Source organism: Phocoena sinus, chromosome 2 (genome assembly GCF_008692025.1).
Source record: "Phocoena sinus isolate mPhoSin1 chromosome 2, mPhoSin1.pri, whole genome shotgun sequence".
NCBI classification, from domain to species: domain Eukaryota; kingdom Metazoa; phylum Chordata; class Mammalia; order Artiodactyla; family Phocoenidae; genus Phocoena; species Phocoena sinus.
In genome coordinates, this window is record NC_045764.1 from 175,307,536 (window position 1) to 175,429,431 (window position 121,896).

The 121,896-nt window shown below is 46.6% G+C and overlaps 2 protein-coding genes across 13 annotated transcripts; one reads left to right on the forward strand and one right to left on the reverse strand.

The window, feature by feature from the left end:
- Positions 1 to 5,811: 5,811 nt before the first annotated feature.
- HSP90AA1 (heat shock protein 90 alpha family class A member 1) lies at positions 5,812 to 11,461 on the reverse strand. Its single transcript, XM_032623465.1, has 11 exons — positions 11,277 to 11,461; positions 10,609 to 10,770; positions 10,154 to 10,520; positions 9,694 to 9,827; positions 9,070 to 9,390; positions 8,686 to 8,851; positions 8,324 to 8,514; positions 8,067 to 8,214; positions 7,574 to 7,842; positions 6,927 to 7,260; positions 5,812 to 6,609 (listed from the first exon to the last, which is right to left on the reverse strand). The coding sequence occupies exons 2-11, from the start codon at positions 10,768 to 10,770 to the stop codon at positions 6,500 to 6,502; spliced, it is 2,202 nt and encodes a 733-aa protein (XP_032479356.1). The 5' UTR covers positions 11,277 to 11,461; the 3' UTR covers positions 5,812 to 6,499.
- Positions 11,462 to 57,968: 46,507 nt separating this feature from the next.
- On the forward strand, positions 57,969 to 121,312 carry WDR20 (WD repeat domain 20). 12 transcript variants are annotated; one of them, XM_032622433.1, is made up of 5 exons: positions 57,969 to 58,246; positions 98,332 to 98,514; positions 110,693 to 111,952; positions 112,991 to 112,995; positions 120,906 to 121,312. In XM_032622433.1, exons 1-5 carry the CDS (start codon positions 57,998 to 58,000, stop codon positions 120,985 to 120,987), a joined length of 1,779 nt encoding a protein of 592 aa, XP_032478324.1. In that variant the 5' UTR covers positions 57,969 to 57,997; the 3' UTR covers positions 120,988 to 121,312. The 12 variants fall into 12 exon arrangements, with proteins under 12 accessions (XP_032478324.1, XP_032478322.1, XP_032478311.1 ...); XM_032622431.1 differs by lacking the exons at positions 112,991 to 112,995; positions 120,906 to 121,312 and adding an exon at positions 114,722 to 114,787; XM_032622420.1 differs by lacking the exon at positions 120,906 to 121,312 and adding an exon at positions 101,141 to 101,233 and having other exon boundaries at positions 110,693 to 113,696.
- The last annotated feature ends 584 nt before the right edge of the window (positions 121,313 to 121,896 follow it).

Sequence of the window (121,896 nt, forward strand, 5' to 3'; positions counted from 1 at the left end):
CGGACGCGCAGGCTCAGCGGCCATGGCTCACGGGCCCAGCCGCTCCGCAGCATGTGGGATCTTCCCAGACCGGGGCACGAACCCGTGTCCCCTGCATCGGCAGGCAGACTCTCAACCACTGCGCCACCAGGGAAGCCCAATAAACATTATTTTAAAAAATTAAAAAAAAAAGATGATGTATGTTCTGAGCAGAGATACACTTGGCAGATAATATGCTCAGCTCCTCGGAGATGCAACAGCATCACAGGATCTTCGTTCAGATTTTGATGGTGCTATTAATACACCATGACTCACGAAGAGCCCTGCTTCCTGGAATGTTCCTCCTAGGAGGAAAAGTGATGTTCCTTCCTATAGAAGCGTAATCTCTTATCACACTTTCAAAGGTCTGAGCAGATCTTGAAGTCTTAGAAAAAGGAAGGACATCTTCCCAAATTACACAAAATTGTTTAAACAATTTGCCATCCCCACAGGAAGGGGGGAATATCAATTGTGTGTACCAGGTATTCATTCAATCCACAAATATATATCAGGTGCACCGGGCTGGCAGTGAACAAACTATATACGTGCTTATCTTCGTGGCTGACAGACAGCAAGACGGACAGTAGACTAATTGCAGGACAATTGTGAGAAATGCCACCAAGAAAGGGAGAGGATGCAGGGAGTGTAGCCACAGGTAAACTGAGGCCAGGCAGTGGGAGGATTTAGCCTGGGACAGAGGGGCACGAAGACCATCCCAGGTAAGATACTGCTTCGTGGGTACAGAGTCTGTGTTTGGGGTATGAAAAAGTTTGGGAAATAGTGTTGGTGGTTGCACGACATTTTGAATATAGTTAATGCCATTGAACCGTACACTCACGATGGTAAATGTTAGGTTATGTATATTTTACCGTCCCAGGTGGAGGAGCTGTGATGTGGCGTGTGAAGGCCTTGAGAGACCAGGGCATCTAGGACACAGCCCAGGACAGGCTCCATCAATCACACGCTTTGAATGGGTCTTTGAATGGAAAAGCTGGTGTGGAAAAGAGCCGAGGTCTGTGGACAACCCACTGGGCAAGTGAGTAGTGGGAAACACAGTCCATTCATGGCCTCACCTCTTACCCGTGACCATTTGGAGCTGCAGTTTCCTCATCTATCAAAAGGACTCAGTAATGATACTTAGAAGGTTCCAAACTCAAGTGAGAACCCAGAATGATAATTGTTGAAGCTGGCTGATGGGTATGTAGGGGCTCATAAAACAGTTCCCTCTACTTTGTGTGTGTGTAAACATACATAAAATTTACCATTTTAACCTTTTTTAAGTGTACAGGTCAGTGCAACCATCACTACCATCCATCTCCAGAGCTTTTTCATCATCTCCAACTGGAACTCTGCCCCCATTAAATACCAACTCCCCCTCCCCCAGCCCCTGGTGACCACCATTCCACTGTGTCTCTATGAATTTGATGGCTCCAGGGACCTCATATTAAGTGGAATCATACAGGGGACTTCCCTGGCCGTCCAGTGGTTAAGACTCCGAGCTTCCACTGCAGGGGGCGCAGGTTTGATCCCCGGTCAGGGGACTAAGATTACAGTATTTGTCCTTCCGTGTCTGGCCTATTTCATGTAGCTTACTGTCCTCAAGATTTATCCATGTCATAGCATGTGCCAGAATATTCTTCCTCTTTAAGGCTGAATAATATTTCATTGTGTGTATGCACCACACTTTGTTTATCCATTAATTCACTGATGAGTGTGTTTGGATTGTTTCTACCTTTTGGCTAATATGAATGACACTGCTATGAACACTGGCGTACAAATACCTTTCTGAGTCACTGCTTTCTGAGTATATACCCAGAAGTGGATTGCTGGATCATATGGTAATTGTTCATTTTCTGAGGGACCACCAAACTCACATTTTTTCAGTAACAGTTTGAGATATTCATACACTATGTGATTCTTCACTTTGAACAGTTCAGTGACTTTTACTATATTCACAGTATTGAATAGCCATCACGATCCATTTTTCAACGCTATGATCACCCCACAAAGAAACTCTATACTCATTAAGTGGTCACCCTCCGTGGCTCTTCCCCAAAGTCCCTGGCCAACCATGCAGCTACTACATTCTGTCTCTATGGATTTGCCTATTCTGGACATTTCCTACGAGTAAGATCATACAGTAAATTCGTGGCCTTTTGTGACTGGCTTCTTTCACTTGGCATGATTTTCAAGGTTCATTCTTTCTACGGCAACAATATTCCAAATAATATCCCATTGCACCGTTATACCACCTTTATTTATCCATTCATCCACCCATTGAGGGACATTTGGTTTATTTCCACCTTTTGGCTTTTATGAATAACGCTGCTATGAAAACGTGTGTCCACATATCCCGAGGATACGGAGGGCTGACGACGTCACTTATATAAGGGACTTCAGCATCCTCAGATTTTGATATTCTTGGGGGTCCTGGAACCAAGCCCCTGAGGGACAGATACCCAGGGAGGACTGTTATGTGTTTTTGTGGACGTATGTTTTCCATTTCTCCTGGGTAGATACCTAAGAGTGGAATTGCTAGATCATATGGTGATTCTATGCTTCACTTTTCCAGGAAGTGCCAGGCTGTTTTCAGAAGGGCACCATTTTCCGCTCCCATCAGCAGTGTCGAGGGTCCAATTTCTCCACGTCCTTGTCAACGTCTACTTGTCTCTCTCTGCTTTTTGCATGTGTTTTGGAAATCTCCAAAATAAAACAATTAGAAACTGTTAAGTTAAAGTGTTTGTAAACTGTGCTTACACTAATTTGTTAACAAATATCTGAGTGCCTGCCATGTGCCAAACACTAAGTATCTGGGATACATAAGAGAACAAAACAAACATCTCTATATTCTTGGAAGTCAGGACTGGTCCTATTGGCTCTTCCTAAACCTCAATCTTTGGAGGCAAGGTCGTCAGACCCTAGCTCGGGGGCTGCGGGACAGAGAACCCAGTGGGAGCTGGCGTGCTTGCGCCCTGGTACCATCAGTAGGGTTCTTCCCACCCGTAAGATAAAACGGAATAAGGGGCACCTCACGAAGATGAAGCAACTTCAGACTTGGTGGAGCTGACCTACCAAATCCCCTCAGTATCCCTGGTATTGAGGACGTTTCTCAAGGGGTGGGCATGGGCCCCCCACCCCCCACCCCCACCCCACCCCCGTCCTAAAAAAGCAGCCCCATGGCAGACCATAGCAACTGCCTTCCCATTGGCTAAGTTGCCGGACAGTCTCCAATCCAGGCCCGAGGCTAACGGTTCACGTTCAAGGCACACACAGTTAATCAGTTTCACCCTCCAGCTTTCTCTCCTCAGACGCCCATGTGTTCCCCAAATCTCACACATCCAGGCTCTCAAGCCTGACTCACTATGCTGGGAAGCCCCCCACTTCTGTTGAAGTGGGGTCAGCTTTGTATCAGCTGCCACCCCCTTCCTGGAGCACCCCCCTCCCCGGCCCTGCCCCACCAGCTGACCCCTCCTAGCTCTGTGCTTCCACCTCAGTTGGGGCTCCTTGGCCTTCACCGTGGCCACCTTCCCCAGTGACACACCTCTCATCTGTGTGCAGGGCCGGCCCTTCGGTGGCATTCAATCAAAACATGTGACAAATCCGTGCTTGGTAGGTACTACTGAAAGTTGAGGCCCGAGAGACAGCAAGGGCACAGTTAGCTAGAGGGGGCTGGCTGGCACTTGCGGACCTGGGCCCGAGTAAGCAAGGCAACCTCACAGGACTCACACAACAGGAGGAAAGGTTCTACCTGACCGGGCACCTGCTAAGCCCACCACCTACTAAGCGCCAGAACAGGCTTTTAAGGTACCTTGGCTCCAATTTACCAGTAATGAGGTGCAGGACATGGCCGGCTCAGTCACCTTTGAACCCCAATAGACTGCTTTCTATACCTTTGCATTGCTTTTTTCATTTGCTAGTCATGTACACCCATGTACCACACACCGTTAAAATTCACCCATTCTGTGTACTTTAAATCTTAATAAACACGTACAGCTGTGCAGTCATCGCCTCAAGTTTTGGGGCACAGAATCTTGTCCCTCTGCAGTTACGTCCCTACTAGGACTCCTGGCGCCAGGCAACCCACTGAGCTGCTTTTTGTTGTCACAGTTGTGCCTCTTCTAGAGTTTTACGAAAATGCAATCACAGTAGGTGGCTTTTTCTGTCTGGCTTCTTCCACTTTGTTTACCTAGGTCTCTTGTTTTCTCAGTTCTCAGCATACAGGTCTTGCAAAACTTCTTGTAAGATTTATTCCTATATGGTATTATGCATTTTAAAATATTAATGACTGTTTTTTGTCGCTAACAAAATTTCAATTTGATCTCGTATCTTAGGATTTTGCTATACTTATTCTTGTACCGATTTTGTAGATTCCTTTCCTATTGTGCTCACAGCCACATAATCTGTGAATAAGGAAATGTTCTTCCACCTCGCACCACACCTTTGTCTCTGCTTTTCAGCACTCGCTACTCTCCTAGGCAGGGTGGGACCTAACCCTGGACTTGGCAGCAGCTGGCTCGAGACCCTGCCAGCCTGAGGAGCACTGCCTCCAGGTCGCGTTCGTGTGTCCTTCGGCTCAACGCCTCACCCCCGCCGCCCCCGCCGGGGCTGGGCATCACGGTCTCCGTGGTCCAGTCACTGGCACACGAGTTCTGGGGGTAGTACAGTTCCAAAGTACACGTATCTGCCATAAATGCTTTCCAGTAACTCAGAAAACATGCTCAGTGGGAGATCTTTTTTTAAGTGGGAGACTATTTATAGAGGCTCTCAGTTTGTTTCTCTGAAATGCTCCTTTTAAGTGGAATCCTCTATATTCCTACTAGACATGGGAAACATGGAAGAAAACTACCCCTTTGCCCTGGCCTTTCAATTCCTAATTCCTGAACAGTGTGGGCACCTCAATTCTCTCCTTAGACAAATGGGAGGTAAGAACTTCCGCTGCATTAGATTACAAGGATTAAAGGCGATTACTTTACCAGGCACTTGGTACCCACTGAACACTAGGTGACATCTTCCGCAGTATAAAGACTCTCAAGTCCTCTCCCTGCCCCCTATTAATCACCGTCACTCTTCACGTGGTCTTAGGCTCAGGATCCAGATCCTGTACAGAGCTGCTACCACCAACTCTCCCACAGCTTACGCCTCTCCAACCGCTGCTCACAGCTATCAGCACCTTCTCTACAGCCACCTCGCCCGACGCTCAAAAAGGAACCAGAGGCCCAGGAGCAGAGGCGGTTTCAGGTGGAACGGCACTCATTAAGTACGCGTGGTACAGAACTTCCAGACATTCCTAAGGCCAAGGCAGTTCAGAGACGATATTCAGGGCATCAGATACGTTTCACAAATACCGTCAAAGCACAGTTTGGACATGAAAATCCTACGGGACAATGGCTGTTATTAGGAAATTTAACACATAGTGTCAGATTCACCTGTTCTCATCTGTGTCTCTTAAGGACATATGCTCTGGGAATTCCCTGGTCGTCCAGTAAAGACTCCGCGCTTCCACTGCAGGGGGTGTGGGTTCAATCCCTCGTCGGGGAACTAAGATCCCACCTAAGATCCTGCATGCTGCACAGCCAAAAACAAAAACAAAAATCCCCAAAAAACACGTCACGAGAACGTATGCTCCTCCCCCACCCTGGGAAGATCGCAGTAGTAAGACTCCGGCGGTCAACACCAATCAGCTACTTCCTTGGCTCCTCGCAGGCAAGATGTACACACCTAACATTTTACATTCTGGGACCATCCTGTCATCTATACTCTCCCCCCCTCCAAAATAAGACATTTTCACATAAGTTCTTTTTAATTTATCTGTATTTGTTACAACTTTTAAAGCAGAATGTGACTTGAGCACTATGTCTCCATTCACAAAACTTGCTCCGAGTCACTTTTCAAACAGCTTTACAACATGCCTAGATAGGCTTATAATTCTGCTACTCTCAACACCACTTTTCTGTGGAAAACAAGCCCTATGTATGGACAGTGACTCCCATCGAGTTGGTTCAGTTGAACATACTAATTCCTAGGGGTCTGGCACATGCAGTCAATACAGGCGATGGAAGGTTTAAAAAGTAAATCCCAGAAGATGAAAGTTGCTTTAAGAAGTATTTTCTTTTAAACATCAAGGTATATACTTCAGAACACTTCAGCGACACAAGATTCGGTCTACTAAAGAATCCGCTTGATAGCTAAACACTTCAGACCATGAAGTTAACGTAGGTTACATACACCTTACAACAAACGCTACTTCCGTCTGTTAAAATAAGCCAACATGAAACTAGAAAAAAACTAGCTCTGCTTTTAGTGCCTAAAGTATCACAGTATCACACTTAGTAGAAAGAAATCTTATCTTCCCCTTAAGTAGCTGTCATGCCATACAGGTTTTTAAATGTTAACAAAAATAAAGAAATACTTGAAAACATATTATCAGAAGAAATGAAAACAAGAGTGTTGAACACGCGGCCACGTAATCCTCAGGCAGAGCTCAGTCTACTTCTTCCATGCGGGACGTGTCATCGTCTCCTTCGAGGGGCGGCATCTCCTCAGTTACAGCAGCACTGCTGTCATCAGCAGTGGGGTCATCTTCATCAATACCTTTTTGGAAATAAACACCATGGATTAGATTTCCTAAAGCCACCTAACTATCCCAACACTGCCCGTTCATACCCACTTTCCAAGGCTGAGCAATTAATTTACAGGGTGTATGACCCTGTTTCATTCTTTATCCTGTACAATAAAAAAAAAGCCTATTTTACACCCGTTTTTAACTCACGTGACTTAGGGTTTCCCAAACTGAATGGGACAGCCCAACTTTGATCAAATTGCTGAAAATTATGTTACCCTTTTCGTCAGTCATGTGTTTAAGCTTTTCCCCCAATAGTACTGACACGTGGTATTTGCACAAGGCTTACCAAGACCAAGTTTGATCATCCTATAGATCCTGTTGGCATGTGTCTGGGGATCCTCCAGACTGAAGCCAGAAGACAGGAGAGCCGTTTCGTACAGCAGGATGACCAGATCCTTCACAGACTTGTCATTCTTGTCAGCCTCTGCCTTTTGCCTCAAGGTCTCAATGATGGAATGGTCAGGGTTTATCTCCAGGTGCTTCTTCGCTGCCATGTAACCCATTGTTGAGTTGTCTCTCAGCGCCTGAGCCTTCATGATCCTTTCCATGTTTGCTGTCCAGCCATATGTGCTTGTGACAATGCAGCACGGGGATGTCACCAATCGGTTAGACACGACCACCTACAATCAAAACACAGTGATAACTAGGCCTAAGAAGATTTCATATTCTAACTTGTAAGTACTTGTTATCAGCTTTATTATGAACATCTAAGGAACTTCAGTATCGACGAATCAGAAATGCTATTTGCAAACTCAGATACCTGACGCTTTCTTCCTGTGAGTTCTCTTACACTTGAAGTCTTTAAGGATCTTGAGATCTATATCCATCATTAAATGGAAATGCTCAAGTTTTCTATTAGTAAGTTAAGAAAACTTCAGTTTGCAAAACACCTGACACTCCTTTTAAATGTAGGTGAGAAGACTGTATACACACCTTTTCAACTTTCTTCTCCAAGATGTCCTTCATGATTTTGCAGAGGTTTTCGAACTTTGTCTTTTTCTCTTCCTGTTTCTTTTTCTCTTCTTCGTCCTCTGGAAGTTCCAGGCCCTCTTTGGTGACTGACACTAAGGTCTTCCCCTCAAACTCCTTCAGCTGTTGCACACAATACTCATCAATAGGCTCGATCATGTAGATCACTTCCAAGCCATGCTTCCGAAGACGCTCCACAAAGGCCGAGTTAGCTACCTGGTCCTTAGTCTCACCTGATGTGTGAAAAAGCTTTAGATCCTTAACAGGAAGCAGTTTCATTTCCTTTTCTTTTTTCCTATGTAGTTTGATCTAACCACAGACAAGAGCTAGCTCACACTATGTTGCCTATAGCAACCCTTACTAATTTATATGTAACACCACATGGGTAGAAAACACACCCAACTGCTCCTATGGAATCACAAGCACAAAGATACGACTAACATTTACTGCCCATTACCTGTGATGTAATAGATGTGTTTCTGGTTTTCCTTCATTCTTGTGCAGTAGTCCTTGAGGGAAACCATCTCATCACCAGAAGCAGAAGTGTAGTACCTCAACAGCTCTGAAAGTTTCTTTCGATTTTGCGAATCTTCATGTATTCCAAGCTGAAAAACAGGTGAGCTTTAGGAAGACTTTCTCTGCATTAAAAAATCATTTAAAACGAGAAGCCAGTTTGACTACCAGTCCTAATGGTCACGTGTGTTTACAACTAACCTTAATGTTTTTAGAGAACTGCTCATAAAACTTCTTGTAGTTCTCTTTATCTTCTGCCAGTTCAGTGAAGAGTTCTAAGCATTTTTTGACCAAATTCTTCCTAATAACTTTCAAAATTTTGCTTTGTTGCAACATCTCACGGGAAATGTTTAAAGGGAGATCCTCCGAGTCCACCACGCCTCTGATGAAGTCTGAAAAAACAGACCAAATGCGCTCAAGGTCACTCCCAGGACAAAATCGACAAAAAACGTAAACCTGAGAAACCACAGACGAACGATTTTTTTCCCCTTTAAAAATCGGGAGTTGATAGGCTGAACTCTGACCTGTGACGGCGACCGCTCTTTACGCCCAACCGCACTTACTCAGATACTCAGGGATCAGCTCCTCGCAGTTGTCCATGATGAAAACTCTGCGAACATACAACTTAATGTTGTTCTTTTTCTTTCTGTTTTCGAACAGGTCAAAGGGAGCACGTCTTGGGACAAAAAGAAGAGCTCTGAATTCCAACTGTCCTTCAACTGAAAAATGCTGTAATAAAACACAGCCAAGATCAAGACAATGCAATCAGCTTTCACCAACAGGTACCACTTAAACCCCAGAGCCAAACACTTGCAGTTACATAACTTCAAGACTTCGGGAGAAGGATGGGGCAGTGGGCAAGAGAAAGCTGCCAGAAACCACCCTCAAATTTAACAGCTTGAGGCAGACCACCTGCAGACACTAGCTTTGAAGCTCTCAGCACTCACCTTCACTGCCAAGTGATCTTCCCAGTCGTTGGTCAAGCTCTTGTAGAACTCTCCATACTCTTCATTACTAATGTCATCAGGATTTCTGGTCCAAATCGGCTTTGTTTTGTTCAGTTCTTCTTGATCAATGTATTTCTCCTTGATCTTCTTCTTCTTCTTCTTGTCACCATCCTTCTTTTCTTCTTCCTCTTCATCAGAGCCAACATCTTCTATCTCAGGTTTGTCCTCAGACTCCTTTTCTTCTTTTTCCTTTTCTTCTTCTTTGTCTTCCTTTTCTTCTGCCTCATCATCACTGACTTCTTTATCACGTTCCTTCTCCACCTTCAAAAGACGTAAGTAAACTCACATCATCTCTCCATCCCAGAACTAAAAAAAATAAGCTAAACAGCACCGAGGCACTTACACCCCAAACCAACTGAAAGCAGTAAGTAGCCAGAAAGCTTCTCATCAGTTCCTGATGTATCTCAATAGGCCTGGGTGCCTGGACAGAGCAAGACAGAGCTCCACCCACCAGCCCAATAAACACTGCAAATTCACAACTCTTCTTTTATCAAGGACTCCAAGGACTAAAGATTTCAACTGCGTCGCTTTGGTTACCTACGTGAAAAATATACAGAAACTCACAAAGAGAGTGATGGGATAGCCAATAAACTGGGAGTGCTTCTTCACGATCTCCTTTATTCTCCGTTCCTCTAAGTACTCAGTTTGGTCTTCTTTAAGATGCAGAATAACTTTTGTTCCACGACCCATAGGTTCTCCTGAAAAGGAAATGGAGAAACGAGCTCAATTTCAATCTCAATGGCCTAATCAAGGTTAAGGAACGTAGAGCATCAATTTAGCTCTCCTAGCACTCATTTCAACATCTATGAAGCAGGGGTTTACCCTTACTGCTAATGGAAAGACTCCCAGAGCAGTTAATGGCCAAGATAAACCACCTCAAGAACAAGCTATCCCACTTAAGGAAAACACAAATTTGTTTTTTTTTGTTTAACACAAACTTCACAGCACCTTCAGGGGTCCACTGCCTACAGCACCCCACCCTCCACAAACCACTGACCCAGGAAGATGTCTACCGGATGCCCACCTGTATCAGTCCTCACTGTGAAGGATCCTCCTGCAGAAGACTCCCAGGCGTACTGCTCATCATCGTTATGTTTGGTGATAACGGTCACTTTCTCGGCCACCAAATAGGCCGAATAAAACCCGACACCAAACTGGCCAATCATAGAAATATCTGCACCAGCCTGCAAAGCCTCCATGAACGCCTTGGTCCCAGACTTGGCAATGGTACCAAGATTGTTGATCAAATCGGCCTTGGTCATTCCAATCCCGGTGTCCACAATAGTGAGCGTCCGATCCTGCTTGTTCGGAATGAGGTTAATGTGCAGCTCTTTCCCAGAATCTAGTTTACTGGGATCTGTCAAGCTCTCATACCTGATCTTGTCCAGAGCCTATTCAAAAAACACAGAATATTACACACAAGGCCTCTAAACGGTTAATTTTATACCGAAACTAAATCCAAATTCTACACTGACTTACGTCGGACGAATTTGAAATAAGCTCCCTCAAAAAGATCTCTTTATTCGAGTAGAATGTGTTGATGATCAGCGACATCAACTGGGCAATTTCCGCCTGGAAGGCGAACGTCTCCACCTCCTCCTCCTCCATCGGCTGGTCTTGGGTCTGGGTTTCCTCGGGCATCTGGAGAGGACACGGAGCCAGTGAGGCCGCCGGACGGGGTCCCGCCACGTCCCGCGCCCGCTTCGGAGGCCGGTGCGCGCACGAGGCGCCGGCTGACAAAGGGATGACCTCATTCCGGGGCCCCAGAGCCGCCGCAGCCCACGCCGGCCGCACGGGCGCCACTCCCGCGCGACTCCGCCATGACACCTCCCCCCCCCTCCGCCGGCTGGGAACCGGGCCCGGGGACTCCTCCCAAGGCGCAGAACCCAGGCCCCCGCCCCCGCTCCCCCAGAGCCCCAAGGCCCGCCCGCTCCCGCAGGGGGGAGGGGAGGAAAGGCCGCAGCAGGCCCGAGGCCTGCGAGACGCCACGGCCGCCCCGGCACCGCCTGCCGAAGGGCCCCGGCGGAGGTGGTTGCACCCGCCGCCGTCTCCCGCCCGGCCCCGGATCCCCGTGGAGCCCCCCCACCGTGGAGTCCAGCCCCTTCGGAGGCCCCCGCGCGAAGAGCCCCCGCCCGCCGCCCCCTCACCTCGGCTAAAGGACCGCAAAGGCTCCGCAGCGACGCAGCACCAGGACGTACAAGCAACTGGCGCGCCGTCCCCGCGCCTCCCTTATATAGAGGCGAGCCCGCCCAGCGCGCGGCGCCTTTTCCAGAAGCCTCCCGAACCTTCCGGAAGAACCCTCCCCAACCGCCGCCGCGGCCGCGCGCCTGCGCCTGCGCCCTGGACGCCGCCCGCCCCTACCCTGGGCCCGCGCGGCCCCACGCCCTCGCGCCCCGCCCCCCACGGCCGCGCCGCGCGCGCCCGCGCGGACCGCCGGCCGCCGGCGCGGCCCGGAGCTCTCGGGAAGGTCTCGCGCCTTCCGGGGCCATCACCCCTAGCCCCGCCCCCGCGCCCGCGGCGTTCTGCGCGCCGTCGGCCCCGCCCCCACGACCCCTGCTCGGCGCGCGTCGGCCCAACGGCCGCCCTGGTGAACCGCCGACCCTGTCCAGGCCGCGGGGAGTGCGACCGGGGACTGAGTGCCCGGGGACTGAGTGCCCGTGCTCGCGGCTCTGTGAAGTGCAGAAAAGTAAACTCTCAGTGGTTAAAACGTGTCCCCAGGTTGTGGAAGCTTCGGGTCCTCCACCGTCAGGGCCCGAAACTGGGGGCCCGGGGCCAGGTTGGGGGCCTTGAGGCCGCATGTAGGAAATCGAAGCAGGGGTGAGGGGTCCGGTCCCGTGTCACATGTATACGGCCGGCGCACTGATCAGAGGCTCAGAGCCACGGTTAGGGGTTTGGGGGCCCGGGGCAGCGATTGGGCATCCAGGGCTGGGTCGGGAGGTACGGGGCGCACTTTTTTGCCGGGGTCAGCGATTATGGGTTCAGGGTACAGCAATTCTGGTAACAGGTGCCTGCCAGAGCCTCGTTATGCGGAGGCCCGGGGCTCCGGCCTGGATGTGGGGTGCAGAGGTGTGTGAGCGAGGGGTGACCCGCGTATGTGCATGGGGAGCAAAGTCCCCTGGGCCTCGTGGGGCTCCCGTGCAGCTGTTTCTGAAGCTGAGGTGGGATGGGGAACGAGGGCTTCCCTACACATCGCTATAGACCCCACCTCAAGGCAGGCCACCGCTCGTATTTGGGGACTGGTCCTGTCCTTAGGCCTCGCTGCGACCAGGAAGAAATGTTGAAACGGACACAAAATACGGAATTCTCCCAGCTCTTGCTCGGTCCCTTGGGGACTTGTACCTACTTTGGGTTTGTTGTAAAACCGTATCCTTCAACGCGTTGCGGGCCCTAGTCTGGAATTTCGGGACGTGGTGACCATGCAAACTGACCCAGCTACGCGCAAAATGATTTTGTAAAGATCTCTTTTACTTATTCTTTTGTGTAGTTTGACGTTTCCATACGAAGTATGTAATTCATGGTTGGGGTGATTAACTTGCTTTAAAAGCCAATTTCTAAATGGGAATTCCAAACGTGTTTAGAATAGTGCCAGATCACGGAAGAATTTTGGAGGCGGGGTCCAAAATTTTGGGCTTCACCCAGGTCAGTAAGCGAGGACGGGGGCTGTTCACCGTTGAGGAAACCAACGCCCGGCAGCGCACCCCTGCCCCGCCCAGGCCTCTCCCGGTAAACCCTCCCCCTCCTCCCGGCTCCTTTGTCTCTAACTCCTCCCACCATTGCCCCCCTCCCCCCGGAACAATCTGGAAGCTCCTTAGGTTGTAAACAAACTTGACTGACGACTCCCTCCACTTCCTAGTCTCCAGAGAAACCCAGCTTTTCCAGCAACAGGGTTCTCCGCTGGGGCTGGAGACCCTTCAGGAGGCAGTGAAATCAACGCAGGGCGTCCTGACTAGCGTTAAAACAGGCAAAATAGACTGGAAACTACCAGCCACGTGGTGAGGGTAGATGGGGGTTGTTATCGTTCGCTGGGGTGCGTTGTAAAATGTGTTTCTAGCCCCAGCTGTGTGTGGAAGCTCCCGGCGGCCCGGATTTTACCTGCGGCCTGGGCTGGGGGCGGGCAGGGGGGAGGAAGAGGAGAGGGAGCGGGGGAGGGGAGATGGGGTGGTAGCGCTGAAGTTTCGTTGTCGCCACTGCCACTGTCAGCCGCGCAAGGGCTCCCCTCCTGTAGCCCGGCAGCCGCCCTCCTGTTCTCCTGACTCGGAGACCCGGCCCGCATCTTTCCACTCCACTCGGGCCACTGCCCGGGAAGTGTAAGATTTCTTGTAGATGAGCCGTTCAAGGCCCCGGCTGTGAAATTCTCGGTTTCTGGAGCTTTCTCCCCTCTCCTCCAGAGGCCGCTTGGGGAGCCAGGGTTTCCCAGCAAGCTCCGGCCTTAATACCCTTCTTCCAAATCCTCTTGCGCTCCGGCTCTCGCCTGCCTGCCTGCCTGCCGACCTCAGTCGCTGAGTACAAGGATAATTTTGGTCTCGTCCCTCCAGACGCCTGGGACCGGTTCCACACCAACCGCCGGTGCCCTCCCGACCCCTCCGCTTGGTTATACCAGCAGCACGCTGGGGTTTCCCTCGTCCCCGCTGCTCCTTCGCTGCCCCCTCTTCAGACTCGTCCTCTCCCCCTGGCCTTTCGCTGGCCCTCTTCCAACTCCAGACTCGGGTGCTGACCTCACTTCCCCCACCTACCTGGCTTTTTTCCAGGGCTCACTAGCCAGATGACTATCCCACCACCTTCTAGAACCCCAGGCATCCCCGCAGGGGACCTGGCGTGGTCCCTGCCACTTCTATCTCCTAGATACCTCTTGAGTCTGTCCACTTTCCTCCATCCTCGTCCCCCACCCCTCCCCCAGTGCTTGGAAGCTGCTCACCTGGAAGCCCTTCGTAGCCGCCAGACTGCTTCCTGCCTCTGCTCTGGTGTGTCTCCGCTCTGTAGCTGGGGCGAGCTGTGAGAGCCCAGATCTGGCCCCGTCAGTCCCCTCCTGCACACACTCCCCAGACACTGGCTGACACCCCGTCACTCCAGAGAGAAAGACAGCTCCTTACCTAGGCCTGCCAGGCCTTGTGGGTGCCCCTGCCGCCCACCGGTGCTCAGTTCCCGCTGTGCTCCGCATCGCTCTCCTTTTAAACCTGACTCCACAAGCTGCCCCCACAGCGCCGTGCATACACCCTTCCTTCCACCTGAAACACCATCCCCTCTCAGTGTTCTAGTGGACCTTCCGCAAGAATTTCCTTAGGGACCCCTGCGCACCCCCATCTTACCTTTCTACCAGGCCCCGCCCATCCCCTGATGGAAACAGGTCCTCAGGATGTGGGGCCTCTTCCCTCCTGGCATGGGCACTGCTGAGACCTCCAGCCCTAACGTCCACTCTCACTTCTTCCTTTTGCACCCAGCCGTCTCCTGCTCTCTCAACACTAACACATCTCCAAGTCCTGCAGATTTAGCTCCTAAATATTTGTTGAACTCATCCCAAAGTGATCTTGCTGTCAGGAATCTGACCATTTTTCTCTACCATTTGAAACCTTTCAGTGTCCCTCCATCGATAAAGTGGGACACAAGGCACGGACCCTGGATGCAGGTGTCCCAGATTCAAATCCCAGCTCTGCCACCGCCTATGTGCGTGACCCAGGCAAGTCACCTACTCCCTCTGTGCCTTGGGTTCAGTGTCCGAAAAATGGGTGTGCAAGCGTCTTCCTCATAGGGTTGTTATGAGGCCTAAATGAGCACATTCTGTTTTTGGAAATGGCCCAAGACAGGGCCTGGCACACAGTAACTGCTGTATACATGTTTATTAAAGTAAATAAATAATTTTCTGATTTTCCTTTTGATTTCTTCTTTGACCCATGGGTAATTTATAAATGTGTTAGTTTCCAAATACTTGGAGGTTCTCCAGATGTCTTTTTCGTTACTATTTTTTTTTTTTTTTTTTTTTTTTTTTGGTTGTGTTAGGTCTTTGTTTCTGCACACAGGCTTTCTCTAATTGCGGCAAGTGGGGGCTACTTTTCATTGTGCTGTGAGGGCTGCTCATTGCGGTGGCTTCCCTTGTTGCGGAGCATGGGCTCTAGGGCTTCAGCAGTTGCGGCACGTGGGCTCTAGAGCGCAGGCTCAGTAGTTGTGGCGCACCGGCTTAGTTGCTCCACAGCATGTGGGATCTTCCCAGACCAGGGCTCGAACCCGTGTCCTCTGCATTGGCAGGTGGATTCCTAACCACTGTGCCACCAGGGAAGCCCTTGTTACTGATTTCTAATATTTAATTCCACTGTGGTCAGAGAACATATTTTGCAGGATTTGAATCCTTTAATTTATTGGTTTATGGCCCAGATTATGGTCTATCTTGGTAAATGTTCTCTATGCAAAATAATTATGCTGAGGGAAAGATGCCAGTCGTTTACATAAAATTTTAGGAAACGCAAACTGTAGTGACAGCGGATCAGTGGTTGCCTGGCTGAGTGTGGCCGACAGGAGCAGGAGGGAGGGATTCGGCATGAGGAAACTTTCAGTTGCAGCATGTGGGATCTAGTTCCCTGACCAGGGATTGAACCCAGGTGCCCTGAATCTGGAGCGCGGAGTCTTAGCCACTGGACCACTGGGGAAGTCCCTTGGTATGAGGAAACTTTAGGTGATGAATCTGATCACTATCTCGATTGCAGGAGTGATTTCACGGGTGTTTGCCTATCTCAAAGCATATCAAATTGTACTTTAAACATGTGCATTTTATTCCATGTCAATTATATCTCATAAAGCTGTTTTTAAAAAAATTGATGTGTAGCAATGACCTTGGAGAAGTGTTTACAATCAAATTATAACTATATTGGAAAATCCATACTTTGGAAAGAGGTACAGTTGACTTGGAGCAGGATGTCTGTTATAGCACAGTCTGCAGTTGGCTGTGTGACTTTGAGCAAGCTACGCAACCTCTCTGTGCTTAGGTCATCTCATCTCTACAACAGGGATGTGGGAGGATGCCCCGAGCTAATCCACAGGAAACCTTAGTGCCTAGCACGCAGTGAGTGCTGAGGGGATGGGGGCACTGTTGTTCCCTTGACGGAGAGCAGGGAGACAGGGTGACCATACTGGCAGCCACAGAACCACCAGGATGCTGTCCTGCGCTAGTGACCATCTGCTGGGTTTGGGCTCAAGTTTGAGAGGGAAGGGAGGGCTGAGAGTAGAGACCCAAAGGCGGTGATGAATGCTGCGAGCAAGGGAAGAGGGCCAGCCCTCTGTTTCTGGCCATATGTGTTTTAGAATCAGCTCTAAGGTAGATTTCCACAGAGCAAACCGGTTTTCCTGTTGACTATAAAATTTTCCTGTTGACCAAAATTTTATTTCTTCTGGCAAATTTTAACCCATCCTTCAAAGCGCACGTTGGGCAGCCTCTCCTGGAAGTCTGGGAGGGGGCAGGTTGCTTCCTGACATGCTGTCACCAGAAGAGGGGACGGCGAACACTCCCTCCCCCTGCTGTCCCACCGTTGTCAGCACTGAGTGTGGCCGGAAAAAACTTGTTTGCCAGTTTCGATAGAGGAAATGGTGTCTCGTTTAATGAGCACCATTCATTTAAGCCCATCTACTGAAAGCCCGTGTCCAGGCCCTGGGACACACTGGGCGGCAATCAGGTCGCTGCCCTCGTGGTGGAGGCACACGTGCAGCCAGTACCACATTGACCCGTGGATTTATAAGATGCCGTGTGCTGGCAGGGTGTGGGCCCCACCAGAGGCTTCCCTGAGAGCTGAGGAGGGTGGGCTTTAGCCGTTGGGCTAGGAGGGGCACCCAGGAGAAGGAGAAGGAACAGTGCTTGCAAAAGCGAAATCTAGAAGGATTACTAGGAGTCCGTGGGGAAGAGGGAGAGGGCAAGGTGGAAAAGCAAGTGGCAGTGGGAAGAGCCCTTCCGTGTGATGGGGGGAGGGGGACACGGAGCAGCCTCAGGCAGGGGGTGGCACATCGTACAGTGCCCTGAGCCAGGGGACTCAAAATGTGGCCCGAGGACCATGGCAGGTATCAGAGGCCTTCCCCGGGGCCCAGTCAGACCTGTGTCCACTCCGACCATGGTGCAGATGAAGGTCTGGACCAGTGAGTCCCAAGGAGGGCCTGCACCTGCAGACCTGGTGGGTGGAGAAGGGGCAGGCGTGGGAGAGCCCAGGAGCGCGAGGTGACAGCCTGGGTGATGTGAAGGAGCCCCGTGGCGTCCTGTGTGCGGGGGCGGGGGGGGCTGCAGTCAGCATGGGGTGACTGGCTCAGTGTCACCATGCTAGGCGCAGACATCTATGAAGCATCCAAGAGGATGGGTGGCCAGTAAACGGGGTGATGGGGATGTGACCAAGAACACGGTGGAAGGGCCGGCCAGGCGGGAGGGAACTGGGCGTGTGTGGACAGGAGCACAACTTCCTGAAGACCACAGTCTCAGAGGAGCTGGGAGAGGGTGAGAGAAGGGGCTGGGGTCAGGGGCTGCACCTGCGGGGGCCTGTGGGCGCGAGTGCGCGGTGTGGGGTGTGGCCGAGGAGAGAGGTGGGGGCCTCTCCCTCCCTGTCCCACGCCCAGCCCTCCTGGTCTCCTTCCGAGCCTGTCCCGAGTCAGGCAGAGGACAGGTGTGTGCTGCGCCCCGGGGCAAGGCACACAGAGCTGGAGAATCCCGGGCCCCGGGTGCACCTTCAGGAGCTTACATTCTAGTGAGGGGCGGGGAGATGGACCATAAACACGCTTACGAGTGCAGGCCTGTCCTAGGGTCCTAAAGGAACCCGTGGTCCTGGGCAGGAACGCAGACTGCTTCCCGGAAGCACTGCCACCTTCCCTTGAACTCATCTTCCAGCCTCTGAGTCATCGTTGGCTTCTCCCTCAGCCCCACATTCTGACAGCTGCCAAGTCTGCGGGAGCTCTTGCCCACATCCTCGTCACCTGGCCACCTTCAGCTACCTCTCCCTGGGTTTATCTGGTCTGCATTCATGTTTCACCTGCCCACCTCCCGGTGCAGAAATGTCACTGGGCTCCCTAGACACTGAGCCAGAGTCCCGTCTAGGTGTTCAAACCCCCAGGCCCAGCTACCAGAGCTTCCTGCTCCTGGGCCCCTCACTCCTCCAGCTGCTCACTGTGTGACGTCAGCCCACATCATGACCTCGGGGCTCTCAGCTCTGAGGCCGGGAACGCTGGCTGTAGACACCCACCCGTCACCCAGAGCCCGCCACCGCCAACCCTGATCAGGTCAGCTGGAAGTTAAGAAGAATATGGCAGAGAGTCAGGTACAGAGGGAGGAAGGACAGAACGTAAAAGCGTGGTGGTGGTGGTGGTTTCTGGTTTTGTTCCAGCCTCCCTCCTCCCTTCTCGGGCCCCTCCCAGCCTCCCGGGCTGCAGAATGACCCCAGGGCAGGGGATCCAACACACCCTGGTGGGGATGATGGTGGTGGCAGGGCCCGTCACCCTTTCGTTCATTCGCTGGACAGAAACCATCACAGACTTTAAGGCCTGGCACTGATCTACTGTCCCCGATCCTGCTGTCCACTGCCAGCTGTTTCCCAGACACACCTGGAACCTCAGGGCAGTTCCTCCTCCCGGACACCCTTCTCTCTTCCAGGCAACACTTGTAGGAGCTCAGCTCAGCTAAGTAGCCACCTCCTCCAGCCCTCCTTCTGTCTGGGTGCCTCTTCCATAGCTCTAGCCCACGGGGACGAACTGAAATTAGACTCTGTCTTTCTCATCTCTTTACCCCCCAAACCCAGCTCACAACCGGGCACAGAGCAGGTGGCCATCTACCATCTTTGTGCAGAAGGGGTAACTGAGTGTTGGAAGGAACCGGGTAGGAACCCTCCGTCCATGGGCAGATTAGCCTTTGGTGCCATCTACCGGCCAGGTCATTGGTTGTGTTTGGGGCCTCCAACTGGAGATGGATTTGATGTTTAGGAATTTCATTTTTCTTTATTTCTCATGAACTGGAAAGTTAGGAAAGAGAGAATTATGTGAGTTGCAGTCTAGATCACTATCATTTCTTTCTTTCTTTTTTTTTTTTTGGCCACGCCGCGCGTCTTGCGGGATCTTAGTTCCCTGACCAGGGATTGAACCTGGGCCCTCAGCAGTGAGAGCACAGAGTTCTAACCACTGGACCACCAGGGAATTCCCTAGATCACCATCATTAATGTCTCACCCTGGAGAGTTCGTGGCAAAGCTTCCAGCCTTCCACTGAGTAGGAATGAAACTAACTCTGAGAAAACAGGAGGCAACTTTTTTAAATTAATATGTGTATATATATATATATATATATACACACACACACACACACACACACACACACATACATATTGTATTAAATTATATATAATTTGTATATATATGTATTTCACCACTAAAACCCCACATACATGAAGAAAGACCGGAGGATAGAAAAATGCCAACTTCAAATCGAATCTTCTGAGTCTTAAGATGGAGTTAGGGGTGTGCTCAGCCCTGCCTGGGCCTCTCAGCCTCCCTGACATCTCCTGGGATCCCCGGGTGGTAGCCCTAAAGCAGGGCCGGCGGGGGCAGCTCTGCCCTCCCTGTTCCCTTCTCCATCTCGGCCAACGCAAGGGCAGAGGCCTTTAGGCTGAGACGCACCCTAGGGCAACCTCTGGTTCAGCTGGTAGGAGAGCAGACCCAGCTGCCCTGACAGGTGCCCAGAGGGTGGGCAGGTGCCCAGGGTGGGGTGAGGTGGGTCCGAAGCTGAAACGGGGCGGGGGGACGAGCAGGTGTGATGTCCCTGGCTGGCCTAAGAGCTGACAGTTCCTTTCCAGCTGCACTGAGCCAGGGGTCACCTGGCTGTCAGTTAGGACTCTGCCCGTGTGGCCCAGGTGGTGGGCAGCTTGGTCGGGCAACGAATGGGGTCGTCGTTTTTGGCACTGACTCCCCATGAGGGGGTCCCTACCAGGCCCTCCACAGCGAGGTGATCCTGTTGCTTCTCCCCCTGCTCCCCACTCGCCTCGAAACCCTGCAATAAAGGGTTCCCCTCTGTGGCCCAGACTCCTGCCACTTCACACCTGTGCCATTGCCCCTGCCTCTCTCTTCTAGTCCTGCCTGGAAAACGCCCACTCCTTTAAGAGCCAGATCATCATTGCCTCTTCCCTGCCCGGTGAGAGGTGGTGTCTGCCTCTTTGTCCCTCTTTTTTTTCCTCCTCTGCTGACTTTGGGGCAAGTCTCTTTAAGTCTCAGTTTCTTCATCTGGAAAAGGGGGGCAGGGATGGGACAGTCAGAGCAGGTTCCATCTGTCTTCATATGGTTCTAACTTTTTCCACTCAAGGCAGATCAACTGGGGCACAAGTGTGTTACTACATAGAACTGAGCAGTGAATGAGCTACTGGAAAATTCCACACTTTGCAAACACCCTCTACCTTCTCTGAAGTTAGGGCAGACAAGCGTGTGTAAATGTGTTACTTAACAACTGTGTCCCAATGAATATGTTATGACACATACGGTGCTGAGTTCACTGTTCAAGTTGCTACTGGATGTATAATAAGAACCTTTTAATTTCTAAACTACGTCACGATCCAGTATTCTGAGCAGCACGCCGACAGCATGCTGCCTGTAAATTCCGAGCCCTTCCAACAACTTGGCATTTCACTTAAAAATACAGGATAAGTAAATCCACCCAACACGACGTTTCAGTCAACGTTCAGTCTCATTATCCAAATTAAAATAACGAGGGAATTCAACCTTACAAGTGTATGAAGGGGCTGGTGAAGAATTTCGTGCTCTAGAAACCCCAGGGTGTTCTTAAGGGCGGGAAGCCGGCCGGTCGTGATCGCCGCTGTGCCCACCACCCCGCCGTGGATTAGCAACCTGCCCCTGTGTTCTCAGAGGCCTTGGTGTTCCTGTCATTAATGCTATCTCGTCTAATCTCTTTTTTTAAAAAAAATCTATAAATAAAATTATTATTTTAAAATTCCCCCTTTAAAACAGAAGGGTTGGCAAGCCTCCCAACGTTTTTCCTTTTTCAGGGAGGATGGCAGCAGTGAGGGGAATTAAACTCAGTGAATTCTCTCAGGATGGTGATCTATCGTATATCTATCTATCTATCAGCTAGGGAGCATGTAGTATTAGCAGCCATGTAGGGCCACCCTGTGGAATGTTATTGGACATCACTGATCATGTTTTTAATTTTGAGCTTTATTTATTTTTAAACAATGAGCTTTATTTAAAAATTTTTTTTTGGCTGTGCCACGCAGCTTGTGGGATCTTAGTTCCCTGACCAGGGATTGAACACACACCCTCAGCAGTGAGAGTGCCAAGTCCTAACCGCTGGACCGCCAGGGAATTCCCCACCAATCATGTTGAACTGCTGTGTTTACCATGTGTGCGTGTGTGTGTGTGTCCATCCTTAAAAGATGGATGTGTCTGAACATAAATAAACGGTTATCACATGTATTCTGTGACTTTTGCTTAACACTGTTTGTTCATATTGGCTCGAATAACTGTAGTTATTCGTTTTTCCCGTTGTATAATATTCCACCGCACGACTGTACTGCCGTTTGTGAATCTGTTCTGTTGGTAAACATTCGGGCTATTTCCAGATTTTTGCTATTACAAGCAGTGCTGCTGTGGATGTTCCAGTAACATTTCCATGTTTCATTGGGTACTGAACTCTTCAATTTCAGCCAATATAGCCAAATTGTTTTCAGAACAATGTTATCAATGGACACTCCCAGCAGAGTCCCCGTTGCTCGGCATCATCAGTAACACTTGCTGTGACATAGTAAAAATTGTTTTCCAACCTGGTGGGTGTGCAGTGGCCTCTCACTGTGATCTTAATTTGCATTTCCTAGATTAGTAATCATATCTTTTCATGTCTTTACTGGCCACGGGTTTTTAAAATTTTATTTATTTAATATTTTTGGCTGCATTGGGACTTCGTTGCTGCGCGCGGTCTTTCTCTAGTTGCGGCGAGCGGGGGCTACACTTCATTGCGGTGCGCGGGCTCCTCACTGCGGTGGCTTCTCATTGCAGAGCACGGGCTCTAGGCGCACAGGCTCAGTAGCTGTGGCACGTGGGCTCAGTAGCTGTGGCTCACGGGCTCTAGAGCGCAGGCTCAGTAGTTGGGCACACGGGCTTAGTTGCTCCGCGGCATGTGGGAGCTTCCCGGACCAGGGTTTGAACCCGTGTCTCCTGCATTGGCCAGCGGACTCTTAACCACTGCACCCCCAGGGAAGCCCCTGGCCACGGATTTGAATCCCTGCTCCATGGCTCATTTTGACCTCGGGGTCAAGTCCAAACTCCTCGGCACAGTCTGCCGGGCCCTGCCTTCATTCCACCACCACCTCTGGCCAGCAGCACTCTCGTCTCTGGACCCGTCGCGCCAACCCCCTCCCCTCCCCGCAGCACCCCCGGCCCAGCGCTTTCCCCCCGTGGGCAGGTGCCCTAGAGCCTCCTCTTCTGGGAGCCCAGGGAACTGGATGCCTTTCTGCTCCTTCCCGGTACTTTTCTCGCATGTACTCTAGCTCTGTACTGCGTGTCAGGTGCACTCAGGCAGGGACCTGGCACCCTCTTGGGCACCGCTTGGACCCTAGCAGGCCCTGAGGTGACGCTAGTGCAACGAAGGAAGAATGGGCAGACAAGGGAATGAACAGCGATGATAGCGCCAACGTTTGCCATTCTGTGGCCCTCACCTCTCTCCAAGGGTGGCATGGAAGGCTGGTGAGCTACTTGGGAGCGTTTAGGGCAGGAATTTTAAACCTTAGTCCCCTTACCCTGAACACTACAAGCAACACACGTGGCTGGCTCCCTTGAGGTCGGGCTGTCTCCCATGGGAGCCTGGTGACCCAGAGGGTGGGACGGGGGTGTGCTCCCAGAGACAGAGAGACTGGGCGGCGGATCCAGACACACGCCCGACACCCAGGGGGCACTTCGGCCTCTTTTGGGTCCAAGTGAACAAGCACCCCACGGGCGGCACAAACACCGTCTTCCGGACTTCCAAACCAAACACAGCAGAGACCGAGCAGTCACCTCTTGGTAAAGACAGAGCCCAGTGGGGGCGGGGCCAGGGTTTCACCAGGTGTCAGGAGAAGTGTTCAAGCCAACACGACAGCAGCAGCCGCAACGTTAACACCTGGAAGCAGAGCCGGGGATTGGGAACGAAGCTGGTGAGAGAGGCTCTGCAGGAGGGAACCCCCGAATGAGGACAGATACCTCGAACACACACGTGCCGAGCACCTGCTACCTGCCAGGACCTGAGGGGGGGCACGGGATGAACTTGGACCTGCCCCAGTAGGACATGCCCGGCTTCCTTAGAATTGTCCTGTCACTGTCAAGGGGATTGACATATGTGGCATGTTCTCATCCTGCTTCGAAAGCCAACTTGGGGACCAGAAAGGTGGACAGAGTCAGAGGAAAGGGAGCTGGGTGACCTCAAGGACGTTCAGCTCACCCTCCCCAACTCCCGTTCCCGAGGAAGGCGGCACGTCTACCCTTGGTGTCGGACAGGCTAGAGGGCCTGCAGCAAAGCCGGAACTCGGTGCTTATTTTCCCAGGCTCCTCCGGGCAGCACTGTTCTGACGATGCAGGCGAGCTGAACTGGAGTGTCTGAAGCTGTGGTTGGGCTGCACAGTTGGTGGCTCGGGGGGCAGTCCCCCTGGAAACCCCCCTAGGAGGGCGTCTGTTTGTAGATGTGTGCAGTGGGTTTTCCTCCAGCCTGGAACTGGTGTTGGTTCTTCCTTGAGCACCACATGGGGTGGTTAATTTGATTTTAGGGGCCAAGTTGTATGAAAAACAAGGCTGTTTTTTTTTGTTTTTTTTAAACAAGGCTGTTTGCTCACTGGAACCATGTGAGGGCACAGGCAATGGTGACCAGGGCATATGGACACAGCGGTGGGCACGATTCCTGCACTGGTTACATGGCTGTGTGTGTGAAGCTAAATGCATGAATGACATGACCTCTGTAAATCACAAACTTCTGTCCTCTGTATTGACAGGCCCTGGAACCAAACACCTGGGCTCACATTCAGGCTCTGTCACATACTTGCCTTGTGATGGTTTCTCCTCATCAGCCAAATGGGAACGATAATACCTACTTCCTGTGATTATTTTGTATAATTTTTAAAAAATTTATTTATTTTTGGCTGTGTTGGGTCTTTGTTGCTGTGCGCGGGCATTCTCCAGTTGCAGCGAGCGGGGGCTACTCTTCGTTGCAGTGCGTGGGCTTCTCATTGCGGTGGCTTCTCTTGTTGCAGAGCATGGGCTCTTGGCACGTGGGCTCAGTAGTTGTGGCTCGCCGGCTCTAGAGCACAGGCTCAGTAGTTGTGGCGCATGGACTTAGTTGCTCAGTGGCATGTGGGATCTTCCCGGACAAGGGCTTGAACCCCTGTCCCCTGCATTGGCAGGTGGATTCTTAACCATGGGAAATGCCTGGTACATAGTAAGTGCTCAGGAAGTGGGAGTTGATTTTGACTTGTCATCGTGTCTCAGCAGCAGCGCTAGAACTAGAGACCAGCGGCACAGCAGCCTGGAAGATGGTCACCCACCAGCGTGGTGGACGCTGTTTCTGTTCCCCTGGGTGTTTTTTCCATCCCCTTCTTCTGGTGTCAGTACCTTTGTTCCTTGGGGCATGCTCCTATCTCATCCTAACCTATGACTCTGGACACATTGATTGGTTCAGGACAGGATCCAACTGAAATCGGACCAATCAGACCTTTCTAACTAGAATTGCTGGGAAGAAGCTTATTTTCCATTCAGATTCAAGGTTATACGGATGGATGTGAGTCTGGGATGTTGAGGCCTAAGTCTGGTATCGTGGGGAGTGAATGTCACCAGGATGGTGAGATTTCAAGATCCAGCCGTGGAATCAAGCTCCCCATCCCCTGCACCTCCCCTGGTCTGGCTTTTCCCTTTAGCTGCCGAGAGTCGGGATCCTGTTAGTTGCACCCAAAGAGTTTGACTGGTACGTCATGTAAGCATCTTCCAGCATTCTCAGGAAGGAAAACGTCAGAAGAAGAGTGCATTTCCTTTCTTAGGTAGAGCCCAGAGTGTCTTCCGAATCGAAGAGATGGAAACATATTTGCTCATGAACAGGACTCTTGGGTCACATAAGAACCTAAATTAATGACTGTTAAATGCTACTTACATTCACTGGCAGACACTCTTCGTTGTCTAATCAGTTATTTCCAACCGCCTCTCCCTTGACAGCTCTCACTATGAAGGCTGGAAAACTGTACTTGCTTTCCCTGCCCCTGAGCAGTCAGAGGGGTCATGTGACCCGGTCCCAGCCAATAAGATGTAAGCAGAAGTCTGTTACTGGTGAGAGTGGTGGTGGAGGGCTGTGGTTTAATGGCTTGATATTTTCCCTTTCATTATAAGTTGCCTCAAATAATTTTTGGCAGTTGGCAGGAGTATAAAAATAATGAAAAAGCTAAATGGATTTTCTGTTATAAAATTTTCTAGTTTCTTTTCTTTCTGGATAAGAATAAATATAAGAAAGTATTTCAAACATTTTAAAATAATTTATTTATAAGGTAGATGAATAGAGAATAGGCATTGCTAAATGCCTGATGTTCCTTCCAAGAGACAAGAGATTTCATTCAACCTTCATTCAACACACACTGATCTAGGTCTGGAGAGTCCAGGGTCCACAAGACTCATTTCCTGGTCTTGGGAACTCACTGTTGGGGAGACAGACATGAGAACAGGTAATTGTACTCCCCGACGTAAGTGTAATGATAAAACTAGGCTCAGGGTGTGATGGGAGCACAGTGAGGGCCAGAGGGGGCTTCCCGATGGCTAATGACACCTGAGCTGAGTCACAAGGAAGAGAGTTAGGGCGGAGGAAGGGCACGCCAGGTGGAGGGGACCACGTGTGCAAAGGCGTGAGGGGGGAAGCAGTACAGCAAGAGCAGCCGGGAGGCAGGGAGCCATGTGGGGAGGAGGGCCCGTGAAAGAGGCAGGCCCAGATCTGGAAGGCCCGGGGCTGAACGGAGGGAAGTGGTCTCCAGCCTGCAGGAGACAGCAGGCCATTTGGAGATTTGTGTTCTTGGCAGCTTGGTGGGATTGGGATTCAAGGGTCTCAAGCCTGGGCGCACGGAAACAATTAGAAAGCTGTAACAAGGGTCCAAGCAGAGAAGGGAGAGTTCCGTGAACTAGGCACCCGGCATGCGAGTCATTTACATCACATCCGTGCACAGGCTGAGCGGAGTCTGCCTTCTCCAGTTCCTTGCTCAGAAGCAGCCCTCGGATCAATGATTCCTGACCTCTAAAAGCACCCACCCAAACAACTGTTCAACCCCTCCTGGAAGACTTTTGCTATTTTTATAGCAAAGAATAGCAAAATTCATTTCGATCAAAATATTTCATTAGCTTTTGACCTTCAGGGAGCAGAAAAGAGCCACCATTTAATCAAGAACCTTTTATTCTGTCACCTACTGTCAAGTAGGGAGCTTCTTTAAAAAGACATCCTGATTATAAATCATGAATAATCATGATGAAGGCGAGGAGAGGGAAGCGGTAGTGGAGATCTGCGCGCCAGCCCCAGCTCCCCGCTGAGCTCATCTTTTGAGAGGAGGACAAAATACAAATGAAGGAGTGCATCATCAGAGATGGATCCTGGGAAATGACACAATCCCCAGAAACACTCAGGAAGTGCTGCGCTTTGCCAGAAACCCTGAGGAAAACAAAAAGGTCTTTAAGGTTATTCTTAGAGCAAGAGGAACACAGAAGGGATAGATCCACTGATGAGGGGACGATACCAAGTAGAGGGATGCTGAGAGAAGGCAGAAATAGCTTCAGGGACAGAAAAGCTGCTGCCTTAGCAGTGATTTCGGCAAAGTATAGGCCATTTCCCCCCATGAGCTCAGCCCTTTAAGAGGGCCTGGGGATGAGGACTCTGGCAGCTTCAGTGCTGCGGGGTGGGGTGGGGACAGTAGTTCAGGCACTCTCATGGTTCCATGGGGAAGGACTTCAGCTTCAAGAACTATAAGGAATTCCTAACCTTTGGGAGGTGTTTGTGGCTGCTGTCACAAATGATCACAACTGGGTGGCATAAACAGAAATTTATGGAGGCCAGGAGTCCAATATCGAGGTGTTGGCAGGACCTCACTCCCTCCTAAAGCTCTAGGGGAGGGACTTCCCTGGTGGCGCAGTGGTTAAGAATCCTCCTGCCAATGTAGGGGACGCGGGTTCGAGCTCTGCCACGGAGCAACAAAGCCCGTGAGCCACAGCTGCTGAGCCCGCGTGCCCCAACTACTGAAGCCCGCACACCTAGAGCTTGTGCTCCACAGCAAGAGAAGCCACCGCAATGAGAAGCCCGCGCACCGCAACGAAGAGTAGCCCCCACTCGCCGCAACTACAGAAAGCCTGTGCGCAGCAACAAAGACCCAACGCAGCCAAAATAATAATAATAATAAAAAATTTTTTAAAAAAAGCTCTAGGGGAGGATACCCCTGCCTCTTCCAGCCTTTGGTGGCTCCAGGTGTCCTTGGCTTGTGACCGCATCACTCCAATCTCTGCCTCCAACTGCAAATGGCTTCTCGTCTGCGTCTGAGTGGCTCTCCTCTGTGCGTCTCCTTAAGGACACTTGTCATTGGATTTAGGATAAGCCCAGATGATCTCAAGTTAAAATCCTTAACTTAATTAATCTACAGAGACCTTTTTTCCAAATGAGGTGACACTCACAGGTTTCAGGGATTAGGATGTGGACATTTATCTTTTGGGGGTCACTATACAACCTACTTCGGGATCATAAGCCACCGTCAGAATCTGATGAGAGCTAATGAGCCCTGAATTGGGTCAGGTTCCTGGAAGCAGAGCCTGAGTCAGGGGTTCTTGTACAAGTGAGTTTTGGAGGGAGTGCTCCAAGGAGAAAGACAGTGATGGACGCAGGCTAGGGCAGGGGAGAAGGGCTAAGCCAGAAGGTGGTCTCAGCGGGAGATGAGCTCAACCTGACCTCAGGAGACGCCCTGGAGCATGAGCTGTGCTACACAGTTGTTCCCACCTTGAGGCCAGGGGGTGGCCTTTGACCCCCCCAAGGCAGCCAGCTTCCCCTGGTGGGGGCAGGTATAGCCCCTCTGGCTTGGGGTTCCCTTTTGGTCAAGGAACATTCGTCAAAGGAGGGGGAAGCTGTGACTAACAGCCAATACTTATAGCAGCCCCAGGTCGTGGGTTAAAGGGATCTGGTCAGAGTACCCACAACACCTACTATAGACTCTTTAGAAAAATATCACACACACACACACACACACACACACACACACACACACACACCCTGTTCCATTTCAGGGACTTCACAGATCCTCAGAAGCCATGGACTGCAGGTTTAGGACCCCTGACTACTCACCTAACACTCTGGTCTCTCATCCCACCCTGCACCTTTTCCTCCTCTCTTAGAGGACATGATTGGTGATGTTTGGGAGGAGAACTGAACACTCTCAAATCAATGCTCTTCTGATCGCATGTATCCTGGCCGGCTCTATGCCCCGGGGCGGGGGGCGGTCTGTCATGGTCCCAACAGACTGAGGCAGGGTGGGTAAAATGAATTCAAAAGCAATCTGAACTCAAAGGGAAGTGTCTTTGGCCACAGATGTATAACCCTTCTTTCTAATCAGCTTTTCAGTAATAAAGCTAATAGCTTAATTGCCACCTGTCCGACTCTCGTGTGTCTCAAGCAGTTCTGAGCTCAGGCAGGGAAGTGAGGTTATTCACAAAGCCCCTGAGACTGTAAGTCATCCCCTAAAAGACAGTGCTACTCAAAGTGTGATGTGTGGACTGGCTGCCAGTCCACAGACGCTCACCTGACTGCCTGCCCCAGGACAGACCCAACACGCCATTTCCTTGATAAAGCTTGCGGCAAAAGAAGGTCAGCTGAACTCAACCCTGTGTGCGGGAACGAAGACGGTGTGCATTCTGGTGCAAGCTCTTCTCGTAGACCAGCACCTTGACCAGCACTGATGTAACCAACCACTGACAAAGCCGGGATGGCTGAACCCAGACTGCCTGATGGGACAGGTGGGAACTATCTGAAGGGCTCTCATCTGAAGCTGGAGGACAGGACAACGAGCAGAAGTTAAAGAGAAGCAACATTTGACTCAAAATAATGTAATGGTGACAAAAATTATGAAACGATAAGTGTTCAGAGCCTTTGCTGCTGCTGCTGCACGGCCAGCTTGGATCCTGGAGGCCCAGTCACGGCGATGCAGAGGCTCCATCCTGGGGAAGCAAGGGCTGCCCGGGGAAGGACCTGGCAGTACCCGTGGGAAAGAAGAAGGAACAGAGAGGAAAGAAGGGGAGGCAGTCGAAAGAGAAGTCCCGGGCTTCCCGGGTGGCGCCGTGGTTAAGAATCCGCCTGCCAATGCAGGGGACACGGGTTCGAGCCCTGGTCCGGGAAGATCCCACATGCCACGGAGCAACTAAGCCCGTGCGCCACAACTACTGAGCCTGCGCTCTAGAACCCGCGAGCCACAACTACTGAGCCCACATGCCACAACTACTGAGCCTGTGCTCCACAACAGGAGAGGCCACCACAATGAAAAGCCCCACGTACCACAGCCAGGAGTAGCCCCCGCTTGCTACAACTAGAGAAAGCCCGCACGCAGCAACGAAGTCCCAAAGCAGCCAGAACTAAAAATAAATAAAACAAAATAAATTAGAAAAAAAAAAAAAGGAAAGAGAAGTCCCCTGGTCTAGATGTGGGAGTGTGCTCTTGATTGGGAGTCTAATGGGGGGCTTGGAGTGTTTTGGGGAACAGTTACCATTAACAGGGGAGGTGGACCTACCACGAAGGGTCCCTCACTTGCACGGGCCCCCTTGGACGGGCCTAGCAATGTGCTCACATTTTTGTAAGTCTTGAAAAATTAAGCTACTTCACCGCAAATGGTTCAGACCACTCTCCCTGCTCCAGTTCCACTGACACCCTCCTCCTCCTATTGGAGAGCTACACTTGGTTTGGGTTCTTGGGCGGGGCGGATGTGATTGGGTCTCTTCTCTGTGCGGTCAGCTGTCACTAGCTTGTCCAGTGAGTCAAGGGTGCAGGACCAGCGGTTTCAAGGAGATGGGAAGGTATCCGACGGTGCCTGGTAACGGTAGTGCGTGCGAAGAGGGAGAGAAGCAGGGTTTGAAATACATGAGGCCAGGAGTCAGCTGGTGAAAATTCTTACAGTTACCAGAGGTGTGAGATGTAAAAGGAGGATTCAGTGCCTGGTCAGAACAGAGGTCTCTTCTGTTAGGGATATACTCTGGAATGCAGTGGACACGATTATAAACACATCACACATTTTTTTTTTCTGTTTTGATGAGAAATACGTGAAATAGACTTGATCCAAAATCCTGTGTCCTCTCCAAGAACCAGTAGCAATACCTCAAATAGCCAAGTACACCCATGTGTGACGTCATGTGTTTTCTACATCCCAGTCAATTGGAATGCAAATTGGCGTATCTCATGCATCGTATCCTAGTGAAGTTTGGCACGTGAAACTGTCCCAGAAGCAGCAACACAGCGCAGAAACAAGTGTCCCTGTGAAAAGGCTCCCACACATTTTCATCAATAAGTCAACATATGAAGTATAAGAACCTTTGATTGCGACAATGGGGGGGCCATACAACACGGAAGTGGAAGCCCATTTGAACTTTTATTCGTATGTGTTAATGTCAGATGAATGTTGTATATTCTTTCTGAATTATTGATCACACCAAAGTTCAGATATGATGAGAAAGAGGTAACCTAGTGGACGTGAAACACAAAATGAAAGAAGATGAACAGAAAGTTTGAAACATTAAAAAGTGTCATTATATCACAACAACTAAAAATTCTTATGGTCAAAATCATGAAGATAAGGAGAAGAATCATGACAGCCAAGAAAAATAGATAATGAACCTTAAAGCAGTAGAGATGAGGAAGATTATGAGAATCAGGACATTCCCAGATAGGAAATAAAAAAGCAGAAGGAAGATGGACTAGTAAAGAAAACGTTTGTACGTTCGATTGAAGATCAGCAGCAGCTTTCTTTAGATGAATCTGTTGACGTCAATAAATACCATAATCTTTCATTATGGTCCATTACAATGAGCAACCATACTTGTTAATTTGGCAATTTTACTTCTTAATTTTCAAAAGCTCCTTTTTTACACCTAGTGTTTTTTTTTGTTTGTTTTTTTGTGTGTTTTTTTTGCGGTACATGGGCCTCTCACTCTTGTGGCCTCTCCCGTTGCGGAGCACAGGCTCCAGACACGCAGGCCCAGAGGCCATGGCTCACGGGCCCAGCCGCTCTGCGGCATGTGGGATCTTCCCGGACCGGGGCACGAACCCGTGTCCCCTGCATCGGCAGGAGGACTCCCAACCACTGCGCCACCAGGGAAGCCCTACACCTAGTGTTTTATTTTTAAATTTTATTTTATTATTATTTTTTATACAGCAGGTTCTTACTAGTTACTTATTTTATACATATTAGTGTATATATGTCAATCCCAATCTCCAATTCATCCCACCATCACCCCTGCCCTGCTTTCCCCGCTTGGTGTCCATACGTTTGTTCTCTACATCTGTATCTCTATTCCTGCCTTGCAAACGGGTTAATCTGTACCATTTTTCTAGATTCCACATATATGCATTAATATATATGATATTTGTTTTTCTCTTTCTGACTTACTTCACTCTGTACGACAGTCTCTAGGTCCATCCATGTCTCTACAAATGACCCAATTTCATTCCTTTTTATAGCTGAGTAATATTCCATTGTATATACGTACCACATTTTTTTTAGTACATTTTTAAAAACATCTTTATTGGAGTATAATTGCTTTACAATGGTGTGTTAGTTTCTGCTGTATAACAAAGTGAATCAGTTATATGTATACATATATCCCCATATTCCCTTCCCTCTTGCACCTCCCTCCCACCCTCCCTATCCCACCCCTCTAGGTGGACACAAAGCACCGAGCTGATCTCCCTGTGCTATGTGGCTGCTTCCCACTAGCTATCTATTTTACATTTGGTAGTGTATATATGTCCATGCCACTCTCTCACTTCATCCCAGCTTACCCTTCCCCCACACCGTGTCCTCAAGTCCATTCTCTACGTCTGCGTCTTTATTCCTGTCCTGCCCCTAGGTTCATCAGAACCATTTTTTGGTTTGTTTTATAGATTCCATATATATGTGTTAGCATACGGTATTTGTTTTTCTCTTTCTGACTTACTTCACTCTGTATGACAGACTCTAGGTCCATCCACTTCACTACAAATAACTCAATTTCATTTCTTTTTATGGCTGAGTAATATTCCATTGTATATATGTGCCACATCTTCTTTATCCATTCATCTGTTGATGGACACTTAGGATGTACCACATCTTCTTTATCCGTTTGTCTGATGGGCATTTAGGTTGCTTCCATGACCTGGCTATTGTAAATAGGGCTGCAATGAACATTGTGGTACATGACTGTTTTTGAATTATGGTTTTCTCAGGGTATATGCCCAGTAATGGGATTGCTGGGTCACATGGTAGTTCTATTTTTAGTTTTTTAAGGAACCTCCAAACTGTTCTCCATAGTGGCTGTATCAATTTACATTCCCACCAACAGTGCAAGAGGGTTCCTTTTCTCCACACCCTCTCCAGCATTTTTTGTTTGTAGATTTTCTGATGATGGCCATTCTAACTGGTGTGAGGTGATACCTCATTGTAGTTTTGATTTGCATTTCTCTAATAATTGATGTTCTAGAGCTTTAGAGTGATGTTGAGAAGCTTTTCATGTGCTTCTTGACCATCTGTATGTCATCTTTGGAGAAATGTCTATTTAGGTCTTCTGCCCAGTTTTTGATTGGGTTTTTTAAAATATTGAGCTGCATGAGCTGTTTATATATTTTGGAGATTAATCCTTTGTCTGTTGATTTGTTTGCAAATATTTTCTCCCATTCTGAGGGTTGTCTTTTCATTACACCTGGGTTTTTGACCTGAGCGATTTTGTGGGTGGTTGTGTTGCTGTTTATGGAGATGCAAAAGACTGGGGAAGCGTAAGTTTAGGGGTAAAATCAAGAGTTCTGTATTGTTCGACATCTGGAAAAGGAATAGGTAGCACTATTGAATTATAGGTCATTCATCCACTACTAGGTTGTCAACTAGCGCACTAGCTTTCTGTGGCTTTCATGATCTTTTATGCTCCTCCTGTCTTTTTTTTTTTCTTTTGGGTCACACCACATGGGATCTTTAGTTCCCTGACCAGGGATCGAACAAGTACCCACTGCAGTGGAAGCACGGAGTCTTAACCACTGGACCACCAGGGAAGTCCAATGCTCCTCCTGTCTTAAAGCTACCTCTGGAAGGCATGGCCATGTGCAGCTCAGATGCCCCTTCAAGAAAGGACTAGCTGCCCAGATGCAAGGAGTGTGCTTAGCTGACCAGCTCCAGCTTTTTCTCCTTCAGGGTCCATCTCAGCTTTCCAGCTGAGGTCATGCTCTCTTCAGGGCATCTCCCAGCCAATGACTGACCAGGGCACTCTCTTTCTTGGGCAGTCCCATGTCAATGACTGGGCCAGGGGGCAGCACGAGGGCCTAGCCATTTCCCCTGGCACAGGACTTCTTTATGAAGCAGTCTTTGCTCTGGAGCTCCCTGCTGGGCCAGCAGAGATTTTGCCAGGTCTGCACTTCTGCCCTGTTGTCTGATGGCTCCCCCCTCACATGTGTTATTCTTTTTTTAAAAAAATATTTTATTTATGTATTTATTTATTTGGTTGCGCCAGGTCTTAGTTGGCCAGCAGGCTCCTTAGTCGTGGCAATGTGAACTCTGAGTTGCGGCATGCATGTGGGATCTAGTCCTTGACCAGGGATTGAACCCCAGTGCCCTGCATTGGGAGCTGAGTCTTAACCACTGCACCACCAGGGAAGAACCCCTCACCGGTGTTATTCTTCAGTAAATCTGTACTCCTAACTCCATCTTAGCATCTGTTCTTGGAGAACCCAACCTGTAACACTATTTGAGACCAAAATACAGTCTCAGTTTTCGGCTCTGTGCCATGTATTAGGAAGCTCACACGAAAGCTTAACTTGCAGTATGTATTAATCAGATATTGACACTATAATGCTGTGTAACAAACAGCCACAGAAGCTTGGCAGTATAAACAACAAGCATTTATTTCTTGCCTACACATGTGAGAGTTAGCTAGGGCAGCTCTGTTTTCACGTGTCTCATTCTGGGATCTGGGCTGAAATTATAACAGGGAAGCTCTTTTCATGGCAGAATACCAGAGTGTAAGAGAGCAATCCCAAATGCCCATGCACAAGCACATTTCATGCCTTTGCTCACATCACGTTCACTAGCATTGACCAAAGCTAGGTCACGTGGCCAAATCCAAAATGAAGGGGTAAAGAAAAACTTGACCACCCTGAGGTCACGGCAGAGGGTTTGGATGTATACTCCTCCTCCTCCAGAAGACCAATAATTCACTTACTGCCAATAGTAGTCATATCAAGTCAGTATAAGACTTGACATAACCATACATAGTCAGCTCATACTTCCGGGTTACACACCCTTTCTGTAAGACTGTTAGTGTTCACTTGCAGGGTTTTCTTGGCTTTAAGGATAACTGAGGATTTCTGGGGGAGTCCTGAAGATTATTCAGATTAAAATGGCTTTCTGAATATGCAAAGGCAAAATCTAATGCTTCTTTATTACCGATGTCATATAAAGATTGATAATGCTTCTTGGTTCACTGAACTCCGATTAACATGCTTGGTGGAATATATTCTGTGAATCTGTCTTGCTGTTAAGTAGCTCTTTCAGAAATATATATGTACAGGCAGACCTCAGAGATATTGTGGGTTTGGTTCCAGACCACCGCAATAAAGCAACTATTGCAATAAAGCTAGTCACACGAATTTTTTTATTTCCTAGGGCATATAAAAGTTATATTTACACGATCTTATAGTCCATTAAGTGTCCAATAAATAGCATTATGTCTACGAAATGTACATACCTTAATTTAAAAATATTTTATTTCTAAAAAACGCTAACCATCATCTGAGCCTTTCGGGAGTCATGGTAGTCACATCAAAGATCACTGATCACAGATAATAACAAATAATAATGAAAAAGTTTGAAATATTGAGAGGATTAGCAAAATGTGACACAGAGACACAAAGTGAGCAAAGCTCAGTAAAATGAGGGTGTGCGTGCGCGTACTTAAACCAGTCTACCGAGGTATGTTTGACGTAGAGAATGCTGTACTTATTGAACGGGTACAACTTGATGCTTGTTTCAGGATGTTGATGGTAGGCCTGATCTACTGTCAGTATGAAAATGTAGACCTCTAAGCTCTCATCTTCTGATGTTCCTGAATCTAATCTCCTGCACGGATCACAAACACCTATCTTGAATCCTGGATTTCCAACTTTATGGAACAGGGTTATTAGAGTATAGCAGAATTCTCAGAACTTGTTACTGCTTTCATAGTTCTTATTATAACCTAAAATTATTTTTAATTTTTTCAAAGTAATATATAGTTTAAAAATAAAATTGTGGGGACGTCCCTGGTGGCACAGTGGTTAAGAATCCGCCTGCCAATGCAGGGGACACGGGTTCGAGCCCTGGTCCGGGAAGATCCCACGTGCCGTGGAGCAACTAAGCCCGTGAGCCACAACTACTGAGCCCGCATGCCACAACTACTGAAGCCCGTGTGCCTAGAGCCCGTGCTCCACAACAAGAGAAGCCACCGCAATGAGAAGCCCACACACACCGCAACGAAGAGTAGCCCCTGCTCGCCGCAACTAGAGAAAGCCCGCGTGCAGCAACGAAGACCCAGTGCAGCCAAAAACAAATAAATTAATAAATAAAAATAAAATTGTGAACTTATTTACAAAACAGAAGCAGATTTATAGCTACTAAAAACAAACTTATGAAACCAAAATTCAAAAAGAGTCATGTACCAAAATGTTCACTGCAGCTCTATTTACAATAGCCCGGAGATGGAAACAACCTAAGTGCCCAAAATCGGATGAATGGATAAAGAAGATGTGGCACATATATACAATGGAATATTACTCAGCCATAAAAAGAAACGAAATTTAGCTATTTGTAATGAGGTGGATAGACCTAGAGTCTGTCATACAGAGTAAGTCAGAAAGAAAAAGACAAATACCGTATGCTAACACATATATATGGAATTTAAGAAAAAAAAATGTCATGAAGAACCTAGGGGTAAGACAGGAATAAAGACGCAGACCTACTGGAGAACGGACTTGAGGATATGGGGAGGGGGAAGGGGCAGCTGTGACAGGGCGAGAGAGAGTCATGGACATATACACACTACCAAACGTAAGGTAGATAGCTAGTGGGAAGCAGCCGCATGGCACAGGGATATTGGCTCGGTGCTTTGTGACAGCCTGGAGGGGTGGGATAGGGAGGGTGGGAGGGAGGGAGACGCAAGAGGGAAGACATATGGGAACACGTATATGTATAACTGATTCACTTTGTTATAAAGCAGAAACTAACACACCATTGTAAAGCAATTATACCCCAATAAAGATGTTAAAAAAAAACCTTATGGTTACCAAAGGGGAAACGTCGGGGGCAGGGATAAATCAGGAGCTTGGGATGAACACACGCACACTGCTATATATAAGCTAGATGACCAACGGGGAACTACTGCATAGCACAGAGAGCTCTACCCAATATTCTGTGATAACCTATATGAGAAAAGAATCTAAAAAAGAATAGATACATGTATATGTATAACTGAATCACTTTGCTGTACACCTGAAACTAACACAACATTGTAAATCAACTATACTCCAATAATATTAAAATATTTTTTAAAATAAGGTAAGGGCTTCCCTGGTGGCGCAGTGGTTGAGAGTCCGCCTGCCGATGCAGGGGACACAGGTTCGTGCCCCGGTCCGGGAGGATCCCACATGCCGCGGAGCAACTAAGCCCGTGTGCCACGACTACTGAGCCTGCGCGCCTAGAGCCCGCGTGCCACAATTACTGAAGCCCGTGCGCCTAGAGCCTGTGCTCGGGAACGAGAGAAGCCACAGCAATGAGAAGCCCGCGCACCTCAACGAAGAGTAGCCCCCCCGCTCACTGCAACTAGAGAAAGCCCGTGCGCAGCATAGAAGACCCAGTGCAGCCAAAAATAAATAAATAAAATAAATAAATAAAAGAATGATGCATCTTAAAAAAAAAAAAATGAAATAAAATAAAATAAGGTAAAATTGTTCTAGAAAGCTCATAATGGAAAAGAGCAGCCCCCGTTCTACCACTCCTCTTTCCTCTACGCTGCCACACACAGGCAACCCCTTTCAACTCTTTTAGCAGGTTCCAAATAGTCCTATTGCAGCTACTTAAAAAATTACCAATAGATACTACTGACCTTCTGTTATGATAGATGAAGATTTACCTCTTTTACTACCACTAACCCTAGCTTCTGCTTCCCAACCTTCTCATTATAGTTTACGATAAATTTTGGTTAAATCAAGAATCAGTGTTTATATTTTTAAGGATATGTAAAAATAGTTCAACGATGAGCCAGAAGGGTATCATTACATGCCTCCCTCCTCCCCCCTTTATTTTTTGGCCACGCCATGCAGTGTGCAGTATCTTGGTCCCCCACCAGGAATCGAACGTGTGCCCCCTGCATTGAAAGTGTGGGGCCTTAACCACTGGACCACCAGGCAAGTCCCCTCCCTCCCCTTTTTGATAACTTATAGTTATTCTGCTAATGATTGCCTTGTATTTACATTTACACTGTTTCGGTTTTTTAAAAAAATTTTTTCCTAAATTCTCCAACAGATCCTTCAAATATCTATCAATATAATATTTTCAAACCACTTAAATGCAGTGGGTCAACTATTAATTTCCTGGCATCCTCCTTCCCACAACCTCGTATCCTTCTGCTCCAACCTAGCCCTGCCACACATTCTGGGAATTCCTTTCCTGCTTTCCTGGGCTAGAATCCTTGTTTCCTAGATCACGTGTCTTCCTCTTTCTTGGTGTAGCCCCTAGTTTTGCAGAAGCACATTCTCCAGGGACGTGGCAAACACTAGTGAGGATGCTGGTGGGAGTGTCAGCTGGCGCAGCTGTTCTGGACGGCCATCTGGAAGTGTCCATCAAAGGAAGACTATGTGAACCCCGTGACCCAGCAATCTTGTTCCCGAGCACTCCTCCAAGGGAAGTGGTCATGTGGGCCCATAAGGGGATGCACGTGAGGATGCTCACTGTAATGCCTTTGTGTGTTTGTGCGTATGAAGTTTTCTGACCTCTGTAGATAATTTATACCCTATCACTTCACTGAACTCACTTAATAGCAGTTTTTTAGCTGATTCTCTTGGGTCTTCTAAGTATTTGATCATATTATCAACAAAGAGTAAATGCTTTACTTCTTTTTTTCTAATTTTTTTTTTTTTTTTTTTTTTTGCGGTACGCGGGCTTCTCACCGCTGTGGCCTCTCCCGTTGCTGAGCACAGGCTCCGGACGCGCAGGCTCAGCGGCCGTGGCTCACGGGCCCAGCCGCTCCGCGGCATGTGGGATCTTCCCGGACCGGGGCACGAACCCGTGTCCCCTGCATCGGCAGGCGGACTCTCAACCACTGCGCCACCAGGGAAGCCCCCTCTTTTCTAATTTTTATACATCTGATTTCTTCCTCTTGTCTGATTGCTTTTGTTAATACCTTTAGTACAATGGTAATGGTAGTAGAGTCGATGGCCATTCTTGTCTTGCCCTGACTTTAATATGTTTTATTTATTTTATTTTTATTAGACAATTGGATTTCTTTACTTTTTTTAAATTAAAGTAAACTTACATAAAGTGCTCAAATCCTAAGTGTAGAGCTTGATAAAGTTTTTCAAATGTACACACCCAGATAAAAACATAGAATTTCCAGCACCCCAGAAGGGTCCCTGTATCCTCTCTCAGTCATCTCCCTCAAAGATAACCACTATTCTGATACTATTCATGAGTTTTGTCTGTTTTGTTTGTTTGTTTTAAATTTTATTTTATTCGTTTTGGCTGCACCGGCTCTTAGCTGCGGAAGGTAGGCTCCCTAGTTGCGGCTCACTGGCTCCTTTAGTTATGACATGTGTGCTCCTTAGTTGTGACACGTGTGCTTCTTCGTTATGGCATGCGAACTCTTAGTTGCAGCATGCACGTGGGATCCAGTTCCCTGACTAGGGATCGAACGCGCATCCCCTGCATTGGAAGGTGGATCCTTAACCACTGTGCCACCAGGGAAGTCCCGAGTTTAGTTTGTTTTTGAACTTCATATAAATGGAATTATATAGTATGTACTCTTATGCTGGGTACTTCCACTCAACATGTGGGATTCACCCATGTTGTGTGTGTAACAGTAGTTATTTTTTCATTTGTGCGTGGTATTCCACAGAAATATATGAATATACCACAACCCGTTTAACCATTCTACTGCTGATAGACTTTGGGTTATTTCCAGTTTGGGCTATTATAAATAAAGCTACTTTAAAAATGTTCGTATACATTTTTTTGTTGAACATAGTATGCATCTCAATTAGGTTTAAACTCAGGAGAGGAATTGCTAGGTCATAGGACATATGTGTTTTAGCTCATGCTTGCGCTTAGTTTCGTAGATGTTGCAGAACCATCTTCCAAAGTGGTTGTAACCAATTTACACTTTCAGTTGTTCCATTTCCTCACCAACAGTTGGTTTTTCAGTCCTTTTAATTTCAGCCATTCTGTTGCGAGTGCAAGGGTATTACGGTGCCTTTATTTCGTATTTCCCTGATGAGTGATGACATTTAGCATCGTTTCATATGATTATTGGCCATTGGAATGTTATCTTTTGTGAAGTGTCTGTTCAAGTCTGGCTTATTTAAAAAATTGAGTTGTCTTTCTCTTGTTGATTTGCTCTGTAGATTTAAATTTTTCATAGATAATGTAAAATTATACTCCAAAAAGTTTAGATCAATTTACATTCCTATCGAAATTTATGAAGGTGCTAGTTTTGCCACACACTCTCCAATGTTGGATATTATCAAACTTTTTAATGTTTGCCAATATGGCAAGGGCCAAATGGTATTTCATTATTACTCTATTTTTAACTTTTTAAAATTGTGGGATGATTCATACATGCATATATACATACAAAAGTGTGTGTGTGTGTGTTTAAAAGAATAAGAATAAAACCAATCAATACTACTGTACCCATCACTCAGGTTAAAAACCAGAATATCTTTGGATCTTAGAAGCTCCCTGTGTGCCTCTCCCTGAGGTAGCTACCACCTTGTCTTTTGTGTTATCATTTTGTATTAGTTGGGGGATGGAGAGGATAAAGTGCTGAAATAAAGATATTCAACATTGCATTAAGAAATAAAGAAGTTCTGGGGACTTCCCTGGTGGTGCAGTGGGTAAGACTCTGTGCTCCCAATGCAGGGGGCCCAGGTTCGATCCCTTGTTGGGGAACTAGATCCTGCATGCAGGCTGCAACTAAAAAAAAAAAAAACAAGAAAGATCCCGCAGGCCACAATGAAGATTCCGCATCCCGCAACTAAGACCTGGCGCAGCCTAAATAAATAAATATTTTTTTTTAAAAAGTTTTTCCCATGCCAGTCCGATGTGAACAGTTCAGGTTGGTGGGGCAGCTCTTATTTTATGTGGTCATTCTGGGAACCTGATTCCTTACATCTTTGTTTTCCGCTATCACTAGGGCATTTCACCATCTGTATGGTTGAAGCTGTCACTGGCACTTGTAGGTGCCAGCGGCAGGAATGGTAAAAAAGATGGGGGCGGGGCGCCCGAAAGTCTTAGACCCAGACCCAGAAGCAGCACGTCACTTCTACTAGGTCCCATAAGCAAGACCGTAGTCACATACTTAGCACCTCAGAAATGCAGTCTACCTGGACAGCCCTGTGTCCAATCACAACTCTGTTACCAGGGGAGAAGGGGAGAACACGTTTTGTGATTTTATCACCTTGGTGCATACCTTGCAACAATATCTTCCAGTAAATAAAACAAAGAGAAAACTAAATGGCAAGAAGACACCTAGCTGTGTAAAGAAAGGACAATGTTACCATGATCCGATGGAAGGTTTCCAGGAAAATATAAACTAAAGAGAGGTTCTAGGTCATAGCCTGGCTTCAGCTTCCGGAATTGTTTACAGGAGCCCCTCTTGGGTAAGATCAGTGGGCAATTATGCAGAAAAGAGCTCACAGAGCAGGCCTGAGACTGCTTTCCTTAGAAAGGTTGGCCCTTGCAATGTTGGCCCTTGGCTGGCATCCGGGAACTTGGATTTCAGGAGGGTTTCCACCAGTTCCTAAGTGATAAGTGTGGTTCCTTGTGCGTAAACTATTTATGCAAACAATATGGCGTGTGTTGAACACCAGCTTTCCTTCTGGGACTCTGGAAGTTTGGTGTGTGCTAGGTGGAGGGTGACTCCAATCACAAGTCTGGGTACTAAGTCTCTGATGAGCTGCCACGGTTGACATGCTTCACATGTGCTGTCACAATTTGATGCTGGAGGAATTAAGGTAGCCTCTGTGACTCCACTTGGAGAGGACTCTTGGCTCATGGCTGGTTTCCTCTGGACTATGCCCATTCCTTTTTTCTTTTGCTGATTCTGCTTTGTATCCTTTTGCTGTAATAAATCACAGCCTCGAGTACGACACTCTGCTGAGCCCTGTGAGTCCTCCTAGTGAACCCCCAAACATGGGGGTGGTCTTGGGGAACCTGACACAGTAGGGTTATGAAAGTATGCTGGGAAACCCAAGTGTCACCGAGGTTGGAGCATTTGACTGGACTATAGGGTGGGTCAGTTTCAGGATGTCTCTCGTGACCGATGTCAAGATGAATGGGATTTGCTGTATTTTTCTGCTTCTTAGTTCGTCTTGGCCGACCTCCAACTCTCAGGAGTAGTTCAGAGAAGAGTATTTCTACGGAGTGAAATGAATGCTCTCATTTCACTCCGTAGAAGGGGATGGGAGGGAGGGCGGGAACTTCATCAGTGCCTGGTCCAGGCAGCGAAGTACAGATAAGAATCTGGGTCAAGATAACCAGAGCGCTTTGTTCTCAGGCAAAATGGTACTACAATGGCGGTGGGCATCTCGGAGGCTGCTCCCATCTGAACTGGTTGTCCTTTACATCAGATGCAGAGCTATTCATCCTGGGATCTCTTTTCATGTCTTCCTAGGGGCTTCCCATGTCTCTTCCCCAGCGTTAGGTCTCCTATTTCCCGTACTGTTTGCCTTTCTATGGTTACTCTCTTCTTTTGGTGGACATATCCTCTCATTGCTTCCTGAGAGAGGGCACAGGGAGGGTAAATCCCATGTCCAAAAATGTCTTTATTCTGCTCTCATACTGGATTGATATTTGGCGTGGGTTTAGTTACAGGCTGGAAGAAGTATTTCCTCAGAATTTTGAAAGTATTTCTCCACTGTTCTCCTTCATTCAACACACTTATTTTCCCAAATATTTATTTATTTATCTAGGCTGCACTGGGTCTTAGTTGCAGCATGCAGGACCTTTTAGTTGTGGCATGCAGACTCTTAGTTGTGGCATGCGTGCGCGATCTAGTTCCCCGACCAGGGATGAACCCAGGCCCCCTGCCTCGGGAGCGTAGAGTCTTAAGCACTGGACCACCAGGGAAGTCCCAAAACATTTTTTTAAAATAAATTTATTTATTTTATGTTTGGCTGTGTTGGGTCTTCATTTCAGGCTTCACTGCAGGCTTTCTCTAGTTGCAGCGAGCAGGGGCTACCCTTCGCTGTGGTGCGTGGGCTTCTCATCACGGTGGCTTCTCTTGTTGCGGAGCATGGGCTCTAGGAGCGTGGGCTTCAGTAGTTGTGGCACGAGGATTCAGTAGTTGTGGCTCGCGGGCTCTAGAGCACAGGCTCAGTTGTTGTGGCGCAAGGGCTTAGTTGCGCCGCGACATGTGGGATCTTAGTTCCCTGACCAAGCATCTAACCCTCATGCCCTGCACTGCAAGGCAGATTCTTTACCATTGGACCGCCAGGGAAGTCCCTTATTTTCTGAAGTTTCTTACAAAAAAGGTCATCCTGGTTTTGATTCATGGATACAGTATCTATTTACCTGAGAATACTAGCATTTGTTTTAAAATTTCATCTCTTTGCATGACCTGTTTTCTCCGACAATGCTTCTTTTTGTTCATTTGTTTCTCGGATGTACGGATAATCCTTGGTGGTCTGCTCACGATTAAGAGACGGAGATTAAAAAGCTGGTAGGTCTGAGCACATGGTCTTTAGGACTTTCAGAGTTTGGGGTTCACTGCAGGATAATTGGCATGGGCCATTTCTTGGGGGAAGCTTTTATGCCTGTATCTCGGGAACTGCCAGATTCTCCAGAAAAGAATCCTCTAAAATTTCTGTGTTGAGAGTAAAGGCTTGGTGGCCAGTATCCTGGGAGCCTAGTGGGGAGAAAGAGGGTTCAGCATATTCAGTAGTCACAGGCTCACTTCATCCTCATATTCAAGACACTACTTGTGACCTTAATTTGGCTTAGAATCCCCTGTACAGAAACTCTTTGTTTTGCCTTTTCCAGAGAATAAACTTTCAGATTTCTGCTAGGAGGGGGAATCTAGATTTGCAAGGGTATATGTAGGATCAACTCCAAGAAGTGGGATTGCTGGATTGAAGAGTACATAAGTTTTAGATTTGTATTAGTCATTGCCAAATTATTCTCTATTGAGCTTGTACCAATTTACACCACGACCAGCAAGATACGAGAGTATCTGTTTCTTCAGACCTTGTAAACAGCAAACTTTTTCACTTTGAAAACAGATGGAAAATATTTTATCTATGCTATTTATTTGTGGTACGTGGGCCTCTCACTGTTGTGGCCTCTCCCGTTGTGGAGCACAGGCTCCGGACGCGCAGGCTCAGCGGCCACGGCTCACGGGTCCAGCCACTCCGCGGCATGTGGGATCTTCCCGGACCGAGGCACGAACCCGTGTCCCCTGCATCGGCAGGCGGACTCTCAACCACTGCGCCACCAGGGAAGCCCTATCTATGCTATTTTAATTTACATTTTTCTTAAGTCTGAGATTATCTTTTCATGCTTGAGACATACTTCCATTTTGTTTCCTCTTAAATGTTTGCTCACATCCTTTTGCCCACTGGATTGTTAGCCTTTCTTTGATTTCTAGGAGCTCTTTACTTTTTCCAGTTTCTTGTTTGTTGATTTTGCTTACAGTAGTTTATCAAAAGGAAAACTTTTTTTTTTTAAATAAAGCAAACACTTTTCTCTGCAAAGGTGATTCAGAGAATTCATATAAAGGCAGGAGAGGGGCAGCTGACCGGGAGGTTTCCAGTGCAGCTTGCGTGATACAGCCGTGGGATCAGGCACACCTGCTGGGCCTTCTGTTTTCCTTGGTGGGAGTGGCCAACTGGATGGGCACAACCTCAGTCTCCACCGTGCCTGCCCTTCCCTAGGTGCCCAGTTAGCAGGGCTTTGGGCCTAGCCTGAGCTCTATCTATCACATCTGAATTTGGGGGTATTAGATACAGGGGGAGCAGAAGAAAACCGCCTGTGCTGAATCATGTCTTTCCTTGTTTTTTTTTTTCGTTTATTTTGTTTTGGAGGGAAAGGTCCCTGCAAGTCCCCTTCCTGGGCTGGGAAGGGACCAAAATGCCATAATAGCAGTAGGGATGACAGCGTCCACCACAGATGACCTTTAAAGAACACAGGTCTGAATTGGGCCGGTCCACTTATGAGATTTTTTTCAATAAATACCTACTACAGTGCTACACAATCTGTGGTTGGTTGAATCCAAGGATGCAGATCTGGCAATACAGAGGGCCGACTGTAAAGTTATACTGAATTTTTGACTGTGCAGAGGGTCAGCGAACCCCTGAATTGTTTAAGCGTCAACTGTATTGAGGGGGAAAAGCATTTTTTAATGTGGTCAAATTTCTTCTATGGCTTCCAAGTCTTGTGTCATATTGAGAAAGATCTTCTACTTCTGAGATTAAAATTGCTTCTATTATTTTTTCTTTCTTTTGGCCACACCTGACAGCATGTGGGATCTTAGTCTCCCAACCAGGGATCGAACCTGCGACCCTGCATTGGAAGCATGGAGTCTTAACCCCTGGACCTCCAGGGAAGTCCCTATTTTTTCTTTTTTATATTTTAGTTTTTCATCCATTTGGACTTTTTTTCTCCCAGATGGCTACCCAGTTGTCCTAATTCTCTTTATCAAACATTCATCTTTTACTTACAGATTTTAAATATTTTTTTTAAAAACATACAAAATTTTTACGTGTATTTGTGTTTATTTCTGGAATTCTTGTTCTGCTCCGTTGATCATGTGCCTTGCTACATTATTTTATTATAGTTTTATCAAACTTTTAATATTTGATAAGGCTGATTCCCCATTTAGTCTCTCTTTTAGAACTTTCATGGGTCTCCTTGTTTGGTTTTTTACTTTTTCCACTTGAACGGTGAAATCATCTTGTCTAGTTTCCAAATACAGTTTGGAATTTTGGAACCACATTAAATTTATAGATTAATTTAGGAAGAACGAATACCCTTATCATGTCGAGTCTTTCTGTTCAAGAACATTGTGTGCCTTTCCACTTGTTCAATTGTTCTTTGGAGTCCTTCTGTAGCATTTTAAAGTTTCTACCACAAAGATCTTGCAGTTCTTATTAAGTACATTTCTAGGTGTTTTATCTTATTCATAACTATTGTAAATAAAGCTGTTTATATCTCTGCTAACTGGTGTGGCTTGTGTACATAATGACTTCTGTACAGTAATTTTGTACCTAGCTACCTTACTGAAATTGCTTACTGTTTGTAATGGTTTCTCCATTCATTTTCTTGCATTTTCCAAACAAATATCATTTGTAAATAACGATAACTTTACCTTTTTCCCTAATTTGTGAGTTTTTCATATCTGAAATTCACTTGTTTTTAGATAGCCTGATTACCTCTAGCATCTGTATTCGTCTCTTACGGCTGCTGCAACAAAGTACCACAAACTGGGTGACTTAAACCATTTATGGTCTCACAGTTGTGGAAGCTAGAAGTTTCAAATCAAGGTACAGGCAGGGCCACGCTCTCTGAAACTTGCAGGGGAGAATCCTTCCTGCCTCTTCCAACCTTTTGGGGTTTGCTGGCAATCCTGGGGTTCCTTGAATTGCAGCTGCAGCACTTTGCTCACTGCCTGTCTCACGCGGTGTTCTCCCTCCCCTGACTCTGTCTCTTCTTCTCATGAGGACAGCAGTCATTTTGGATCTGGGCCCACCCTAACAGTGTCATCTTGATTTAAGTACATTTGCAAAGGCTGTATTTCCAAGAAAGATCATATCCACAAGCACCGAGGGCTAGAACTTTAACATCTCTTTAGGGAGGACACGAGTCAACCCACAACAGCATTGAAATGTTTTCCTCCTTTTTTTTTTTTTTGTAAATGCATTTATCTTATTTATTTTGGGCTGCGTTGGGCTTCCTCTGGTTGCGGCGAGTGGGGCTACTCTTTGTTGCGGTGCACCAGCTTCTCATTGTGGTGGCTTCTCTTGTTGCGGAGCACGGGCTCTAGGCACGCGGGCTCAGTAATTGTGGTGCAAGGGCTTAGTTGCTCTGCGGCATGTGGGATCTTCCCGGACCAGGGCTCGAACCCGTGTCCCCTGAATCGGCAGGCGGATTCTTAACCACTGCGCCACGAGGGAAGTCCTATGTATTTGTTTTTTAACAGCTGCTATGTATGGCATTTCCATATTTTATTTACCTAATTCCTTACTGATGGCTATTTAGGGAATTTCCAATTTTTCACTATTAAGAACAATGCTTCAGTGAAAATCCTAATATAAACTTTGCACATTTGTGCAGGTAAATTCCTAAAGTTGGAGTTGTTGAGTCCAATCATATAACTACAACAGATATTTTGATAGTGATTAACAAACTGTCCCCCAGATAATAGCAATCTACATTCCTACCAATGGGGACTATAAGTGCCTTTTTCTTAATACTTTTGCCAACACAAAAATCTGTGGCAACACTATTATCAAGTTTTTATTGATAATTTATATTTTCCAATGTGACAGTAAAGAAATTTTTGTTTTAATTTGCATTTCTTTCATTATTAGAAAAGTTGAGCATCTTGGAGCAGGGAAGTTCTTTCTAGGCATGACAGGAAACTCAGAAGTCATAAACAAAAAGCCTGATAAATGCAACTTTTGTGAACTGCTTACTTACGTCCTTTGCCTATTTTTTAAACTGTGTTATTTTTCCTTTCTCATTGACTTAAAGAAACATTTTTAGTTTTAGGGACTTTATCCCCCTGCCATATGGGTTACAAATATTTTTCCCAAGTTTGTTATCTTTTTAAGCGGTGTTTTGCACCACGCAAAATATAGAATAAAAATAGACTAAGACTTGTGAGTTCTGGGTGATGTTCAGACAAGACTTCCCTATTTCGCGATTACCAATATATTTATTGAAGTAGTTTCTTTTTGGACTCGTGGTTAATTTTAATATTTAAATCTTTGATCCATCTGGAGCGTATTTTGGATTGAGGAAGGAATTAGGAATCCATATTTATTTCATTATAAACGGCTAGTTGGTTGTTCCAGTACCTTTTATTAAATTAACCCTGCCAACTCTATTATATGTCTTTTTTGTTGTTGTTGTTGCTGTGTTGGGTCTGCGTGAGCAGGGGCTACTCTTCGTTGTGGTGCGCGGGCTTCTCGTTGCAGTGGCTTCTCTTGTTGCGGAGCACGGGCTCTAGGCGTGCGGGCTTCAGTAGATGTGGCACGTGGGCTCAGTAGTTGTAGCACGCAGGCTCAGTAGCTGTGGCTTGCGGGCTCTAGAGCACAGGCTCAGTATTTGTGGCGCACGGGCTTAGTTGCTTCGCAGCATGTGGGATCTTCCCGGACCAGGGCTCGAACCTGTGTCCCCTGCATTGGCAGACGGATTCTTAACCACCGCACCACCAGGGTAAGCCCCCAAACAGATTTTTAACTTAACAAATGCATCTTACTTCCTATCACAGGCCCCCAACCACTATTCTACAGAAGCCTATGGCTAGAAATCACTCAACTTTACTGGCTGCTTCTCAACAGCCCAGTAATATTACCCCAGAGAGTAGCTGAGAAGTTCTACTAATCACGTATAAGCAGCTTGTTAATTTTTTCTTTACATACAGCATACCAACCCTTTTGTTTTCAATCTCCTCTCTCTTTCCTGTTTCAGGTTCTCAGACAACAAGTTAGAAATTGTTACTGAGGCTAGTAAGCTTGAAGGTCCTCACTCTAATCTCTAAAGAGATAAAACCCACAAAGTTCATTGGGCTGCTTGGACAGGCTGTCATTGAATCTGTAACTGGAGGAGGTTCACAATGAAAAACAAAGCTAGCACAAGTTCTAGCCATGAAAAGCGATGTCTTAATTTGGGTGCAGTTCTAAGAATACTCTAAGAAATAGTTCAACTGGTTCTGTGTCTGTGAGTGACAGAATGTCACAGCCTTGTGATGACTGATTCTCTCATTCTCTTCCTATATTTTTTCCTTCATTACTATGGTTTGGAGCCCACATTTCTGTCTTATCTCTAGAGTCTAAGATAATTAAAACAGCACACATGGAATTGTATTTATATGAGGTGGGGGAGACAGCTGTGAGTCTTTTAAGGCTGGGAGTAGAGAGACTGGGCAATAGATAGAGGTGTTTCATTTTTAAGTGGAGAAAAAGAGCACTTCTGTTGACTAGCATTCCTTGCTTAGCACATTTGCACTGCATGGAAGGAAGCAGTGGAGCAGCAGTGTGGGAACTTGTCTAGGAGACAGGGAACATCACTGCTGAAGCATGCTGTCCTGGAGTGCACAAGAGGGACTCACTACCAGAGCATGGTGGAGAAATTTGTTTTGAAAAGAAGAGATGCCTCTTCCTTTGATTCTTGAAGAAAAGAGTAAGAATGCATTCAGAGATAAAAATGCAGGTACAACTTGGAAATTGAGGGAGGTTCATGCTTCACGGCAGATTCCCAAACTTTCTTGTTTCTCAGAGCCCTTAGCGTCTCAGTAATTTCTTCACGTCACCCCTAGACCAAAAGAACACCTAACAGTTCTGTTTATTGTTTATTAGGTGAATCCAAACAACCCAATACGTAAGTATTTATTCCTAATAATTTAGTGGCTGTTCGAAAAATAAACTGGGCCCTGTGTAGTTTGCTCTAGTTTTGATTTAATAGCACATACAACTCACTCATTTAAAGTGTATAGGGACTTCCCTGGTGGCACAGTGGTTAAGAATCCGCCTGCCATTGCAGGAGACACAGGTTCGAGCCCTGGTCCGGGAAGATCCCACATGCTGTGGAGCAACTAAGCCTGTGCGCTACAACTACTGAGCCTGCGCTCTAGAGCTCGCAAGCCACAACTACCAAGCCTGCATGCCACAACTACTGAAGCCCTCGCACCTAGAGCCCATGCTCCGCAACAAGAGAAGCCACTGCAATGAGAAGCCCGCACACCACAGCAAAGAGTGGCCCCCACTTGCTGCAACTAGAGAAAGCCTGCGCACAGCAATGAAGATCCAATGCAGCCAAAAATAAAATAATAAAATAAATAAAGTGTATAAAATTCAGTGGTTTTTAGTATATTCAGAATTGTATGGGACTTCCCTGGTGGTCCAGTGGTTAAGAATCCACCTTCTGATGCAGGGCACACAGGTTCGATCTCTGGTCAGGAAACTAAGATCTCACATGCCCTGGGGCAACTAAGCCCATGTGCCATAACTAATGAGCCCATGTGCCACAACTAGAGAGCCCACGTGCCACAACTAGAGAGCCCACGCACTGCAACTAAGATCCCACTTGCAGCAACCAAGACCCGATGCAGCCAAATAAATAATTAAAAAAAAAAAAAAGAGGGACTTCCCTGGTGGCGCAGTGGTTAAGAGTCTGCCTCCCAATGTAGGGGACACAGGTTCGATCCCTGGTCCGGGAGGATCCCACATGCCGCGGAGCAACTAAGCCCGTGCGCCACAACTACTGAGCCTGCGCTCTAGAGCCCGCGAGCCACAACTACTGAGTCTACATGCCACAACTACTGAATCCCGCGTGCCTAGAGCCCATGTTCCACCACAAGAGAAGCCACCGCAATGAGAAGCCTGCGCTCTGCAACTAGAGAAATCCCACGTGTAACAACAAAGACCCAACGCAGCCAAAAATAAAAAATAATTAATTAATTAAAAAAAAAAAAAAAAGAATCGTGCAACGATTGCAATCAATGTTAGAACATTTCTGTCACTTTAAAAAGAAAGCCTGTACCCATTAACAGTCAGTCCTCCTTCCCCCTCACCCTTCCAGCTCTAGGCAACGACTAACCTATTTTCTGTCTCTATAGATTTGCCTGTTCCTGACATTTCATATAAATGGAATCACATGATATACGGCCTTTTGTGTCAGCCTTCTTTCACTAGGCATGTTTTCAAGGTTTATCCATGTCGTAGCATGCATTGGTACTTCATTCCTTTTTATGGCCGAATAATATTCGACTGTGTGGATAGACCACATTTTGTTTACTAATTTATCAGTCAGTGGACATCTGGACTGTTTCTACTTTTTGGCTATTATGACTAATGCTGCTATGAACACTCATGTACAAGTTTTTGTGTGGACATGTTTTTACCTCTCTTGGGTATAATATACCTAAGAGTGTAATTGCTAGGTAATTGGTAACTGTTTAAACTTTTGAGGAATACCAGACTATTTTCCAAAGTGGCTGCACTGTTTCACATTCCCACCAGCAGATATGAGGGTTTGAATTTCTCCACATATTCATCACTTGGTATTATCTGTCTTTTTTTTTTTTTTTTGCGATATGCGGGCCTCTCACTGTTGTGGCCTCTCCCGTTGCGGAGCACAGGCTCCAGACGCGTAGGCCCAGTGGCTATGGCTCACGGGCCCAGCCGCTCTGCAGCATGTGGGATCCTCCCGGACCGGGACACGAACCTGTGTCCCCCGCATCGGCAGGCGGACCCTCAACCACTGCGCCACCAGGGAAGCTCTATCTGTCTTTTTGATTATAGCCATACTAGTGGGTGTGAAGTGGGATCTCATCGTGGTTTTGATTTGCATTTCTCTGATGACAGTGATGCTGAGCATCTTTTCATGTGCTCACTGGCCATTTGTATATCTTCTTGGAGAAATGTCTATTCAAGTCCTTTGCCCGTTTAAAAGCTAGGTTGTTTTTCGAGTTGTAGGAGTTGTCTATACATTCTACATACAAGTATCTTATCAGATATATGATTTGCAAACATTTTCTCCCATTCTCTGGGTTGTGTTTTCTAGTTTTGAATTTTTAAAAAAAAAAACCTTTGAATTAAAAGAAAATACGTTTGCTAGAGAACAGACTTGTGGTTGCCAAGGGGGAGGGGGGTGGGAGAGAGATGGAGTGGGAGGTTAGGGTTAGTAGATGTAAGCTACTATATATAGAATGGATAAACAACAATGTCCTACTGTATAGCACAGGGAACTATATTCACTATCTTGTGATAAACCATAATGGAAAAGAATATAAAAAAGAATACATATAGATGTATAACTGAATCACTTTGCTGTACAGCAGAAATTAACACATTGTAAATAAACTATACTTCAAAAAATTTTTTTTTAATTTAAAAATACATGTTTGAGGGGCTTCCCTGGTGGCGCAGTGGTTGAGAGTCCGCCTGCCGATGCAGGGGACATGGGTTCGTGCCTCGGTCCGGGGAGATCCCACATGCCGCGGAGCGGCTAGGCCCGTGAGCCATGGCTGCTGAGCCTGCGCGTCCGGAGCCTGTGCCCCGCAACGGGAGAGGTCACAACAGTGAGAGGCCCACGTACTGCAAAAAAAACAAAAAAAATGTTTGCTTCATCTGAATTGCTATTCTTCCCCTTTTAGTAATGTATAGTTTAAAAATGAGCATATTGGAAAAAAAAAAAAGAAGAGCATACTGGGACTTCCCTGGTGGCGCAGTGGTTAAGAATCCGCCTGACAATGCACGGGACATGGGTTTGAGCCCTGATCCAGGAAGATCCCACATGCCGTGGAGCAACTAAACCCGTGTGCCACAACTACTGAGCCTGCGCTCTACAGCCCGCGAGCCACAACTACTGAGCCTGTGCCCCAGAGCCCACGAGCCACAACTACTGAGACCTCATGCCACAACTACTGAAGCCCTCGTGCCTACAGCCCACGCACTGCAACAAAGAGTGGCCCCCACTCGCTGCAACTAGAGAATGCCCGGGCACAGCAATGAAGACCAGATGCAGCCAAATTAATTAATTTTAAAAAACAGTATATTTTGTTACTTTACTCCAACAAGTTTCTCTTTTGAGACCTGAATTCGAATTTTGTTTCTGCTAATAGCTAACTCTAGGGTAGTAACTTGGACAAGTCACTTCATCACTCTCTTTTCTCACGTGTGGACAGGAGATAAGGGTACCTCCTTCACCAGCTTGTGCATGAAGACCAGAGGCTGCGTGAGCACTCGGCATAATGCCCATATAGTAGGCGCTCCCCAAACGAGCTGTACTGGAAAACCCTAAAAGAGCTCTTTAAAACGCACTTTTATTGCAAGACGTGTGAAATATTAAGTATTGCATCCACTTAATAATGATTATTTAAGAAAGAATAAGATGCTTTATACAAGATCAATTTGTACATACCATAACTGAACAATCCCAGTGGTGTGTCAGTTTAACCATTCTGCAAATCTGAAGCAGAAAGCTGGAGCGCTCTATTAAGGACACTATATTACCCGATGTTTTCCAAATTTGTTTTCATGTCTCACAACGGTGTTATAAGGAAGTACCAAGTCATTATGTACTAATAGAATAAACTCATCCAAAAAGATAAATCTGGGAGATTGGTTATGTACATAGTGAGTCAGTAAAGAAGTCGAATGTGGTTCCTAAAGACACCCGTCTATGCCCGTTTCTCTTTATAAGGTCACTGTGGCAAACACTATTTCTCTTCAAGGTTAAAAAAAAAAAAAAGCTTTTCAGCATCTTAATGAATTAATCTCTGAATCAGAAAAACAGTAAGTTTGGACTGAAGTGAATACTCCGTATGTACTAAGCTGCAAAAAAATCGTATTTTTTCATCAACAAATATTCCTCCTTTTCTCCTCCACCTCCTGGATTGTCCCACTGTTCCCACTCGCTCCCTTGGTGACCAGATCCAGGTTTTAGAGACCATCAGCTAAGGACTGCCAAATACATGCCGGCGGGCCAGACTTCTCTCCAGACCCGATTATTCAACTGCCTGCCGGACATTTCCTGTAAATGCCTAATAGACGCTCCACACCCAACATGCTCAAAACTGAACTCCTGGTCCGCCTTTCAAGACCTACTCTTCTCCAGCCTTTTCATCTCAGTTCATGTCACTTCCATCCTCCAGCTGCTTATGTGTATTGCGGAGTCACTCTTGACTCCCCCATTTCTCCCACGAGGTCTTCTGGGAAATTCCATTGGCTTTGGCTTTACCTTCAGAAAACAACTACAATTCTCTAGCCCTTTTTCTGGGGGCCGGAGGGGCGGGGCGCCTGCACTGTGTGGCTTGTGGGATTTTAGTTCCCTGACCAGGGATCGAACCCGGCAGTGAAGCTCGGAGTCCTAACCACTGGACGGCCAGGGGATTCCTTCTTTAGACTTTCTTAACCTCAACTGCTACCACTCCCTGAGCAAGCCTCCATCGCCCTTGGCCTGGATGAACACTGCTAACCTCTGAAGTGGATTCCCCATCCACTCGTGCCTCCTTTAGTCTACACTCAAGCCAGCAAACAAATGGATTCTTTTTTATTTTAGGCCTCGCTGGGCCTTCGTTGCTGCGCGCGGGCCTTCTCTAGTTGCGGTGAGGGGGGGCTACTCTTCGTTGCGGTGCACAGGCTTCTCATTGCTATGGCTTCTCTTGTTGTGGAGCAGGGGCTCTAGGTGCGTGGGCCTCAGTAGTTGTGGCACACAGGCTCAGTAGTTGTGGTGCACGGGCTTAGTTGCTCCGCGGCTTGTGGGATCTTCCCGGACCAGGGCTCGAACCCGTATTCCCTGGATTGGCAGGAGGATTCTTAACCACTGCGCCACCAGGGAAGTCCACAAATGGATTCTTAAACCCTGCAATGGCTTCCCTGCTCACTCTGCTCTAGCCACACTGGCTGTCTCGCGATTCCTTAACATGCTATGCACACTCCTGCCTTGGGGGCCCTGGGGGGCTTTTTCCTCTGCTTGGTCAGCTCTTTCCCCAGATCTTCCCATGGCCCACTCCGTCACCTCTTTCAAGTCTTTGCTGAAATGTCACCTCTCAAGGAGACTTATCTTGGCCACCACATTTTAAACTTCGAGCTAGTCAGCACACTCCCAACCCCCCTTATCTCGCTCTACTCCTTTTTCCTAGCACAATCACGGCATGATTTACTTATTCATGTTGATTGTTTATCGTCTGTATTCTCCTTACAAGAATATAAACTCCATGAGTGAAGGATTTATGTTTTCTGATGTATCCCAAAGGCCACAACACAGTGGCATATGTAGGCGCTCAAATACATATTCGAGGAGACAAAGAATTTTAACAAGGTCCCTCATACGTTGGAGTGTGTATAACAATCTTGCTGAAAGGCAGCAGTGCATCCTAAAAGATAAACATCAATACAATTAGCACATGTTGATAAGTACCAAAAGAAGATAACATTTTAGTATAGTACACAGGACAAATGAAAGCTCAGAGAAGTGCCAAAGAAGTTTAAAGTGGTAATTTTTAAATTTGGGGGGAAGGTGGTCACACCTCTTTGAAAATCTGATGAAAGCTACAGACTCCGATGATATAATGAACATGTACACAAAATTTTGAATACTATTACAAGAGGTTCAAACACTCCCTGATGGCAGCTATGAATCCTGAATGGAGAACCCTTGGTTTCAAGGATTGTTTTATCACCCAGGGCTTGGGAAAGGCTTGGTGAGGATGGGACTCAAACTAGTTCTTAAAGAATAGGCTATGAAGAGGAAACAAGAGGAAGGTCTTTTCAAGCGAGAGAAAGGGCTAAGGGTGATGGTAGAAGAGTCTGACTGGAATGGAGGATTCATGCAAAACGTAAGGACAGGCTGAGAATTGCTTGGTGTATGACTTAAATGACGTGGATATTCAAAGCCTTTGAGAGTGTTTGGGCAAAAGAATGTAATGTCTAAAGCATTGTTTTAAGACAATTAATTTGGTAGTTGTTTATAGGACGAAAGTTGAGAGAAAAAAGTGAAATTAAGGAAATACTCATGAAGCTATAATGATTCAACTTTGAAGATGTGGAAAGGGAACTGATAAGGTTTAGAGGCGGATGAATTTGAGGCACGAATCCATGTAGAAATGCATGCTTTGAAACTGAAAATCAGAAATAAACTTTAGGTCAGGCCCAGTTATATAAATTTGGTGTTATTTATTAAATCTATGAGTGTGGGGGGGGAAATGACAAGAGAAAAAGTATTAAGAACAGAGATTATTCAGAGGCTTTGGATAGGACAAAGTGAACAGCCTATTATTACTGTGATCTCAATAAAATGTTAAATTTATGTAGAATAAAACCTTAAGAGAAGACTAAGGTATACAGGTATTATGGGTAATTGAAAGTTGGTAGTTAATTTGAGGGCTGCTAATATAATTTTTATGTTTTTGCGGTACGTGGGCCTCTCACTGTTGTGGCCTCTCCCGTTGCGGAGCACAGGCTCCGGACGCACAGGCTCAGTGGCCATGGCTCACAGGCCCAGCCGCTCCGCGGCATGTGGGATCTTCCTGGACCGGGGCATGAACCCGTGTCCCCTGCATCGGCAGGCGGACTCTCAACCACTGCGCCACCAGGGAAGCCCTAATTTTTATGTTTTAATTTTTGCTTGCTGAGTTTTTGTTTTCCCTCCAAAATGTATTATTACGCTTTTTTCTCCTTGATAACTAGGGAACACAGCTGACTTATTTTTAGATGATTCAGGATGTCACTATCCCTCAAGGAGAGTATACACATTTCCAATGTAAAATAACATGGTTATAGGAAATTTGAATAAATCCATGGGACCGCAGAATACATCCTGGTCATTTTAAAAGGCTTCTGATATCTTTTTGACCTTTAGCAGAAGACAGATAACATCAAAACAACTGTAACACAAAATTTTAGGTGTTTTAGGTATCTATTCTTTTTTAAAATTTTACTTATGTATTAATTTTGGCTGCATTGGGTCTTTGTTGATGCGCGCTGGCTTTCTCTAGTTGCGGGCGGGGCTCCTCTTTGTTGCGGTCAGCGGTCTGGTTATTGCGGTGGTTTCCTTGTTGCAGAGCACGGGCTCTAGGCGGGCGGGCTCAGTAGTTGTGCTGCACAGGCTTAACTGCTCTGTGGCCCGTGGGATCTTCCCAGACCTGAAGCTCGAACCCGTATCCCCTGCATGGGCAGGCAGACTCTTAACAACTGCGCCACCAGGGAAGCCCATTGGTACCTATTCTTCAAGTAGGATTTACTCCACTGCTTTTTTGCCAGCATGTACAAAGGATACAGGATGTTACTGTCAAATGCATTATTACATCATTGGCACAGTTTTCACTATCATTACCTGCTTATGTATATAAGATGTTTAGGATTCAGACTCCTCTTTAGAACCTACTGCCCTCTACTTCTTTTGTGACCCTCCAGCTATGATTTGTACTTAGAGGGATAAATCATTCTTGGTGTGTTGGCTCCCCACCACCCCCACCTGAAATTCTATCAGGATGTTTCTGTCACTTTAGAAACTTTCGTATTCTACTGCAACATGCCAAGAAACCCAGCTACAAAACGGTGATTGTTTAATCTGCAACACGTGTGCCGGCCTTAAATTTGTTTTTCTGTCTTACAATCTAGACCTAGTACAGTATATCCACACAACTATGCCTAGTGAACAATTCTGCAGATTCCACTTGAGCCTTAAAAAAAAAAAATCAACAGCCTCAAACTTTACTAAGAACTCTTCATAAACTGTTGAGCAAGAGAAGTGAATCATGCTTAGATTCAGCCTCTGGTTCCCAAAGCCATTTCCCGACCTGACCCGACCCTCCCTTCTCTAAACACCTGGTGGAGACAAACTTAAGAAACAGAAGCGCCAACACAACCTGCTTTCCTTAAAATTAGCCAATGCTCACTACAGATAGGTATTCAGATATTTGACTAGATTACACAGATGCTGTGTAATCTATACGCTCCTCTCCCCTCCACCCCACCTTAAAAAAAAACCAAAACAAAACATGGTGAAGCGGCAAACTGAGGTCCTTCAGTACCTTCTCGGAAATTGACTCGGGGAGGTGCACAGGGGTTTCCTGACCCGGGCATCCAGACGACTGTGCGGGGCGGCCGAGGGGAGACCCCAGAACAGGGGGACCGGCCCTCTCCCGGACTCGGGGCTCCCCCGCACCCTCCTGCGGGTGTAACACTGGGGCTTGAGCGCTCGGTTCACGGCACCCCACGTGCTGACCCCGAATCTGCGTTGGCAGAGGCGGCTCTCTCCTCCGCTCCGCGGGGTCCCGGGACCTTTCAGGACAGGGCGCGAGGCAGCCGAGGAGGCCGCCGCGAGCTCCCTTCAGCGGCGCCGACCGCAGCCCCGCTGCGGCTTCCCCTTGCCGGCTCAGCCCGGCCGGGGCAGCGGAGTAGGCGGCACCACTAGGCAGCCCTCGGACCCCGGACAGCAACACCTGCGCCGCAGCGGGGTGGCCCGGAGGCCCCGCCCGCGGGAGGAGCCTGCGGACACCCTGCAGCGTGGAGCGCGCCAGGTGAGCACGCCTGCGCAGTCGGGCCGTAAACAAGCCCGCCCCTTCTCCTCGCTGGCCTCCGCGGGGCCGGCTCACGGGTGGGAGGGGCCAGGAGGAAGGGGCGGGGGGGAGGGCGAGAGCCCGGGACGGCGCCTGCGCGGTGGGCGTGATCCGGGCACTTAGGGCAGGATGAACGCTGCTTTCCAAGATGGCGACGGAGGGAGGAGGGAAGGAGATGAACGAGATTAAGACCCAATTCACCACCCGGGAAGGTCTGTACAAGCTCCTGCCGCACTCGGAGTACAGCCGGCCCAACCGGGTGCCCTTCAACTCGCAGGGATCCAACCCTGTCCGCGTCTCCTTCGTAAACCTCAACGACCAGTCTGGCAACGGCGACCGCCTCTGCTTCAATGTGGGCCGGGAGCTCTACTTCTATATCTACAAGGGGGTCCGCAAGGTACCGACCCGGGCGTCACCGGGGCTCGCCAGCGGCGTGAGCAGAGGCCAGGAGCAGGGCGGTGACAGCGGGGGCCAGGGTGACCGATGGGCTGGCCGTCGCTCTTACTTTTGAGTGGGCCGGTAACTCCACTGGAGTGCTCCTGAGGAAGGGGGATTCGGGAGTGAGGAGGGTGGTGGCGGTGGTGTTTCGGGGGGAGGCGGTGGAACGGGACCGCGGGGCGCGGGGCTGCGGCTGGGAGGCCTCAGAAAGGGCCGGCTGCCGCCCCTGAGGGTCCGTCAGGCTCTGACACGGCCCGGGAGCGGGCCTGCGAGTCCCCGGAAGAGGTGGGGTGGCCGTCTGGTCTGCTGAGACCGCCTCGCCTCCCAGGAGGGTGGAGAGTCTCGCTCTGGGTTAGAGACCGGGGCGCGGGGCGGCTTGGGAAAATCTGTAAGGCGGAACCGGGTCTGGGCAGCAGAGGACTTGAGACTAGGTCAGAAAGGACCTGCTCGGCACGAAGGGCTACTCCACCTGCTGCCACACTGACACTTCCTAGGAGCCTCTCTTTCTGGTGTTAACACTTTGTTTCCAAAAACATCCGAGGGAGGACGGCTGTCACTGCCTCCTCGAAGGGAACCTTCTCCTGAGAGAATGTTAAAGAGGGTCCTTCTGTCCCTTATAGGTATGGGAAGGGCTGAGTACTACTACAGTTAAGAGGTCCAAACGATGTTTCCAGTGGACTGGGCTGGTTCATAGGGGTTGTGTGTGAGCGTGCTCAGATCAGTCTTGTCCAACAAGTCAGACTGTGTCACAAACAGGGAGGGATATGCCTTAAAAGCTACTTCACAAGAACCATTATTCTGGGCGGGCGATTTAACAGGAATGCTGTCAAGCATGTAATCATCCTTTAAAAATATCTCTTTAAAAGAAGCAACTTATTAGAGCTGTTCTTTCATTGGCTACGTAACTTTGTTCTCGTTGAGAACTGCTTCTGAGATATGTGGTCTTTGAGTTGACTCTTGGAAGAGTGAGGGAATTAATGCCCTCCACAGTACCTGGGCGTGGGAGAAGGTGATAACAGATTAATTTATAAATAGTCAGTTAGTGTGAAAATAAATTGTGTATATTGAAGAGTGGACATTTTCCAGGATTTACTATATCCAGAAGCAGTAGGTTTTTGCTTGGTTACAAGAACTAGGGATGTGACGGTGGTATCTAAATGTAACAAGTTGTCTCGTTTGTTCGAGGTGAGTCTTTTTGTTAGTGTTTATGATAAGTGTACTACTGTGTTTGAGGTATCTTGATATAAATTACTGGAAGTAAATCTCTTGACTTTACTTTTTCGGAATTGGCAAAGTGTGAAGTAATTAGTAGTCTAGGAGCTGAAGTTTTAGTCCTATCCCCAACTTTGTCACTGACTTGTTCCGTGACCTTGGAGGAGTTGCTTAACTTCTATCTGCAGCTCTTTAGAAAGAGAATATTGCGATGCACCCGTTGTGATTAATGGCGTAATGACTGTAATGAACTTTAAAGCCCCGAAACACTCAGTAGATGGAAAATATAGTTAAAATAGTCACTAAGAGCACCTGTCAAACGGGAGCTGCTATCTTGACATTGATACAAGGACTGAAAGGATCAGCTTTTTCTCTGGTAACAAGTTTAAAATTTTAAGTTATTAAATGGATTTACATAAAAATTTAAAAGTGCATAAAAACTAAATATATTAACGATTACTAGTGTAGATGTTACCTTTTTAAACAAGTTTTCTTTTAAAGTATATTATTTCTGAAGCATTCTAGTGGCAAACCTTATCTGGATCTGGTAGCTCTGGTTTGCATCATAAAAACACGTCTCTTGCCTGGAAGGATCATAATAGTGTCCTCTTTTAGTGGGATACTATTGAATGAAGAATAAACTAGGAGAGCTTTTCAAAGCTACAGCAAAAAATTATTTTAAACAAGACAAATCTTAAACATGTAGATTTGCCTTCAGCTGCATAATTTACTTGAGCACATTAACTTTTTTGTAAAATTTCATGGTAGTATCTTGTAGATATATTTGCATTTTATGGTGGACGTTTCAACTGTCTCCTAGCCACTGTAATTTTTTAAAAAATTCGTTTTCCATGAATGAGTTTGCATTTATTTTTTGTTATTTCTGAATACACGTGATTGTTTTTGTGACTATTTTCTGATTTTAAAACAGAGCAGATACTTTTCCTTAATCAAAAAACCAAATTTTACTTTTTGGGGTTAGGAGTTATAAATCCGTTTTTGACATTTGGTCGTTTTGACTCTTTAAAATTTTTTTTTCTTTGGGGCATATAAAGTTTTACAACAATTAATCAGATTATTTAGAACATTCAGAAGGTTTAAATTGGATGAATACATTCAACTTAAATCTGCATGTGAAATGAGTGGAAACTAGGTCTTTTTATTCTTCTTTAAAGTATAGTTGATTTACAATATGATATTAGTTTCAGGTGTACAGCATGATGATTCAGTATTTTTACAGATTATACTCCATTAAATGTATAAGATAATGGCTATAATTCCCCATTTTATGCAACATATCCTTGTTGCTTATCTATCTTACACATAATAGTTTGTATCTCTTAATCCCAGATTTAGGAGGTAGTCTAAAATCTAAGCTAAGGAGTGTAATCTTCGTCCCTTTAAAACACTTACAGGTCAGTTTCTAGAGCTAGAAGGCACCTTCAGTTTATGGAGTCTCACCCTTCAGAGAAAGCCAAGGCTAGAGAGCGTGTGCAAACCTGTGATGCAGTTTCTTTCTCATGGTAAAGAATTCATGGTAAAGAAGCACAACTGAATCTAAAGAACTGTCTTAGAAGAGACTGATCTAGCTTTTTGGTTACACAGATAACCGTATACTCCAAGCACTTCAGAATTTACCCCAGCGTTTTACCCTATGTTATCTCATTGGATCTTGCAGTCCTGTGAGGTAGATGAAAGCATCTTCTTTTCTTTTTCTTTTTTTTTTGAATTTTATTTTATTTATTTTTTTATACAGCAGGTTCTTATTAGTTATCCATTTTATACATATTAGTGTATATATGTCAATCCCAATCTCCCAATTCATCACGCATCTTCTTTTCAAAACTGAAGTTCGGAGTAGGGTTTCTTGTGTGAGGACATCTAGTTTTGTGAATTTGTTTTGCTGAGCTAAAAATAATATGAACATTGATTTAATATGGAGGTGAACTCAGCATTTCAGCAAAGATTTGAGTGACTACCAAGGGGATGTGGGGTAACCAAAGATGAGTGAGACACTGCCCCTCCTCCCAAAGAACTTTCAGCTACTAGCTTTCAGATCTCTTTATAGCATACTTTGCTTTCCTCTTTTTAAAAAAGAGGTGGTTTTAGGATAAAGATGCCAAAGGTACTGGGCTTATTGTACCAACCCTTTCATTTTATGGAGATCCGTTTTTACGTAAATGCAAATGGCTACCATTCAGATCTAAGTTTAAACATCACTTCCTCAGCATGTCTTTCTTTGAATTCGCAGGCTAGATCAGTTTTCCCTGTTACACGTTTTTATAGCATCCTGTACTTTGCCTTTCTAGCACTTTTCTCAATTTGTAATTCTCTGTCTCTTCTGTAAACAAAGCTCCCTTAGAATAGGATGTCTTTTCTGCTTTCTCTGTCTTCCTAGTGCCCAGCACAGCATCCGGCATAGAGTAGACCCCTACTGTTAATTTGTTGAGTGAATGACTGGATAAAGCATCTCTGTCCATCTATGTCTTACTTTAAAAAGATCTTTAGGAGCTAAAAATCTGTTCAATTTTGGGCCCAAAAGTAACAGGTATTTTTAGTAGCTCACATCTTTTAAAAGACATTTTTATTTAATTAAAAAAAATTTTTTTTTGGCTGTGCTGCATGGCTTGTGGGATCTTAGTTCCCCAACCAGGGATTGAACCCAGGCCCCTGGCAGTGAAAGCACCAAGTCCTAACCACTGGACTGCCAGGGAATTCACAAAAGACATTTAAAATTATTGGTAACAAATTTAGCTTCTTATAACTGGGAAATTATGTAGCAAGAGACAGTGAAGTAGTGGAAAGTAGGCAAATGATGCGGATTACTTTTGATCTACTTCTGTCAAACCATGTTACCTACCAGATCTGTGTACTGTCAAACAACTTTTCAAATTTAAAAAAATTGTTTTATTGAAGTATAGTTGATTTATAATGCATTCGTTTCTGGTGTACAGCAAAGTAATTCAGTTATACATATATATATATACATATCCTTTTCATATTCTTTCCCATTATGGTTTATTACAGGATACTGAATACAGTTCCTTGTGCTATACAGTAGGACCTTGTTGTTTATCTATTGTATATATAGTAGTTTGTATCTGCTAATCCCAAACTCCTAATTTAACCCTCCATGACCCCACCTTTTTTTAATTGAATCAAGAAACTTTTTAAAGCTATACTCAGAATTACTTAACATTCAAATCAAAGAGCCTTTACTTTTTTACCCCCTTCTTAACATTCTAGGCCACAAATATACTGTCCAGAGATTGAAGCAATTCCTACAATAGATGAAAGGTAGACTTGGATGGTTTCCAGGGCCTTTTCAACCCTTAAGGTTGTATAATTCTGTGCTCAGTAATTTTTAAATGAAAATGCATCTTTGTACTGGGGAGATGTCTTCATGTCTTGGATTCTTTGCCTACTTCTCTGAATGGGAATTGGGAAGAGTGAGGTGTGTTGTGAAGGCAAGTTGAACACATAGTGACTCTAGGTCTTTGTGCTAGAAAAAGCTCTGGTACTCACCAGGCTGAGATAAAGCTGGGGCCAGAAGTCAGTGAAGAATAACAGCTAAAGGGCCTTCCCTGGCGGTCCAGTGGAAGCAGACTCCGCGCTTCCACTGCAGGGGGTGCGGGTTCAATCCCTGGTCCGGAAACTAAGATCCCACATGCCGCAAGATGCGGCCAAGAAGTAAATAAATAAAAATTAAAAAAAAAATAGCAGCTAGAATATTTTTAGAGCTGGAGTTATCCAGGAGGGTAATGGGTTGACTTGAGAGAGAATGAGTATTCCATATAGGAAATATTCTGTCTCTTTATCAAAGACTGCAGGACTACCTGTTGGTGACTGAGGGATTCATGCTTCGTGTGGGAGGGTGAACTTAAATGCCTTTGAAAGGTTTTTACCCACAGACTAGTTTTAGATACTGGATTGCTCCAGAGAGGATCATGTTCGCACCCTTCTCCCCATTTGTTATTTTCACATCTCTCTGCTCTCCATTTATTATTTAGAAAAAGGCTTAGAAGTCTAGAATTTTTTATATCAAATTTACTTTAAGAAAATTTGTACTTAATTTAGTAGGGCATATGTGGAATTGGATGGGAATCTGTTTTGTTTTGGTTTTGTTTTTCCCTATTAAGGGCCACTTAATGACTTCTGAAGTATTGATATAAAGATTTAGTTATTTGACTATAGCATCTTCTATACTGAGGGAAAAGCATGTTAATTTATCCCTTAAAGCAGGCTTGAGAAACTTTCATATGATACCTTGGTTCTCTTGACCTTGAAGAGGAGGATGGTGATGAGATTTTGAGAGACTCCATGGATGGATGTAAGCAATGGTAAACTCCCAGAGTGTGTCAGGGAGATCCATGAGCTAGTCATGAATGTCAGTTTTTCAGCAAATATTTGTGGGGCACATCTACCAGATATGAGGTACTAGATATGTTTTAGATGCTGGGTATAGACAAAGTCTTGCCCTCAAGAGACTTGTCACCTATATTTATTAACATTCAGTTAATCATCTAGTGCCTTTATTTGTTTATTGTGCTCTGGTAGAAAACTTGAGCAAGAATCAAAACATAGTTAGTGGATTTTGTCACTGAGTACTTTGGCTATATGCCTAAAGAACCTTATTTTAAAATTAATGTAGGGCTTCCCTGGTGGTGCAGTGGTTAAGAATCCGCCTCCCAATGCAGGGGACACGGGTTCAAGCCCTGGTCCGGGAAGATCCCACATGCTGTGGGGCAACTAAGCCCTTGCACCACAGCTACTGAGCCTGCGCTCTGGAGTCCGCGTACCACAACTACTGAAGCCCGCGTGCCTAGAGCCGGTGCTCCGCAACGAGAGAAGCCCGTGCACCGCAATGAAGAGTAGCCCCCAGTCGCTGCAACTACAGAAAGCCCGTGCGCAGCAACGAAGACCCAGTGTGGCCAAAAATATATAAATAAAATAAATAAATTGAAAAACAATTTTTTAAATAAAAGTAAATGTAAAGATTTTTGTAGTTTGATGTTTGATGTCTTAGAGAACAGTTTTATTTGTATTTCAGCTAGGTTAGTTTGTGCAGAAATATCAAATGTCCTATTTGTTTATTTAGGAATAGATATCAAAAACAGAAATAAATTGGCAGACATTCTCAGTTTTAATTTTCAGGACATTTAAAATTCAGAATATCAATGGCAAGTTATCCTCTGCACATTTGGCATCTATTTTTCATAATAGAATGCAAGATGCGTCTTGCTTTGAAAAAAGTAATCCTCATTCATCAAGTGTTTAATGCTGAATTGTTACATACAAGTTACTACTGTCTGCTGTGGGTGATGTGAGGGTAAATTAAGACACTCCCTGTCTGTAAGGAGCTTGTATTTTTGTCTTGATAATTGTAAGGTAAAGTAGGTGTGTGCTCAGCACATGGCATAAGCAGTATAGGCATCAGGTGGAATTAAGGAGTAAAGGTGAAATGAAGAGGTATTTCTCTGCCTAATGGAAGAATTTTGGGTTGGATTTCAACTAGATGATTTGTCCCAAAATGTTGTGTACAGATCACATTTTCATAAATTTCCAAATGGGTAGCCTTGTATTTTTCTTTTTTTTAAAAATAGATTTATTTATTTATTCAGTTAGTTAGTTTTGGCAGCGTTGGGTCTTCGTTGCTGCCCGTGGGCTTTCTCTAGTTGCAGCGAGCGGGGGTTGCTCTTCGTTGCGGTGCACAGGCTTCTCATTGCGGTGGCCTCTCTTGTTGCCGAGTACAAGCTTTAGGCACACGGGCTTCAGCAGTTGGAGCGTGGGCTTCAGTAGTTGTGGCTCGTGGGCTCTAGGGCACAGGCTAAGTAGTTGTGGCACTCGGGCTTAGTTGCTCCGCGGCACGTGGGATCTTCCTGGACCAGGGCTCGAACCCGTGTCCCCTGCATTGGCAGGCGGATTCTTAACCACTGCACCACCAGGGAAGCCCAGCCTTGTATTTCTAATTTCAGAAATGTTTTATCTTCATTTGTGATTAAGCCTTACTTGGCAGTTACTCTTACCTTCCCCCACTTTCCATTTATTTATTTATTTATATTGGACTGTAGTAGATTTACAATGTTATGTTAGTTTCAGGTATACAGCTAAGTGAATCTGTTATACATATATCCACCTTTTTTAGATTCTTTTCCCATCTAGGCCATTACAGAGTATTGAGTAGAGTTCCCTGTGCTATACAGTACGTCCTTATTAGTTACCTTTTTTTTTAATTAATTTTTGGCTGTGTTGGGTCTTCATTGCTGCGCGCAGGCTTTCTCTAATTGTGGCGAGCCGGGGTTACCCTTCGTTGCAGTGCGCGGGCTGCTCATTGCGGTGGCTTCTCTTGTTGCGCAGCACGGGCTCTAGGTGCGCAGGCTTCAATAGTTGTGACTCGTGGGCTCGGTAGTTGTGGGTCACGGGCTCTAGAGCGCAGGCTCAGTAGTTGTGGCGCTTGGGCTTAGTTGCTCCGCAGCATGTGGGATCTTCCCGGACCAGGGCTCGAACCCATGTCCCCTGAATTGGCAGGCAGATTCTTAACCACTGTGCCACCAGGGAAGTCCTATTTTACGTATAGTAGTGTGTATATGTCAGTCTCAATCTTCCAATTTATCCCTCTCCCCCCACTCTTATAGCATTTTTCTCAACTTCACAGCTTCTCTTCCAATTGGTAATTTGTAAACTGAGTAATGTTTTGCATTGTCAATTCTATTTGGTAGTATGGAATTTTTAAAAGTAGGGTATATTGTACTAAAAACAGGCCAAATCAGTCTGTGCTACATTTTATCTTGTTTTGTAGCAGTAGGAAAATGTACTTGAAACTATAGAATTTATGAGAAAGGAGCAAGAACCATTCACGAGGAAGGAATTTTTAAGGTTTTTGTATTTTAAAGTAAGAATAGGAATATTTTAATATATTTTCAAGTAACCAAATTGTAGGTTATCCCTGTGACCTTAAGCTGTTTTTCCTTTGGTTGGTTCACAGCCAGCTCACTGTTGGGCTGTGTGTGTTTTTTGTTTTCCTGCGACGGCAAAACTGGTACAGGTGCTCATTCTCTACTTACTTTGATCTTCGTTTCAGAGGCTCTGTCATGTCTTAATGCTTCATTTAATAGATATTTGAGTGGTTTTATGTGAAAAGCAGTGTACTAGACTATGGGAAATCAAAGAAGTATAAGACATCCCTGACCTTAAGAGGATACCTTCTAACCAAGGAGGCAAGATATCCACACACTCATTTATTCTACAAGATTCGAGTGCCTGCTCTATATTGTTGTTGAGACAGAATCTCAGCCATCAGGGAGTTCACAGTCCAGTAGAATAATAAATGGCTTGTCCATCCACCTAACATTTATTGGACCTATAGGCCTAAAGACAAATAAAGACAGCCCCTGGCCTAAGGTGACTACAATCTAGTGGGAAGATGGATGAGTAGATAGTGGTGAGATGTACGGTGTCTGCTATTTTAGACAGTATTCACTTCTTAGGGCTTTTTTTTTTTTTTTTTTTTTTTTTTGCCACACCATGCGGCTTGTGGGATCTTAGTTCCCTGAGCAGGGATTGAACCCGGGCCCTCCACAGTGAGAGCACCGAGTCCTAACCACTGGACTGCCGGGAATTCCCTAGGACTTCTTAATCTGATTAGAATTTAGGAGGTATGTCAACCTAGATGGAAAGAAATATTTTACATCCTTATTTTTAACTGAACTTCTAACTGAATTTTAACATGTTCTTCAATTATGAATATAGGCAACAAATCACAGTAGTAACAGACCTGTGACTTTATCACCAGTGAAAATCACAGATGTTTGCATATCACATTATGGTTGTTGCAGACATATCAAATATCATTTGTACTCATCACTGCTTTGAAATTACAGTAGTTAGTGGATCTGCTGCTAGAGCCTTTCAATGTGAAATAAACTTTAAAAAATCCTGAATTTGTTTAATGTAGTACAACTGTATTTTAATATAATTGATCTCCTTTGTATTTAAAAACATTATTTTGAGAAGGAGTCCATGCACAGAAAGTTTCAGCACCCTGGTTAGATGTCTTGGCTTACCTTCTTTAGTGTCATGTGTATGATTGAATGCGAGGAGGGTAACTGTTTCTTCTGTCAGGTGAAACTTTTAGCTCCATGGAGAGGTCTTTGTGGTGCTTGTGGTGGTGTAATATTTTACAAAGCAGTTGAATATGTAGAATTCTGAGTTGGTTGTGCCATGTGCTTCCTTTCGTTTTCCTCCTCATCATTCTTTGCCCTTGCTGTGCTAAATAGAGGGAGAAATACAAGAACTGCTCTACCAGATTGACTCTGTGTTCCTTTTGGTTCAGATGATTGATTACATTGTAATGTTTGTTTGTCTCAAACGCAGTGGGAACTTAGGTTTTAACAAGGTGACCTTTGAACTGAATTCTTATGGGTGGGTGCACTGAAGGGGGAGAGAATTCTAAACTAGGGAACTAGAAGCCCAAGGCCTAAGGATGTGACATTTGATGGCTCCTCCTGAAAGTCGTGAGCCGCTCTATGAGGTCTGAAGCTTGTGCAAGTCTTGGGAGGATAAGATTATCTTCCTTGGGGCTTCCCTGGTGGCGCAGTGGTTGGGAGTCCGCCTGCCGATGCAGGGGACACGGGTTCGTGCCCTGGTCCGGGAGGATCCCACGTGCCGCAGAGCGGCTGGGCCCGTGAGCCATGGCCACTGAGGCTGAGCCTGCGCGTCCGGAGCCTGTGCTCCGCAATGGGAGAGGCCACAACAGTGAGAGGCCTGCATACTGCAAAACAAAACAAAAAAAGATTATCTTCCTTAGTGGTGATCATTTAACTGTTGGCTATATCCTAGCTTCTAAAATTTTCAGTATGATTTTTTTAAAGATATTTTTTAATGTATTTTCTTTCTTTTGGTACTACTTCTGAGGTGATGTACTATGTTAGTGTATTATCCTCCTTCAGGATTCCTAGTGTATTATCCTCTTTCAGGACTCAGCCTATCAGACTGTGTCCCCACCACCTGTCATTGGACCCTCATCACTTTCCTTCAGTTCTCCTGCCACCCACTGCTGTCTCCAGCACACTCCTGTCTTAAATGCTGTGGCTAATCACTTGAACTTCCTTTGCGCACACTCTCTGTTCTAGCCCTGACTGAATCAGATTTTACAGCAATCATGTTGTTATTCCCTCCATCTTAAGAAAGGAAGGGAGAACCCTTTTCTGGCCCCCACCCACTCCCTGCAGGTCCTTTGTCTGGGGCAGCTACTGCCCCATTTCTCAGCAGTTGCTTAGAGCAAAGCTCCTCTAGTTGTCTGGACCCTTCGAAGTGTGGTCCACAGACAAGCACCATCAGCGTCGTCACCTGGGAGCTTGTTGGAAGTTCAGAACTGGGCCCCACTCCAGACTTACTGAATCCAAATCCACCTTCTAGGAGGGTCCCCAGCTGACTCATGTGCTCACTAAAGTTGGAGAGGCGGTGGTCTTTACAGCTTTCTCTCTTTTACTGCCTCTTCAGACTTAATCCAGTCAAATTATTGTACCTTCCTGCCCTCTATTGTAAGTGTCCAATTCATTTTTTTTGTTTAGTAAATTTACCAAGTTGTGCAACTGTTACTGTAATCCAGTTTTAGTATGTGAGAGATCTTTTTAGAGTTTAATTTTGTGTAAGTTCAGTTATGCCAGATGCATGAATTCTAGAGATCTGCTGTATGGCATAGTGCCTGTAGTTAGCACTACAGTATGTGTACATCACAATTTGTTAAGAGGGTAGATCTCTTTAAGTGTTCTTACTACAAAAAACAAAAACAAAAATGAAGGGACACAAGGGAACTTTGAGAGGTGTTAGGTATGTCTGTTACCTTGATTGTGGTTATGGTGTCATGGGTGCTTGCATATGTCCAGACTCATCACATCGTACACATTTAACATGTGCAGTTCTTTGTATATCATTATACCTTTATAAAGCTGTCGAAAATACATTTTTTGTGTGTTTTAATTATGTAAAACATTTATGTGGCTCTAACATCGGAACTATAAAACAAGGTGATATTCAGAGACCTCAAGTTTCCATTTCTGTCCGACCCCTCACTCAGTTCCCTTCCTCTCCCTGTAGTCATTTTATTTGTTTCTGACTCATCCTTCTCTTATTATAAGAATAAGATGATATTTGAGCAGAGATTTGAAGGAATTGAAGGAGCATACTGTGGTATTTTGCATCTTCTTTTCTTCTGCTTAATGGTATATACCGAAGATCTTTCCATAGTAGTAGAGAGCTTCTTCACTCTCTTATAATTGCTTTATACTCCATGCTGTGCATGTACCACACTTTATTTAACCAGATGACTCTCGACTTGATATTCTTTAAATTACAGATAATGCTGCAGTGAACAGCTTTGCGTGTATATTATTTTGCAGCAGCAGGTATATCGGTAGTACGTATTTCCAGAGGAGATACTGCTGAGTCAAAGGGTAAATGTGTATATGTTTTCAATAGATATCATCAAAGTGCCCTCCACAGGGAGGGGTTATGCTAATTTGTGTTGCATCACAGCCACAGCCTCACCAACAGTGTGTCACCAGACTTTTGCATTTGATCTGATAGGTGAGAAATTAGTGTAAGTTTGGTTTTTTCCTTGTACCAAATGAGATTGCGCATCTTTCTATATATTAAGAGTGAAACGTACTTCTTTTTCTATGAACTGTTTCGTATCCCTTACCCATTTTTCTGTTGGGTTTTTGGACATCTTGGGTGGGTTTTTTTGTTTTTAAGGAGCCCTTTATACATTAGGGAGATGAGTCCTTTGTGATAATGAATTAACAGATTTTTTTTCTTCTCAGTTTGTCCCCTGTCTTGTAACTTTGCTTAGGGGTGTGCATGTGTAGGTATGTTTGTGCTTGCTTGTTTTTGCTATGAAGAAGTTTCATATTTTTATAGTTAAGTTTATAAATTTGTAAATTTCCTTTTATAATTTTTTCATAATTTTGAGCCACAGTTTTATTATTTAGGTGTTAACCAGTTGCCCTTCTCCAAGGTTTAAATAAGAGGGAAAAGATTTACGTTTTAAAATTTAGCCTTAACAGACTTTTCTGGAAGCAAGAGATGAACATTAGAATGTGCTATACAGCAGCTGGTGGGCAGTGATTCACTAGTGGTTTGGGGATTTAGCACACCTTGAATATATTATAATGTTAGGTATGTTTTGGTTTGCAAGTAACAGGAAACCCAACTCAAACAAGTTTAAACTTTATAGGGGATGCGTTGACTTTTGATATTGAAAATTCCGGAGGTAAGGTGAGCTTCAGATGTGGATTGATTGTGACACCAGCTCTGTTTTGCTGAGAGTCTCTGGGTTTTGCTTTCTACTGTGTATCAACCTGTCTTCGGTGGCAGAATAGTGGTGGGGTGCTAGGCTTCACATTTCTGTGCCACTGGACCACATTGAGAGCCAGTACCCAGGATGAGAATGAACAGTTCTTCTAATCACTTTCTCAGAAGAATAAAGAAGATTGTTTCATAGAAGCCCCCAGCAAACCTCCTTTGACTCATTGCCCCAAACTGGATTACCAGCCCATTCTTGTGGCCAAGGAAATTTGCAGTGTTTGACCGGGGGTCTTGACTAACCCACACCTTTAGCATGGGGATTGGATTATCTGATATCCTGATTGCTCTGGAGCTCATGCTGGAGCTGCAGTGTGGGTAGATACCAGCCCGGAGAATAGATCTGTAGATCAATACTGGGTGGGCAACCAAGAGATGCAAACTACACTGAACGTCTTACACTGCGTTAGGTATTGGGGATCCAGACATAGTAGACACAGCTCTTTCCTCAAGAGAAGAGCTCATGGTGAGATGAATCAGTAAAGCAAGGAAGGAGTACAGCACACTGCAGCAGCACGCTGACACAGCCTGGGCTGTGTGGTCTTCTGCGTGGCTTAGAAACCTCTCTTTCCCTTGCTCTTGCTGTTGGACTATTATGAATGTCCTCCCACCTTTTCACAGTGTTGGAATTTTTTGTTTGAATCTTTGTCTCCTCCACAAAACGGTGAATCTTGAGGGCAGAAATCATCTTATTCATGTTATATCCATTGCAGTGCCTGTACATAGTAGGCATATTGTGTTTGATTTTAAATGAATGAATTGGTTGAACTTAGAGTCCCCTAAGGATTTACTGGAGTAAATTCAGTAATCTCTCAAAATCCCTGTCACAAGACAAACATCGTTAGTGTTTGTTACTAAAGCTCATAGAGCTAGGCTTGCCAGCCCCTTTTCATTGGTTGAGAGGCTCTTAGAAGTTAGTCACAGCCTCAAATCTTGTGCTGTTAGAGTTCTTCTGGGCTAACCCAGGAGGCAGCTTCATCTGGTGTCTTGATTGCCTGGTGCTAGCTTTGTTCAGAAGCGACATCTTCCTTTTCCTGGTGTCCTGGAAAAAAGTGCTCAAACTCTCCCTTCCAGTCCCTTCTTACTTCCCACTTAATTCTAGGAATTGTACAACTCCTTACATTTTTCCCCCCTCTGGATTTTGGAATAGGTGTACATGTAGCTAGCAAGACTGAGGGCGATATTAGCTCAGCTAATTAAAAATTGGTAGGTGTTATGCTCAGGACTTTACTTGGTGTGGCCACAGTTTGCAGTCCCGGAGAGCTCAGAGGGCGGGGTGCGTGCGGGCTGCGCTGGAAAGGCTCCGCCAAGTCCTGACCACTACGCCTCACGGTGCGCAACAGTAGACTAGGAGTAGGTCCGCTTGCCACTGCTCCTGGCGTCCCTCTGGAGCCTCTGCCCTTAGACTCGTGCCACCTTTCTCTTTCTTCCTCACGGCCATGAGCCGACTTCCTAGCCACCTCTGCTCATTGAACACCTTGGTACCTGCCTCACAGCCTTCCTTTCCACTCCAGTTCCTGCCACCGTCCTGGGTGGTTTCCTATCCACTGCATAACCCATCAAACACCTTGGCATCTCGATTTCTTGTCCTCCATGTCCACCCCAAGTGACCTCCTGTAGTCCACCTCTGGCGCTCTCTCCTCTGGTGACACTCTGGGTCTTGTCATCAGCTGACGTGGCTTCAGCTCCACAATTACTAATTCAGATGGAAACAGTTGTCCCCCCACTCCAGTGTGTCCTTGGCTCCCACTGCTCTAATTTCTTCAGGATACAGGTCACTCAGCGTCACACTGCCAGATCCATTGGACACCACGCAGCCCACAACTTCCTTGACCTCTCAGCAGCATTTGACACAGCTGATCATCTTCTCTTTATTGGAACCCTCCTTGCCGTGACGCTTTAACCTTGACTTCCTTTCTCCCTCTCTGGTCCACGTGCCTCTGGCCACTCTCTACTTCACCTCTGTCCGTTCCTTCTGCTCTACCTAGTCTGTAACTGGATTTCCCTATGGCTCAGTCCTATTCCCTTTTCTTTTCTTACTCCCATTATATGGAGTAGAGATACTCCTCTGTATCTGTATCTTTTGTACCTAAAATTGTTTGCTTGTGCCTTTTCTCACTGCCCCAAAGGAAAAAGTATTTATTGCAGCAAATTAATCCAGCGGGTATTCCCCTGAAAGCACACATCCGTTTGTTAGGGCAATTAAAACTCACACTACATGCGCTCCAGCAAAGCTCCGTCTCTGTCACTGTCATCTCTAGAGCTTCCTTCTTGATAGTGACTTTTGCCAGTTCCTTCTTCTGCTCCTGTTGTCTTTTGCTTTCTGGAGCATCTGTCAGCCATCATGTATGTGGTCATCTCTGGGTTGGAACTGTGGCCCCCTCTGCAGAGGGACCTGTTGTGGAGTCACTGGGACCCTCATGTTTCTGCCATTCTTAGGCAGCTACTGGCCTCAGTCACCAGCTTGAGCTTCACCCCTCATTCATATTTTAATTTTTTCTTGAACAGACTTGTAAGAATTTGTCAATTAAAATTTTGTTTACAGAATCAGCTGTTTCTTTGTTTTTTGTTTTGTAATATCTGTTATCTTTACTTCCTTTGTTTTCTTTAGATTTACTCTATTCTTTTAATAGCTTTCTGAATTGAAAACATAGGTTATTAGACTTTCTTGCTTTTTTTTTTTTTTTTTTTTTTTTGCAGTACGTGGGCCTCTCACTGTTGTGGCCTCTCCCGTTGCGGAGACGCACAGGCTCAGCAGCCATGGCTCACGGGCCCAGCCGCTCCGCGGCATGTGGGATCTTCCTGGACCGGGGCACAAACCTGTGTCCCCTGCATCGGCAGGCGGACTCTCAACCACTGCGCCACCAGGGAAGCCCGACTTTCTTGCTTTTTAACGCTGTGCTCAAGGCTGTAGAAATCCCTCTTATGTATTGCCTTAACAGTCACCCATATGTTACACATGTGGTAATATCATTGTCATGAAGATCTAAATATTTTGTAATTTCCATTTTTTTCCCTCTTTAACCCTGAATTTCTAAACAAGCATTTTTTTTTGTTTCTATTCATGGTGTTTAGTTTTGTCATTGATTAACTTATTCACATGGTATGGTCATAGAGTATGTTTTTTTGATACCAGTTACTTGAAACGTAATGATCTTTTTCCTTGTAACCTAGTTAAAATGTTCCATGTGTTTTTGTTTTTTTTTTTTTGTGGTACGCGGGCCTCTCACTGTTGTGGCCTCTCCCGCTGCAGAGCACAGGCTCCGGACGTGCAGGCTCAGCGGCCATGGCTCACAGGCCCAGCCACTCTGCGGCATGTGGGATCTTCCCGGACTGGGGAGCGAACCCGTGTCCCCTGCATCGGCAGGCGGACTCTCAACCACTGCGCCACCAGGGAAGCCCAGTTCCATGTGTTTTTAAAAAAAATTTATTATTTATTTTTTGAGCCACACTTTCATTTATTTATTTATTTTAATTAATTAATTAATTTTTGGCCACATTGGGTCTTTGTTGCTGAGTACGGGCTTTCTCTAGGTGTTGTGATCAGGGGCTACTCTTCACTGAGTGCGAGGGCTTCAGTAGTTGTGGCACGCAGGTTCAGTAGTTGTGGCATGCAGGTTCAGTAGTTGTGGCACGCAGGCTTAGTAGTTGTGGTGCACGGGCTTAGTTGCTCCGTGGCATGTGGGATCTTCCTGGGCCAGGGCTTGAACTGGTGTTCCCTGCGTTGGCAGGTGGATTCTTAACCAGTGCGCCACCAGGGAAGTCCTATTTATTTAATTTTTGGCCGCGTGGCATGTGGGATCTTAGTTCCCCGACCAGGGATCAAATCTGTGCTCCCTGCATTGGAAGAGTGCAGTCTTAACCACTGGACAGCCAGGGAACGCAATGGTGAGAGGCCCGCGTACCGCAAAAAAAAAAAAAAAAAAAAAGGTTTTCTGAGAAGGAGAGTCTGCCGATCATTCAAATTACTAATAAGCTTGCCCTGTAGGAATTTTTCCTTCATTGGCAGCAGTAAAAAGGAGAGATTTTTTTTCCTCCTTAAAGTTAAAAGTAAGTTATGTTTATGGTAGAAAATTTGGAAAATTCAAGGAAGAAAAATACCTGTATGCCACAGCTATTAATATTTTGGTGTTTTTCCTCCCAATCCTTTTATGGTGCTCAGTTATATAATTTAGGTCTCTAGTACCTAATACTGTGCCTGGCACAGTGTAAATGCTCATTAAGTATTTAGAGAATGGACCCAGGTGTATGTTCTATTTAGTATGTAGATGAGCATTGCTTTTTGTTGATGGTATTTATAACCCATTTTAGAGTAGCTGAGCTTTGTATGAAGGTGTGACTTTTTTTTTTTTTAAATGAACCTATTAGATCATTGTAAAAAGTTGCTTGGGTAAATACTTTGGAGTCACCTTTGACTTCTTTCTTTTTCTTAGTCTACTTGCAACCGTTCAGTAAAGCCTGTTGGCCGTGCCTTAAATTATATCCAGAACCTGATCACTTCCCACCTCCACCCACTACCTTGCGAGTTTGAGGAAGCACCACCTCTCACTTGGATTGTTACAGTGAGCTCCGTGGGCTCCCTGCGTCTACCCTTGCCTCTTATGGTCTCTTCTGATGGCAGCCAGAGGGATCTTCTAAATAATACAGGTCACAACACATTTCTCCACTGTTTAAAAATTTCTAGGGACTTCCCTGGTGGCGCAGTGGTTAAGACTCCGCACTCCCAATGCAGGGGACATGGGTTCAATCCCTGGCCAGGGAACTAGATCCCACATGCATGCCACAACTAAGAGTTTGCATGCCACAACTAAGAATTTGCATGCCACAACTGGGGAGCCCACGTGCCGCAACTAAAGGAGTCCACCTGCTGCAACTAAGACCCGGTGCAACCAAATATTTTTTAAAAAATTTCTAATGCTTTTCCATATCACTTAGAATAAGACCTAAATTCCTTATTATGATCTGGTACCTCCCGCCCGCCCCCAGTGAGATTTTCTGCCACACTCTCTCTCACTCCCTCCGTTCTCCTCCTTGAAGGGGAGTACATCCCACCCTCAGTGCCATTATGCGTGCTGTTGCGTGCATTATGCATTCCTTCTGACAAGAATCCTTTCCCTGGGCAGCCAACAGGGCTGGCTCCCTCACTGCTTCATATTTCTGTCGTGTGTCCCTGTCAAAGAAGCTTTCCGACACCTCTACCCAGAAAGGCTCTATAATCACGCTTCCACCTCAGTCCCACAACTCCCTTTTCCTGACTGAATTTTCTTCATAGCCCTTTCCACTCTGATGCTCAGTCGATTATTTGTTTACTGGCTGCATCCCTCCTAAGTCCATGAGAGGAGGGTTTATCTGTCTTCCCTGCTGGGATGCAGTGCCTACAACAGTGCTTGGCACACGTAGAACTCAATAAGTATTGAGTGGGTAGTGAAAGGAACTTATTATCTCAGGTAACCTAGTGAGAAAATCTTCATTTAGAACATAGGTATTATCACCCCAAAGTTCATAGCAGCACTATTCACAATAACCAAAACCTGGAAGCAACCTAAATGTCTGTCGACAGATGAATGGGTAAAGAAGATGTGGTACATATATACAATGGAATAGTACTCCGCCATAAAAAAGAATGAAATAATGCCATTTACAGCAACATGGATGGACCTAGAGATTATCATACTAAGTGAAGTAAGTCGGAAAGAGAAAGACAAGTATCATATTATGATATCACTTATATGTGGAATCTAAAAAAATGATACAAATGAACTTATTTACAAACCAGAAACAGACTCACAGACTTAGAAAACAAAGTTATGCTTACCAAAGGGGAAGGGGGGAGTGGGGGTGGATAAATTAGGGGTTTGGGGTTGACATATACACACTACTATATATAAAATAGATAATCAACAAGGACCTACTGTATGGCACAGGGAACTCTGTTCAGTACTCTGTAATAACCTAAATGGGCAGAGAATCTGAAAAAGAGTAGATATATGTATATACATATAAACTGAATCTCTTTGCTGTACACCTGAAACTAACACAACATTGGAAATCAACTATACTCCACTATAAAGTAAAAATTTAAAAAAGAACATAGGTATTCTGACTTCTCGTAGGCATATTGTATTTTTTAAATAGGTAATACATGCATGTGGTTCAAAGTTCAAATGGCATGCAGTGAAACGTCTGTCATACCCTGTCCCCTAGCCACCCTGTAACCAGGGTTATGTTCATGTGTATATTTCCAGAGACAGGCTATGGTTCTACACATAAAATCACAGATATATTCCTCCCTCCTTTAAAAAAAAAATGTAAGTTTTAGCATCTGTACTGTTTTGTACCTTATTTGTTTTATAAAATATATTTGGGAGATTATTCTTTGTCAGTGTGTAAAGAGCTCTTTATTTTGTGAATAGCTGCACAATATCCCATTGTATGACTGTGCTATAGTTCCTTCTTTGATGAACGTTGAAGTTGTTTCCAGTCTTTAGCTGTTACGGACTATGCTGCAGTAAATAACCTTGTACATATATCACTTTGCCCTGTTGCTAGTATATCTGAGGAATAACTTCCTATGAGTGGAATTGCTGCGTCAAAGGAATGTGCATTTGTACTTCTGATAGACACAGATTATCTTACACGGGTTGTACCAATTTATACTTCTGGCTTCTAGCTAACAGTGTGCTATTAGTTGATCTTTGCCAGTTTGATAAATGAAAAGTGATATAAGCATCATTTCATATATTTAAGAGCCATTTATATTTTCTGTGAGTTGTCAATATCCTGTGCACATTTTTCTACTAGGATTTTGGTCTTTCTTTCTTTCTTTTTTTTTTTACTTGTAGGAGCTCTCCTTTATGTAAATTAGCCCTTAATTTGTGATCTGAGTTGCAGACATTTGGTTCCATTTGTCATTTGTTTTCTGATTTTGCTCGTGGTGGTTTTTCCTAGGTAGAAATTTTATTTTTTAGAGGAAAACGTATTAGTCTTTTCCCTTTGGGCTGTGGGTTTGGGGTCATACTTATTAGCCCTTCTAATTTTATTTTTTAAAATCCTCATGGTTTCTTCTTGTACTTCTGAAGTTTCATTAGTTACATTTGACATCTCTTTGATACTGCTGAGATTTATTCGGGAATAAGATGTGAGATGGAGTTTCAACCCCCCCTTATTATTATTATTTTTTACAACAATCTTAGCTTTTTTTATTTCTTTTTTTTTTTTTTAAGCTCTTTTTATTTCTTATGTCTTACGTGGAAAATAATCTGTCAGCAGTTTTCTGCTGAACTCTGAGTAGATCATGATGTCCTGTGTATTTTTTCATTATAAGTTATAGTTATCTTTTTTTTCTTTTTTTTTTTTTGTGGCACTGCGTGGCTTACAGGATCTTAGTTCCCCAACCAGGGATTAAACCTGGGCCATGGCAGTGAAAGCACCAAGTCCTAAGCACTGGACCACCAGGGAATTCCCAAGTTGTAGTTATCTTTATCTTACCAATGTTGACTTAAAAATAATGATTGAAGTATAGTCTATTAGTGAGCATTGTTTTGAGATAAATTTTGTAGAATTTTCAGTTGGTAAATTAAGATTAGTTGGACATATATACACTACCAAATGTAAAATAGCTAGCTAGTGGGAAGCAGCCGCATAGCACAGGGAGATCAGCTTGGTGCCTTGTGTTCCCCTAGAGGGTGGGATGGAGATGCAAGAGGGAGGAGATATGGGCATATATGTGTATGTATAGCTGATTCACTTTGTTATGCAGCAGAAACTAACACACCATTGTAAAGCAATTATACTCCAATAAAGATGTTTAAAAAAAAAAGATTAGTAATAATAGGTATAATGATAGCTAATTAATATTATGTACTACACTAAAGGAACATGTTTAGTAAATGATATAAAACTAAAGAAACTAAAGCTCTTAATTTGTGATCTGAGTTGCAGACATTTGGTTCCATTTGTCATTTGTTCATGTGTATATTTCCCTCTCATTTGAGTGAATCGTGTTTGAGGTCTCTTGGCTTCCTTGATTAATGCGTGGCTGTGCTACGTTAATAAATAGGGTTTACTGGGGCTTGATTCTCATGTCTAGTAGGCTCCCTTTATGGGTGATCATCTCGCAGACTGAAGGCTCTGAAGGTCCTGGCTGTAAGTGAAGGAGGATGCTTTGGGATCACCTGCATAGACTCAGTGGTGGTCCTTCACTACTTTTGTTCTTTTCTTCCTATTTCTATGCCACCTTGCCTGGCCTTATCTATTGTTGCATCTCTGCTTGAAGTTGCCATTTTCACCATGTGGTTAACTTTTTCAAGGTTTGTAAATGGCTCACTTTACTAAACTATCAAAAATCCAAGCTGAGCCTAGTAAGAAATTTAGCCTACCAATGGCCTCTTCAAAATCTTTCTGACAGTTCTCATAATGAGATACTTAACTGGCCAAGCTGACACCTTGTTGTCCCTGTACATTTGTTTTGTCTGTCTGTCTGTCTTGGTCTTTTCTCAAGTGCCATCCCACACCTTTTTGCTCAACTATACCATTGCCTAAATATTTGACTTGTCACATTTTCAAAAACAGAAGGGTTCCTCTTCTCTCTTCCCTTACATCAGAGGTTCTCTTACATGTGGTCCTCAACTAGCAGCATCAGCATCTCCTCGGAACTTGTGGAAATGCAGATCTCTGCCCTCCCCCTTGACCAACTGAATCAGATACTCTAGGGGTGGGGCCCAGCACTCTGTTTAACTAGCAGGTGATTCTGATGTGCTAGTTTTGTTTTTTTTAAAAATAATGAATTAATTAATTTGGCTGCATCGGGTCTTAGTTACAGCATGCGGAAACTTCGTTGTGGCGTGCAGCTTCTCTCTAGTTGAGGTGCGCAGGCTCAGTAGTTGTGGTGCGTGGGCTTAGTTGCCCCAGGGCATGTGGGATCTTAGTTCCCTGACCTGGGATTGAACCCGCGTCCCCTGCATTGGAAGGTAGATTCTTAACCACTGGACCGCCAGGGAAGTCCCTGATGCACCAAAGTTTGAGAACCACTGCCTTATGGGATCTAATTCAGGGCTCTCCTCATAGCTTTAACACTCAGTTAAAGCTTATTGGCCATTTAATTTGTGGAGTATATTAATAGCCATTGATTAATTTGTTTATCATCACAGTTATCATTTATTTAACACCTACTCGGTGCTGGGCACTAAACTAGGTGCTTTCACATACATTGTCTCATCCTCACAAACACTTTGCAAAATAGGGAGTGGTGTTTCCCACTTTATATATAGATGAGAAAGGGGAGGCTCTGAGGAATGCAGTAACTTGCCAAGGCGGCTGGCTACACAGCTGGTAAGTGGCAGCGTGAGATTTCAGTGGGTCTGTCAGACTCCTAAGCCTATGTCCTTTCTGGCACATCACACTGCCTTTCATATGAAACCTTGTTCCCAGAGAGTACATGTGAGTCTGTGGCTGTCATGTCATATAACAAATGGTTGTAATACACATGATTCTGGACTTCTCCCCTCACATTCTTTTTTTTTTTATATAACTTTATTTTATTTATTTATTTTGGGCTGCGTTGGGTCTTCGTTGCTGCGTGTGGGCTTTCTCTAGTTGTGGAGAGCAGGGGCTACTCTTCGTTGCAGTGCGCAGGCTCCTCATTGCAGTGGCTTCTCTTGTTGCGGAGCAGGGGCTCTAGGTGCACAGGCTTCAGTAGTTGTGACACGGGTTCTAGAGCGCAGGCTCAATAGTTGCGGTGCGTGGGCTTAGTTGCTCTGCAGCATGTGGGATCCTCCCGGACCAGGGCCCAAACCTGTGTCCCCTGCATTGGCAGGCGGACTCCCAACCACTGTGCCACCAGGGAAGCCCTCCCCTCACATTCTTAACCCGATCTACTAAGCAACAACCTTCTAGCTTTTTTTTTTTTTTTTTCCGGTATGCGGGCCTCTCACTGTTGTGGCCTCTCCCGTTGCGGAGCACAGGCTCTGGACGCGCAGGCTCAGCGGCCATGGCTCACGGGCCCAGCCGTTCCTTGGCATGTGGGATCTTCCTGGACCGGGGCACGAACCTGTGTCCCATGAAGCGGCAGGCGGACTCTCAACCACTGCACCACGAGGGAAGCCCTAGCTTTTTTTAAATAGAAACACAGACTTTTATTTCCTTTTCTTAATATTCATTTACTTAACAGTATATCAGAGAATTGGGGGGTAAAAGAGACTTTGAGATCATAGTCCAGCCTCTATGTTTTCACACATCTAGTCATTACATTATATGTGCTACTCAGTATTTTTGTCTCAGAAATCAACTTGTATTTTCGTTGAGGTATAAATTGGTATACGACACAAATCTGGCCTGTGCACTTGTATTATTTTTGCAACTTAAAAAAATATGTTACATTGAACTTAGAAAATTTTTAATTGGTTGGGAAAAGTAATTTTGCTGGCTTTGCTTTAGTCCAGCTGTGTTACGAAAGTGAAGTGAACACGTGTTAGCAGATTGAGCACCGCTTTGACCCAGGGGACAGCTGCCGTCTCTGGTGAGGGGAGAGGCGTTGTTATTTAGGCTCTGTTTGCTCCTCTCACCTCTTTGACCTTTGCTCCCTCACTTCCAAACCCCCACCCCTCCAAACACATTTTTGGACAGGCAGTTAAATAGAAAAATACATTTATTTTTAAAATTCCTACAAGGAATTAACTGCTTATTTCCAAGCTTACTCACTGTACTTCTTGGTTTGAATGCATTTATCAAATGTGAATTGATATTATTTACTTAATAATGATAATAGCTAATACTTGGGTAGCTTTTTGAGTGAGCACTATTCCAGTCGCTTTACATATTTTAACCCCCTAATCCTCAAACATTGTATATAGTAGGAACTATTGTATTATCCCCATTTCCCCATTTTGTGGAAACAGTAGTGTGGAAAACTAAATAACTTGTCCAAGCTCACAGCGCTAGGAATGGCAGAACCCAAATCAAACCCAGGCATCCTAGCTCCGCAGTCTGCGCTCCTAAACACTCCTCAAAGTGTAGTGTAGGTTTTCAGCCAGAGCTTTCTCTGTAACATGTCACTTTACATTTTTGAAATGGTACCCTATTCAGTGTTTTCGTTTTCCTGCGTTAGGACCTGTGTGGAGGATGGGATTGATGTGTGAGCTTCCATAAAGAAATAATTTAGGCCCTTCAAAAATGTCAAATAATTGAGGTGTGCTAGGGACACAGGCAGAGGACCTGTGCTGAAGGCAGGTGGCCTTCTGGAGTGGGACACACCAGGCTTGAAAACAGTCTCCCAGTGCCTTTCTCAGCCTCGTCCTGCACCAGGACAGGCCCTGGCTGGCTCTCTGTGCTTTGCCATGCTCTCCCTCCTTTGGGGTCTTGAGTGTGCCGTGGTTTTTCGCCGCCCAACGAGCATGTATGTGCTTGAGGTCTGAGAATTTTGTGAGAACAGCACAAGTACTCAGACTTGCTGTGGACAACAAGAAAATTTGGGGATGTCATGTTACTGTGTGTCTCTTCTAATTTAAAGACAAATCTAGCGGCAGTACTCTACATGGAGGAGAGATGAGATCTTTCCATACCACCCTGAAGACTGCCTTTTAGTTTATGGCCACTTATAAACTTATAAATGCTGCTTATTGGACCTGCTGGTATTTGGAGCCTCAGCCTTTGTCATAACCATGGGTACCACCAAGCTGAGCTCCTGGCCTGCATTTCTTAGCTTTCAGTGTCTATGCAGCCTAGCTTAAAATTGCTATTTCTGCCATCCTTCTTGTATTTGCATACAAAATTTGGGTACATCCCTGCTGGCCAGAATTTTATTAGTGGGCATTTGGCCTGTCTGCAGAGGGAAGATTTTCTGGAAGACAGTCAGGGGCTTTGGAAAGAGCTGTGGGAGTGGGTATTGACCTTAGTTGCTCAGGACACAGCAGCTCCAGAGCTTTGACTTATCAAGAGGCAAGCAGCTCCCTTTCTCCCTCCTCCCTTCTCAGCCTGGAGAAGGCTCGTAGCAGTTGGAACTTGGTGCCAACTAAATGAGCGTCATTTGGTTACGCTAAGCTTAATGCGTTTTGAGAAGTCTTGTGTATTTCTTCACTCTATGTTATAAATAATGTAATTTCAAGTTCTGACAGCTAGTTGTTACGTCTGATGTAGAAGCAAGAAGACCACAGGTGAAAGGAAAGGAGACGGAAATGAGGGCTTTGGGTTAGGCTACTGTAGTGCTTTTCCTGAGTTTACTGGGTATAGAGCTCCACGTTCAGCTGCGGTATGAATTGATTTTGTGATTTTAGACAATTTACTTCCTCGGTCTTAAGTTGTAACATCTTGAGAGCAAATGTGACTTTTTTAAAGCTCCTCTCCAGCTGTTGTCTGTCTTCTGATTCTGTGAATGTGAGACTTAGGTTACCTATGTTCACATAAGACCATTGTCTATAGAGATATGTTACAGAATTATTCATGCTGGGAAATGAATGAGTTGCTTCTTCAGTCCACTTCTTCGTGACTAGCTTCATATTTAACTTTTTAAGCTAGTAGTTGCGAGTTTTAAATTATGTTTTATTATGTGAGATGATGAATGATAAGTGCTTAGAGTGAAGCAGGTGTGCGATTGTCGCCAAGTGCTACCTTGTGGATTATGGTTGATTTCAGGCTTCAGTTTGAAACTGCTTATTCAGCTGGTTGGCCTGCTAACCTACATTTAAAATGCAGTACTGTCCCCGTGGAGACTACAAATACAATACTGTCCCTCTTGAGCCTAATATTTTTATTTCAGGCCTCCAGATTTTAAATGTTAAAATATTGCCGAATACCAAAGGAGAAATTCTACTGTGTAACCCTTTTAGCTATTTCTTCTGGACTGAGGATAATTTAGGGCCTAGAATCTCTAGAAAAGCATGGGATTGATGATAAATTTGCAGTTCAATTCTTGTGAGAAAGATGGGGATTCAATTTTAGACCTACATTAGAGGCAAAATTGGGAAGTAAACTTGGAACAGATTGAATTTCCCAAAGAGGACTCTGGGAAAAGTTATCTGTATTTGCCACTGTAGCAAATTAGGAGCACACAGTAAATGCTTCTCACACTGTAGTACTATTTGAAGAGTGAAACAATAGAACCAGCCACCGCCTCCTTATCTGTCCCCTGAATGGTTGGCTTCTTTAAAGAATTTTCCTGTCCTGTCTCATCTCATTGAGTGACATCACTGGTGCCACAGAAACATTATTAACAGACACCAGCAGTCGTAATTGGTGTGAAACTTATGATTTGGCCAGTTCAAAATATATCATCACCTCTTGGCGATATATCATCCCTGCTCATACATTACTTCGTGTAACCGTAGGCTTCCTTTTACGGTGAATTTTACTGTTTGTTCACAAGGCATGTATTTTCCTGTGACCCTCTGCTAGGCCATGACATGCTTTTAAACTACCAGAATAATTTTCAAATAGTTTCAGTTGGTTTTTTGGCCTGTGTTTTCTTCTTTTTCTATTTAAAAAATTACACAAGTAATATATAATTATTGAGGAAAAGTTAGAAATTAAGATAGGCAAAAAATTGTCATCTAAGTACTACCCTCCCCTTTAATAATCACTTTTAATACTTTACTGAATATCTTTTCAAATTGTTCTCTTTGCAAACATATACATCTCAAACTGAATGAAACTTTTTTAATTACGGAAAATTTACAACTTACACAGAAGTAGAGAGAATGTCTCCCAGCTTCACCAGTTATCGACATATGGCTAGTCTCATTTCATCTATTATCTCACCCTTACTGCATTATTTTAAAGCAAACCCCAAACATCATCTGTTTTCTTCTGTACTTTTTCTACAATTCATAGACTGGAGAGATAAAACCATATTTTCACATGTAAAAAATTTACATTCGATCAAAGTCTGTTCTTTGACAGATTCATAAATATTTTTTACAGTTGGTTTCTTGATACATAAGGATCTTTTAATTATTTTATTTATTTTTTAATTTGAAATATAGATTCATGGGAGCTGGCAAAAAATGTGCAAGGAGGTCCCATGTACCCTTCACCTAGTTTCCCCCAAATGGTAATATTTTGCATAACTATAGTATAATATCAAAACCAGGAAATTGACATTGGTGAAGTCTACAGAGCGCATTTGGATTTCACTAGGATCGTGTGTGTGTGTGTGTGTGTGTGTCTGTCTGTCTGTATATTCCATGCGGTGTTATCCCACGTGTAGATTCATGTAACCACTGCCACAAATAAGTGTTGTTTCATAATCAGTTTATTCAAATTAATTTTGTAATTGGTTTGTTTAAATTTGTTTCCAAGCAAGGACCACACATTGCAGTTAGTGTCCATGCCTCTTAAATCTATTTTTAATAAAAAATTAGTTGGTTGTAATTTCACTTACAGAAAATGACAATCATAGTACAAAGAACCCTCAGATGGACTAATTATTTAAAATTTGCCTATTTGTTTTATCATTTGTGTTTTCCCTCCCCCTCTTCTCCTCCATTCCTCCTCCCTTCCCTCTATGTGTATGTATGTACATATATAATATAAATCATTTGAGAGTAATTTGTAGACATCATGTCCATTTATTCATATAAACCTCAGTTTTCTATTTCCCAAGAACAAGATTTTCTCTTACATAACCCCAGTACTGTACATTTATCAGAATCTAAATATAACTGATCTGATCTGCAGTTCACATTAAAATTTCACTAGTTACCTCCATGCTGTCCTTTAAGAACCATTTCCCCCTGGTTTGGGAGCCAGTCCAGGTTCACAGACTACAGGTAGTTGCAGGCTCTTTAGTCTCATTCAGTGTTCAGTAGTTTCTTCTTTGTTTTCACGACCTTGACGTCTTGAAGAGTTCAGACCAGTTATTTTGTAGAATCTCTCAGTTTAGATTTGTCTGATATTTTTGTGATTAGATTCATAGTCTACAGTTGGGGGGGCACCACAGAACCACTGTTGTGTCTTTCTTGGAGCAGCAGGTCAGGAGACACAGGACGCTGCTTTGTTCTGGTCACAGTGGTGATGTGAACATTGACTTAGGTTGTGTTTGCTAAATTAATCCATGGTCAAGTTCCACTTTTCTCTTTGTAATTGGTATGTAATTTGTGAAGGGATACTTTGGGACTACATAAATACCGTTTTTCTCCTCAGACCTTTATCCACTAGTTTTAGCATCCATTGATGATTTTTGGCTGAATTGGTTATTACTGTATTACTGTGATGGTTATAAAATGGTGATTTTCAAACTCCATTATTTTTTCCTTCTGCATTTATTAGGTGTTAGTCTACTGTAGAGGAAAGCTTTTTTTTCTCCCCATTTATTGAGATTAGCGTGAACTCAGATTCTTATTTTATTCCATGATAATTCTGTAGTATTGTTTTTATGTGTAAATTGTCCCATCATTGACCAATGATAGTCCCTCTGCTTTGCCCCCTGAGTCTTTTTTTTTGGCCACGCTGTGCGGCATGTGGGATCTTCCCCGACCGGGGATCGAACTAACGCCCCCTGCAGTAGAAGCGCAGAGTCTTAACCACTGCACCACCAGGGAAGTCCAGCCCCTGAATCTTTTGGACACAACTTCAGTGGTCTTTGATAGCTTTCTTGCTCAGCGGTACAGAAAGATGTTCCAGATTCATCTGTGCACTTCCTGCCCCATACCTGGTATCAAGTATATAGGAGCCTTGATGACTTTGAAAAATAGCATTCGTGACACAGTCTGGGCACTAGGATTTCCTATTGTCATTTGGTCATTGCTTCTATACATTTGATACATCTTATGTGGAAAATCTGAATTCCTAATGACATTCACATAATTAATTTTTTGTTTTATTTTACAAGACATTGAGAATGACAATATACTGGGACTTCCCTGATGGTGCAGTGGTTAAGACGCTATGCTCCCAGCGCAGCGGGCACGGGTTCCATCCCTGGGCAGGGAACTGAGATCCTGCATACTGCACGGCACAGCCAAAATAAAAGAGTAACAATGTACTCTTATTGCTAACAATATGATTACAGTATGAATACAGTTTTAAGATTTCTTTATAACTCTTTTAATCTTTTGAATTCTATTTTTTTATTGTTGCATTTTTCACTTAATGCTATACCATATAACTAACATCCTTCTTTGCTGGTAAGTAAATGTCTTCATTTTAAATGGCTGCATGATATACTTATCCATTTCATTTTTCAAACACGTAAGATGTTAATAATGTTTTGTTAGAAACAAAGCTGAGTTGACTGTCTTTGTATGTGTGTTTGATCATTAAAATTATTTATTTATTTATTTATTTTTTTGCGGTACGCAGGCCTCTCACTGCTGTGGCTTCTCCCGTTGCGGAGCACAGGCTCCGGACGCGCAGGCTCAGCGGCCGTGGCTCACGGGCCCAGCCGCTCCGCGGCATGTGGGATCCTCCCGGACTGGGACATGAACCCGTGTCCCCTGCATCGGCAGGCGGACTTACAACCACTGTGCCACCAGGGAAGCCCAAAATTATTTTTTAACTTAAGGATAGCATCCAAACAGAAATGTGTATAAATGTAAAGTTCTATTAGTTTTTCACAAAGTAGAACCAACCCCAGGTTAAGAAACAGCATTCCTAGCTACCTGGAGCCTCCCTGTGACCCCTTCCCACACTCCTGAAGGGGTAGCCACCGTCCTCACTTCCAGCATCACATGAGTTTTCCTTATTTTTGAACTTTATATAAGTAGAATTATTTAGTATATGCTCTGCTTCTTTTATATCTGGCTTCTTTCACTCAAGATTATTTTTTGAGGTTTTTCCATGTTTTTTCTCAGTGCATGTCTTCCATGGGTAGTATTCCATGTATAGCCTGCTATTCACCTAGCCTACTGTGGATGGCCATTTGTGTTGGGCCAGCTCTGGGCTATTACAGATAGATTACACACTTGGAAAATATTTTCTAAGGACAGATTCCTAGGAGTTGAATTTGTGTTTAAAGGAAAGGAGGCTTTTGCTCCGTGCTGCTGAATTGCTCTGCGTGAAGGCTGGCCAGTTTACACTCCCGTCATAGTTAGGTGAGGCCTGCCCCTCCACATTCGTGTATGTGCTAGTCTTAACTGGTCCACATTTTGAAACTCGCTGCTATTGCATTACTAGTGCTGTACCAGTGCATGGTGCATTTCAGGTGCCTAAAAAGGCATTTTTAATCTGGTAGGAGAAGAAACATCAGAAATGTTTGAGTGGCTGTCATTGAGGTAGCCTATAAGACAGTTATGTCCCCCCAAAATTTGACTTAGCTGGGGAGATAAGACATGACAGAATGACAAACAGCAGAAGTGCCAAGTGAACGGTAGTTCCAGTGATACTATAAAACTTTAGATGAAGGAAAGAGCAAAGCTCTTCTTCATAGTAGTAGTTAGAAATCGGTCAGCTCTCTGTAACTGTCATTGAATTGAGTCTGCTTTCTTCACCTGAGGCCTGGCTGGATCAGAAAATAACTATTTGAATTACAGAGGCCAAATCCAGTGTTTTGGCCGTCGATTTTAGTGGCTGGTCTCCTTTCATTGTAAGATAAGTTTAATGTGCTCTCTGGCTCTCTTGCTTCCTATTTGAAAACCCAGCAATGTACTGGCTCCAAAGTACTGTCATTTGGTGTAAAATTACTGGTACACATCAGTGCCATTTTTTGAAATTTCATATGTTACAGATTCAGTAGTTCATTGTTCCACCTGAAGTTGGGTGATTGAAAAGGTAGCAACTTGATGTGACTGAGAGCACAGTTCTAAGGTCTCTGCAAACTTGGGCAGATCACCACCCCTCCCTGGGCCTCAGTTTCAATGTAGGGTAAGGAAATGAGTGTCAGAAAATTGCAGGGCCTCTACACAATTGGAGATTTAGGGCATTTCCCCCTTCGAACGGGATCTCCTCTGCAGAGCGCTGCTTGTGTTGCTCAGCACCTTGATTGAGAAAATTGAAAAATCATCTGTGTGCCACGCCAAACATAATAAGCTCATGGGCATATAGATGCCAGGAAGGCAGTGGGATGGCAGCTAAGCAGCATACAGGAGCTACTCACTGCCTTGGAGTGGTCTTTACTTTACCAGTGTTGTCACAGCGCTTTTAGAAGGTCACAGAATTTCTCCCCACCCCCACCCTTTTAGGGGAAACTTTAAAAATACCTATTTTCTAAGAATTTGAAATGAGTATCTTTTGCAGAAACGAAAGCCCCTTGCCTTTTCTTCCACTTGAGATGTTGGTATTCCCTTGGGAATAGGAATGCATATGTCTGCATATTTAACAGAAGGGTTTAATAAAAATAGGTCATTTGACTATGTCAGCATTTTAATGGGGTGAGATCTGGTGTTAGAATGTGTGCAAATTGTTTTTATCTAATGTTTATTCATAGTTTTTCGTTAATGAAGAAATCCGTATTTCATTAGCGTAAATGAAGCACCAGGACAACCATTTGTAGCGCTTCGCATTGTGATAAGAGCCTTAGCCTGAATGTGGAGTGCAACATAAGAAAACGAAGAGATGGCGGAGATGTTGCAGTTTAGTAGCTTATCAAGTTCATTTTGGAAAAATCACTCTGGGGGAAGAGGAGTAGAGTTTACATAGCTAACAGTTTTTAAGTAACAGACGGCCTTGGGAAAAAATGGCATGTGATAACAACAGAAGTTTATTATTTCGGCAGACACTTGACAGACAGTGCTGGGCCAGGGGAGAAGAAGACGCTTCACGTAATCTCAGCCCTGCTTCCTCTGGGTGGCTGCTCCCACCCCGCCCGAAACAGGGTTCCAAAGGAGGAGCCTTCTCCGGCTCCTGTGAGAAGTGTTTCTTTGGTGAACAGTATGCAGTTCCACGATCTTTGCTGTGAATGAACACATTTTATGCATCTTGTGACTATGCATCTCTTCCCACTTTGGAGTGACCTAAAGGTGGCGCCCCTCGCATTTTCCGTCTTGTTATTTGCCTGTATTCTGATGGTGGATGGCATTGTTCGTCCCTTCTCTCTCCTTGCATGGAGTTCCCTGCCCCACTTCTCACGGCCTCGCTGCTGCTGTCGTGCACAGGAGAGGAGCTCTGGAACGTGAGCGCTGGGTGCTCATTCGGGGGTCAGGGCTGGCAGAAGGCTGCTGGCAGATGACTGACAGTTGTTTTCAGTAAAGGGAGTGGGTCTGGTGTGCCAGTGCAAGTGTGGGCGTGTGCTAGGATGTCTGACGATGAAGGAGGAATAGAGACTAAGGAAGGGAAGGTACTGTCTTGTTTTGGAAAATTATATTGGAAGGAAAACATGCTCTAAACTTGGCTTCTGCTGTTTTTCTCCAGGAAATTTAGGGCAGAAAGAAATATCCCTGTTTTCCCTTATTTAGATCTCTTTGAAAGTATTAACGAATGATGAGGATTTTCAAAGCCTCTCTGATAAGCAGCAAGTCCTTATGTATTCAAAAGGAGAAATATGAGTTTTCACTAAGTTTTCTAAAGTGCCTTTTAAGTGTCAGGTATTATGCTTGGGATTATCTCCATTTTGAGAAAACGGCCCTGCAAGGCAAATGCGTTGAGAAGGTGGGTCTGGAATCTGGGCCAAACTGAGCAAGGCTGGAATATTCGATTCCAACTTCAGCAAGGATAGGAGCATGGAGTCACACAGTACTAGAATTTTAGACTAAGTGCTACCTCTGATGTTACCTCGTCAACTTCCTGTCACAGCACCATGATGCGGTAGACGGAGCACGGGGGCTGGGATTTAGAGGCCTAACTCCACCACTTGCTGCTGCTTGACAGCTGGTTCTGTTTCTCTGTTTATAAAGTGGGAGTGGCCATCGTTCTTATGTGCACAGGTTCGTAATGATGGTCAGAAGAATTGATGCTTGAGGGTGCACCCTCTTGAGGGTGCTCTGTAAACCGTCAAGTGACTTTCCGGTATTTGCTAATGGAGGTTGTTTTCTTTCATAGATGGGCACCCAAGAAGGCATTAGTTGTTAGTTAGGCTTTTGGTCAGCAGAAGGATTATATATTTGCTTTTATATATATGTCTGGCTCTGAGTTTCTTCTGGTTCCCATCACTTTACTTTTCTTTCCTGTTTTCGGAATTGTTTCATTTCTACGGCAGATACTTAACAACGTCTTCTGTGTGTCGGGAGCTTTATTAGGCATTGGAGGTAGAGTGGCGAGTAAGACAGACATGCTTCTGGCCTTTTTGAAACGCTGGAACGGTACAGTTGAGTGACCTTTTTTTTCCTACTGGGATAAGTTATCCCAAACCTGACTTCCTAATACCCCTGGTATCTCTTTTTGTAATGGGTTGGACTCTAAATACCATTGATGCCAACTATGCAGATATTTCGAATGTAACTATTGAACTGAAGAAACTATGAGAAAGATGAGTTGTGGGGCTATTTCACAAGATTAGCCTGGTTTTGTGTCTACTTCAAGGGCAGGTGGCTTGGACTGTGGAATCAGCATCTGTGCAGTGCCTTACAACTGACTGTTACCTGAGTGTTAAACTGCTCACCTGGGCAGTGAAGATGTTTGAAAATCACTGTTTGGTATTTTGGTCATTAGAGCCCCAGGTTATTTTCCACTGTGCTGAAGAAGATTTGTATTAAATAGTACATTGATCTTTGTTCACAAAGCAAATGTAACAGCTCAGAGAGGTCTGAGTCTCATTTCATTCACTCTTGTGACCGGGAGGCGTTTCCCCAGGATGACCAGCTAGGTGTGGTCCAGCCCCAGGCTGTGCACAAATCCCTCGCAGGCATTAGAAACCCCAAGCCTGACTAGGTTAAAAGTCTCCCCCAGGAAAAACTGTGGAACAGTCTTTATAATGTGGTTTATTCTGGATCCCAGGTCTTGAGATAGGACTCCAGTTGTTCTTCCTCTTTCCAACTCGGTGATCTTCTGGGGCACTGGGAAGTAATCCCCTGTCCACTTCTGGCTCCTGTTCTGGTTGTCTGAGATGTGGTCAAAAGGAACGGTAATAGAAAGCACTACAGCAATTCTCTTTTGATTTTCAAATGGCATAATGGAGACCTTTGATGCCCCTGGAGCTGCTCCTGCCATTTTGGGTTCATCCATTCAGGCAGTCAGTGACTGAGCAGCCTCCTGACTTTGTTGTTTCGAAAGGACTTTCACAGTGTATGGAGTACAGTTCACATACACCGCTAATAAATGGGGCACCTGGAGACAGGCGCTCAGTGGAGGCCCAGTGAAAGCCTGCCTACCGGGGTGAGATCAGGAGGAAATGACACTGACGCTGCGGTGAGCAGCATTTGTGTGATGGAGGGGGGAGGGGGAAGGGAGTATTGTAAGTGAAGGGGGAAATGTAAGGAAAGGCAGGAAGGTGCAAAGAGCGCAGGCAGTGTGTGAACACGTGCTGCCCTTGCGGGTAGTGTGTGTGAAGGGGCAGGGGATGGTGAGGCCTGTAAGAGGAAGGCCTGTGGATGCCAGCTAAGCAGTATAGCCGTCGGTACGGCCGGGCAGAGCCGAGGAGGTTTGGAGTGGGAGAGTGACCTGAGTCTTCATGAGGCTTAATCTGGCAAGTGTGGGGGAAGAATGGCAGGTGTGTCGAAATGGGTGGAAGGAGCCTGGTGCTAAACCCGTAAGCTGCCCCTAGGCTAGGAGGGGGCCTGGAGGAGGACAGGCTGCTAGCAGGGCTCTGAGCTGGCATGGGGGGTGCCAGGCGGGGACCCAACCAAGGCGACAGGCTTAAAGCTCGGGAGAGGGGCTGCGGAGGGAAGAGAGTGATTTCTGGTGTAGACGGGGTGAGCTTCTTGTCGGGGTGGACATTTGGCAGCTTTTAGATAGACCAGTAAAGGGAGTCTCTTCTGGCAAGTTCTGTGAGACGGTTCTCTCTGAGGTGATTCTCTAAAGGGGAGGGAGAATGTGACATTTAGGGAAAATAAAGCCTCCCTTAGTACCTACATGCCTCCCACATACCATCATCTGGCATACATTTTTCAGAAGAGGTCTTTCTGAGATTATTTTCCACATCACACCAAATGCTTCTGGGCACTCAAGAGTATCAAGTAGCAGGTTCCCATGACGAGGGCTCGGCCCGGGCCCACCGTGTGCCTTCTCTGAGCTCCTGGAATGGCCGTGACAGGGCGCCTGTGGGAGCCCATGCCCTACTGGTTCAGTCCCTCCTCCATGTTCCCGTTGGCTCCCCAGCATTCCCTGGGACCGGGCAGGGATCTGCGGTGAAGGTGTGAGCTGCAACAGCTTGGTTTCTTTTGCAGACCTTTGTGATAAATGTTCGTTAATTCCATGCTAAACCCACCGAGCTGACTTCATGTCTTGACAGTATTCGTCATGAAGAGAATTCCAGGGATTTTAAGGATCAAAAGTCCAAGGAAAAAAGAAACATGACATTTTAAAGTTTGTACTTATTGACAGGATTTTGGTTAACCAGCTCTGTTACTGTAGTAGGAATTTTTAAACCATCATTTAAATTTTTTCTGTTGAGAATGAGACACTGACAAATCAATTGTAATCGTAACTCCTTATGCAGAAACTAATGAGCATAATGATGAAATTTAATTGAAAAATTGAAAAGTTTGGAACAATCGCAGTTTCATTTGTTAAACAGATATTGAGCATTTATGACAAACTGGATACTCTGTTGGGGCTGAATAACCAGATATTTTTACCAGTTCGTAAAATTCTTGTCAATTCTTAAAATTGGTAAGACTTTTAAATAAATTGGTTCTGCTATAAATTCACATTTAAGAATTTAGATAATTGGCAATAATTAGGATGCAAAAGCACTAAAAAAATACCAAAGTGTCTGTAGCCTGTCTATGCAGGATTTACCAGAAAGCTGAGAAACAGAAGTAGTTTTGTGGAATAACAATAGTAACTGTTTAATAAAGAAGTTCTGCTTTTTAAGGAATTTTCTGTTGTAATTTTAGTTGTAATTCTAATTGATGATAACAGACATAAAACAATACTGTGATCACGTAAGTGATTAAATACTAAATTTTGTGCAACGAACTAAGTACTTGAGAATTGTGTTAAAGGAGACAGCTCAGGAAACGGTAGTTGGGAAAATGCTTGCTGGAGGTGGCGGGACTTGAACTGACGGGTAATACTCCTGGGAACAGGGACAGAGGAGACTATCCCAACCAAGGGGGCGACTTAATGAAGCCAGGAACAGAGGACGTCTGCCTGCACCAGACTCAACACACCTGGTCGGAGGCGAGGACGGGTGGGACGGTAGAACAAGGTGGAGTGATGGGACATGGCCCTCGACCCCTTAATTCCTTCCCAGGTTCCTCAGCAGTAAAACATGGATGGTATTAGTGCCGACTCTGAGGGGCGGACTGTGATATTAAACGAGATAAGTGTGAACGTCCTGGTGCATAGAAAGTGTTCAACGGACAGAAGTTGCTGTTGCTGTTAGGGGAGATGGCTGGGGCCCAACCACAAAGGGCAGGACTGCTTGGGAGTTGTCCTATTCTGATGTGATGGAGATTAGGAAGCCACTGAGACATTTGCCCCAGGTAGGATGTGACGGGGTAAATTAATAATGGTAGCTACCGTTTGAGTGCTGATGCGTGCTCTGTGCTTTATATCCATTACCTGTGGGCCTTTCCGTGACCCTGCGGTGGAGCTAGGGGACTTTGTTCTCTGCGGCTCTGGGAGAGGTGACGAGCACCTTGGCCAAGGCCACCTAGCTACCAAGAGGGAAGGCGAGGTTTGAACCCAGGCCTGCCTGGTTCCAAAGTCTCGGCTCTTTCTCCTCCTACCAGACTGCCTTGACCTGGGAAGCCATCTGTCAGGGGGCTGACGACCCCACGGGGAAGGAGTGGCTGGCTCAGGTCGTTGGTACTGCTACTGAAAGGGGGGTGGGTTCAGGATTCCCAGTGGCACACCCCCACCCCACCTCCCAGGAAAATAGGAGGAGGAGGAAGAGGAAAGAAGACAGCGGCACAGCAATGGAAAAAGAGACAGGACTCGGTGATTGGCTGTATGAGGAAAGAGGACGAGATGAGCTGGAGGTGACGGTGCTGTTAGAAATGAAGGCAGGCACTGGTGGACCCACCTTTCCCTGCACCTGGGGTCGGGCTCCAAAAAGCCCAGGCACTGCTGGGGGAGTCCCCAGGCTTCTCGGAAGAATAACTTCCTGTGGGTACACCCCTCGCAGTCACTACAGGGCTCACAGTAGGTCTTGCTGGGTGTAAGTGGCATGTTGCTTGGCTAACGTTCTGCTCTTGAGTGCCATCAGGGCCATTGCGGGTTTGTGGGGGAAGGAGTGACCTTAGGTAAGAGATATTTTTGTGTTTCTTGGGCCTAGGTCTACTTTTATGCCCTCTAGGACAGTGTTTCTCCCACCAGTACTGAAAGACCAATTCTTAAAATTTCCAGTCTATCTGGGCTGATACTTTTGTAAAATAAAAGAAGGATGTAAAATAAAAGAAGGATTACTAGAAAACCTGAAAAAGACATGGAGAATGCAAACTTGAATTTTTTGTTATTGGGTTCAACAGGTATAAAATCACTCTGTCACGTTGCCGTAAAAGTTTCTAAATGCGTATTCTCAATCTGTGTACTTAGTGTGTGTGTGTGTGTGTACTTAATTTTGACTGCAGGCTAGCAGACCGTTCATGGTCTGGTACACCTTGAGAGCAATGATCTAGGGAGAAACTTTGTTAAGCAAATTAGTAACAGGACGTTTTTGGAATAGATAAATGATTCAAGAGTAAAAATTGTCTTTCAGTTGGCATTTAAAATACTTTAGATGTGTGTTCCTGTGTGATCCAATGACATCTGTGACAAATGACATCTTTTCAGTAAAGTTCCATATTAGGGGGCAGGAATGTGAAAGAAATATACCAAGAACTGAGGCTAACATTGTTATTGTAAGGGATCCATAAGTTTAAAACTAGTAGCAGTAGTTGGAAAAATTGGTGCTTTAAACTTTCTCTGTTGTTCTGAGAATCATTGTATTTCTTTTGCTCATTTAAGTTATATTTGTTCTCTCTATTAATGTTTGGTTTGCCTTTGAATTGATTTTTATATTTTGGTGCATAATTTTATGTATATTCTTTCACGGGGTAGTTGCTTTTTTTAATATAAATTTATTATTTTTCGCTGCGTTGGGTCTTCGTTGCTGCGCGTGGTCTTTCTCTAGTTGCGGTGAGCGGGGGCTACTCTTGGTTGCAGTGCGCGGGCTTCTCATAGTGGTGGCTTCTCTTGTTGTGGAGCACAGGCTCTAGGCGCATGGGCTTCAGTATTTGTGGCACACAGGCTCAGTAGTTGTGGCTCACGGGCTCTAGAGCGCAGGCTCGGTAGTTGTGGCTCGCGGGCTTAGTTGCTCCGCCGCATGTGGGATCTTCCTGGACCAGGGTTCGAACCCGTGTCCCCTGCATTGGCAGGTGGATTCTTAACCACTGCGCCACCAGGAAAGTCCACGGGGTAGTTGCTTAAGCAAACTAAAAAGAAAAAGTCTCGAGTTAACATATGCCGATATAGAGATCATATAATAATTTAGTTGTTCATATTTCAAATTTGATTTTTGACTCTGTCTTACATTTTGAGCATTTTTACTTTCGCTGCTCTTTCCTTGCACTGAGATCATTTGCTGTGTTGTTCCCTTAGCCTAGACTTCTCTTTCCCTGCCCTTAGGGCCCAGCCCAGGAGCTGCTTCCCTCCAGGCAGACTGTCAGCAGTGAAGGGGCTCCTGTCTCTGGCATCCGACTTCTGCTGAGCACCCGCTTCCTTGCCCACTGTCCCTTTTCTCCTTGCTCCAAAGTCAGGACTTCCTTTTGTTTTGCATCATACTATATATTACACTTTTCAAGGCTCTTTCATGTATATGTTCTCTTATTTCATCCTCCAGACAGTACCATGAGGTTGGTAGAACGGATTCTCATCCCCATTTTAACTGAGGTGAGGCAGGGAGAGTGTCCACATGGCATGAATCTTCATTCCTTTGCCAGGGCTCCCAGGGTCACTTGTGCCACTCAGGTCCAGACTGCCAAATGCTCAGGTTTTGAGCCTGTCATTTTGAGGTCCTCTTTTTTTTTTTTTTTTTTTTTTGCGGTACACGGGCCTCTTACTGTTGTGGCCTCTCCCGTTGCGGAGCACAGGCTCCGGACGCGCAGGCTCAGCGGCCATGGCTCACGGGCCCAGCCGCTCCACGGCATGTGGTACCTTCCCTGACCGGGGCACGAACCCGTGTCCCCTGCATCGGCAGGCAGACTCTCAACCACTGTGCCACCAGGGAAGCCCTTGAGTTCCTCTTTTTTTACACTGTATTTGTTATCTGAAAAATCTAGAATTCTCAGTGCAGTGTCACAGGCCTCTTTGGAAGAAAATAATCTTCAGAACCTAACCCTGGGGATGGTCCATAGAGAGCCAGAGCTGTGAACCCAGGAACCGCACACAGGGCCAAAGTGGGTGTTTTAAAGGATGTGTTCAGTTGTCTCCACCTGTGATTTTCAAATGACAGTGGGAGGGGTTGGGTTTCCTTTATTTCAACAATAACAGCCCAGCATTTTGGATTGCACAGAAGGTTTCTCATGAAGAGAAGATCCTGCTTTAAAAGGGGTGAGGCACTTTGAAAAATCACATTTAGCCCAAGTCAGGAGTCAGAATTTGGAGTGTGTGTGGTGTGTTTCCTCCCCGTCCCCTTTACGGTAAAACCGACCTGTGTTCTAAATCCAGCCCTTCCACTTACTAGGTAGGTGTGGTGACCTCGGCTGAGTTACTTAACGTCCCTAAACTTGTTTTCTCATCTGTAAAGTGGGGGAAATACTATCTATTTTGAAGGATCATTGTAAGGATTAAAGATGATGCATGTACCAGACTTGGGGTGCGGGCTCGACGAGTGAGAGTTACTTGGAAGCTGATGCAGAAGAGAGAATGTGACCCAGTACAGGAGTCACTGCCTGTGTACAACTGGCCATAGTAGTGGTTCTCAGCCTGGGTAGGTGTCAGAATCACCTGGAAGACTGTTTTAACTACAGCTTGCTGGGTCCACCCTGCCTGCCCCCTGTAGTTTGATTCATTTGGTGTGGTGCGGGCCTTGAGAATTGGCATCTCTTGAGTTTCCAGGTGATGCTGCTGCTGCTACCGCTGGTCTGGGGACCACGCGTTGAGAATGACTGGGCTGCAGGTGAACTCACCCATGAGCGTTTAGGTGCTGTAGCTGTAGTTGAAAGCCGAGCTTTTATGTGGTTAAAGTTAACTTTGTTAGAAAGTGCTCGGAATGCATTTCGCAAATACTGAATTTGGTATCTCAAGGATTTTTCCTCCTGAAGTCCAGGAGTCTTTGTTAAATATACTTGAAGAAGAATAAGCTACGAGAGTAACAGTTATAAACATATTGTGGATAGTCAAACAATACCAGATTGGCTGAGGTATGTGAAAGTGCTTTTATAAAATGCTAAAAACCGCAAAAATATTTTAATACTTTTTATTTTTAAGATTGAACATCATAATGGAGTATAAAATAGTGTAACTTAGATTTCTCATCTCAATGTGCTGTTTACCGTGTGTATTTTTCTCTTTCTCCTCCAGGCTGCTGACTTGAGTAAACCAATAGATAAAAGGATATACAAAGGAACACAGCCTACTTGTCATGACTTCAACCACCTAACAGCCACAGCAGAAAGTGTCTCTCTCCTAGTGGGCTTTTCCGCAGGCCAAGTCCAGCTTATAGACCCAATCAAAAAAGAAACTAGCAAACTATTTAATGAGGAAGTAAGTAGCACCCTGTCTTAGCTGTTAAGAATCCCTTTAAGAATGTATACGTTCTTACCGAGGGTAGTGGGCCTTATTTTACAGTGAGCGAAGCCCGTTTTCCATTCTCAGATGTCCTACCTAGTATTACCCAAGTTTAAATGTGGTGCGTTACCTTGTTGACTTTTACCTGTTCTTCCTTGGGCTAACTGTTCTGTGCATTTTTTATGGAGATGCTCAGGTGTCTATAGCAGGTGCTTTAAAAATTTTTTTATAATGGAGATAGGGATGAGACTTGTAGCTTGATATTTATAATTTAAATAAGAAAATAAAGAATTTATTCACATCACCAGAAAATTTCACGAAGATCAAAGAACTTGATAATATTTCCTTAGGTTGCTTAAGTTGTAGCTAAAATTTGGTGTGTATGTTTGACAGGCGTTTGACTGAGAATTTGTTCTCTTGCTCTTGTAAATGTTTGCTATTAAATCACCTTTGACATGGTTAGAAATCCTGGCACTTAAAATTGGATCCTGTGACATAGCTTTTGCCAGTGTTGTAGCATGTGCTGGGGTTTCTAGTGTCTTCAGTTTCATTCTGGCAGGAGCCTGAGATATCTGAGCTGTCCATTCAGGAACATGTCAACCATTAAACATAGTAGATGTAAGTTGCCAAATAGATTATATTTTTATAAGCAATTGAAGTGGCTTTTCAGCCCCAAGTATTGCCATTACATATTTGACGTACTTCCTCCTCTGTGTCTGTATGACTTTCCTAGTAAATGGAAGAGGTGAGGCAGTCTTGCTGAGTTAGAAGCCCTGGGTTGCAGTCTACTTGTGACCTCAGCCCTGGTATGACAAGAGCCAGGTCACATGGATTCCTCTCAGGAAGGGCAAGTGGTTTTGATTGTTGCATGGTTTTAAAGTCATTAACTTGGAACAGAAGTGCATTATAAATTCTGATTTTTAAGAAGTAATTTTGCTTGGGGAAGAATACTCCACAAATTGCAGTTAAAATTCTGACTCTTTTTGCAGTCCCCGTGGTATATGCTGTCCATGCATATCCAGTCTCCAGCCACGGTGCTCCTGGTTGGCATTGCCAGTGGATTTGGTGAAATCCTTTGAACCATGCCATCTCTTCTTCTAGTTTCATCTGGGTTGACTGGAAACAAAACTTGCCGTCTGGATTGACAGAAGTATTTCAACCCATTTTCTGTTAAAAAAAAAAAAATCTTAAGCAGAAAATGATTCTGTTTACCTAAACATTTTATAACATCATTTGACGGAGTGACTTCTGAGTAGCTGGATGATCTTTTCGGGGGTAGTGATGGGGCGAGTGAGGGCACAAAACTAGACCGCTCTGCATTCTTAATAGAAATTGTGAATTTGGCGTCACTGTGGGGTTTTATTTGTGTTTAGGTAGGGGACGTGTTTTTGAGGGGGAAGGGATTGGAGCCATGTAAAGGGCTGTTGGTAAACAAGGTCGGGAGGCTGATCGGCTGAGGATGGCACAGAATGCCACTTAGAGAACAAGAAGGGTTTGTGTGTCATCGCTGGGGGAGGGTGCAGCAGAGACCACAGGGCCCTGAGAGCGCTCGGACGCATCAGCTAGACCCATTCCTTACTCAGGACAGCTGGGAACCACAGGCCGGAAAGCAGCTCCTCACTCTTCATGAGTGAAGCATGAGTTACCTCCTACTCTTTTTACATTTTATTTGAAAAATGGCTGTTCAAAGTTCTAGGATTGTGTATGGTTTAATACCAACTTGGCATTTACAGCTTGGGGCAGATATGATTGCCCTTCGCAGTGAGGACATTCTTTGGCTTGTATGGGTAACGTTCTCATCAGATTTTGCTGAGGATGTCTAAGAGAAAGGGTCATCGGGGTTTGTTTCTCAGAGAGTGCCAGGGATGGTGGTCGAAGCTGTCGTTAGGCTGTGCTTTGCATTGGTATGGGACGTGGAGGTTTCAAAGTGTTTTGTCTCTTTCCTCGGCTTGGGAGGGTGGGTTGCTGTCTCCATTGTGCGCAGATGAGGAGGTAGTCAAAGAGAAGGTAAGTGAATTGTCCACATCAGGTAACAATTTGATGATAGAGCTGGATCCAGAAATTAATTCCACGAGCTCTTATTGGTCATAGATTGTAAGCCCCACCATGTGTGGTTGCCAGATGGCCTCTTGCCTCCTCAGGAGCTCACAGTTTAGTGAGATGGACCGAAAGGATACTGGAACGTGTGTTATCCCAGTGTTATGAACAAAGTACCAAGGGATAATGTATTAATTGCATTCCTCGGTGTGTATCAAATATCATAAAATAAAAACAAAAGTTAAGTTCAGTGGGGACAGTTCGAGAAAGCTTCCAGAAGGTGACATTTGACCTGGGTTTGAAAGATGCATAGGAGTTGGAGGAGGATGAGAAAGGCCTTCAAAGCTGGAGAAAACAGCTTAGCATGTGGAGGCCAAGGGTGGCCACACCACAGCATGTGGGTCTTGGAGTGGCAGAAGTTAAAGCCAGACAGGTGAGCTGGAACCAGATTGTAAAAGCCCTTTGATTACATGCTGGGAGATTTGGATCTGACACTGGATGCTGTGGGGGACCTTTGGGCTTTTATTTAATCAAGGGAGTGACAGGATCAAATGTGTTTTTTTAGAACTCTTGTCAGCACTTGTGGAAGGTGGATTGGAATGAAGAAAGAGAGAATGAAGGTAGCAAGACCAGTGAGGAGGCTCTAGTAACTGTCCAGGTGAGAGCTGAGGACTTGAACTAGAGTTGTGGCCATTTTCTCATCCGTTTGACAGACCTTGATAGCCTACCACGTGCCCGGCACTGGGTCTGCAGCGGCAGATAACAGCTGCCCTGTGTTTCCCCTCCAGAGAGAGGGGAGAGAAGTGTGAACAGCACCACACACACACATACACACAATTACGGCAGATGGTGGTGACTTGTGATGTCAGAGGAGATAGAGGGCCTGAAGGAGAGACAGACATGGAGGCCTGCTTTAAGGGGACGTGGGGAGCGTCCGTCTCTCGGAGGAAGTGAAGTGCTTTGAGCTGAGCCTCGCCTGAGGAGGCCCCCAGGCAAGGAGCTGGAGGTAGAGCGTCCTTGCAGAGGGAGAGCCGGTGAAGGCCCCTGGAGGGAAGACCTTGGGGCCAAGAGACCTGAGAGAGGACGGTGGACCTGGGAGGGCGTTGTGAAGTGAGAGGGCATGAGTTTGGAGGCCCTGCCACTCAGGGCCTGAGCCGGGTTTGCTTCTTCGAGCTGTGGGATCTCACAGACGGGAGCAAGAGGTGGTCAGATCGATGTTTTTGAAAATAACCCTGGCTGCTTCTTGGAGACGGAATTGGAGAGACGAGGGAACAAATCTTGAGATTCTGGCTCACTTACTACACTGGGTAAGGTGGGGAAGGAGCAGGTGCTGGGAACAGAGGTAAAGATCAGAGTTCCGTTCTGTACTTGTTAAGCTTGAGAGGCCAGTAGGTGGTTGGATACATGGATATGGAGCACAAAACTAGAGGTGAATTTTGGGAGCTGTCAGCATATAAATAGTAATCATGTCCCTGAGATTAGATGGCAGGTCTGTGGAGAAGGCACAGTAGAGCAAAGACGAGTCTTTGCTAACTTCTAGATGTGTCTGGGGCTGAGCCCTGTTTATACTCCAAGATTCTGGTCATCTGCTCATGGCCCGCAAAGGAGCACTTACAACCGTCAGTGTATTACCATGAAATTTACAGACTCACAGCCCAGTGGCTAAGAACATAGACCCTTGAACCCGAATGCCTAGAGCTCAGACACCCTTCTGCCACTTGCTGCCTGCAGGATGTGGTCTTTACTTCATCTCTTCTCCTCAGCCAGAAAGTGGATAAGAGCGGTCCCCGCCTGGAGGTGTGGTGAGGATGAGATGTTAGCAGAGGGCCTGGAGAGCAAGCCCTGGGGAGAAAAGTTCCAGGTGGAGGGAAAACTCAGAGGGTTTCTTTCACTAGAGCTTGGAGGAAAGGCTTCTTGGGAGGTGAGATACCAGCAGTTTTGAAGGAGAAGCACAAATGATTTTCCAGGACAAGAAGGTAAGAGCAGGGCAACCCAGACAGAGAAGCAACATGAGCAAGGCAGACGATGGGGACTGTTTATCATGACTGTTTGGTGTCTGTCTTACCAGAGAGCTCCGCCTCCCATTACACACGTGCACGTGTGCGTGCACACACTCCACTATTGATTACTCTGACCTTTGCTCCTTTTTGGAGGTGTCTGGTGCATGAAAGTATAGTAAATGTTTGGATGGATGGATAGGTGGGTAAGTGAACGGAAAAGAAATGATAAGTTCCAGAAATCCACACTAGACCGAAGATAGGTGAAAATTTCTATCTGGGAATAGAGTGTATCTTAAAAGGTGATTCCCCCCCCCCATTGATTAAAAAACTTAAAATACTTGTTTATAGAAAAAATTGGGACATAGAGAAGTACAAAGAAGATGAGGAAACATCACCTAGAAATCCCATTGCTCACTGTTAACTTTATTGTCTTTGTAATTTTTTATGTTTTTAATGAGGCAGAACTGTCAGATTCACACCTTCCGTTAGAGCTGCTGGCAACCTTCACCTCCTGGTCTGGCCCTCAGTCCATCCAGTTCATGTCAGATAGCAGAGGTGAGCCCTGCTCCCCGGGCCGTCCCAGTCATACTGAGACCCTGGCCGCTGCACCAGTTCAGCCCCGGAAGAAGGCTGGTCCTTGCTAGCATCCCTTGGGGAATGATAGCCTAGATCCCCTGAGACACTGCTTTCTCTCAAGCCTTAGAGTAGACTTGACGTCTCTGTGTGTAGTGTTCTGTATGTTTTATGCCCTTGATGGTATCTAACGGCACATCTGATGAGCTCCCAGACCGTGGAGCCTACCTTCATGGTAAGGGTCACCAGGGAGGGAGAGGTGCCCTGGTCAGCGCCCGGAAGGGGTGAGGAGTCCACTTTTCATCACTAACGGTTACGATGCACTGGGGAGAAAGTCATAAAGGGGCAGTTTCTGTGTGGTAATGAACTCAGCCTTGTTTGCCTTTGTAAAAATTCTGATTATACCTGGGTTGTATCCATAGAACAGTAACTTCAAAGGATTTTTAAGTATGTTTGGTTATTGGGTGGATGTAAAATCTAAGAAGAACTTGTCGTTTCAGCTTCTTCATCCCTGGCGTGTAATGAGCCCCCCTGTTCTTGACTTTCTCCTCTCTCGCAGGTTGTGAGGCCAGGGCAGCGCACTGGGTAGGCTGTAGGCTCCTCGTGGACGCCTGTCCCTGCTGCTGCCTGAGGCTGTGTCTGCTCTTTCATCCCAGGCTGCAGGCTCCCTCTGCACGCAGCGCCCCCAGGAGTGGGGAGGAGAGGAGGCCCAGCTTCGCAATATTCTGTCTAGTCCTCTAACGACAGAGTGGCTCTGGGCATCTTGTTAGTTTTGTTTTTGTTGTTGCTTTTTTTAATCAAAGGAAGGAAATGAGCACTTAATGATCTACTCCTTAAAGTTTTGACATTGATAAAAATGACATCTGATCCTCTTTCACAGGGCTTTGAAATACCTTTCCCTAATACTTCCTGAGGGAAGAAGCAGCTGTCTTTAAATGCCTTTACAGAATCAAAGCCCTTAGTCACCGTTTTTGCTTGTGGCTACATTACTTTGTGGCTACATTACGGCTTTTCCAGCAGCTGCTGTGGTTTTGGAATTGTTTGTTTTTAGTACTTCTGTTATAAATTAATATCTGCATTGTAAAATGCATACCCAGCAACCCCCCAAGAATTTTTTCCTGCTTATCATGTTGATAGCAGTGAAAAAAAGAAAATTAAAAAGTATGTGCTTTGGAAAGCTTCATTTTAGCAGTGGTGCTTTAATGTGGTTACGGATTTATTTTTATTCTTGCTTCCTCTAAACTAGTTTAGTATAGTTAGAAAGTCTTGTTTGTGAATGCCATTAAGGACGGTAGTTTTGGTGTTTGTTGGACTTTGACTGGATTGATGTTAGAAATGAGGCAGTGTCTTCTGCATTCAGAAGGGGGAATGTGGGAGCCGTGGTGATTACCAGGGAGAGAAGTGGGTGCGGGAGCCCGCTTCCTGGGTAGGTGGCTTGACGTACAGACCTGGCATAGTAATACCCAGATTTTGGTTTCGGTTTTTATGGAAGTGATTTTATTTATTTATTTTATTTATTTATTTATTTTTAATTTTAATTTTTTTTTTGCGGTACGCGGGCCTCTCACTGTTGTGGCCTCTCCCGTTGCGGAGCACAGGCTCCGGACGCACAGGCTCAGCGGCCATGGCTCACGGGCCCAGCCGCTCCGCGGCATGTGGGATCCTCCTGGACCGGGGCACGATCCCGTGTCCCCTGCATCGGCAGGTGGACTCTCAACCTCTGCGCCACCAGGGGAGCCCAATGGAAGTGATTTTAAAAGTAGGCCTTTGAGTGTTATGGAATTTCCCTCTTTAATGGAAAGCTCAGTGGTCCTGCCAGATGACCTGAGCACCTGTCTTTCCCTGAGACCTGCCCCGCTCTCCTCTCCTTGCCCTTCCTGCCAGGGCGGCCTCACCTCAGCCTCGGAGCAAGGGGCTTTCTTCTCCTGGACCCCCGCCCAGCTCCCTCACTGCCTCCCCCCGTGGCCTGTAGCACAGAGCCGCCCCCAGCGACCCTGTGACGGGATGGAGGGAATCGTGATGCAGGGAGCAGAGCCCCTGGCCTGTGAGACATTCACTCAGTGTCAGTTCCTTCCTCTCCTCATGGGACTTCTGGCTGGTTTTCTCGGCTTTCCTTCTGCTTTCCTGACTTTTGTCCTGCTCCCTATAAGTAGTCTTTTCCCAAAGTTGCACACTCTCCTCCTCTTCCTTGTACACCTTCTGCCTTGGAGAGCTCAGGATGTCACAGATCTGGCTCTTACTGTTCACAGCCCATTTCCTCATCTTCCACAGTCATTTTCATCAGCTGCCTACTCGATGAGGACACTTGAACTTCTCCCCAGCATAGTCACCCCTCCTCTCTTTTCTGTCACCCCCCCTTCCCAGTCACTCAAGCTCAAAACCTAGGAGTCTGTTCACACCCCTCCTTCACCCCCACCCCACCTCCTACTCCATCCAGCCTAGCCCACTGTTAAACAGTCCATCCTGCCACACCTCCGCTGGTCAAGTTTAAGACCTTTTTGTCCACGGACAATTGTCATAGCTTCCTAACTGGTCTCTCTTCACCCGCACCATTCTGTACCTGCTGACGGGAGACTTCACTTCATTCTGTTGCTTCCCTTTTCAGAAATCTTCAGTGCCCCTACTGTCTGCAGCAGTACAGCCAGCAGAAATATATTGTGAGCCACAAATTCAATTTAAAATGTCTAATAGCCACATTACATCAATTTAAAAATAGGTGAAGTTAAGATACTTTATCTTGGGACTTCCCTGGTGGCGCAGTGGTTAAGAATCCGCCTGCCAGTGCAGGGGACATGGATTCAATCCCTCGTCCAGGAAGATCCCACATGCCGCAGAGTAACTAAGCCCGAGCGCCACAACTACTGAGCCCTCGTGCCACAACTCCTGAAGCCCGTGCGCCGCAACTACTGAGCCTATGCGCTGAAGCCCGCGTGCCTAGAGCTGATGCTCCGCAGCAAGAGAAGCCACCACAATGAGAAGCCCGCACACCGCAACAAAGAGTAGCCCCCGCTCGCCGCAACTAGACAGAGCCCGCGCGCAGCAACGAGGACCCAACGCAGACCAAAAAAAAAAATGTATTACTTTATCTAATACATCCAAACATTATTTCAACATATAATCAATATAAAATTATGAATGAGATACTTTCCATAATTTTTCAGGTCTTCAGGATCTAGTGTGTAATTTACACTCACAGCATGTCTCACTTTGGACCAGTCACTTTCAGGTGCTTGGGGCTGTGGGATTGGTCAGCACAGGGACTCAAGGTCACAGCCCAGACCCCTTAGCCTGGTACTGCATGTCCTTGAGTCCCAGCTCACGATTCCAGACCTAATTTCCTGCCCCTGCTCAGGTGCTCCAGCCAAAACGGTTACCGTGCACATCCGCAGACCCGACTGCACTGGGCTGAGCCTCGATCTGGCCGCCCGGCCCCACCTGTACTCGGGAGCTCCTCAGGGGACCTGGGCTTTCACCAAGGGTGTTTTTTCAACATACTCAAACGCATCATCCAGATCACGGCCCCACTGACACTGGAGAGGTCAAGCCCGGCGGGGAAATCCTGTTAGTTAGCTCTGAGAACTGACCAAGATGCCTTACTTTTTTTATTAGACATTTTCTGGAACAAAAATATACCCTTATGGTGCAGAAAGTGGGTTGCATTCTTTATATTTATTGAATAAGATGATCTAGGTATTTGTTTTTTAATTTCTGTTCTCTAACTTTTTTGCTAAACCCAAACCAAGTGATAGCCCAGGGCAGTTTACTTCAGTGACTCCGAGCTAGCCCTGAAGTTGTGCCTCCCACTGCCCGGGGTCTGCAGGAGGGGCACCCTGGTTTATTGACGTTTGTCGGTGGCACAGAAGGCGCCTTTGGGGCTGACGGGCCTGTGCTGGGTGTCATCTTACCCGCTCCATCCCCCTTGCACCAGTGCCTTCCGTGTCTCTAGGATGAAGAGCGCTTGGTTTGCTCCCCCACCATTGTCCCCTCTGTGAGGATGCTCTGACCTGCTTCCTCCCAGCCCGCTTCTTCTGCTGCCCCTTTACCTCTTTGCTCAGCGCGCCCTCATCCCAGAGATAGAGGCCTTTCTAGGCCTTCCTCCTTGAGACTGGAATCACTCTAATCCTCCTGCCCTTTGTCTTCTTTCCCTGGTTGGGTTTTGCTCACAGTACAGCACTCCTCACCGTCAGATCCTGTCAATTTCACTACCTTTTCATCCCACTTGAACATCAGTTCCACTCAGGAAGGGATGTCTGTCTGTTGGTGCTGTCAGTGCCTGGCGTGTAGTGTACATTCAGTAAAGGATGGAAGGAGGAATGAACGAAACATGAGTGGGTGGTGAGCGGGAGGGACCACAGGCGAGTTTGCGGACCTCTCTGATCCTGTTTCTTGGTGGGTAACACGGCAATAGCACCTACCTTCCTATGGGGAAATGAGCACTCATACTTACACTGCTGGTGGGAATATAAATTGTTACATCCTGTATGGGAGGTAATTTGGCGATATCTATAAAAAATTATAAATGTATGTACCTCCTGAGCCAGCTATTCCAGTGGGAATTTATCCTGCAGGTATATTTATACATGTGAAAATTGCCATATGCGCAGGTTATTCTTTGCTATACAGTGTCCTTCAGTGGGGGACTTCTCAAATAAACCACAGTATATCCATATAATTGAGTACTCTGCAGCTGTAGAAAAGAATGAGGAAGCTGTCTTCGTTCCAGTACAGAGAGACGCACGTGTGTGACTGCATGAGAAAGCAGAGGCCCAGACAGCGAAAAAAAGGGAGTGTGGATAAACTTGTATCTGTGTTTGTCTTGTCCACGCAGGAAGACACCTGCAGAGGTAAACAAGAAGCTAATGACAGTAATTCTGGGGGCAAGGGATCTGGGATGGAGGAAAGGGGTGTGAGTGAGGCTTTCTACTGGATACTTTTATTAATATATATGAATTATGACTGTATTACCTATTAAAAAAATAAAAGCTTACGTTGCGGGGTTATTTTGAGGATGAAACAGCATGTGTGCAGAGCCACTGCTCAGTGCTTGGCCACAGAGTAGATCCTCAGGTTGGAAGTTAGCACGGCTGTCCTGATATGCCTGCCACGTACCCCAAGATGAAGCAGACGTTTTCCCTGCACTTGAGCACACAGTCTGGTAGGGAACACTGATGGTGTAGAACAACTGAGAAAGCCTTCCCACGCTAGAGTTGGATATGTGGTCCTTGAATGGTTTTGGTTTGCAGTTGCTTAAGCTGCTGTACCTGCTTCCCAAGTGCTGAGGTGTGACGTGTCTACATGGGGGCCCCAGCAGGGGCACAGAAGGTGGGCTCAGGTTTTTGTCCGTAAGTTACATCCACGTGTCTACTTACAGCAGGCTCAATGCACCTTTTGAACGTAGAGTAAAGTCTTTAAATGTGTCTCGTCACCCTAGTAACATGTATTTTAATAATGGTGCTATGATTATTTATCTCCATTCCTCACAGTTGCAGGGAAATACCATTTTTACTTGACAGTATTCCAGTTTTGAGTTCTAATGGAATTATTTTTGTTTTGCCTTTTTAAGCCAAAAATAAAATTTTTCTCCTAACCATAGTGCTAGTTTTTATGTCCATCCTTAAAATTTTCCACACATGATAGAGTAACGGTGGAGAGCTGTTGGGAAAATTGAGATTAGATTTGGTTGTGGTGAAATGTGAGGTGCAGGGGTTGAAAGCCACACACCGCGCCAGGGTACGGCCAGCAGCCTGGCTTCTCAGCCTGAGGTCGCTTCTGTAGCCGCCCAGTGAGGCCACCAGTGGGGGTGAACCGGCACCACCCTTGGACACTAGGCCAGCAGACCAGTCCCGGTTAAGGGATCAGGAGTGCTGGGGCAGCCTGAGACCGGTGGGTACAGCAAGGTCTGCTGGGTGGGGGTAGGCTCCCTCAAGACCAAAGCCCTGACCTGGTCTCGTAAGGTGCCTCTGACCTCTGTGGAAGAAATGGTGACGGTCTCGTGGAAACCCTGACAGAGCAGCGCTGGGCTTCCAGGTTGTTGGCGTTAGCATAGGTCAGCTGCCGTATACAGGAAGGTCACCGGGCAGGAGAGGAAAGAGGCAGGGGGTGACAGTGCGGCTGTGACACTGCAGAGCGACAGCAGTGACCCCTGCTGCTCAGTAACCCTTGCCGGGCCCGCTAGCCCCGGGCCCTCATGCCAGGCAGGGTCAGGCCTCTCCACTCCTCCCTGGCTGGGACCATTGTTGGCCACCTCCCTTCCAGGGCCTAATTTTCTGCAGCAGTTTGCATGGTTCATTAGTCCCTTTGAAGAAACCAAGTGTTTTCATTTTCTGTGACTTTCTGTAAAGATGCAGCACACACAGCAGACACACAGCGCAAGGCCGACAAGGCAGGGGGCCCTGTGTCCCGGTGGGCTTCCCGTCCCTGTGGCCTGTGGCCCTCTGAGGCTCGAGTCGAGGAACCCCAAGCACGTGAGGCAAGTGGGAGCGTGTAGCTCACCGAAGCCCGCCGGGCTCCCGAGACACCCAGTTGCCAGGCTGGCAGTGGGGAGCGTCTGGCAGCAGGACCTGCTGAGAGCTCAGGGGTCTTGGGAACTCCCAGATGGTTTCTGGTGCTGTGATTTGGGGACCAGGCAGCCTCATGGAAGCCGCTGTGCCAGTGAGCCCCACGAAAGGTCTGCAAGCAGGGAAGCGTACTCGGGGGGTGGTCGTCCCTTTGGGGGGTTTCTCCTTTTGCCTTTTGTTCTTTTAAAGGCAAGCCTCCCGACCTGTGCCTGTTAAAGAAACAGTTGGTCAGTGGATCAAAAATAAACGTGGAGCAGAGTGGCAGGGATTAGACACATACTCCTGAGTGTTAATCATCTGTTTATTTTTTTAAACACCACCTTGTTCCAAAGAAGATGGAGGGATGGCTTCTAAAGATACACACATGACAGCGACCGTGAGTGAGGAAGTTGCAGTGCATCAGGGCCGAGGCAGAGCCCAGGGAGGTGTGCGTTGCTGTCCTGGGTGCTGCTGGCTGCACGTGGACTAACCACCCCCACCCCCGCCCCAGCAGCCGGAAGAGGCAGGGGTAGTCAGCACGGGGCACGCGGGGCTGATGCAGTGCAGAGAGCCCCTGGGGGCCCAGGGCTCCCGGCCGTGGGGACTGCGAGACTTTCCCGGGGACCTCGTAGTGAGGACCCTGTGCAGGTGCAGGAGTCACGGGCCCAGCCGCTCCTGGCGTGAGACGTGCGAAGTGCCCGGGGCTGTCCCTCTCCCCGGTGTGTCCCGGCGCCCGGTATAGTATCTGTCGGGCACATACTAGGCTCTCAACAGTATTTGCTGAATGACTGACTCGGTGAAACCCAGTGGCCTGACACCCAGGTGCAGTTCTAGAAGGTAATTCCACAAGGGGCCAAAATGCCTTCGCTGGCCTGACCGCGGGATAGGACGTGGAGTGCCTGGATGGACGCGTCCCTTCTCACTGAGAAGCAGACAAGTTTTCTTGCTGGAAAAGTAAACCTTTAAAACTACTCCATTGTGATAACTTGTTCTCCTTTGTCTTCACAGAGACTAATAGACAAGTCACGAGTAACCTGTGTCAGATGGGTTCCTGGTTCGGAAAGCCTTTTCCTAGTAGCCCATTCAAGTGGGAACATGTACTTGTATAATGTGGAGCACGCTTGTGGCACCACAGCCCCCCACTACCAGCTTCTGAAGCAGGGAGAGAGCTTTGCCGTGCACACTTGCAAGAGCAAATCCACGAGGAACCCTCTCCTCAAGTGGACGGTGGGCGAGGGGGCCCTCAACGAGTTTGCTTTCTCCCCAGATGGCAAGTTCTTGGCGTGCGTGAGCCAGGACGGCTTCCTGCGGGTGTTCAGCTTTGACTCAGTGGAGCTGCACGGCACCATGAAAAGCTACTTTGGAGGCTTGCTGTGCGTGTGCTGGAGCCCGGACGGCAAGTACGTCGTGACGGGCGGAGAGGACGACCTTGTGACCGTCTGGTCCTTTGGAGACTGCCGCGTGATCGCGCGGGGCCACGGGCACAAATCCTGGGTCAGCGTGGTGGCGTTTGACCCCTACACCACTAGCGTGGAAGAGAGCGACCCTATGGAGTTAAGTGGCAGCGACGAGGACTTCCAGGACCTTCTTCACTTTGGGAGAGACCGAGCAAACAGTACCCAGTCCCGGCTGTCCAAGCGGAACTCGACCGAGAGCCGCCCCGTCAGTGTCACGTATCGGTTCGGCTCCGTGGGCCAGGACACGCAGCTCTGCTTATGGGACCTCACGGAAGACATCCTTTTCCCCCACCAGCCCCTCTCCAGAGCAAGGACGCACACGAACGTCATGAACGCCACGAGCCCTCCTGCCGGAAGCACTGGCAACAGCGTCATGACCCCCGGCAACTCGGCGCCCCCTCCCCTGCCGCGGTCCAACAGCCTCCCGCATTCCGCCGTCTCCAGCACCGGCAGCAAGGGCAGCATCGCGGACGGGGCCATCGCTTCCGGGGTCAGCAAATTCGCGACGCTCTCACTACATGACCGGAAGGACAGGCACCATGAGAAAGATCACAAACGAAACCATAGCATGGGACACATCTCTAGCAAGAGCAGCGACAAACTGAACCTAGTTACTAAAACCAAAACGGACCCAGCTAAAACTTTGGGGACGCCCCTGTGTCCTCGGATGGAAGACGTTCCCTTGTTAGAGCCGCTCATCTGTAAAAAGATAGCACATGAAAGACTGACTGTATTAATTTTTCTTGAAGACTGTATAGTCACTGCTTGTCAGGAGGGATTTATTTGCACATGGGGAAGGCCTGGTAAAGTGGTAAGTTTTAATCCTTAATGCTGCACCAGATCTAGAACTTGAATAGGTAGTGATTTTTTTCTTGCGGGAGGGGCGGGGTGTACAATGAATGTGAATGACACTTCTTATTCTTAATGTAAATCTAAATGCATCAGAGCCATAATTTTGGATACTGCATGCCATGTAATTCTGAATCATTTGATAATTCACCTTAGAACGTTTAAAAAATATAATCAAACTAATGGCCAGCCAAGTCAGTCACCCTCCTGGGAGTATATAGAGTCCCGAGGTTAGCGCTCCTGTATTAGACTATTTCGATTTTAGGGAAATCATGACAGTGTGGGGAAACAGCGACTTCAAAATGCTAAAATTAAAATTTCTGCTTTAACTGGAATATTTTTGCTTAACTACTCAATTAGAATATTGTACACCTGATCAGTGTGTGTTCAATACGAACGGCCATTAATTGTCATTTATAGTCCAACTTTTTATCTTAATCATCAAATGTTTAGGAATCTATGAAATTTAACTTTAGGAACAAAGTGTTCAGCAGGGTTGATTGATATTATTTTTACATCGTTCTGGCAATCCACAGAAAGAGAAGAGCCTTAATTTTTAAAACCCATTTTAGTCATTTTATGACAATTAAAATTGTTTAATAAACATCTTTTTTCAAAGAAGCAGTTTGTAGCACTTTGATTGAGACTCTGTGCACTAAATAAAATACCCATGTTTCTCAGAGCCTGGACAGTTACCGCGAACTGCGGGCTGAGGGCGCCAGCAGTGTTGTCAGAAGTGCCTCTTGCCACACGAGCCAGGATCTTTTATGGTGGATGTGATTTGCTTACGTTTTTTCCAACAAGGGGAAGGAGCTTTTCTTTTCTTTTCCTTTTTTTTAATTTTTTGGTGTGGGTTTTTGTTTTTTGGTCAAAAAGGCACATGACCGTAGGCCCTAGGCAGACTCCTCAGCCTTGTTTGTGAAGACTGATAGGCCCCCAAGGTTCAGAGAACTTGAAATTTTTCCCTCGTTTGGGTTTTGTGTTCCCACCAGAGGGGAAGGGCAGGTGCAGGTTGCTCCTCTTCTCCTTGGAGGGCAGTCGTGGTCCCGGGTCTTCCGGATCATTCTCGGGATGCCCTCGGCCTCTGTCTCAGGGACCCTCTCCCCTACCCCGGCGCCTGCCCCCGGGGGCCTGTGGCTGCTGGGGGCAGGGCTGGCTCTCCCTCTGCCCGGATGGCTGGACTCAATTCCTTCAGGTCCTTACCAGCTGTCAGACGAGTTGCTTTTCAAATTCTAGTTTTCACAGTGGATGAGAGGGCTCTTTGGCCCGTATGTTTCGTGTCAAGACGATAATGATCTCATTCGTTAGCTCACTTTGGTCACTTAGGTTTGTTTTTCTGTTGTGCACACACCTTTGTAATTAAATATAGAGATACTGATAATTTATACTGGTTTGAGTAGTGAACGCGATTCAGCCAAGTGCCGACCTGGAGGCTTCAGTTTGTCAGGGTGCGAGACTCTGGTTGATGGAGCAGCTCCGTGCTCTTAAAGCCGCCCTCCCGGGAAGGCCAGGCCAGCTCCCCGCTCCACACGCGTCTGGGCCGAGCCGTTCACTCTGTGTCCCCCGTGCTCATTAGTGTGGTGGTTTCTGCGACCTGTGACAGCGGGGGTGTGACCTGTGACAGTTCTTCCACGTGAGAACCTCGGGCCGGTTCATGCTCACGGTCCATGGGGATGTTAATGTCCTGTCAGCCTTTAAGATACGGTCCTTTGGGGGCTTCCCTGGTGGCGCAGTGGTTGAGAGTCCGCCTGCCAATGCAGGGGACGCGGGTTCGTGCCCCAGTCCGGGAAGATCCCACATGCTGCGGAGCGGCTGGGCCCGTGAGCCATGGCCGCTGAGCCTGCGCGTCCGGAGCCTGTGCTCCGCAACGGGAGAGGCCACAACAGTGAGAGGCCTGCGTACTGCAAATAAATAAATAAATAAATAAATAAATAAATAAATAAATAAATAAATAAAGATACGGTCCTTTGTTCCTAAATGTTAACTGATCTGAGGTAGCAAAGACAGCCATGCTTGTGGACTGTTTCAGCTTTGGAGGCTAGGAAATTGGGCCGTCAGGTGGAGAGCAGGAGCCAGCACTCCGTGTGCAGTTTCGCGTACCTGCATAGTTTTAGGAATTCAGTTTCAAATGCTTCTGAGGCCTTGAGTATGCAGTTTCAAAATTCAGGACTTTGTAATTGGCCCAAGTGGCTGAATCCCAGGTGAGTAGCCTTCACGGGGGAGTGTGTCGCGCACAGCCTTCCGATTCTGAGCGCTGTGCTCCTTCCGCGCGGGCAGGAGAGCCACGGGCGGGGCCCGTGTAGCTGATGCTTGTGCGACGGGGGCCCCTTCTGGTTCCTTCTGTCCTTCAGCGTCCGCTGGGGCAGCTTACCCAGGGGCGGTCTGTGGGTGGGAGCGGGGGTGGGAGAGGCAAGAGGAGGGTGTTACTGGCCCCTTAAAAAACAAGCCCCGCAGCGCGCTCGTAGAAGCCGGGCTCCATCTCCTCCACGCCGCCCCCACATTAAACCACCGTGGTCCCTGCACAGTTTGGGGTTTGGGGCTTGGTCACAGTCTCAGTCTTCCAGCTCCTGCTGGTGAGTGTATCCTTGATGTCTGGCTGGGGCCCTGGCTGAGTGTCAGGTGCCGGGGAGGGGCTGCTTGGCCCGGCCCGGCCCGGCCCGGCTCGGACACGGCAGGGCGACGCTGCTTCCGCCCGCTCTGCCCCTCTGATGCCTCCGCCCTTCTGTGACAGCCAGCAGCACCCTTTTCCTGCAGTCAGGAGGGCAGAGCGCGAGGTGCTCTCCAAGACCAGGACTAAAGTCGCCGGCAGCTTGAGGAGAGGGGGCACAGGGCAGGGAGGGAGGGGGCGGGCGGGCCCCTCCCCCCCACCCTCGGGTTTGTTTCGGGGCCGCCAGGGCTCCTGCAGACCGGGGTCAGGAGGGGGTTGCTTCGAGGGGTTCCAGGGTGCCAGTCGCAGGTATATAAGGCACCGTGGCCACTAAGGGAAATCTGGGGAGTGTTTTTTTGTAGTTTTCTCCCCACATTTTGAGCTTCCTCGTTGAAACTTTTCAGTTTTTCAGCTTAAACGTTATCCTGAGCAAGAGTATCTTTTCTAACCTAACCTCTGGAATAAAACAGCTTGTGGCCAGAAGAGGTTATTTCTACTCGCTCAGCACGATTTTTCCACCATGCACTGAGACGCATCGATGAAAAGCAGAGAAATAAAGTGCTCAGGGTAGCACGTGAGCCGAGCTGCTCCACCCCCACCCACCCCCCCCAACAAGAGGTGGCTCTGCCCGCCTGCGGCGACAGGACCCCTCGGAGGGCACTAGCCAGGCTGTGGGGTCTTCTCTGCCTGCCCTGCCCTGGCTCGCCCCTTAAAGCTTCTGGGAATTCCAGAGCCGGGTTTGTGTTGTGACCTGGGCGATGCAGGCTTCTGAACCCACCGGCTGCCCCAGCCCCAGCCCTTCTCTGTTTCTCCTCCGCTGGGAGAGCTGGGGTGGGAAGCCTTTGGAAAACCTGGCCTCTTATTTTATTTTTATTTTTATTTTTGGCCTTCTTTTAAAGGCAAATGTGGAAGAGGGAGTAGGCAGACTCTTTAAAAATAACCAGTAGCTTTGGGTTCTAAATTGATTTAAATAGTGGTAAAGAATCTTAATTTTGTTTTTTGTGCTTGACTGGACCTTCTCACATTTTTGAAGGGTTCTCCTGTGAGCCGTTGGCTTGGGACTAAGGATAAATGCCTTAATGGAAGAAAAAGAGAGGAGTGGAAATACAGGGATAAGCTATGGCAGTGATTATTGCCTCAGACATCCAGAAACGATGAGGGACAAAAGGCCCTGAAGCTTTCTCAGTTTTTACAGGCGTGTAACACGCGTGCCCCCAGTATTCTGTTCCACCGCTGGCTCCACAGCCAAGTGCAGGCTGGCAGGTGGCCCAGCAGCCGTTTCCCCCCGATTCCTCCACTTCCTGTGGTACATCCTGAATTTTTAAGAAATTGTCAAGTATTGAACTTGTGCTGAAGTTGGTGAAGCAGCTTTATCGATGTCCGCACCCGTGTACAAGGTTCTCGTTACCTCCTGCTTGGGAGGGAGAGCTTTGATTTCCTGGTTGAGGAAGCTCAAAGTGTGAGGGGAGAGCCAAAGGGCCGGGGAGCACCGCGGAAGGAATCCTTTGAAAACCCATAGGCCACGTTCGTGGACCTGTCTGTCCGAGGAGGAACTAGAAGCAGAGGTCGACCGTGGTTTCCCAGGAAAAACACACGGCGCGCCGCATCCCCTTCTCTGCGGGAGGGCTTGGCCCAGGGTGACCGGCCACGGCCCCTGCACGGAGGGGAACGAGGGGCAGCGGTTGGCCGCCTGTGCGGGTCGTCCCGCTGTGCCGGGCGTGTCCACTCCTGGGGCTTCCTTCCTCCGCATTCACGTGTAGGCCTGATAAGTGACCCGGAGGAGAGGTCCGCCTCGGGCACCACGGCAGGGAACAATGGGCAAAGGCTCCCTCCTTGTCCAGGGCACACCTGTCGCGCCGGGCTGCTTGGGACTGTCACCTGTTCAGGTAGTCAGGGGGCTCAGCCCCGCCACCCCAGTGCTGGCCAGTGAGAGGGGTGGTCTGGGAGGGTGGAGTCCAGGGCTCCTCTTGCAAGGCACTTGTATCCAGCTGTTCCCTTTGAAACTCAGAGCCAAGTTCAAACCTGTGTGTAAAAGCCCCTCCAGGAGAGGGAAGCTGTTCCACTGGTACTTTTTATTCATTGCTGCATCTGTTACGTGGACTTTGTGTCAGGGTCACATCGCTGTTGCTCGAGTTAAATCTGTAAAAGAAAACTTCTCTGCATTTTTGATTTCTGTCTACCTAAGTTCATTAAAGGTTACTGTGTTAGGTGACACTGTATAAAATTGTATGAGTATTTACCCTTAATGAAAATCAAAACTCATATGTATTTCCTTTTTTACATTCTCATCTAATTTCTTGAAAACGTGAATAAATTTCATAAAGAGCCTTCCTCACATGAAATGTTGGTAAATTAAGTTCTTAACTGTTGCAATAATTAATGGAGCTTTAATACCAGTATTGTTACTTTATAATTTTAAGAAAATCGTGTTTGTTTCACTGCCTTGGTTTTTAGCTGTTCCCTTGTCACTGTCACAGCTAGAGACTTACTACGTACTTGATATTCTGAAGAACTTTGGGGTTGTCCTCTGTATAATGACGTTAAATAAACGCGTGAATGAACCGTAAATGTAGATAAATTTTCAGTAGTCACTTTCACATCAGAGCTTTAAAAAAATCTCAGTGAACCAAAAAAGAAAAGCTTCCAAATGCTGTGAAATCAAGGGCCTTGTTAATGTTTATAGAACAAAGAGCCCCAGGAGTTGCTACCTCTTATTACTGATGCTGAGTTTTTCCGAATTAGAAGCTTTCTAAGTGAGATGTTCGTTCTGAGCACGGGAGGTATGCACTGTTTTCTGTGACCTTTCTCTGAGCCAAGTCCCATGTGGGGAAGGACCGTGGGTTGGCTTTGCGGCCGAGCTGGTGCCGGTTCTGTGTGGAGCGCGCGCTGAGTTCCCAGGCGGCGCGCAGGCGACGCTGTAGCAGCTCTTCTCCTGGGGAGGGTTTGTCATTTTCCGTTTGCCGGAGGCGTCGTCATCGCCGTGGAGGTGGTCCTGCCTCGCGCCCGGGCCCCGAGGCTCCGGTGCGGGACGAGCCCCGTGAGCAGGGCAGCGGGAGCCGGTCCTCCCGGGGCGGGAAGCAGGAGCGATGTGCACTGCCCTGCTCTGGCCCGCCCCTCGCTCTCGGCAGCGCCGGCGCCTCCGGCCTCGAAAGAACCTTCATGGCAAGAGTTCCAGGCCTCGGCCCGCACGCTCCGCCCGGGGCTCGTGGGGGCAGCGGTGAGCTGCCCCAGACAGAGGCCTCGTCAGGCCCTGGGGCTCCCACTCAGCCGCTGCGTCCCTGCTGTTTCGTGAGACGCCTGGGCCTGGAGCTCGGGGCTGGCAAAGCCTCTGGAAGCCCCTCCTGGCCGCCTGTCCTTCTCGGTGGACTCCAGAAACTTCCTGGCCGCGCTGTCCTCCTGAGCCGCCCGTGCTGCAGGGTGTGTGGGCTCTTGCCTTTGACTCGAAGCTGCCAGAGCAGAAGAGACGGTCCGATACTCCGCCCTCAGAGGGATCTACGTGGACTTTACTACCACAGAAGCTGCACGTTTTCTCCTCAGCGCTCGAGGGGGTTTTAAGCCCCGAATGCTAGTAGGTTGACAGGAAGTCTAAAAAGACGCACACATGCACGGCATTTTGATCTTTTAAAGATAACTAGTTTGTACACCTTGAAAACATAAGTCCATTCTCCCACGTGTGGCTGCCTTTTGAAACAGTCGATTCTGGACCAACAGATCTCTTGAAAGGGACAGAACATCTAGGGGTGCTCAGCCCCACCCCTCTAGTGTCGGTAGCCTCTAAACCAGCCTTCACGTGGATGCCCCAGGACAGGACTCAAGCTAGAAGACGCTGGAGGTCCCGGCCTGCAGAGAGGATGTCAGAGCCACAGCGGGTCACCCGGCGGGAGGGCCTGCAGGCCGTGGGCGAGGCTCTCTTCCCCAGCACGGTTCTGGTTCTCGCAGGAGCCCTTGACTGCTGTGCCCTAAGAAAGCCTTTTCGCAGGTGTCTGAAAACACCACGATCGTTTTCCCTGGGCGACTTTTCCCAGGTTGAGTGGCCTCTTCGGGGAAATGTGTCACCGCCAGTGTGTCAGTCACTGGGCAGGTCAGGGCCGGCCAAGGGGCAGCTGCCCAGTGGAGCCAAGGTCCCAGGCCACGGTGAACAGTGGGTCTGGGGCAGGGAGGGGTCCAGATGCTCAGAGAACGGCTCAGAGTATGTGCCGGTGGAGTGGGCCCCTCCCAGCCCGCACCCACTTCCTAAACTTGGCTCACTGACTCCGGGCCTCACACGCCTTGATGAAATGGGAGGTCCTCTGTCCAGCTCTTCTATGGTTCTTTTATGCAGCGGCCTGGGCAGTGTGAGTGGCGGGATTCTTGTGGATGAAATAAGGAGATGGTATCCGTAGCTAGAAGCGGCCCTGAGGAAGTTAGCCGGGTGACGGTTCTCATCGTTTGTGTACCGTCTCTAAAAGGGCCTCACTTCGCAAATATTTACCTCTTAGTCTCCGAGTGAAGTGAGATAATTCGGGGGAGCTCCTGGCAGGTTGCCTTGAACCGGAGCCTCCAGGGTTAAGTGCTCTGTGGCAGGTGCAGGGCCACCCCTCCAGGTGAGGCTGACCTGGCCGAGGGCCGCAGCAGCGCTGAGCTCCTCCTGTAGCACTCCTCTGCCGGTCTCGAGAGGCTGCTAGTCTGCAGCAAGACCTGTCCCGGGGCCAGTGTGCACGTCACTCTCGTCTGGGGTGAAGAGGGTGATTCTGGGAGTCGACTGACCAGGCTTTGAACAGTGCCAGATGCCCATCCCACAACCTCTCTCTCGAGGGTCTGCGGTCTCACACGTTTCCAGACGAGTCCATGGTAGCTGGGGTCGGATGGGGAGGCCTGCCGTGGGCCCAGCGGGACTTCAGGACGAGGCCGTTCTCTGACGAGGGCCTCTGAGACCCTCACGGTCTTTTCTTGCTGTCAGGGTCTCTGATCTCGGCAGCACCCACGAACAGACATGTTCCTTTGTTGTAAATTGTTTTTTAGCCGAAATATTACTTTTTCTATATATACATTCTTATGAAACAAGGTTTAATTCTGTTAGTATTATAAATTATAATCAAACCCAAACTAAGAGCTGGGGTATTTTATCAATTTTCACATGAAATCTCTAGCAGGAATAAAATGGCAACTCTGGTGAGAACAGAACAACCTATTAAATATTAGATCCAAGAGCTGCCACTATTTCTGTGATAGGCTTCCTTCCTGGAGGGGTAACGGGACATTAAGCAGGTTCTTGGCTGGAGAAATCTTTTGCTTGAGTGATATATGTAAAGCCCTCGTTTGCCAGCTGTCCGGCATCAGGTGGAGAGACCAGCAGCTTCCATGCTGCCCGGACAGCTGGAAGCCAGCAGGGTCGCTGAGGCTAGGCGCTTGATCCTCCCCGAGAGTCATCAGGGAGGATGCAGTCAGAGGGCAGGCCGCCCCCACGGGCAGCCACAGCGGGGCAGACGGCGGCGGGTCCTCCTTGCTGAAAAACCGGCCCCAAACTGTGCCCGTAGGTTAACGTGTCCAGCCAGGCTTCCCCCTAAGAGTGTTCTGGAGTCTTCGACGGAGGCCTGCGAGTGTGTCTTCCATTTTTCTTATCATCACCCAGCAACTTCGAAACTAAAGCACAGGCTTCCAGAAATAAGGTTACTCTTCACATTTTCTTTTGAATAGTGGTGTTTCCCCCGATGCCTCCACGGTGTGTCTGTCCTGCAGAACAATTCCATCTCTGGGAAGAGGACAGGGGTCAGGCCTCGCCCCCCGACAGGCTCCTGGCCTGCGTGCCGGGCACCGAGCAGATCCTGAGGCCTTGCTCTGCTCACCCCGGGGAGCTTAGTCCCGGGCCGCCCTCTCCTTGCCTGTGGCTGACCCGCGAAGGTCAGAGTCCCCTTGCTTCAGACACCTTAGACCGGATGAGGTCATCTGTGATGTTACAGGCTTCTTCCCTCCAGGCTGTCCGCGACGGACAGGGATTCGGGCCTGGCGGCCTCACTGCAGCTCAGTTCAGACTCGGGGGGAGCGTTTCTCGTCACTTGGCCAAAGGTTCCCTTCATCACCGAGGCGGTAAACCAGCCGTCCTCCCCTCTGTGGACTGGGCCGGGATGGGCACAGTGTCCAAAAGAGCTCCTCCCTCCTGTTGGGCCGGCCAGAGCTTTACCTCTTCTGTCAGGCTCCGTCCACGCCATCTTGAGGGGTTTGAGTGAGAAGCTGCCCGTCGCCGTGGGGATCACACAGGGCTGTGTGTCTTTCCGGCAGTAACTCCAAGGTCAAGGAAAAGCACTCCTGTCGATTCTGAGCGGGGGCGAGTTGCTAAGTTCCATTCGTCCCTGCTTCCTGATCTTGCCTAGATGAACAGATTTCGGGTTTAAGGTGAGAAACTGGAGATAAAGTGACTTGGAGCAGGACCGCGTGCTTCCCGGCTTCCCTCCAACAAGGCGTGGGCGAAGCTGAGGGTCAGTTTCAGATCGTCACTCTTCATCTATGCCAGCCCAAGGCTAGGTGTGAAAACGCAGCCATGTTTGCTTAAAGGCGTGTCCTGTGTGCAGCATTTTGGGGGACAGCTTAAGGATGTTTGTGTTCACAGAAGTGAAAATTTGTAGCTTCAGTGTTGCGATACTGTAACCTTAAAATTATTCTTAATAAATGATGCCAACCTGTGCTGGACTGCGTGCATCCCAGCAGATGCAGGGAGATGTAAAGTGCTCTTTGCTGTACAAGAGGTAAAAACCCTTTCAGGGTTACCTGAGCTCACGCCTGTAATTGCAAGAGATCCGTGAGAGCCTCCTGCCTCTCCGTAGGAGCCAGCCCAAAGGGACAGACACCACCCCTTACTTACCGCAGCCAAGCGGCAGCCTTTGTCCTGAGCCTCCCCACCCACATGACTGGATCCTGCTTTCTCTACCTGCTAGGCCCGGTGGGCTGGCGCTAATGCCAGAGGGGCACCACCATCACACCACCCATCAGAGAGAGCAAAGAAAACGCCTCTTCAAAAATGCCACTAGACTCTGTCCTTGGCGGCCGGGACCCCGGCCCTTGGGGGACTGGGCGTGCAGCTGTCTGGCCTCACTGGGCGAGCTGGCCTCGGAGCCGGGGGGACCCCTCTGTGGCCCGGAGCTGCAGCCCTTGGGGAGGGCAGTGAACAGCCCCCCTGGGAGGTGCCCCTGGCCTTCGGGCAGTGATGCTGCAAGGAACCCTGGCCCTGAGAGACCACTCTCTCCCCCAGGCCAGCCCTGCCCAAAGCGTGACACCCGAGGGGC

Bases quoted from the DNA above. Each gene is read 5' to 3' on its own strand.
- HSP90AA1 (XM_032623465.1), bottom strand. From the start codon at position 10,770: ATGCCCGAGGAAACCCAGACCCAAGACCAGCCGATGGAGGAGGAGGAG. The intron at 8,215-8,323 runs GTTAGTTGTAAA...CCTGTTTTTCAG, and splicing joins AGTTCTCTAAAAACATTAAG to CTTGGAATACATGAAGATTC. The intron at 7,261-7,573 runs GTGTGTATACAG...TTTTGATTGTAG, and splicing joins TGGAGAAGAAAGTTGAAAAG to GTGGTCGTGTCTAACCGATT.
- WDR20 (XM_032622420.1), top strand. From the start codon at position 57,998: ATGGCGACGGAGGGAGGAGGGAAGGAGATGAACGAGATTAAGACCCAA. The intron at 58,247-98,331 runs GTACCGACCCGG...TTTCTCCTCCAG, and splicing joins TCTACAAGGGGGTCCGCAAG to GCTGCTGACTTGAGTAAACC. The intron at 98,515-101,140 runs GTAAGTAGCACC...GTGTTTTTTTAG, and splicing joins GCAAACTATTTAATGAGGAA to AACTCTTGTCAGCACTTGTG.